The sequence below is a fragment of the Rattus norvegicus genome, chromosome 16 (genome assembly GCF_036323735.1).
Source record: "Rattus norvegicus strain BN/NHsdMcwi chromosome 16, GRCr8, whole genome shotgun sequence".
NCBI lineage: Eukaryota > Metazoa > Chordata > Mammalia > Rodentia > Muridae > Rattus > Rattus norvegicus.
Window position 1 is genome coordinate 65,177,829 of NC_086034.1, and position 122,770 is coordinate 65,300,598.

Below are 122,770 nucleotides of genomic sequence, written 5' to 3' on the forward strand. Positions count from 1 at the left end.
TCCACTGCAACGTGGGTCGTGGGGAACTGAACTCTGGTCCTCAACTTACATGGCAAGTGCTTTATCCACTTAGTCACCTCATCAGCCCAAAACACACTTACATTTTTAAAACGATGTATTTATTTATTTAATTATTTTTAATGTATGAGTGTTTTACCAGCATGTATGTGTGCCTGGTGCTTTTGGAAGCCAGATGAGATACTAAGTCCCCTGCTACTGGTGTTGTAGAAGGTTGTGAGCTGCCATATGGTCCTCCGGAAGAGCAGCCAGTGCTTTTAACCTCTTAGCCACCTCTCCACCCCACCCCACGAATACATACTTCTGAATGAATGAATGAATGAATGAATGAATGAATGAATGGTTTTAAGTTGCTGTCACTTCTTGCTTTTCATAGAATGTCTTCCCAATCACTATTCTCTTTCTTTTTATCCCTACCAATCTAAAACTGGCGTCACATGTCACCAATAAACCAAGAAGAAAAGAGTCCCATGAAATTTGGAAATGACCTGACATAAATAAATAAATCCTTCTGTTTTCCTACTGTATACACACAAACACACGCACACACACACTCACACACACACATACACACTCTCTCACGCACACACACACACACACACACACTCTCTCTCTCTCTCTCTCTCTCTCACACACACACACACACACACACACACACACACACATAAACTCAGAAAACACGCAGGATCTCAGGACAACAGGCCAAGTGGCAACAACAATCATTTGCTAAAGGCATGCGGGTGTGGTTTCTGTATTGGGAAGTAGTTAATCAGGGTAGCCAATCCTGTGGGATGGCTGGTTGGACAACGCGTTCCTATGAGTGGAATAGACATTCATCCTATAAATCTCACATTCTGTGTGTAAGTGGAAAACGTAGAGTCTGTCAGTTCTCAGGTTGACCCAGTTTACAAACCCAAATCTTTGAATAACAGCCGGACTACTTCCTCTTTTGGAAAGATCTGGTCCCACTGCCCTAATTTTACATTTACAGAGAATTCTATTGTTGTAGGTTGATGTCATTATGCAGCAAGGCGGGCCCAGGATAAGGTGAAGCCTATCACTGGACAAGAAGGAAGGGTGGGCGGGGAAAAGTCTAGGAAGAAGGGAGGAGGAGGGGCAAAGGAGGAAGATGGAGATGACAGAGGAAGACGATTCCGATCCAGGTGGTTTAGGTCAATTTTATCTTGTCTAGGTGAGCGGTTTCTATTTTTACTAATTGGCAGTGCATTTATTCTGTGGATGTATTGTAAATTGAGAATTTAACTATAAATCTGATTGTCGGGTTACAGTTTATTGAGTCTTGATTTTACCAGGTGGCTGGGAGTTTATACTTTAACCAGGAGGCGGTTGCTGGAAGTGTGGGCAGAGCTGCTGCTGGACTTCTAGAACCATGATTTCGCCGGGTAGCTGGAACCAGAGTGCGCAGTTAGTAGAGAGCCGCCAGGAGAGATATTAATCTGAGATAAATTAGTGCTAGTTCAAATGGCCCACGGGAGCCAGAACTATAAAGAGAGCGTGATCCCCAGACTGGAACTGTTCCCGCCCCTTTTTTACATCTTGTACTAGAGTCCCTTAGGGGAAAGACTTCAGAAACACTGGTTCTAAACAGACACTATTCCGAACACAAAATCTCACTGTGGAGAGCCAGAGTGGGCGTCTTCTGGAGCATGTCATGGTCCTCATGGGTCTCTGAATCCATCCCATAGATCAGAGAATAGACCTATTTAGCAGCTGGCAGAATTTCCGCACATGACTAAAGGTTATGATGGGAGAGTCTATCTGTGTCTACTTGGTCACATTATAAACCAAAAACAGTACCACATGGGTAAGCCCCATTCCACCCCCATGCAGAAGTCAGATGGATCCTGGGAGAATGACAATGGTCTGTCATAGTCCTAACCACATGGTAACTCGAGTTGCAACTCTTGTACCAGATATGGGGCAGGCTAGCCTAAAATCTGGGTCTCTTCTTGGTTTGGGCTCCACACATCCCTCTTCCAAGAATGCACTTGGGAGCCTGAGTCCCTTACCTGCATGTGCTACCTTCCACACTCTTTACTCTGAACAACGCATCCACCTACCTGACAGCAAGCCAGCCCCCACATTTATGAGGCCACACACCCTGCCCCCCATGCTCTGAATAGTGAAAGAAGTTATCTGCTCCCTTAATAACCATTAAACGTGGACAGATTCTACCAGATAATACTTCACCACTTGCGTCCCCTAAGAGGGCAGGCAGGCTAATCTGCCGAACTGGTTTTGGATTCACGTATAAGGGAAATTCTGTTTTCAAAGTGAACCTTCAAGGAAAATCCCATTTACCAAATATACCTGTGCACAGTCAGGTGTGCATTCTATTGTAATCAGATATAACATGGCAAGGGACATTTACAGAAACTGTTATGTAAATCTGTCAAAACCACCCAAGCTAGGTACGCCCCTAAAAGCAAAACTCTGCTTGAATCCCGTAAAAGAAAGCCCCTAGGAATGGTGGGGTCATTTAAATACCTTCATTCGTGTGGTCTGCTGTTAATCTTGATTGTATTCCTAACCTATACTGCCATTTCACTTAAAAATATTTATGGAGCTGGAGAGATGACTCAGTGGTTAATAGCACTTACTGCTCTTCCAGAGGACCCAAGTTCCTTTCTAAACACCAATCACACACAGGCAGCTCACAACTGTAACTCCACCTCCAAGGGATCCAACACCTTTGGCCTCTGATGGTTTGAGTAGGGGTGGCCCCACTGGCTCATGTATCTGAATGCTTGGTCATTAGGGAATGGGTAGTACTTCAGAGGAATTAGGAGGTGTGGCCTCGTTGGAGTAGTCATGGAGGAAATGTGTCTCTGGGGATGGGTTTTGGGGTTTCAAACACTCAAGCCAGGCCAGTATCTCTCTCTTCTTCCTGCTGCCTGCGGATCCAGATGTAGAACTCTCAGCTACTTCTGCATCAGGTCTGCCTGCATGATGCCATGTTTCCCGTGATGGTGAAAATAAACTAGACCTTTGAAACTTTAAGCCAGCTCCAATTAAAAGCTTCCCTTAGTAAGAATTTCAGTGGTCTTGGTGTCTCTTCACAGCAAGAGAACATTAAGACACCTAGTACGTACCTGTTGATCTAGCAAGGCTTTTTGTCCACATTACAAAAAAGGGCCACTAAGCAGACTGCTTACAGCTGGCCAGAACTTGTCTCAGGGATGTATCCTCCAGTCTGTCACAGTCTGATTCGCAACAAATTGGACTGTTTTCCCTCCCACACTGGTCCATTCCATTGAAGACAAAACACTGTCTGGACCAAGTAAACACAAGTCCTATTGAGTGAACTTTTCCTGTGAAGATGTAAAAAAATATCTTCTTACCCAGATAGGGAATCGCAACAGGTCAAAACAACGCTCTCTACCAAAGGTCAACTTGGCCAACCCATGAGTTAAGAGTTCCTTACAGGGTCATAGGTAAACCCACAAAGAGCCAACCCACTGTGAATCTCACACAGGTGAAGACTTCCCCAGTGCTGTGTAGATGGAGTCCCTCTCTTAACCTTCCACACTCGAGGGCCTCCTGAGACCACGTGATTATCTTCAGCTGGGTGAGAATTTGACTCAGCTGTCACACATGCAGGCGAAGGTGGCTGAGGTCTCAGGTGAAGGCTGATAACCCTCCACTCCTGCCTTTTACAAGGAAGGACAAATGGGCTCTCCATCTTGAGTGCCTTGCCCTAGGTCACAGCTGCTTTGATGAAGGTGGTAATGAAGATGTTAGGCTCAAATGGCACTGCTCTTCAAGTACCAACAACTGTACCGGTGAGACATTTACCAGCCAGGAGCGGAAGTAAATCCAATGAAAACGCAGTAGCCTACTAACCCAGGCAAAATGTTAGCGGTCTACCAATGTACAGTATGTAGTGACAATTTCTTCTATTTTTTTTTCCAGACAGGGTTTCTCTGTGCAGTCCTGGCCATCCTGGAAGTCACTCAGTAGACCTGGTCAGCTTCAAACTCATAAAGATACACCATGGCCCAGTGGAGATACCCTTTTTAGGTACGTAATTAGATGGTCTAATTTGGCCCTTCTCTCCTGAGGAAGAGGCACAGCATCCAGCAGGCTTCTGGTGAGGTGTGTAGAATGAGAGGGCTCTGCACAGATGCGGGGGACCAAACAGGGCGCCAGGCCATATGGGCCAAAAGATCAGATGGTTCATTAAGGGGCAGGCACAGAAGCTGTTTGAAGCCCCTCAAGCTAAACTGTACTGCAAGCTTCTGGTTTTTTGTCTGTTTTGTTTGGATTTTGGTCTTTTTTTTTTTTTAATTTACATTTCAAAGGTTATCCCCTTTCCTCCACCCAACCACCCACCCCTTCCTGCTTCCCGACCCTGACATTCCCCTAAACTGGGAGGTCCAGCCTTGGCAGGACCAAGGGCTTCTCCCTCTGGTGCCCAACAAGGCCATCCTCTGCTACATATGCAACTGGAGCCATGGGTCAGTCTATGTATACTCTTTGGGTAGTGGTTTAGTCCCTGGGAGCTCTGGCTGGTTGGCATTGTAGTTCTTATGGGGTTGCAAGACCCTTCAGCTCCTTCAAACCTTTCTCTAACTCCTCCAACAGGGACCCCGTTCTCAGTTCAATGGTTTGCTGTTAGCATTCACCTCTGTATTTGTCATGCTCTGGTAGAGCCTCTCAGGAGACAGCTATATCAGGCTCCTGTCAGCATGCACTTCTTGGCATCAGCAATATTATCTGGGTTTGGTGGCTGTATGTATACGGGCTGGATCCCCAGGTGGAGCAGGCTCTGAATGACCGTTCAGTCTTTACTCCAAACTTTGTCTCCATATCTCCTCCTGTGAATATTTTGTTCTACCTTTTAAGGACTGAAGCATCCGCACTTTGGTCGTCCCTCTTCTTGAGCTTCATGTGGTTTATGGATTGTATATTGGGTGATCTGAGCTGTTGGGCTAAAATCCACTTATCAGTGAGTGCATACCATGGGTGTATTTTTTTGTTTGTTTGTTTGTTTTGTTTTTCTGTGATTGGGTTACCTCACTCAGGATATTTTCTAGTTCCATCCATTTGCCTAAGAATTTCATGAAGTCATTGTTTTTAATAGCAGAGTAGTACTCCATTGTGTAAATGTACTATATTTTCTGTATCCATTCCTCTGTTGAAGGGCATCTGGGTTCTTTCCAGCTTCTGGCTATTATAAATAAGGCTGCTATGAACACAGGGGAGCATGTGTCTTTGTTATATGTTGGGGCATCTTTTGGGTATATGCCCAAGAGAGGTATAGCTGGGTCCTTAGGTAGTTTAATGTCCAATTTTCTGAGGAACCTTCAGACTGATTTCCAGAATGGTTGTACCAGTTTGCAATCCCACCAACAATGGAGGAGTGTTCCTCTTTTTCCACATCCTTGCCAGCATCTGTTGTCACCTGAGTTTTTTATCTTAGCCATTCTCACTGGTCTGAGGTGGAGCAAGCTTCTGTTTTAAGATACTACATCTTGGGGTAGTTTGTTACCCAGCAACACAACACTCTGGCCATTTCTCCAGCTCTTACCTTCTTTTCCAAAGTCACTAGAACTTCTAACAATGCGTAATTACAGTGACAATATCCCATTTCCGGAAGAGAGCTCCAACCTAAGGCTTTTATCTCAATTATTAGTAGGACCTCTTTGATTCTTCAAGGTGCCCCCTTCTGTCAATAAACCTCACAGCTGTCCTGTGCGTCACTGTCCTGTTATTTGTTCAGAAACATTTTTACTCATGCAGGGTATGGAGATGTATGCACAGTGTCACATTTGGTAGGCTGTGGCAGGAGGATCGCAAGTGTGGGCTATCTTGGGCTACATGGCAGATCCTTGTTCATATTTGCATTTGGGGTTATGAAGGGCTGTCAAGTCACGGCACCTCAAGGGCTAGGCTAGTCTGAGGACGGATGAGGACATAGTCTGTTGGTTTACTGTGGACCCATGCGGGACCACAAGGACACCAGTGGGAATAAGGGATAGGGCTCAGGATGTGGCTCTGTAGCAGAGCCTGTATCCTGTGTATTCAAGGCCCTGGGCTCCATCCCCAGCACTAAAGACCAGGATAAACACACATATACTGTGTTGGAATGGCGCTGGCTCTTGGAGCCTTCTCTCCCAGCAGAGGTATTCCTCAACTTTGGTACATGTGCAGAATAAGATTGGCAGCCCCAGTGGAGCCCAGAAACTTGGCACACTATTTTTCAGGTTACTGAGAGCAGGGAACACTTGTACCCATCGAAAATCCATATCTGGAGATCCTATTTTATTCCCACCACAAACACATAATATAGTTACCAATGCACTTGTATTTCATCGGCGCTGGGTCCACCCCAGAAGTCAGCGCGGATGCTGACTGTGGGCACTCAGAAAGTCACCCAGGATAAGCTTAACAAAAAACCCAGTCGCACTGTATTGTTCATGAAACCTACTAAGGAGGAGGAATTTGTTTTCTCAGCTGATAAAGACAACAGAATTAGGGATATAACATGTGCGCCCACAACACACACACACACACACACACACACACACACCCTTTTTGTTAAAAGAAAGGGTCTCATGTGACCCAGGTTGTCTGTTACTCCTGGCCACTCCCTCTCCAGAGCTGGTGTGTACCACCATACCTGGTGTGCTGGCTGGTTTTGTGTGTCAACTTGACACAAGCTGGAGTTATCACAGAGAAAGGGGCCTCAGTTGAGGAAATGCCTCTATGAGACCCAGCTGTAAGGCATTTTCACAATTAGTGATCGAGGGGAGGAATGGCCTAGCCCATTGTGGGTGGTGCCATCCCTGGGCTGGTGGTCCTGGGTTCTATAAGAAACCAAGTTGAGCAAGCCAGGGGAAGCAAGCTAGTAAACAGTACCCTCCATGGCCTCTGTATCAGCTCCTGCCTCCAGGTTCCTACCCTGTTTGAGTTCCTGTTCTGACTTCCTTTGGTGATGAACAGCAATGTGGAAGTGTAAGCTGAATGGTTTCCTCCCCAACTTGCTTCTTGGTCATGATGTTTGTGTAGGAATAGGAACCCTGACTAAGACACCTGGCCTATGTTATTTTCCCAGGCTGCTCTTCCACTATCCGCTGAGACTGTCTGTTATATCCCAGGGACTTCACGATTTTGCTTTGTTTTCTTTTCTTTTCTTTTAAAGATTTCACTTGTTTCATGTGTTAAAAGCGTTTTACCTGGGTATGTAGTTATACACCATGTGTAATACCTTCAAAGGCCAGAAGAGGGAGTCAGACCTCCTGGCCCTGAAGTTACAGATGGCTGAGAGCCAGCACCGAGGAGCTGGAAGCCCAACTGAGTCCTCTGCAAAAGCCAGAAGCACTGAAAGTTTTAAAGAGACTTCTTCCCCACAGATGTTGGTATCTGTTCTCCCACTGTGAAAAGTCTTAGAAAATAAACTGATAGCAGTACAGTTCATAACAAATTTTATAGGACAATGCAGTGAATTTCAAATTTTTGGAATAGTTTTCATTAAAAAAAAAAAAAACAACACAGAAATACTGAAACGCCTGACGGAACCGGGATTACTCAGAAGGAAGGGCCCTTGGGTGGCCTTCCCTCCTGCACACAGTCATCTCCAGGAAACTTCTCCTTTACCAGCCTCAGTCTCCTAACCTTAACGCACTTCATTTCATGAAAATAATGCAAACCATTTAAACATCACTAAAGACAGAAGAACAGAGGTAGCATCCTCTCGGGGCAGCTTTCCCATACAGAAACACCAGGTCGAAAAGCACACATGTATTCTGTACACTTGCATATTTATAGATGGAGACTTACCATCATATAAAACTAGCAAGCTAGGCCGGGAGAGGCCACGCATGCCCAGAACTGCAGCGCTCATGAGGCTGTAGCTGGAGGATTTTGAGTTGTTTGAGCTTACCCTGGGCTGCACAGAAAAAAAAAAAAAAAAATTAGCTGCTATAGTCATCCGTCAGGTGTGCTAACTTCCGTGTACTTCATATATTTAAACTTGGAATGAGGCCAAAGCAAGAAAAACACAAAGAACACAGGCTGTTAATTAAAAAAAAAAATCAAAATGCTAACTAGTGTAAATATTATCACATGAAAACCAACCCCGGATTAACAAAACAACCTTATGATTAGACACTTAAGACCTCGATTTTTTGCTTAACTAGAAATTTACACCACCAGAAGTTCCTGATTAAAATACAGAAATCTATAAAGCTGGCGCAGGACGTAAACTTGATTGGTTCCTCCCAGAGGCCCACTGGTCGGACCGCTAGCCACGAGTCCCGGGGCTCTCAGCGCAGTGTGACCAGCTCTTCTGAAGAGGTAGGATGAATGGCGACCGTATTGTCGAAGTCGGCCTTGGTGGCCCCCATTTTCACTGCTACAGCGAAGCCCTGAAGCATCTCATCGCAGCCAATCCCCTGCATATGGATGCCAACCACCTGGGAGAAAACAGAAATTATGGACGGACGTCAGATCCGGGATAAATACGATAGCTCAGGGGGCAGAACGCGTGGATGGAATGTCCGAAACCACACTAAAATTCTAATCGTCTTTCTAATCCAAGTCAGTGCAGGTAAGCCCAGGAGGCCCTCTGCAGCCTGCTCCAGGGTTTCCTTCCGGCACATGCCTTGCTTTCTTCCTGTCCCATGCACTTCTCTTTGAACACGATTGTCTCTGGCTCTTGCTGTATAAGCCTGGCCTAACCTCAAACTCCTGATCCTCCAGCCTCAGCCTCCTCAGTGCTGAGATCATGAGCTACACCACCATGCCAAGACCCTGGCAGAATGTGAAGAGAGAGGGCAGGGCCCTGCTGACTCTGAGGTGGCAACTGCAGGCCCTGAGGATGGATCTGGGCAGAGGCTGTGTTTTATTGCCACGAGCCCCTCTCCTCTGCTGTTCCGAGTCTCTGTTTCTGCCAGTCTAAGATGCTGAACTAAAAACCACAGACTATGTCTTGGAGCTTGAAGTCCCTCAAATCAGATATATAACTTGTAATAAATATACACTGAAAACTATTACTATAGCCAAAATTTTAAAATACACTTTTTTAAAAGACTTATTTGTTTTATTTATATGAGTACCCTGCTGCTGTCTTCAGACACACCAGAAGAGGGCGTCACATCCCATTACAGGTGGTTGAGAGCTACCATGTGGTTGCTGGGAATTGAACTCAGGACCTCTGGAAGAGCAGTCAGTGCTCCTAACCGCTGAGCCATCTCCTCAGCCCCTTAACAGACATTTGCATTGATGTTTCTTTCACTGTGTGTGGGGGGAGGCTGTAGAGACAGTGCACGTACAGGGGAGGAGTCAGCAGACACGTGGGCTATTTTCAGTATCAGGGGGAGGTCAGGGGAATCTCCTGGGAGTTGGCTCTCTGTGACAACCTATGGAATCAGGGGACCGGTGCTATCATCAGGCCTTTCAGCAAGCACCTCTACCTGTTGGGTCATCTCATAACATAATGTCACAGCCAGGTACTGGCGGCGTGTGGTACGGATCTTACAACTGGGGAGGATGAGGCACAAAGATCAGGATATCTGGACCAGGCTATGTGGTAAGAGCTAGTTTCAAAAATCCAAGCAAACAGGAATACTCCATGTAAGCCTAATCCTCTACACATGGGCACGTCCTCCTTAGGATTTAATCCGACCGGAAGGAAAGGCTCAGTAAGCGTGAGAATCAGAACTAAACCTATCTTTAAAACTAGAATAAAAACCCATTCAAATCCTGCTCGAAACTCTACTGAGAGATCACACAACACCCACCGAAGTAGCTACGTGAAGAAGACACTGGTGGGGCTGGAGAGATGACTCAGTGGTTAAGAGCACAAGCTATTTTCCTAGAGGACCCAGGTTCAATTCCCAGCAACCACATAGCAGCTCACAACTGTCTGCAACTCCAGGGGTTGGGACACCCTCACACAGGTGACAAGCAGTCAAGTCACCAATGTACATTAAATAAAAATAAATATTATTTAAGAAAAAATAAAAAAGATGTAGGGGAAATGGAAAATCAGGGAGGCAGAAAATCCTTCGAAACACCAGAACCCATTTGGTGGACCCTCAGAAAGTTAAACCAAGAGACAGTTAACTTTCAAAAACTGATCGACTAAATTTCCACTCACTGTTTTAGTACTTTAAATTTTGTCTTATTTTTGAAACACACTTACCACTACATTTTTAAAGGATTTATTTCACATTTATGTATTTGTCTGCGGCTCTGTGACTCTGTACACATGGCCCCCAATAGGCCAGAAGAAGGTTCCAGATCCCCTTCGAGCTAAAGTGACAGGTGGCTGAGAACCACCTGACTAATGTGGGTGCCTGCCACAAGGCCGTCTTTCCAGGACCCCTTTACCACTATTTCTGAGCTTCCTGTCTCTTTGGAGCGGCGGTCAATCATCTTTATCTTTACGACAGTCATTACGTCTTGCAATGCTGAGAATAGAACCTCACTTTAAAAGAGGAACAGAATCTCTCTTCAAAGGTGAGGAACTCAGAACCCCCCTAAGAAACCCCATTTCCCCAGTACCTTCTCCTCTTTGTTGGCACAAACCATCTTCATCACGCATTTCGTCTTCCTCGTGGTCACAGCGTGATACATCGGGGTGAAGGCGGTCGAGTAGATTTTCACATTGTCTTTGCCATACTTATGGACGGCTTCATCTACAACGCACGCACGAGAAGGAAAATCTGCATCAAAAACTATTTCAGAGAGCTACGAGAGAGTGGTAGCCAGAGACAGACCTGAGTCAAACGAACAAGAAGCAACCAACCATACCGAAGTAAAGGGCATTCTACAAAATAAACATCTGTGTCACATCAGACACGGAGGAGCTGTGCCTCTGACTGAATGAGACCAAGCTGCCTGCAGTAGGCTGTGCTAGACCGAATTCTGGACTGTGAGTGGGCGGTGCTGTGATTCAAATGATATTTGAGATGGCTGGCAAAAACTGCCCAAAGTCTTAAGTTTAAATAATACTATGTGAATTGATGTTTTCCCATCTTAAAACTTCATGTAAGTGAAGACCTGTGTTCTTAAATAAGGTGTGGGAGAGATGGCTCGGTGGTTAAGAGCACCGACTGCTCTTCCAGAGGTCCTGAGTTCAATTCCCAGCAACTACATGGTGGCTCACAACCATCTGTAATGAGGATCCAATGCCCTCTTCTGGTGTGTCTGAAGACAGCTACAGTGTACTCATGTACATAAAATAAATAAATACATTTTTTTAAAAGATGTACAGTGTGTATATAGGCTGTAAAATGATAAGGAAAAATAATAAGGACACAGGGGAGTCCTTTGTAATCTTTTGTCAACTTTTAGGTTATTTAGGTATAAAGAGGGGGAGGGGGAATTACCCTCTCCAAGCACTCCTGGCTTGAGAACTGCGACTGCAGACTAAACAAAAGTGTCCCTGTGACCTGGGAGACGGCTATTTGGGCCGATGACAGTTTAGAGAAGAAACCACGAATTACCTACCCTCATTTTAAAATGCCTACCTTCAGTGAGCCCCACTGTCCCGATAGGCGGGTGGCTGAAGACCACGGTAGGGATGTTGTCATAGTCCAACCTGGAATCTTCTTTGCCCTCAAAAAGTCTATGGGCGAGTTTCCGGCCAGCAGCGATCGCAACTACAATGACAGGAAAGACAGTCTCGGTTTTACTGTGTGTTTTAACATGGCGGCTCTATCCTAACAGCCACTTACTGGTCTGGCGCACCTCTGACCGAACTCTCCATCAATGCCACTCACGTGTCTACTTTAGCATAATGGATACCGAGAGTTACCGTCAGGAACCACTCAAAACTATGGGCTTAACAAGCCCTGCATTCCTCGTCCCCGAGAAGTGGACCTACTTAATGAGGACATTCGCTTTCGGCAGGATATTTATAATGTATAGAACAAACCAGTTTGACCCGTTTTTATTTCTACTTCGGTAAGGTGATTTTTTTTTTTTGTAACTAAAAAGCTTGCTTATGTTTAACCTGTTTTCATGCCTATGTCTTCTCCTTAAAAGGCCCGAGTCCAAAAAGTATATCAGTTATTAATTTACTGATATGAAATTAGTGGGTTTTTTTTTCCCTAAGACAAGCTAGTAGTAGACATCTTTAGATGATGCGAGGGTGTTTTTCAAAGTCTTGTCAAAGGACGTAAGATTTCGGTTAGGATAACTATTTCAAGAGATCTGACGCACAGCATGGTAACTACTGTTATTAATATAATTATGCAATTAAGTACACGATATATTGCATATTAAAAACTGTCCAGAGTAGTCAGTGACGCACGCCTCGAATCACAGCACTTGGGTGGCAGAAACAAGGGGATCCCTGAGTTTGAGGCCAGCCTAGTTGAGGGAGTTCCAGGACAGCCAGAACTACAACAGAGAAACCCTGCCTTGAAAGATCATAAAAACCAACCAACCAAAAAGCAACCCAAATGAAAAGCCACTGAGCGTGGATTTTAATTATTTTTTGAAATAAAAAAAGCAAGCTCTCCACAAGGATGGGAAATACTTTAAAACATCATATTGTGTGCCACCAATATCTCACTTTTACTTAAAACAATGGAGAAAGAGAGTGGACTTTCACGCTGAGGTAAGACATTAGGACATTTGAAGAGTCAGGTGAGGTCTCACAGACGGACAGACCAAGAGCAGAAAATGACACAGCAGCCGGCTGTGGCAGACGTCTTGGATGTTTCTGAAGTGGGTTGAGGCACAGGAGTGAAGGCAAGGGCATCAGCACTAGAGAAACCGACCCCTCTCACACAAGCACGCCAACTGTCTGAGTCTTCAGAAGGTAACCTGTACGAAAGGTCTTCTCTGTTAAGGCTTAGCTAAAATGTCAAGGCCTGGGTAACTGGTACCTATTACCCACCGTTCTGTGTGGTTACTACTACTATAAGGAAACTCTCTCATGCTTTGGTTAACTGCAGATTCTGTTATATTCCGTGCTTTGGTGTTCTTGGAAACCAATCACAATAAAGGTCACTATTGTGTATAGTTAGACACAATAAGCCTGGACCCAAACCAACCACTAGGCAACACCTTCCTGCATCTGTGTATGAGCGTTTATGTTTTTTGCTCTTATAAAGCCGCCTCTAGGATAGACCCCAACATGAGAGACACCTGCACCAGTGTAAGAAGCTATTGGGAGTAAGACTTCCATCTTGAGTAGGGGTCAAGTAAAGTTTAAGTTTTAAGACCAAGACCTCCCTGAGAACTGACGCCCTACTTGGCATAGAGAGACATGTACGTGGGTAACTGATATCCTGGTTGGCAAGTTAAGACAAGAATGTTAGACGACACAACAAGTCGTCACAGTTGAATACCCCCACCAAGGAGGACTAGATAATGTACCACAAAGACATGTTCCTAAGGAAGTCCTCATCCCTAAATCCTGCCTGGTGATTTAACTTGGCACAGATGTTTGTGGATTTCAAGGCTTCAAAGCTCTGTAGGAACCTGGCTCATGGTCACAGCCAGCTCCTGAGTCTGGTCTGTGGCCAAATGCTCAAAACCTGCCCCTGTCTGACTGAGATCAGTGTGTGCGTGGTTTGTGAGGTGACTCCTGGACCCCAACATTCTTTATGAGGATCTCAGAATTTGCTAATCATGTAACTAATCATCCTTGTCCACTTGAATGGATTTAGAATGAACCGGGAGACAGAGCCCTTGACTATGAGGAGTTTTCCAGAGAGGTTTAACTGAGGAGAGTGGACCCACCCTGAATATGGGCAGCAACATCCCTTGGGCTGGCATCCTGGAGCAGACAGAGGGAAAGAGGAAAAGGAAAGCTGAACATTAACATTTGTCTCTCTGCTTCGTGGGCACAGACGCAATGTGACCAGCAGCCACATGCTCCTGCTGCCTTGCCCTGCCCACTGTGATGGACTGAGGATCTGACACCCTAGAGCCAAGACAAGCCCTTCCTTCCATTGACTTTTTCAGTATTTTGTGACAGCAATGGGAAAGATCAACACAGCTAAGGAGTAATGGATTTTATTGAGAAAATGTGCGGTATCTGGCCTCCATCTACTTCAATGACAAGGAAGTGAGCTCTTTTAATGCTGCTGTCAGGACTGTGACTGTGAAAAGCTGGGCAGGTTTAGAGAGCACACAGGCCTCTCCTCCTGAGAAGGAAGAAGCATTACCTGGGGTGAGAAGTGCTTTCCCACAGACATCGCCCACGGCATAGACGCCTTTGACATTGGTATTCTGGAACTCGTCCACTAGGATATGGCCTTTGTCATCAGTCTGAATCCCCTAAAATCACAAAGGGACACCTGGTTAATACTGAGGCCATCTATAATGGTACATCAGCTCCAGAAACTCACAGGACTTAACAGTAACATGTAGCTCACTTGGGGTCGACCTGTCCACAGCTTCCTTAATGTAAAAGATGGACGGTCTTGTTGATTACTGAGGTGCTTTAAGGGATGAGACTGATCCAGTGGGCATGAAGAGGAATCACAAACAGTAACAGAGAAAAGAAAACGAACAGGGAGTGGCAGTTCATCCATTTAACCCAAGTATTTGGGAAGCAAAGGCAGGCAGATCGGAGTTCGAGACCAGCCTGGTCTACAGAGTGAGTTTCAGGGCAACCAGGGCTACACAGAGAAACCCTGTCTTGAAATACCAAAAGAAGAGGAAGAGGAGGAGGAAGAAGAAGAAAAAGAAATATACTATCATACTTGACACCCTGGAGTTCCTCTGATACAATGCTAATATATAAATGCTTGCCAGGAAGCTTTGGAAAGAGAAACTTCAACTAAGAAAATGTTCCCGGGGTTGGGGATTTAGCTCAGTGGTAGAGCGCTTGCCTAGGAAGCGCAAGGCCCTGGGTTCGGTCCCCAGCTCCGAAAAAAAGAACCAAAAAAAAAAAAAAAGAAAAAAGAAAAAAGAAAATGTTCCCATCAGATTGGCTTGTGGGCAAGCCTCTAGGACTTGCTGATGGATGTGGGTGGGGCCAGTTCACTGGGGGCGGGGCCGCCCAGGCAGGTGATGACACATGGTGTAAGAGCAAGCGATGAGAAGAAGCAAGCCAGTACACAGCACTCCTCCAAGGCCTCTGTACCGAGAACTGATGCCACCAGGCTCCTGCCTGGAGCTCCAGCCCTGACTTCTCTGGATGACGTTCTATGAACGATAAGCTGAAATAAACCCACCCTCCCCGGGTTGCTCTTGATCATGGTGTTTTGTCACAGCCATAGGAAACTCTCTCCGCTGTCTAGAGGGTCACAACCTGAACAGTCACCAGAGGCATTCCCTTTTCAAGGTACCGTCTTACTTTTAACAATCTAAGCAAAGTCTGCATTCTACTCCAAACCACGCTGTTCTGCACAACCGAACAGACTTCCTTTTCTGTCGGGTCATCTCTCCTCTAAGAAGTATTTGCTTACTTTGTAGCTTTGCAGAGCTGAGAGAGATAGTGTTCTAGCATGAGAAGGAGAGGAGAAGCATTGTGGCTTCTGCAGAGACACACAGTGCCTAAGAACAGTCATTGAGCTGGAGGCCATTCTGGTCTACTTAGCCAATTCCAAGGCCGGCCATCACTACAGTAAGACCCAGTCTCAAAATCAAATGAATATCTATATTTATTTATACAAATCTACATACAGATATTCATTTTATATTGATATATATTAATTATATAACCTATATTACATGTATAATATATATTCATATGTGTGTATGTATGTATGTATGTATACACACACACATACAAATATAATCTTTGGAGCTGGGATATGGCTACATGGTACAGTACAAGCTAGGCCTGTACCAGACCCCAGCTCTGACTCCCAGCACCACTGAAGGAGAAACAGTCACATCCTTTGGACCCAGACAGACCGGGCTGAACCCCAAACTTGTCACTCACCAGTTGTGAGATTTTACATATGTAACTATTTCACAATATATATTTGAGCTCCTATTGCAAATGAGTTCAACTTGGCCACTAAAACACAGTAGTGAGCTGGACAGACTCCTATGCCAGCCCGGTGAGTTATCTGACCCTGTTTCCTGGTTTCCTCACCCTTCAGTTACTGGCAAGGTTTCCTAGGTGAGCAATGTGCTGTCAAGACTGGCACGCAGTGGCCATTCAATGTGCATTCAACAGACCTATCCAAACTTGTAATCAGAAGACGATGAAAAGAAAAAAAAACCCAAACAAACAAAAAAATGGGGTTGGGGATTTAGCTCAGTGGTAGAGCACTTGCCTAGCAAGCTCAAGGCCCTGGGTTCAGTCCCCAGCTCCAGAAAAAAAATTAAAAAAACAAAACAAAACAAAAACAAACAAACAAACAAAAAACACCAAACAAACAGAAGACGATGAACCTTCTTATGAGCTGGGTAAACACATAGGCTGATAGAGCACTTGTCCGGCATGTTGAAGCCTTGGGTTGGATCCCCCACATCAGTGCATGCCTGAAATTCCAGAACTTGGGAAGTAGAGGCAGGAGGATAAGAAATTCAAAGGTGAAGTCAGGAAGATAGTTCTGTAGGTAAAAAGCTCGCCAGGCAAGCAAGAAGATCCGAGTTCAATCCCCGTGACGTAGGGACAAGCCAGGTGTAGCAGTGATCACAGAGCTTAGGAGGCAGGGACAAGACGATCCCTGGGGCCTGCTGACCGTGGGCAAGCTATACCCTCAGAAAGAGACAGACAGCGAGGTAGAGAGCAGTTGAGGAAGACACCAGTCAGTCTCTGGCCACTACAAGCAACACACGTATATACATGAACACATACACACAGATTCAACACATAAGGACAAGAACTGGAAGGGAAAGGAGCGGGGAGGTGGGTCTCACAAGGAAACCATTGTTAGTTTTCCAAAAGTTGTTTTTCAAATTCAGCAAATAAAAGAGCAGGAGTGAGAGAGACATACTCTTCATGTAAGGCCGGCTGGGTGGCTCAGTGGTAAAGGTGCTTGCTGACAATCCTGATTGGACCTGAGTTCAATACCCAGGACCTACATGGTGGAAGGAAAGACCAGAGTTCTGGAAGTTATCTGGCCTGCACACAGGCACACAGCATAAACATACACACACTTTCACAAATGAATAAACATAATAAAAAAAATCCCAGTCAATCTGCTTGCACAGTGGACCTACAAACATTCCATCTTCACACCCAAGTTTTAATTAAATCTCATTAAAGACTGAAAACAAGCCAAGCCCCAGATATTTTATTCATTAAAATGTTGAAGGCTCCAGGCCTGCTGGCCAGTGACTGGAATCCCAGCACTTGGGAAGTGGAAGCAGGAGGTCCAGAAGTTCAAGGTCATCGTCAGTCATCCTTTATCGAGAATGAGGCTAGCCTGGGCTATATAGACTGAGTCTAAGGCTAGCCCAGGAAACTTAGAGACCATGTCTTAATAAAAAAAACAAAAGAGGAAATGGAGGGCTAAGACCTCCCTCTGTGGCAGAGTATCTGGACAGCGTGTGGGAGGCTTCTGATTCAATCCTTATCACTGCCAACAAGAACGGAGAGGGAAGAGGGGAACAGGAAGTGGCAGGAAGTTGTGACAGTACGTATCCATTGGTCCCAACATTTAGAAGTCTTCTAGAAGGAAGCCAACCAGGAAATGGTGGCATGGTCTGGATCAGATCCCTCTAACTGACAAGATACCTGGCCTGGGGTGAGGGCCTAGAAAGGAGAAGTGTCTAAGTATTCATGACAGAGCTCATGGACGGGTATGCGAAAGACCACAGCCCTCTGAGGAGATCGAAGGCCACCAGGACGGACAGACCAAGTCTCATTAATTAATTAAATGATAAGCTTACCAGTTTATTTAGATTCAGGCCCTTAGAATTTGGGTCCCGTCCAATGGCCCAGAGCAGGCAATCGACATCTGGAATCGTGGTCACGGTGGGTTTCCTACCGGGAAGTGCAGTAACCACATGGAGTTCCAAGCCCGATGGGGTCTTCTTTACTTCCTTAACCTATTTTAAAAAAATGTGTTACGTATGGGTGGGAGGAGAGGGGAGAAGGTAATAGTATCAAAGCAAAGCAGAGGAAATTGGGTTTTCCCCTCAGTACTAGAGACTAAACCCAGGACTCCATTCATGCTAGGCAAACATTCAACCACTGGGCTAGACCCCCACCCTCCTTTTACTTTTTTTGGGACAGGATCTCACTAATGGCATAGGCTGGCCTTAAACTTAACTCTGTAGTTCAGACATGCCTTGAACTCATGATTCTCCTGTCTCAGCTTACAGAGTAGCTGGGAGTGTAGACCTAAGTCACCAAGTATATATAAAGCCAGATATCTGTGTTTTCTGTTTTGTTTTTGAGACAGAATCTCAAATCTATATCCCAGACTGACCTAAAGTCTTCTATCAAATTTTCTGCCCCAGACTCCTAGGTGCTGGGACTACAAGCTTGATCCATTATAACCCAGTTAGAAGTTTTCACACTTACAGCTGAAACAGGTATTTAATTTTGGCCAAAGGCTGCAGACACTAAACTCCCCAGAGCCAGTCCTGGTTCCTTGATTGTCTGATTCTTCCAATGGCCAGGAGTCACATGGGACGGTTTAATAAGAATGGTCCCCATAGGGGCCTTAGCTTGGTCCCAACCTGAACCCCCAAGGCAAAGGAGGGGATGAAAATCACAGAACGCTTGGATAAGGAAGTCTGTATGAGCTAGTGGTTCATTCCCGCTTATTAAGAATTATAACAGGCTGGAGAGATTGCTCAGCGGTTAAGAGCACCGACTACTCTTTCAGAGGTCCTGAGTTCAATTCCCAGCAACCGCATGGTGGCTCACAACCATCTGTAAAGGGATCTGATGCCCTCTTCTGGTCTGTCTGAAGACAGCTACAGGGTACCAACATAAAATAAATAAATAAATCTTAAAAGAAAAAAAAAAAGAATTAAAACATCATGTATTCTATTTGCAGAGGGAACATGGGACAGTATCAGCCAAAAACCATCACACAAGGGGACAAGGTCAGTGGGAAGCTAATAAAGTCACAGACTGAGCACACAGTGGCCTTTGGGACTGACTGATACCGGTACTCTGTAAGGGTGAAGAGTTGGGTTCCTAGGATCTGAAGCCGCAGCTCCCCAAGGCCCTGGCTTCAGGCCATTACCGGCCTGGCCAAGCATATTCTGGGTGTTAGACAAGAATTATGCACCTTTTCCCATACATTAGGGCCTCAGGAAAAGCCTTGGGTTGGCCTGGCTCCCAACATGTTCCCTAGTTGGGTGGAACCGTTTCAGAAAGGATCAGGAGTGTGGCCTTACTGGAGGGGATGTGTCCCTGGGAATAGAGTGTGGGTTTTCAGAAGTCCAAGCCAGGCCCACCAGTAGGTCTGTCTGTCTTTTTGTCTGTCTGTCTCTCTGCCTGCTGCTTGTGGATAAAATGTAATCTCATTAACTACTGCTCCAGCACATGCCTGCCTACCTGCTGCCATGATCCCGTAAACTCACTCTCTGAAGCTGAGCAAACCCCCAGTCAATTAAATGCTTTCTTTTTTAAGTTGGTCATGATGTGTCTTCACAGCAACAGAACAGTAACTAAGCCAGCACAGAAATGCTATAGCATTAAATCTATATGAATTTTTATTAATTAGTTAACTAATTAATTAATTTCTGGGGCCAGTGAGGTGGTCACAGGACCTGAGTCTGGGTCCAAGCATATGGGGAAGCTCATAGTTAACTGCCTGTAAGCTCACCTCTGCAGAAATCTAACACTCTGGCCTCCCCTCCAAGGATACCTATACTCGTGTGTGTGTGTGTGTGTGTGTGTGTGTGTGTGTGTGTGTGCGCGCGCGCGCGCGCGCGCGCGCGCGCGAGTGGGTGTGCGTGTGTGTTTTGATTTCATGTATGTCCTGTGCATCACCTGTGTGCCATGCCTACAGAGGCCAGAAGAGGGCATCCTATCCCTTGGAACTGAAGTTACTGTCACCCATGAGCTGCCATCCCCATATAGCCCAAGTGTATCTTGAATACCTCAAGTCACCTTCAGGTTCTTATCATGCCAAGCACATGTAAATGTCATGTAATGACTGTTTGCTAGACTGTATTGTTTACAGAAGAATGAACAACAACAACACCCTGTCCCTGTCAGCAGAGGCACCCTTTCACTTCCAATCTTTACAGTCCAGGTGCGGATGGACACGCAGAGACCGTCCTTGCCGGTCCCCAGCTACCGTAAGGAAGGTCTCCAGGGTGGAGCGGATGGAAACCCTTCATCTCTGCATCCTCAGGGCACGCTGTCATTTACTACTCTCCTCAACACAGGCTATGCTGAAAGGGTAGCACAGACCTGAAGAGGCTAGTGCCCTAGAAAAATTCTACTGAAAGTAAGCAATTTCCCGAGAAAGAAAATACTTGGTAATGCTTTGATTAAATCAAATAAAATAGATAAAATACTTTGTAAAAACCATATGCTTGGAAACTGGATTTTTTGCTATGTCCTGAAAAATCTGAAAAATACGGTGTGCAAAAAGGAACACGAGCCATCATGTGGATGCCAGGATTTGAACTCAGGACCTCAGAGCAATCAGTGTTCTTAGCCACTGAGCCATCTCTCCAGCACCGAAGTACAGCTTTTTAAGATAGAAAAATTTGGCAGAAGCTGGGTGTGGCAGTGCACATCCATAACACCAGCACCTGGGAGGCTGAAGCAGGAGGCTCCTGAGTTCAAGTCTAGCCTGGACTACAAAGCAAGACCCTATCCAGTGACCGTATCGGGTGGGTGTAGGTAGGAGTGTGGGTGTGGGGGTATAGAGTGGGTATAGGTGTGGGGTGTGGGTATAGGTGTGGGGTGTAGGTGTGGGGTGTAGGTGTGGGTGTAGGGTATAGGTGTGGGGTGTGGGGTGTAGGTGTAGGGTATAGGTGTTGGGTATAGGTGTGGGTGTAGGGTATAGGTGTGGGGTGTAGGGTGTAGGTAGGGGGTGCACTGCTAGAGACAGCTCAGAGGTTAAGAACACTGGCTGCTCAGAGTCAATTCTCAGCACCCACATGGCCACTCACTCACAACTGTCTGTAACTCTAATACCACGGGATCTGATACACCCTTCTGCTCTTCCAAGTCACCAGGCAAACACACAGCACACAGACATCCACAAAGGCAAAACACCTACACACATTAAGAAGAGAGAGAGGAAGGAAGTCGCTGGCACAGGAATCAGAAGCAGGCTAAGCTGCAGTAGAGGAAGCACACGCCTCGGGCTGCCCGGAGGGTATCTCAGTGGTCAAACCCTCTCCCAGGATCTCCTGCTCTACCCTTAGCCCTGAAAGTGACTGACGGGCCGCACCCATGTACCTGTGAGAACTTCAACACCTCCACGCCAGCGTTCTCCAGCTCCTCGGTGCAGTTGGAACTGATGAGTGAATCAAAGCTTCTAAGCACCTGCATTTACCATGGGCAGCACAGGGATGGACGGTGGGAAAGACGAAAACCTGATTAGAGCCAAGCAGCACAGGCCTGGGTGTGCCGTTCCAGTGCCCTGTTATCCTGCCTGCTCCGCACATGCTCACACTGGCACACTTAGCAGACATCCACTAGCCTATGTCACCAGTCTGTACTGTACTCGGTTTCATCAACACCTGTTAGAGTTCTGGAACATGAATGGTCAAACGTCAGACCTCGACTAACTTCACGTTCCTCTCCTTCTGTTCTCCTTTCTTTTTCTTTCTTCCCCTCTGAGGAAAACTCTTTCACTTATCCTGTGAGAAACAGTAGCTACAGCCAGCATTTTAAACTTTTAAACTGGTGGAAGTGAATGTGTGTGTGTGTGCGCGCACGGGGGTATGGTGGGGGGTGGGGTGGACACAAAAATCTGGCAACAGAAAGAAAATTTTTCTGAATATAGTATGACCCAAACTTAATTACGAACCAAATGGACAAAGACTTCATCATACCATGGATCTAAACACATCACACGTGCCACTTAGTGCCAATGACCACTGAAAACTTCGGGTCAGGTTTAGGACTACTCTATGTGAGGCCTGCAGTTACAAAGCTCTTAAGAGTTCTTAAGAGCCGTAGGCTCTTACAGAGACATACATATTCCTACCATCACTTCTTAGCATGTTAGGGTAAACCAGTGTAGTTTGGACGGTGCTGTATTAGAATGTTCATTCTAGAGTTTACAAACCTGACCACACTGCCTGTAGCGATTTGAGCGGGCATCCCACACAGGCTCAGATATCTGAGTACTGGGTCTCCTGTCAGTGCTGATGTTTGGTGGTGGTGGGGTTAGTTCAAGAGGCACAGCCTTGCTGGAGGAGCAGCTCTGAGGAGGTAAGGCCTCAGGACACTGCCAGCTCACTCTTTCTGCTTCCTGTTGGTGGCTGACCTCTCAGCTTTGGCCATCACGCCTGCCATTTGTGGCCACAATGTCCTGCCACAATGGGTTCTTTTCCCTCTGGAACAGTAAGCCAAACTCAACTCCTCCTCACAGAGCCTTTGGTCCTGGTGGTGCCACCAACCGAGAGCCGCTAACGCACTCTCTATCCCTACCGAAGAGTCAAACGTCAAAGTGAGCCTGATTCTTTTCTAAAGAGAGAGATACTGGGTATCCAGATAATAACGGGAAGTGGTTTCAGGGTGTGTTCTGAGTCTGACTCTGGGCACTGTGAAACGCGAAATCGACAGGTAAATACACTTGAGCAAGTTGACCTAGAACCCACAGTGGAAAGAGGAACTACTCCCAACAGCTGTCCCCTGACCTCCACCCAGGCAGCATGGTATACACCCATCACACACACATATCATAAACACACAACGATAAATTAAATTAAAAATTAAAAACCAGGTGATCTCTAGTTTTTTTGAAAAGAAAAAAGTTTTCCTCTAATAAGGAAAAAAACAAAATCAAGGAAAGGAGACAGGAGCTAGGACTTACCTTATCATGCCTGATCATAAGAGACGTCTTGGAGCCCAGGGCGGAGAGGATGCCCGCAATCTCCACGGCAATGTAACCGGCACCCACAATAACGCTGCGGCTGAAAGGCAAGCAAAGGGCGACCGTTTCTTAAACTGATTTGGAATGGCTTTAGTTAGTACAGTTAGCTTACAGTTAGTATAGTTAGCTTAGTTAGTACAGACTAACACGCTTCCCTCAGGCTCTTTGCCCACTTTAAAAAGCATTTTAAAATGTTTTTTTTTTTTTTTTAACATTTTATGAGCAACATGGTGACGTGCACCGAGATTCCAGCATTTGGGAGCAGAGGCAGCCTGGGGGGAGTTCGAGGCCATCCAGAGCTACATAGCAGGACCCCATTCACAGGCAGAACAAAACAAGTTTCTCTCATGGAAGAAAGAAAGATATTTTTATTTGACATTGAAGTTCCTCGTATCCTATTTTCATTTATTCATTATTTATTTAGAGCCGGTCGCTGTATCCCAGTCAGCTAATACGTAGCTGAGACAGGTCCTGAACTCCTCCATACATAAATCTAAGGGAGTCTTTATTTTCAGGGCTGGGGACATCTCCTTGGTCATTATTCAGTTCTATTAATCCTTGAAGCACGATCAAAGGCCAATTTAAGAGAGCCATTTTAAGTCAGGCATGGTGGCTCATGCCGGGGGATTACTGGCATTTGGGTGGCCCAGGCATCAGTTGAATTCGACTTCCTGAATATATTCTGATTTAACAAAAGAGCTTAAGCCTCCGTTAAATGCTTGGATGAATGTCTGCATCGATGGTGGAGAAATGCTGTTGCTTGAGGATTACTTTGGGCTACAGGTTTTCCAAGGCTCCGAACATGCCCCTCCCTCTGTTGCGACACATGGGAAGTATTTAGAGGAAAAGTAGATGAACCCTCCTCCAGTACTATCCGTAGAAGTGCCAGCCTACAGAGGCTTCCTGGCCCGGCTGAGGGATAAAGAACCCAGATGGACACAAATGACCAGCGAGGACCCCCTCACCCTCAAGTCTGAGCACAACTCAGTTTCCACCCTAAACCCTGCGAACCAGCTCCCTTGCATCCCTGTCCCTCATTCCTGTCTCTTCCTTTCCATGTCCCCCCCACCTGCTTTTGATGCTGATAGGGTATAACCCAGGGCCCTTTCCAAACTAGGCACACTTTGCCTCTGAGCTGTATCTCCAGCCTTAAAAACAACAACAAAATGTTTAAAGACTGGCCTTGCCAAACGGCCAAGGCTGCCTCTGAGTCTGTTCAACAGGGAGCTTGAATCTGCAATCCTATGGCTTCAGCCTCCAGAGTAGCTGGGCTTATAAATCCGCACACCGTAAGGGCTGGCCCATGAAGAATTTCTAAAGAAAGAAACACACCCTCAAGTTTGTCAAAGAGGAATACTTGAGAGTAGAGAGCTTAGAAACCATGGTGGATGCCTGAAAGATGGGTATTTTTGCAAGGGTTGGGGACAAGTGCAAGGGACAGGTTACCATCACACAGCTTCCTCTGAGAGCTGCGAGCAGCCCAGGGCTTCCCCAGAGCTCCCACTGGTGCCTTAACCTCACCCTGTCACTACAGTGTACAGCTACCACATGTGGCCTTCCAGAGGGTTCGAGCTGCCCACCCCATCCAGTCATAAGCCCTCAGGTAAATATGAAATCCTTCAGGGATTAGCATTAGTTCCTCACATACAGGATTTGTTCAAGACTATAGGTTATAATAAAAGAGAAAACCTTACAAGAGAATGAAAAAAAATAATGTCTAAGAAATAGCTTTGGATCTTTCTAGGTAGCCCAGGTTGGCCTTGAACTCATCCTACGGCAAGCTATCCCCCTGCCTCAGCCTTCCAAGTAATCAGGAGCACAGGGTTGCAACTGGATATTCTTTGTTTTTTTTTTTTTTTTTTTTTTTTGTTTTTTTTTTTTTTTTTGACACAAGGGTTGCCACAGGTTACCCAGCCTAGCCTGGAATGTCTAGGTTCCAGCCATTCTCCACTCTGGCCTCCTAAGCAAATGGGAGCACAGGCAAAAGGCACGATGCCCACCTCAGCTGTGAACTTCCTTCTGTTCCCAGAGCCTTCTTTTTTTTTTTTTTCTTTTTTTTTTGGAGCTGGGGACCGAACCCAGGGCCTTGCGCTTCCTAGGTAAGCGCTCTACCACTGAGCTAAATCCCCAGCCCCTCCAGAGCCTTTTTTAATGGCCTGAATGAATTCATTCATTAAGCCTGTATTCATATCAATAAAAGTGTACTGTTGGGGTTGGGGATTTAGCTCAGTGGTAGAGCGCTTGCCTAGCAAGCGCAAGGCCCTGGGTTAGGTCCCCAGCTCTGGAAAAAAAAAAAAAAAAAAAAAAAGAAAGAAAGAAAGAAAGAAAGAAAAAGTGTACTGCATAGTTCTAAACTACGTAATGGGTAGTCTGTAATAGTTCTCACCCCCGGGCCTGCTCCGGGTGGGTCTGAACGGACACACTCGTCATCCCAACACATCTGAGTCATGGCTACCTTGGCTCACTTGCATCATCTCTGTGAAGCCTGAACACTTCTGGTAGATCGTGCTGAGGCAGGTGAGTGAACTGAGATTCGGAGTTCAAGACAGCTCGGGCAACTCAGAAAGGAAGGCGGGGTGGAAAAGCACGAGCCGGGTTCCCAGGAGAACGGCATCCCGGAGTCAGATCTGCTCACCTGGGCAAGTCTTCCAGCTGAAAGAACCCATCACTGGTTATCCCCAGGCTGGCACCTATGGAGAGAAACACCAGAGTGATGATAAACACACGGCTTAACCTTACTTCTCAGGGATGAGGTAAGGGTTTCCTACTGTGATCTACACTGACCTGGGACTACTGTGTAGCCCAGGCTAGCCTCCATCTCATGGCAGTCCTGCCTTGGCCTCCTGAGCACTGGAGATTTGCGGTATGAGCTCCTGCCGTGCCTGGCCAGAGCACAATTTACTCAAGACCCAAACAGTTCTCAGAAAACTCGGTTTTGAGAGCTTTGCTAGACCTCTGCTGAGAACATGTCTTTTTGAAGTCTTTCACATTTATTTCAAGAAACGGCAACAGTGAGGGGTAAGCACATTTAGATTCCCGGAGGGACCAAGGTCCTGTCAGTGTCATGAACAGACTCCAGCTCAGCTCTGCCTCCAATCCCAAGCAAAGGCAGGAAGCCAGCAGCTAGGTCTTGGCTCCCTTCACCGCCTGCACCTTCCTTCTTCTTGAGATAAGGCTCTCTACACAGCCCCGGCTGCCCTGGAGCTCACTTTGTAAACCAGACTGACCTCAAACTCACAAGAGAGCTGCCTGCCTGCCTCTCCCTCCCAAGCGCTGGGCTTCAAGGCCCCACCACTCCTGGCTTCCACCTTTTTTCCTTCGAGACTACCCATAGAGTTGTGGTGTTGATTTCCTCCTCGAATACTCCAACTCCATGTTTACATCTGTCCTGCTCCGTAACATTTCTTCCCGTATCTGTCCCTTTTCTGCAACACTCGAGGCCAGAATTTCAAATTTCAGAATTGGGAACATGTCTATGGGGGCATTCCTTCTTTAATTAATGTGAACAAGTAATCCCAGGCTGTGTAAGAAAGCAGGCTGAACAAGGCGAGGTTAGCAAGTCAGTCAGCAGTGTTCCTCCGAGGCTCTGCTTCTGCTCCTGCTGCCTCTAGGTTCCCACTTTTGAGTCCCTTCCCCAACTTCCCTTCGTGATGAACTACAAGTCTGTGAGCTGAAATAAATCTTTTCTTTTCCCGCCCAAGTTGCCTTTGGTCCTGTGTTTTATCGCTAACTCAGACAGATGTCTGAGGAACGCAGCCCTAGATTGAACTGTACATAATAAACTGGTCATGGTGGCACAGGCTGTAATCCCAGCACTGGGGCCAGAGGCAGGAGGATGAGGAATTCAAAGTAGAGTGTGGACTCGAGACCAGTCAGGGCTTCAAGACCTATCTGTATTGGGGGGAGGGGGGTAGGTAACATAAAGGTACTTATAAAACATGTTAAATTAATTTTGTACGTGAAATAAAAGTCTCCTGGGCAAAAATTTCTGACTGTTATATGCAAATACTCAAAACAAACAAAAAAGAAAACAAAACAATGTTAGATTTTGGAGCATTTCACACTTTCAACTTTCAGAACACGGACATTAACCTGTTCATTTAAAATTAAATCTCTAGCCTCTCACCGTGGCCTGGAAGCCAGTGTTCCGCTAGCAGCCTTCAGATGGAGATGTAGAGCTCTCAGCTCCTCCTGCACCATGCCTGCCTGGATGCTGCCATGTTCCCGCCTTGATGATACTGAACTGAACCTCCAAACCTGTAAGCCAGCCCCAACTAAATGTTGTCCTTATAAGAGCTGCCTTGGTCATGGTGTCTGTTCACAGCAGTAAAACCCCAACTAAGACAGGGATAAACTGCATTTTACCCAATCTAAATGCCATGAGCACATGTGCACCCTGGCTGGTCTCAGGGAAGTTATGTTTAAAAACGTGTCTTTAAATCAGTAATACACAGCACCTGACCTTTGGTAGGCTGTCTTCAGCCCATCCCCCCTAATCCAAGCACAAGTCTGAGCAACTGCCTTCAGAATGGGGCTGAGAGCTCCTGCAGACTATGTCATCAGCCTCCCAACCATGTCCAGCCTTGAAATTCTCTCTGAATACAATCACTGTCAGTTTAGTTTCTGGACATCACACAGATCCTGTCACCGTTTGTAAGCCAATAATGAGTTTGCCGCAGTTACTGAAGCCACCTTCCTTTGGCTTGATGAGTCTCCATAATTTCACTGTAACTTAATTCTAGTCACAGCTCAAAACACTTGCTTTAAGAGGTTCAGTGCTTGTCAAACTGACTGAATTGGCTGAAAGATCCTTCAAAGATGTCTTCATTACCGGTTCTTCTGGCTGCTCTCTCTCGGCACATAGTTCTGAGAGTCCCTTTCTTAGGAGTCTTCCTGGTTCATGTCTGTCTCTACGGATCCTCCCCAGTCAGAACACAGCCCGAGCATGGCGTCGCTCTCCTCAGCCCTCAGCATGAATTGTCTGATGCTCTGAAGAAAGCTGGCTACTGCAGGAGACTTTAGTCCGCCTCATTTTTTTTATATTTTTATTGGATATTTTCTCTATTTACATTTCAAATGTTATCCCCTTTCCTGGTCACCCCCTGAAACCCCAATTCCATCCCCCAACCCCTGCCTCATGAGGGTGCTTATCCACCCACCCACTCCCTCCCGCCTCCCCACCCTGGCATTCCCCTACACTGGGGCATCGAGTCTTCACAGGACCAAGGGCCTCTCCTCCCACTGATGACTGACAATGCCATCCTCTGCTACATATGCAGCTGGAGCCGAGGGTCGCTCCATGTGTACTCATTGGTTGGTGGTTTAGTCTCTGGGAGCTCTGGGGTGTCTGGTTGGTTGATGTTGTTGTTCTTCCTATGGGGTTGCAACCCCCTTCAGCTCCTTCATTCCTTTCTCTAACTCCTCCATTGGGGACCCCATTCTCAGTCCAATGGTTGGCTGCAATCATCCGCCTCTGTATTTGTCAGGCTCTGGCAAAGCTTCTCAGAAGACAGCTATATCAGCTTCCTATCAGCATGTACCCCTTGGCATCGCCAATAGTGACTGGGATTGGTGACTGCATGTGGGATGGAGCCCCATGTGTGGCAGCCTCTGGATGGTCCACCTCATTTTTAGACCCTGGTATCCCATGCTCAAACCACCAATTAAAGCACTAAACACCTACCTCAAGACACTCTAGGCCTTCACCATCTGGTGCCTTAGAAAGCTTACTTTAGAGATTGCATTTTTTTTTATTATCTCAGTTAATGAAGGGATATTTTAAAGCATTTAAAAAGTGAGGCTGATTGAGCTTGCTATAGCAAAAATGTCTAGCCTATCGCATGTTCTCTTCCTCATGAGACAAGTCGTTACATAGGCTCAAAAAAAGTGAGGCTAAGCCTCAGGAACTAATGTGTATGGACAGCATGTGTGAGAGTCTGATGGATAGATGGATGGATGGATGGATGGATGGATAGACGGACGGACAGACGGACGGAAGGACAGACACACTCGAGGGGGAGTGAGATCAGGACACTTCCCCATCCTAGGCTTCTCCTCTCTCTATAGACAGAATCAATCATTTGGTTTCTATTATTGTTTTGCTTTTTGTTAATTTTTATTATTTTATGGGTATAAGTGTTTTAACTGCATGTATGTCTCTATACACTGCGTACACAGTGCCTGCAGAGGCTAGAAGAGGGTGTCAGATTTCCCAGAACTGAAGTTAAAGTTGGTTATGAGCATCCATGTTTGAGGCTAGCCTGGACCACAGAGTGAGAGCCTGTCTTAAAACTAAACAGTGCCCCAAAGAATACAGGCAAGGAGGCGGTGGTTCCAATGCCGGGAACTGAACCCCAGTCCTCTGCAAGAGCAGCAAATGCTCTTAAGCACTGAGCCATCTTTTTACCCCTACTGTTAGATTCTTTTTTTTTTTTTTTTTTGTTCTTTTTTTCGGAGCTGGGGACCGAACCCAGGGCCTTGCGCTTCCTAGGCAAGCACTCTACCACTGAGCTAAATCCCCCAACCCCTGTTAGATTCTTTTAAGGACCACATACATATACTTATTTTATATATAGTATTATCTATATTTATAGATGGGTGTTTTGCCTGCATGCATATATGTGCACCATGTGCATGCAGTGCCTGCAGAGGCCAGAAGGGGACACTGGAGTCCCTGGAACTGGAGTTACAGAAGGTTGTAAGCTACTAAATGGGTGCTAGAAACCGAAGTCAGTTCCTCTGGGACAGCACCATCTCTCCAGGCCCCAAGCCCCATCAGGTGCATAATGATTTATTTTTTGCACTGCTGGAAACTGAACTAAGGCCTCACGCCTGCTCGGCAAGCCCTCTGGCACAGGGCACTAACCCAGACCCCCGCAGGAACCTTCATTATCCCTTTTTCCTTTTGTTCTCCTTTTGGTGACATCCTATGGCATTTTAGTTTAATTACTTTACTTTTCAGACAGGAAAGCATGCTTCTTTAGACGGCCACAGAGGGCAGCGAGCACAGCAGTGGCATTGGAACCGCCGGCTCCCTGCCTGTATTCTTTGGTGTACTGTTTAGTTTTAAGACAGGCTCTCACTCTGTGGTCCAGGCTAGCCTCAAACTCAAGGCGATGCTCCTGACTTCGTCTTCTGTAATGGTTAATCTTGATCATCAACTTTGCAGGATCTGGATCAACTAAGCGAAGTACCTCTGGGCAGGTACTTTCCAGAAGGAGTAACGGGGAGTGCGGTATGTGTTGCGTAGGTAAATTGTCATTTGCTGTTTGTGCTGTAGATTAGTGGACTCTGGGAGTGAGAAGACTTCCCTTGTCCCAGGCTCAAGCCCTTATGTCAACCAAGACGCCCCAGCCTGGGTGAGGCTGAATCACTGCTTCTCTGACAAGAAACAAGAACAGCTAAGGGTATTTAACTCTGTGCACTGAAAACAGATAGGTGACAAGCCATTTCCAAGAGGCTACTGCTTACTGTCTATCCCAGCATAGAAATCCCTACGGCAAGAAGAAGCCGAAAGCTGTGCCTGGGATCTCCCAGCTGGGAGTCCCAGGGCAGCCATTTCTGAAGGACGCTGTAGGTGCCTAATGCTACAATGTTACTTTTGCTCGCTCTCCCAGTTACACTATTCTTAAAGGTTTCTGCTAGGTGTTACATCTGATCTGAAGATGTTTTGCTCCCTGCTGCTCCCTTCTGTTTATCAGTTCCCTGCCATCTGTTTTTCTGTCTCCTCTGTTGTTCTGTTGCCACCCCCTCCCCCTTTAACTGACATGGGAACACAGTTGCTTCAGTCCCTCAGTGCGTCAGAAACTCTCTAGGAATCCCCTGGGGCCTGCGGTACCGGAGACATCCAGCCTTGTAGAGTGAGCAGGGGTGCTCAGCCTCTCTGGCACACAGACAACCTTGTGAGCGCCTGATGACTGTAAGGCCAGAAGGTGTTGGAGCCACAGGAACTGAGGCTGCAGGTGGTTCTGAACCACCCTGGTGGCGGTGGAAACTGAACTTGGGTCCTTTGCAAGAGCAGCAATGTTCTTTTTTCTTTTTTTTCGGAGCTGGGGACCGAACCCAGGGCCTTGCGCTTGCTAGGCAAGTGCTCTACCGCTGAGCTAAATCCCCAGCCCCGCAGCAAGTGTTCTTAACCACTGAGCTATTTCTTCAGACTTATCCATTTCCTTTTCCCCACTAAACAATGAATACTGGAGTCTGGTTCCATCAGGGTCATGCCCTCCCAGTATTTCCAAGTAAATATTACATTACTTGAAAATGATACCTTTGTATTTTTTTCTCTAGCTTTGGGGGTTATAAATCCTGCTTAAAATTCCAAAGGGAGGGGCTCAGCCGAATCTGGCACCCTCTTCTGGTGTCTGAAGACAGTGACAGTGTACTCATACATAAAAAATAAATAAATAAATCTTAAAAAAAAAATTCCAAAGGGAGAGAAAACAGCAATAAACGAAGTATATGCATGCATGCATGTATGTATATATGTAGTATGTATGTATGTATGCATGTATGTATGTATGTATGTGGTGGCACATGCCTATAATTCCAGTAGACAGAAGAATCAGAATTTAAGGCCATCGCTGATTACATAGTAAATTCAAAGTCAGCCTGAGTTATATGAGACTATCTCAAAAACAAAACAAACAAGAGGGAAAGATCTGTTTAAGGCATAAAAGCACACACTCAAAGTGCTCCATTAGCAAGATTATCACAAGCTTTGAAGCCGGTCCATGAGAGTCAAAAAGATGTATAAAGTGTGCCCCACTGCTTTGATTTTTGTTAGCTGTCAATATGGAAGAATGTAGAATAACCTGGGAGATGGGCCTCTGGGCATGTCTACGACAGATTAGCTGAATGGGAAGATCCACCCACTGTGGGTGGTGTCATTCCCTAGCCAGGGATGTATGGAGAAAGAACTGGGCAACAGCAAGCATGCGCTCACTGCTGTTTCATCACTGTGCTGTGCTGTGCCCAGCTCCCTCAAGTTCCCACTGCTGTGACGTCCCTACATGGTGGACTGCAATCTCAACTGTGGCGAGGAACAAACCCTCTGTTGCTTAAGTTGCTTTTGTTGACAGTATTTTAGCACAGCAATAACAAATTAAGAAACTCACTATCCAAGATGTATAATAATATGTGGGAGAAAGAATGACTAATGCCTCTTAAGAGAGAGTACGGGAAGTTTGTTCATGAGTCACTGATGACTCTTTGCCCAACGTATAGACACATGGCCCATAGGACCACCCCTGAGATTCCTGGCTGGTTTAATCTTTTACATCTTGCTATGTAAGAAACAAAAACATGGATCGGGAGAGCTATTTCTTTCTCTTGAATAGTCGCTGTCTATCGGGTCTTAGAAATAATGACTTGCCTGACAATCCCAGGTTGGCGGCCTTCTGTGCCACACCAGGAGTGAAAGGTGAACGTTCTCCATGACTTCCCTTGCTGAGTCCTGAGCTTTTATGGCTCACTGTTAATTACCTCTTAGCTAAATGTGGTCCCCAGGGACCGTCTTTTCTGACCTTTCTCAAGACAGAACCAGCGGAGGCAGATCCCATGATGTGGCTTGTAAATTCCCTGCCCTCACGGGCTTTGGGAAGCCTCACCTGGGATCTGGTTCTCATGAGGAACCGTGGGCACACCACCCGTGGCGATCAGGATGTGTGGAGCAGTGAACTTTTTCCCGTTGACTTCCACTGTGGGCTGGGGACCATCTGCAAATGTTGCGTAGCCGTGGATGACTTCGATGTGGGACTGTGGAAGGGACACTGACGTCAGCATATTCCTAAGACTTACAAAGCCAACAATGAAAAAAAACAAGTTGGGAGTAGCGGCACCTTCCTAAATCCAGCACCTGAGGAGAGGAGGCAGGATCAGGTACTTAGGGTTACCCTTGGCTATACAGCAAGTTCACTGGCAGTCTGAACTAGCTCAAAAGGTATCTATTCTGCTCTATACATTAGCTCCTCATTTCTTCATCAAAAAAACAAACAAACAAACAAACAAACAAAAAAACAGCCAAGGCTACCCTCCAACCCAGTTATGTAGCCATGGATATCCCAAAATCCTGATCCTTGTCTCCAAGTGTTAGGATTATGCAGCCCAAGTTTTACTTAAGGTGGCAATCCTCCTGCCTTAGTCTTTCATGGCTGGGGAAATTGGTGAGTGCCACTTCAGAGCTCTTCACTGAAGATTTTGATTTTGGGCCTGTAAATAGATGGATTCCGCTGCCCATTCTTAGACCTCACTGCCAGTCAGTGAGAGTGAATGACAGGGAGGGATGACAGTGCTATCTTGGGTTAAAACCAAGTAAACAAAACCATGCTGTCACTCCAGTCAAGTTATTTTTGACTCCAAGGGTTGAAGGTGAAAGCCTTACTCACAATGAAAAGACTAAAACATGATATGCCTGAGGAGAGGGGATGACTGAGAAGGACAAGGGAGAAATAAAGAAAGGTAAAAGGAACAGACACCAGAGAAATATTCTGGCCAATGAAGAGACACAACTTTTTGCTTTCTTCGGTGGGAAAGAGGAGGGAGAGATCACTCAGTGGTTAAGAGCCCCGTCTGCTCTTCCAGAGGTCATGAGTTCAATTCCCACAACCACATCGTGGCTCACAACCACCTGTAATGGGATCCTTGTCTTCTTCTGTGTCAGAAGACAATGATAGAATATTCAAACACGTAAAAATAAGTAACTTTTTGGTGGGAAGAAAGTTACAAAACAAAACAAAAAACTACAGTGATTCTCTACAGTGGAAATAAACAGGAATGCCGACCTGCTCTCAGTGGAACCCTGTACAAGGGGTCAACCTGAGGGCAGCCAGCAAGCTTCAGCCGGCTGTGACCTGTCCTGGCACACAAAGGTGGACTAGGAAAAGCTAATGGAGTCACGTAAGTTCACACAAAGGAATGAGTCAACATTTTGCAGCATGTCAGGGCTGAGTTCTTCCCTCCCTCCCAATCTCCGCTCCAGGTCTGTTCCTGCAGGAACCTGGCTTAATTAACTGAACTTCGGTTAATGCCAAACCCACAAGCACCCTGTTCTAACAAACTTTCTAGGGGACAGTGAGTTTGCCCTGGGAGAAAAGCAGCTGAGTGTGCCGAGAGCACAGGTAAGGGTTTGGTGTAAGGTCTGCACCGCCTGGGACTCGGCACTGAAGTTTCTTTCGCTGTGGAACCTCTCCAGTGACTATTGCCACAAGAAGGTCAGCGTAAGCTCTACACACACCAAGACTAAGTTTTGTAAAATGCTCACTTCTCTATTTTTGGTTGTGAGCCTAGCCTTTAACGGCTGAACCATCTCTCCAGCCCAAAATGCTCATTTCTTGATAACCTCCTAACCTCCAACAACATTCCTGTTTATTTTTTTTTTAAGATTTACTTATTTTTATTGTATATGTATGCGTATGTTGCTGCGTGCCTGCATGCATGTGCACCACGCACGTGCCGTGCCTGTGGAGGTCAGACGAGTGCAAAGGACAAGAACTACCATTGTCAGTCGCCATGCAGGTGCTGGGACTTGAACCTGTGTCCTCCAGAAAAGCAGCCAGGGCTCTTAACTGTGAGCCATCTTTTATGTCCATCTTTTTCTTAAAATTTAGTTAGCCCTACTAAAAATATTCCAATAGGAGTTGGACATGGTGGCACATGCCTTTAATCTCAGCACTCAAGAGACAGAAAGAAGTAGGCAGACTGTTGTGAGTTCAAGGACAGCCAGGGCTGTATTCCAAGAGCCTATAAAGGGAGGGTGTTGGAGAGATGGCGTAGTGGTTTTGGACTTTAGCACCTATGTCAGATGGCTCACAATCGCCTGTAACCGCAGCTCCAGGGCATCTGACATCTTGGCCTTTATGGTCATCTGCACACACAGGCACACATATACACATTACGAGTTCTCACGCATACACTCTCTGTTTATAGAAAAGAAACTGGCCTACTGGATCAAAGGCCTACTAGATCAGTAAAGTCAGCTTCACAATTATTTATAGAAATGGGAAGACACTGCCCAAATCTACATTTTTGTGAGTCACCATGTGGTTGCTGGGAATTGAACTCAGGACCTCTGGAAGAGCAGTCAGTGCTCTTAACCGCTGAGCCATCTGTCCAGCCCCAAGGCTACATTTCTGATTGGTCAGATCTGGTGGCTCCTCCAGTGTCAAATGACGCTTTCACCAGGTTCAGCGTCCAGCACACACACCTTGGTTAAATTGTTTTGGTAGATGTTGTTCAGGCGGCTCACGTAAGCATCCCGCTTCTCCTTGATGACACTGTAAAGAGAATGAAGTCAGTACTCAGAAACAGTATTTCCTTTCCTCTCCTAGTAGCCGGGCCACCAGCCACCAGCACCACTGTCAACCAAGAATGACGATTGCAACTGCCTGAAGACAGTGTCCTCCACTGTCCCATGTCGCCTGCTTCCCAGGTGTTGATGTCCTAGTCCATTCTGGAGCATGCTCAGACAGCATCTGCAATGCGTATGCCTCTTTCTGTGCAGAAAACGAGGAGATGGGCCAGCAATAATGACACATGCTGCCACCGGGTATGGGAGTGCACACCTTTAACCCCAGCACTCGGGAGGCAGAGGCAGGTGGATCTGAGTTTAAGGCCAGCCTGGTGTACAAAGTTAGTTCCAGGACAGCCAGGGCTACAGGGAGAAACCCTGTCTGGGAAAAAACAAAACTGAACGGCACACACCTGACTTCCTCAGCTCAATCCCCAGAACCCTTAAGGTGGAAGGACAGAACCAATCCCCACAGGTTGTTTTCTGACTTCCATATATGTGGTGTGGCATTCATGTGTGTGTCAAGCAGACATAGAATAAACGTAAAAAACAAAAACCCAGGAGAACTGCTATGTCATGGAACATGATGGACTTTAAACGAACAGATCTGTTAAAACTCTTTGGCAAACTGATGGCTCCACTAGTTGGTGCCAATCAGAGAGGTACACACAGGACTGTCATGTTACCCAGGACAGACTTGGAAGAACAGAGACCTGTACACCAGTATTCATGGTGGCTTAAAGCTAAACTGTGTATTTGCAATGATTAAAATGGTCACTTTTACATTGTGCATAAATTCAGACACACATATCAAACCATACATATGGTACTGGGACTGAACCCAGGCCCTTAAACAATCTAGGCAAGAACTCGTAAGACCAACCTACAGCCTCAGCCCATTCGGACAAGCATGGCTCGCAAAGCCACCTCACAAAGCACAGCTAGGTTTCAAAAGCACCCGTGCTGTAAATGGAACCCTGAAGCTCTAATACTTACTGCCAATTGAATTTACTCTTGCAGTTTTGAAAGCCGTAATCCACGTGATCATGTATGAATTCCGAGTGCACGGCTGTGTTCCACATTACCTATAAAAAGGAATCAAGTGCAATCATGCTTGAGTGCTGAGGAAAGGCAGAAATCTTTCAAATATAACAGATAAAAGAAAAAAAAAAACCAAAAATCTAAACACACTGAGAGAGAAGACTCGGCGAGATCTGACTAGATGGAATTTATAGTGGATTCTGAAATATCAGGGAAATGGACACCCATCATTAAATAATCCTGCCTATAAACATGATAAAAAGTGGAATATTAACTGGCCTCATAGTGGTTGTTTCAAGGTTTTTTTTATTATTGCTTATACTTTTTGTTTACTATTGCTTATGTTCCTGACTTTTTTTTTCCAAAGACTTATTTATTTATTTTATGATACGAGCACCATGTCACTGTCTTCAGACACACGAGATCCCATTACAGATGGTTATGAGCCACCATGTGGTTGCTGGGAATTGAACTCAGGACCTCTGGAAGAGCAGTCGGTGCTTTTAACCGCTGAGCCATCTCTCCAGCCCTTATGTTCCTGTTTTAAATTTTTTATTTTTGTAAGCTTTGCCCATTTTCATTCAGCTCCGGGAACTGTGAGCTGTGATCGAAAATAAACCCTTTCAAGTCAGGGACACAGAAAGCAAGCAGGGACAACCCCAACTGGTATGTTATTCTGATCCTAATTTAGTGAACATGTAAACACGGAGTGTGGAGGGAAGAAGAAATTAAAACCTACCTTTTTGGGTACACATCCAACGTTCACCTAGGGGGGGAAAAAGACAAAGGTTAAGAATACTCTGTCCAAGTCATCCAAATACCTGCATGAATGTACGAGCGCTGGTCACCAGTCAGGCCTGAGACCAGACACTAGTGACAGTCCCAGTGAGCTGGATCCCACGGCTACCTCCTTTTCTTACCACAGTTAGAAAATCACACTGTTCCGCATGTGACAGAGAGAACATTTGTGTCCACTTTTCTCACAAGAGGGGACGGGCAATGGGGCCATTTAAGCAGCTGGCTTAGAGAATCTTTGTCAACTCACTGAAGCACACAAGTACCTAACAGCCCTGAACAAAGTGCTAGTGGGAACCTAGGGCTTTCTCCCAGACCAAAGCAGTGAGAATCACCTTATTTACCACACAGAACTCAGCTAGGTCACGTCCTAGCACAAATAAAAACAGTTTTAAGCTTGCATTTAAAGAAAGAGAGAGAGAGAGAGAGAGAGAGAGAGAGAGAGAGAGAGCAAGCAAGCAAGCATTTGTAAAGCCTTGAGAGTATCTGACCCTCACCAGGCCTGGTCGGGCACCCCTGGAATCCCAGCTCTCAGCAGGTAGAGGCAAGAGGACCTGGAATTCAAGGATCCTTAGACACAGAGAGGTTTGTGTCTAGCCTGGCCTACATGAGACCTTGACTCAAAAAATAAAAACAAAATCAAAACCTGGCCCTCGCTGAATGAGTAACTGCTCTGTGTAAACCAGCCGGAGAGCTCCTTGCAGAGGGAAACTAAGCTCAGCCCGCTCCCTGGCTGTCTAGACTTACCACTCGACACATTGTCTAACCAAACCACCCAGTAGGAAGTAGCGATGTTATCTTGGCTGCTGTAAGAAGATCTAAGAATTAAAAGAAGGCATCAACAGTGCATCCCTAAAATCAATCGCTGTAGGACCAGTGAAGACGCTTGCAGCCGAATTTGATTACCCGAGTTCAATACTCAGGACCTACCGACAGGATAGAACTAACCAGCACAAGTTGTCCTCTAACCTCCACACACGCACCACGGCGCCTGCATCTGTGCACAGCTGTGCCCACACAAACAGACGAGTGCAGTATTGTGAACCATTGTGTTCACAATACCAACTGTGAACTTCTGATGCCCCACATTTACAAACTGGTGAACAGTCACAAAAAAAAAGCTCAGAATTACAAGGTATGTGGTATGAAACTTGGGATGTTGAGCGACCGATGCTAAGTGAAGGGGAGAAAACCTGAGCAGATCCTATAAACTGAATTGGAGGGTTAGGCACAGTGGTACAAAGCTGTAATCTCAGCTTTGGGAGCTAAGGCAGGAGGATTGGGAGTTCAAGGACTGCAGGGTCACATACAGAGCTCAAAGCTAGCCTGGGCAACACATGAGACCTTGTCGTCGTTCCCCCCTCCTCCCCAAAAAACCAACAGGACTTGGGGCTTCTTTTGTTGCTGATGATGTCTCACTACGTAGCTGAGGCTAGCCTGGGGTTTAATGTATAGACCTGACTGGCCTCGAACTCAGAGATCTGCCTGCTTCTCCTCCTGTTAAGGTTACTTTTAAATATTTAGCCCAAAGACACAATTTAGGCCCAGCATGGTGCCACACACCTGTAGCCAGCCTCAGAGAGTGGAAGCAGGATCATGCGTTCAAAGCTATCCTTGGCTACACAAACTTTGAAGTCAGCCTTGGCTACATGAGTGAGACTCAGCCCTATATCACATCAAAACTAAGTGGCCTAAAGCCCAGAAAGTCTAAGTGCCAAGAAATCACTGTGCTTCCTAAAAGCACAGTTACAAACATTTCCATCACGATGTCGGTACACAGGAAAATACACGATGACAGCAACTCAACGTGTTTTAAAAGTAGAGATAAAAGAGAGGCAGCTCAGTCAACCGAGCACTTGTCCTGGAGAGCATGGGGATGTGAGTTCAATCCCCAGAACCCACATCAAAAAGCCAGGAGGGGTGGTGCAGACTTGAAATACCAGGGCCGGGGAGGTGGGGACACTCAGGTCCCTAGATTTGCTGGCTGCCCTGCCCATCCTAATTGGGAAGCCTCAGGTGCCACTCAAAGGCCTGTTTAAAAAGCGAAGTGGATAGCACCTGAGGAACGCCTGAGGCGGACCTCCTCCAGCATTAGCATCCCATTTGGTCTATCAATGTTACACAGACAAGGATACAGTACACAGACACACACGCATGTACACACTGCAGACATGCATAAAGAAAGGGTCCCTGAAGTCTAGTCCACGTACAACAGGAAATGGATTTATGATCCGTCAGTGGCCATTACTGCATACTGAGTCTGTCGGACACTTTTCAGCTATTTAAAACAACAAAGCAAATTCCCACGTGCTGTCGCAGAGTGAATTCTAGCGTCTGGTAGCTCATCCTTTCTGAGGGAGGGTATGTTCCAAGATGCCCAGATTATTCTAACTGTGCACAGGGCACACCCTCTACAATGCTTTTCCCTATACATTCTCACCTGTGACAGAGTTCAATTTATAAAGAAGAATCAGGTGGTAGCAGCAATAACCGATCATGAAATAGAACAATAAAATGATAATACTTTGATAAAAGTTATGTGAACCGGTCTTTCAGAGTTCTGCAGAAAGCAGAGCAGTGGATGAGGGGGATGCTGGGTAATAAATAACACCTCAAGACAACAGAGAGCTGTGTAACAGGTTACCCCACAGCCTGATTTGAAAGGGCACAGCTGTGTGCACATAAGTGGCCATCTAGGCACCAAGGATTCTGTTCAACAGTGAACTACACATGCAGTGGTGCCCCCCCTAAGACATTTCCTGGTGATGCTGGAGCCCCACATTCCTCTCAACACATCCCATCCCTGAGCAGCTCTGTGTCTGCGTGGGCATACTCCAAGCTCACAACGCTGTTCTCTGGAAAGGGACAAAGTGGCCTTGTTTTGCTCTTTATGCTTTTGGTAATGGCCCAGTTTTCTCTTGTATGAATATTTTGTTTAGTTTCATATTTTATTATTGCTTGAGACAGACCTATGTATATCCTACACTGGTCTTGAACTGCCCATCCTCCTGCCTCAGCTTTCCAAATGCTGAAATTACAGGTGGACACCAACATGCCCTATTAGAATACAGTTTTTCAACATGGCTGGTTTATCTGCATGCGTGAGTGCACACACATCTGTAGTGTGTACACAGAGTTCTGAAGGTGTCTGGGGTTCTCCATTACCGCCCCCTCTATTCCTCTGAGATAGTTTTCTCACTGAACCCAAGGTTCGCATTTTCTTAGGTCAGAAGCTAACATGCCCCCTTTACCCTCCTGTCTGGGCACAGGTTATTCAGCTTACTACCTGAGAGCTGGGGACCTGAACTCTGGTCCTCAGTCACCCCCTCAAGGTATTAACACTATCTGTCCAGGGCCCAGTGTGTGTGTGTGTGTGTGTGTGTGTGTGTGTGTGTGTGTGTGTGTGTGTGTGTGTGTGTGTGACGCATCTAGCGTATGTGTTTTAATGCACACAAAACTTTTTAATCATAGTTGTATCTCCTGGTCACAGCTATAATCTATCTAGTTGGTTTCCCACACATTACAAGAATACCGGGCGGGTTGGGGATTTAGCTCAGTGGTAGAGCGCTTGCCTAGCAAACGCAAGGCCCTGGGGTTCGGTCCCCAGCTCCAAAAAATAGAAAAAAGAGAGAGAGAAAAAAAAGAATACCGGGCTAGTTCTTAGAATTCTTTCTACGAATCTTTGTGTATGGAGCATGGACCACGCCTGTCTGGTTACCGCCCTTGCTGTGACACACTGGATTCAAAGCCTGCCCAAGTCTCCTTATCCTCTCCACTGTTTGAAAAAGGCCACCTTTTTGAGAAGTAATTTTCTATTCCTCTCGTTTTCCAGAGTCTACCTGCTAAAGTATACCTAGTAACAGTTCATTAGAATGGTACTGCTATCCTGTACCCAGAGAGAGTTAAGGAACAAATGATGCTTCCGTATACTCCCAAGTTACCAGCATTTTGTTCATTTATTTTCCCCTACAACGAGATTGTTCTAGCAGTGTTCTGTCTAGCACTGTTCTCTGACTGTTTTCTAATCTGGCGCGTAAACTGATGGAGCGCACTGTGGAATTCTCATACATGCACATACTTTGCTTTTGTGCATCCCCCTCCGTCCCCCGCCCCCCGAACTGTTCTCTCCCCTCCCCACACCCTCCTCCTGCTGACCATGTTTGGATTAAAAAAAATGAGATTATGTTTGAAAATGAGTCTAGATAGGTGGTGTGGCTCGTGCCTTTCACCCCAACACTTGGGAGACAGGAGCAGGCGGATCTGAGTTTGAGGCCCGACTCTACACAGCGAGTTCCAGGACAGAAACTCTGACTTGAAAAACCATACATACATACATACATACATACATACATACATACATACATACGACAGAAGCAAGAACCCATGGAAATGAGAGAAGCGTGCAGAATTCAAGCCCAGTAAAACCCAGAATCCTGCGAGGCACAAATGGCAGTTTGGGCACCGTCTTCAGGGCCAACCCTGCAGGAAGTGCTTACCCCGTTACAACTGGAACCAAGTATGGCTGCCTACATGGGCCTCCCCCCTCTGAACACCTCCTCCATCTGACCAAGCTGAGGCTCCGCTGGGGCCCAACCGAGATATTTGACAGTCACAGGGACAGCCACTCCTAAGGAAGGAGGGCGACTGAGGCTTTTCAGACGCCAAGAGTGGGGAAGCAGTTAACATCCTCTGGGAAGGAGAAGACCAAGCCCAGCGCCTTGGTAGGGTGTTTCACCTCAAACTTGCCTTCATGGGTCCACTGGGAGGGCAAAGTGACTCTCAGTGCCTTTAAGTCACACTTTACTCTCTGCGATTTGCAGCGTTGAGTTAGTAATGGTTTCATCCAGAACACACTCTCAGTGGATCTCCTGAAGGGTAGAGATGATTTCAGGATGATAAGGAAGCATTCTCCAGCCCTCCTCTTCCTCTCTCTCCCTTTCCCCTCCCCCTCCGGCTCCCTAGTAATCCCTGAAATTGACTTAAGCACTAGAAAGCTCTGAACCACTGGGACATATTATGACTGCACACTGAGTAAGTCTGAAGCAACTTGGAGCATATTTTAGGTGGTTGTAAAGAAGTCTGTGGGCAGGGTGCTGATGCAGGCCTGTAATTCCAGCATCTACCAGAGAGAGGCAGGAGGAGCGGGATTTCCAGGCCATCCTAGGCTACACGAGATCCTAAATCTTACAAGGGTGAAGATGGCCAGACCTGCACTAATGGTTTACTTTTAAGTTTCGATGTTAAACAAGCAAACAAACTCTTATACCTATTCATTCGTTTCCAGGAACCTACTATAGATCTAATCCCAGACCTTGTGGAATCTCCCGAGCTGTAAGCTTATCTAAGGTGTCCGCACAACACGAGATTTGATGGAGAGAGTGACTCTATCTGCAACCTTCGTGGGCCAGAGACTCCGCACTGCAGTGTCCCTGTGTACTCCTTAGAGCCTAGGGACATAACGGAGAGCCGCGGTCTTGAAATAGCGCCTGTCCTGTTTCCGAAGCTGCAGAGAAAGGACTTCCAGACGTAGCTGCCAGTTTTGGAAATCAAGCCCCACGCCTCTCAGCATGGCATCAGATACCTCACTGACTCGGAAAGAGTAAAGTACAGCCAACAACCATCAAAGCTGGAGACGACACCGGGGCTAAGGAGCTGTACACCCGGCCGCGCTCAATCCTTTCTCTCTTTTCTTGCTGGCCTGTACCTGAGGTCTGGCAGACAGGCCTTTGTCACCCGGTCCACCTGTAATCCTAGCAAATGGGAGGTGGACATAGAAAGATCATGAGATGAAGGCCAGCATCAACTACGTAGTGAGTTCGAGGCTAGCCTGGGCAACTGTCTATCTCAAAAAAGAAAAATTTTAAAGTAAAACTATGCTGAAGAGATGGCTCATGGCCACCAGTAACTATGGTTCCTGGGATACCTGTGATCTCTGTAGTCACCTGAGCTCATTCACACATACACTTAAAAATAATAAAAAGAAGGGTTGGGGATTTAGCTCAGAGGTAGAGCGCTTGCCTAGGAAGCGCAAGGCCCTGGGTTCGGTCCCCAGCTCCGAAAAAAAAAAAAAAAAAAAGAACCAAAAAAAAATAAATAAAAAGAAATATTTAAAATGTAAAGGCAACTCATTTTCGAGCCCCCTCTCAGCTATAGGGAAAAAAATTTTAATGATTTTTATCAAGTCTTTATTATATACACTGTAGTTGTCTTCAGACACACCAGGAGAGGGCATCGGATCTCATTAGAGATGGTTGTGAGCCACCATGTGGGTGCTGGGATTTGAACTCAGGACCCCTGGAAGAGCAGCCAGTGCTCTTAACCACTGAGCCACCTCTCCAGCCCAGGAAGCTGTTTCTTTAGTTCTGAACAAACTGCTTGTTTGCCCTTCAACAACATTATTGTTTTGTTTTCAATTTTTAAGACGAGGTTTCTCTGTGTAGCCCTGGCTGTCCTGGAACTCGCTCTGTAGACCAGCATGGCCTCCAACTCAGAGACCCACCTGCCTCTGCCTCCCGAGTGCTGGAATTAAACTCGTGTGCCACCATTAGCCAGCTAAAAACATCCTTATAAAAAATAAAGACATAGTGGGACCACTGTAAAAAAAAAAAAAGAACAAAAAAAAAAATCAACAAGGCAAATGGCCAAAGTTAAGTAATATTTGTTACCAACTCTCTCTTTACAACCAGTTATGCGGTGAACACTTAAGAGAATAGGCTGCTCTCATCTTATGAAGTCCTAAATTCACAAAGCAAATAAATGAGGGCCACGGTCTGGTTTTTTTTGTTTTTTTGTTTTTGTTTTTGTTTTTTTTTTTTTAAGGGGAACCTATCAGAACTAAAGGAAGTGAACTTCCTTTAAACGGGGCTGTTTAGAAAGCTACATTGGGAAATTAAAGCCCAGGCTGTGGGCAGTCAGTTCGTTAGGATTTGCAAGTTGCTAAGTCATTGTTTGCTCACTGGATGAGCCATTCGTACCTTTCCCAGGCCTGCCCTGTGGACTTCTCCAGCAGCAGTGCACAGCGCAGTTCACAGAAGTTAGAAATAAAGAAGGCTTTGCCAGTCACTCAGTCAACCCCTGTCACACAAGGCCTCCTGGCAGGATGTACAGAACCCCACAAGAACTGGGCTCCCCAGAACCAGTACACTCAGCTGGAGCTGGGGGTTCTACAGGGCAAAGGAGCAGAAGTCAGAGACGGGACACCCCTTCACCTCCTCCAAGGTCTGTATGGAGGGAGAATTAAAGTTCCCAGAGGCTCTAATTCAGCCTGCGCCTGCCTTTGGATGAGTCTCACTCTGGTTCGTACTCTGAGAGTCTCTGAAAAGTTACTTCAAAGATCATACCCAATAAGTTCCTTCTGCCCTTAGGAATAACTGCAGTGCCCTGGGCAATAAGGGGTTTATCTTTAATTCTAGGGAGAAAGGGAGCTGATTTTGCCCCTTCTCAGAGCTACTTCTTATCTAATACAATACTCCTCCAACTACATGTTTTTATTTGGTTTTTGCCTAGTTCAGAACACCCAGGAGGAACTTGCATGGATTCAAACCACTGGGTCTGCAAACGGGAATAACAATCGAAATGTAAATAAGAGGGGTTGGGGATTTAGTTCAGTGGTAGAGCGCTTGCCTAGCAAGCACAAGGCCCTGAGTTCAGTCCCCAGCTCTGAAAAAAAGAAAGAAAGAAAGAAAAAAAAAAAAAGAAATGTAAATAAGAAATACTCAAGTTAATAAAGAAAAAAGAAAAAATACATAAATAAATAATTTAAAAAAAAAAAAAAGAGTGCTGCTGCCCTTCTACCTTCTGTTGGAGGACAATGCATAAAACCCTCGATGGCGGCACAGATCACCCGATGCAATGTCCTACTGAAGCCACGGTCCCCATGGCCAGCCCACAGGGCTGTTCTCAAGTGTGTCAGCTCACACTTTGCTCCTCAGAGCTAAAGGATTAAACAAAATGATGTTCCCTGATTTTCTATTAGGATCTATGTGAAACAAAACTATGGAGGCCCAAGCAGTGTTTTAGGAAGCCAGGGGTCTTCAAAGGACGACCTGTTTGCCATTTTTCATCAAAATACATCCTGTTCTTAAGGCTCGAGGGATAGCTAAGGAGCAGAGCAGATACGTAGCATGTACAAAGGTTCAATTTCCTGTAATAGGAAGCAGAATAAGGGCTGGAGAGATGGCTCAGTGGTTAAGAGCACCAATTGCTCTTCCAGAGGTCCTGAGTTCAATTCCCAGCAACCACAGGGTGGCTCACAACCATCTGTAATGAAATCTGATGCCCTCTTCTGGTGTGTCTGAAGAGAGTAACAGTGTACTTATATATAATATATAAATAAATCTTTAAAAAAAAAAAGTCAGAATAAAACACCAGTTTGGGGCTGCCCATATGGTTCAATGAATAAAGGCACTTGCCACCAAGACTGACAACTTGAACTCAATCCTCAGGACGCACAGAGTGGAACAGACTCCTATAAGGTGTCCTCTGACTGCCTCCACACACATACCCTGACCTGCCAGGCCCCTACTCCAAAATGAATAAATGTAATAAAATCAAAGTCTCCATGAAACTGCTAGTGACAGTGTTAGTAACTTCTCAGCGGTCTTTACAGAAATAAAACCGAATCAGGCTTCAGTTGGTAGGTAGCATGTTTGCCTAGGATGTGCAAAACCCTGGGCTCATATCCACTATCACATAAGTAGGAAGTGGTGATGCCTGTCTATACTCTGAAACCTGGGGGGTAGACACAGGAAGATCAGAAGTTCAGGTCACCCTCAGCTACATAGTGCTTTTAAGGCTGGCCTAGATACTGTCAATCCCAGCACTTGGGAGGCAGGCAGGACCAGGCACATCTGAATTTAGGGCCAGCCTAGTCTACACAGTGAGTTCTAGATAAGCCAGAACTGCAGATAACTGCCCGTGTTTTATCATGACTCCTGCTTTTGAAAAAGTGTAGTCATACAGGATTGACAAATCTCCAAAATCAATTCCAGCTTTATTAGCAACATATTTTTTTGTATCTACTTTCTTTTTTTTTTTTTTTCTTTTCATTTTTTCGGAGCTGGGGACCGAACCCAGGGCCTTGCGCTTGCTAGGCAAGCACTCTACCACTGAGCTAAATCCCCAACCCCTATTAGCAACAATTTAAAACACACACACACACACACACACACACACACACACACACACACACCAAAAAAAAAAAAAACCCCACAAAAATAACAACAAAAAGGTCCACCACCACTAGCTCCCACAACATATTTTTCTATATTCATCACAAAAATAGAAATGGAAATTTTAGAAACTACAGACAACAATTAAAATGCCCGCTCCTAAAGAGGGACTTTGGGGGTTGGGGATTTAACTCAGTGGTAGAGCACTTGCCTAGGAAGCAAGCGCAAGGCCCTGGGTTCAGTCCCCAGCTCCAAAAAAAAAAGAGGGACTTTGATGTGCTCTGCTGCCTGCCTCTGATATCCAGAAACACACAGAGAAGAGAGGTTGCTGGAGAGATGGCTCAACGGTTTCCAATGAGTCACCGCTCTTGCTAAAGACAGAGCACAGATGCCAGAGGCCATGTTGGACAGCTCACAACTTCCTGCAATCCTATAGCTCCAGGGGCATCCGACTCTAGCCTCTGTGGGCGCCTACACTCACGTGCGCACACCAGCCGTCAAAACACACACACACACACACACACACACACACACACACACACACATCTATGCAATAAAAATAAAAACTTGAAAAAGATTTATCTTTAATATATGTGTGCATATATGAATATATGTGTGCATGTATGTGTATATGTATGTATGTGTGTGTATGTAAGTATATATGTGTGCCATTGAGTGTGCCCAGTGCCTGAGGAGGTTAAAAGAAGCCACTGGAATTAAAGATATTATGAGCCACCATGTGGTTGCTGGGAACTGAACCCCAGTCACCTGCAAGAGCACCCAAGTGCCATCTCTTCAGGCTCCAAATCTTTAGAAAAAGCACTTGATAGGGCTGGCAAGATGGCTCAGTGGGTAAGAGCACCTACTGCTCTTCCAGAGGTCCTGAGTTCAATTCCCAGCAACCACATGGTGGCTCACAACCATCTGTAACGGGATCTGATGCCCTCTTCTGGTGCATCTGAAGACAGTGACAGTTTATTCACATACATAAAGTAAATAAATAAACATTAAGAAAAGAAACCATGTATTATTTTTTTAAGAAAAGCACCTGATACATAGATTTCCAATAATATTCAGTGAACAACTGAATAAAAATGAACATAGTCCTACTATGTGGAAATAATACTGGCAGAGGAAGTCCTTTTATGTACAGGGACACAGCTCGTATTATAGCTCAGGCTGGTCTTTTTTTTTTTTTTTTTTTTTTTCTTTTTCTTTCTATTTTTCAGAGCTGGGGACCAAACCCAGGGCCTTGAGCTTTCTAGGCAAGTGCTCTACCACTGAGCTAAATCCCCAACCCCATTGCTGGTCTTGAACTCAGCAATCAGCCCCCACTAACGGAAGGGAGAATCAACACTAATCTCAACCACTTTACATTCGCTACCTGCAAGAATGAAGACAGTCCGGCTGGAGAGATTGTCTCAGCGGTTAAGTGGACTGACTGCTCTTCCAGAGGACCTGAGTTCAAATCTCAGCAAACACATGGTGGCTCACAACCATCTGTAATAAGATCTGATCCCCTCTTCTGGTGTGTCTGAAGACAGCTACAGTGTACTTATATATATATAATAAATAAATAAACCTTTAAAAAAAAGAAAATATTTTAAAAAAAAAAGAATGAAGACAGTCCTGGGGGGTTGGGGATTTAGCTCAGTGGTAGAGCACTTGCCTAGCAAGCGCAAGGCCCTGGGTTCGGTCCCCAGCTCCCAAAAAAGAAAAAAAAAAAAAAAAAGAAGAAGAAGACAGTCCTGGGCTGCAGAGAAGTGCTGCTCAGTGGTTAGAGCACCAGCCAGTGTTCCTGAGGACCTGGGCTGGATTCCTGGCACCCACGCTGCAGCTAACAACTGTCTGTAACTCCAGCTCCAGAGGGTCCTGTGACACCCTGTAGGCACCAGGCATGCACGTGGTGCAAACATTCATGCAGGCACTCACACAAATAAACACTTGAAGAAAAAAAAAAAAAAAAGACCAACGGACAGACCAACCCCACTTTCTGGTTGGCTGTACTTGGTCTCCCCACTAGACTGCACGTTCCTTGAAGGAACTTCTGCAGAAAAATATTTCTGCCTACCCTTTCCCCTTCTGTCAGATTCCTCTAAGGACCTGAAACATGAACAAACGAAAGGCTCTGCTTCAGAAATCCTCAGGTTTCCCTGCGCGTGCTTAGAAATTACTTCCTGCAGTAAGTTCACTAGTCCAACTCCGGACAGACCTCATCACTGCGATCCTTGGGCAAATCTAACCCCGCTTCTACCTTTCCGCTACATTTTCCCTGATACTGGCTGCAACCCTCTTCCCTGCTTTGTAATTCAAAGCCAAAAGCTACTGTGAGGAGGTCCCCAAAGTTATGCCACTAAAACAGCAAAGGACATCTCAAAGACATCCATGCTCGGATGGAAATGGCCGCCGGCTGCAGAATGATGAACTGGGCAGGCCCGGTGGACCACTGGTCCCAAATGACGTCACTCTGGGCATCCTTTGCTTGCTCTCGGAAAAAGTTTGTCTTCACCTTTTTTCTAACGCCCCCAAGACAGGATTTCCCTGGCTGTCCTAGAGCTTGCTCTGTAGACAAGGCTGGCCTCCAACTCCGATATCAAACCCCAGCCAGCCCCTTCTTGATTAACGCCAGCAGAACCAGCAATGACAGATGTCACAAATCCGCGGTGATGTGATAAGGAGGGAGAAAAACAAAAGCCGAGGAGTGCAGAGTTGAGAACTGACAAACGCCCACCATCTGTGGAGGGGGAAGGGAGCAGGCGCCGCGCAACACACCCTTCCCTCTGCCTTCTGCAGAGATTTCCAGTTTTTCCAGACAAGTGTCAAAGTGCAAACCAATCATTAACAACGGCGCTTCCTTTCTCGTCACACACACGCACCGCGCTCATTTTCAGCCGTGGCATGCTCACAGCTCCTCATCTCTGGCTTTATTCATTTCATAACTAGCTGTTGAGCAAGGTATTTTAAGGCGACAAGCAGTACACAAATATCAGAACCCGCCCCTGCCCCTAAGGAGTTCCCAATTTAGTAGAATGTAAACGCCCTCAAAGGCATTTAGGGAAACTATCCCCAGTCCCGGGTGACTCTTGGATTTCAGCGTTTTCAATCATCAACAAGAACCCTGCCTAGATCTTGTGATAGGAAAAGGCCACACTAGTGTGGGTATGCGAGTGTTTTAAAAGTATGAAGTATGAAGTCTTGCAATCTAAAGATTTACTACCCTTCTCTTTTTCTCTTTCTTTCTTTCTTTCTTTCTTTCTTTCTTTCTTTCTTTCTTTCTTTCGTGTGTGTGTGTGTGTGTGTGTGTGTTTAATTTGAAAACCTGTCCCCCAATTTACAATAAACGGTATCATAAGGTCCTGAGAAACCCCTTAAGGATTCTCTTTGGAGGTAGCCTTGGCTGCATTTGGGATCAACTGAGTGTTTCTGAGTTTGCTAACCTCCGCGTCGCACCGCGCAGGAACAGCAGAACTTCAATTCTTCACCGGGTTCCTTTCAATGCGCAGCCAAAGTTGAGAACTACTGTTACCTATTTCTTTGCCCTTGAACTAGAAGATCAGACCCGATCCCACACCCCCATACACACTCCTCCATGCCAGAGCCCTCCATTGCTCCCCTCGCCCACGCCACCAATAGTTTCCCAGAGGCAGTCCTGTTTCCCTAGCTCCAGCGCCGGATGCGATACTCCCCCGCAGGCAGAGTTGCACGCCCGGCAGCTAAGCTTGGCTGAAGTCTTGGCGTTAGCACTGCACCTGTGCACACTGGCGGACTCGGTCGCGTTACCCTCTTTCCCGCCACCTCCTGGGACCGGGACCCGGGAGTGGGGAAGCACCCTGGGCGCCGCACGCAGAGGCCGGGAGAAGGTGTGCAGCCTTCGCGGCCCGAGGGCCCCGGTACTCACGCAAGTGCCGCCCAGCTTGTGACTCTCCACCACCGCGGCCCTGGCGCCGAGCTCGGCCGCCCGCCGCGCGCTGGCCAGGCCGCCCGAGCCGCCGCCGATCACCAGGTAGTCGAAGGAAGCAGCGGCGGCGGCGGCGGCCGGGGGCTGCGGCTCGCCGGGACTCGCCATGGCGCAGGTGAGCGCGCGCGCCGCCCGCCGCAGGCTCCAGGCCGCGCCCACGCCCAACGCCCGCGGCAGTAGCGCCATGCGCGGAAGTGCGAGCGGGGAGCGGGGTGCAGCGTCGCCGTGACTAAGCACCGGCGGCGGGCCGCGCCCGAGGGCCCCTGTCCCCGCCTCCCACCGGCACCCGCCCCGCAGCGCGTGGACCGAGACCGGAGACGTGCACGTTTTGTTTCCCGGTCCCCAGCCTCTCCGATTCCTGCAGGCCTTAACCCACGTTCCTCTGTCAGGGCACTTGCACTCGGAAGAACGACTGGAATAATGAGAAATGGTTTTTGTGATCCGTAGATGACGTTTAAAGACAAAGACTTCACATAAGCACAAGGCTGGGAGCCCCACAGCAAAGAACTGAGGAACACAACACAAGGCCGCTAGGCCCCACACTCCAAGCAGGATGTGAACCAGAATGCTATACAATTTATAAAGGCTTTTGGGTTTTTTTTGTTTTCCTTGTTTTCTGCCTAAAAAGTAACATGACTTGGGAGCTGGAGGTAGAAGGAACGTTGATTCAAGATCATCAAGGAAAAAGGAAGATTTTTTTTTTTCCTTTCTGGCAAAGTACCCTGTAATAAATGTAGACAGAATAACAGTTTGAAAACATTAGCAAGGTCACAGTGAAAGCGACTTTGTTAGGAACTACCAATGGTTGCTAAGATCACCGGGTTAAAGTTTGATGGGGATAAAGTTACACAGATAGGTGGAGTTATGTAAACACACACACACACACACACACACACACACACACACACACACACACACACACATCCCTTCTTGATCACAAAAGGGAAAAAAAGCAACTTTTCTGCTGGCACCGCCTCGTCCTAAAGATCAGGATAACATACTGCTAAGTAATGAGAAACGTGCTCTTGTGAGGCAATTTCACTTACGCAACCTTCCTGCTTTTTATAAAATAAAGGGGGTGCCGAGTGGCTCGGCAATTAAGAGCACTGGCTTCTCTTCCAGACAGCAGAGTTCCGCCCCCAGCTCCCATGCGGTCTCACAGCTCTGTAGCTCCAGCTGTCTGGCAGGCCAGTGATATGCGAACTTACTACATGATTTCAGTAGTCCAGTGTCGAGGCTCAGGGTGAAAACTGAAGAGACTAGAGAACGACTAAAGCTTAAACCAGAAGTTAGCAAGAAGCACACGGTACTGTGAGAAACTCTCCAAGGCAGTTTGTAAGGCCGCTTTGTTAGGAAACTGAATTTAAAATTGGCAGCGGTGGCTCATGACCTACATTCCTCCGCTAGGGAGGCAGAGTCGAACGGATCTCTGTGAGTCCCGGGTTAGCCTGGTCTACATGGGGAGTTCCAGGACAGCCAGAGCTACATAAGAAGGTCCTATAGCTATAGATGGATGGGTGGGTGGACGGATGGACGGACGGATGGACGGATGGATGGATGGATGGGTGGGTGGATGAGTAGATGGATGGATGGATGGATGGATGGATGGATAGATAGATAGATAGATAGATAGATAGATAGATGATGAAGAGAGGAGATAGATAGATAGATAGATAGATAGATAGATAGATAGATAGATAGATAGATGAAGAGAGAGGACTTAGACCCTAGAAGATGAATCCAGAGGAAATTACCGCTATACTTAATTCCTTTCATCTATTTGATGTCTAATTCAATGCATTTGAAAGGACGCTTTAGAAATGACTACCATCCTTATTCTAAATCTAAATATATGGTGTTTTTTAAGTGTGTGTACTATGAATGCACACGCACGTACGTGTGAGTGACTGGGTGTATGCATGCGGGGAACCAAGGACTGACTCTTCCTCAATCACTTGCCACCTTAATTTTCTAGACAGGCTCTCTCTCTCTCTCAGAACCTGGATCTCATCAATTTGGCCAGACTGGCTGAACAGAGGCTGCCAGGAACCTGCCCATCTCCTTTAGTCCCCAGCAGGGAGTTCCCAGTGCTGCTCCAGACAGACACTGGGGAGCTGAACTCAGGTCTCCATGCTTGTGTAGCAGATGCCTTCTCCTTGGTCTTTTTTCAAAAGTACCTTGCAACATTTAAGATAAAAAGAAAGCCAACCTGTGCTAGAGATAGGATTAGGAGTCTTCCTTGCTACAAAGTGAGTTTAAGACCAGACCTGGTCTCCAAAATAAATTAAGAAGGAAAACAAGAATAAAGAGACAGCCGGGGTGGCAGACTCTGTAATACCAGCTCTTTGGAGGCAGAGGTGAAAAGATCACAAGTTTGAGGATAGGCAGCAAGACTGTGTTTTAAAGTATGATGGAATGAAATGCTTTTTAATTCAAAGGGTCATAAGAACATGCCTCTTGGGGCTGGAGAGATGGCTCAGTGGTTAAGAACACCGACTGTTCTTCCAGAGGTCCTGAGTTCTATTCCCAGCAACCACACGGTGGCTCACAAACCATCTGTAATGAGATCTGATGTCCTCTTCTGGCCTGCAGACAGAACATTGTATACATAATAAATACATTCTTAAAGAAACAGTATCTTTAAAAAAAAAAAAAAGGAAAAAGAACATCCTTCTTAGCAAGCCTTAGGAGGCAGAGGCAAGAGGACCTCTGTGAGTTTGAGGGCAGCCAGGTCCACAGAATGAGACCCTGTCGCTACGAAAGGAAAAAAAAAAAAAAAAAGGACTGGAGGAGGCTTAGAAGTTAATAACATTGGCTGCTCTTGCAGAGGGCTGGTTCCAAAGCGGCTTACAGCTAGCTGTGTCGAACTCCAGAGCTGAAGCCCTCTCTTGCCTCTGTGAGCAGTGGTTCCCACACAGGCACATATGTGTACCCGCACATGCAGGCAAAATTCCCATACTCATTAAAAAAAAAAAAAGGAAGAAAGTGATCCCAACGTTCTAATAAAACCTTTATCCTCCTTTTTTTGGTTTGTTTTTAATTTTATTTCTATGGTTGCTTTGCCTGTATGTATGTCTGTGCCTGATACCCACAGAGATAAGAAGCCTTCAGATCTCCTGGAACCAGAGTTATAGAAGGTTGTGATATGAGTCATATGGGTGCTGGGAGTTGAACTCAAGTCCTCTGGAAAGAGCAAGCAACCAGTGATCTTCACCAGGGGACATCTCTTTGGCCTCTTTTTTTTTTTTCCTTAAAAAGTTTTTGAGACAGGATCTTCCTATGTACCTCTGGCTAACCTGGAACCTGGTGTGGGGACTGTGTCACCTGCCTCCACTGGGATTGAAGGTGTGTGCTACTGCACTCTGGCCTGTTCATAGATTTGAAAACTAGCATACAACATCACATAGCACTTTCATAGATATCTGTTCTGATGGATTGATCTGTTTTTCCTTAGTGGCATATCCAAAGTTGCACCTGTTACTTCCATTATCCGTCATTTGTAAATTAAAAAAAGAACTTCACATTTATCTAGTGGTGTGTGTGTGTGTGTGTGTGTGTGTGTATGTGTGTGTATGTGTGTGTATGTGTGTGTATGTTTGTGTATGTGTGTATGTGTGTGTATGTGTGTGAATGTGTGTATGTATGTGTGTGTATGTTTATATGTGTGTATGTGTGTATGTGTGTATGTGTGTGTATGTGCGTATGTATGTGTGTGTATGTGTGTGTATGTGTGTGTATGTGTGTATGTTTATATGTGTGTATGTGTGTGTATGTGTGTATGTATGTGTGTGTATGTGTGTATGTATGTGTGTGTATGTGTGTGTATGTTTATATGTGTGTATGTGTGTATGTGTGTATGTGTGTGTATGTGCGTATGTATGTGTGTGTATGTGTGTGTATGTGTGTGTATGTGTGTATGTTTATATGTGTGTATGTGTGTGTATGTGTGTATGTATGTGTGTGTATGTGTGTATGTATGTGTGTGTATGTGTGTGTATGTGTGTGTATGTGTGTATGTGTGTGTATGTGTGTATGTGTGTGTATGTGTGTATGTATGTATGTGTATGTGTGTATGTATGTGTGTGTATGTGTGTATGTTTATATGTGTGTATGTGTGTGTATGTGTGTGTGCGTGTGTGTGTACGTGTGCCCATGCGCTTGCGTGCACTCTCATGTGCAAGTATATGTGTGGAGGTTAGAGGACAACTTTTAGAGTTTGGTTTCTCCCTCTATCATGCAGGCATGCTCATTATTTAAGATCTGAATAGAAATACTGAGCAGAGCTATGAGTTTTGTTTTCTTTGGAAACTGCTGGTTAGACACTTGAGAGCTGTCTCAGTGGCTGACAACATTGACTGCTCTTCCAGAGGACCTGACTTCAGTGTTCAGCAGCCACGTGGAAGGTCACGACTGTCTGTAACTCAAGTCTCAGGGGATCCCACATCCTCTTCTGCCTTCCAAATGCACACAGACATGTTTGCCAGGCAAAATACCCATATACATAAAAATACATACATACATACATATCCAGGTGTAGTGCCCCTTATCTTTAACCCCAGCACTTGGAGGCAAAGGCAGACAGATCTCTTTGAGTTTGAGGCCATGTGTTTTGAGGCCATGTGTTCCAGATCAGCTGGTGCTACATAGTGAGACCTTCTCTCAAAAGAAAACCATAGAAGGCAGGAAAACGACTTGGTGGTTAAGAGGATCCTACTTCAATTCCCAGCACTCATATCAGATAGCTCACACCTGCCTGCAGCTCCAGCTCTAGGAGATCTGATCCCCCTCACCTCCCGGAAAACCCACACTTATGTGCACACCTCAATCCACAGATATACACATATGAGCGCACACCTGCGATTTAAAATAAAGGTAAGACATGACTGAGATACAGAACAAGTTCAAGGCAGGCCTAAGCAAATTTACTGTATCCGGCATGGCTCCAGGGATGGGCCATATTGGGGAGGTGCGGGAATGAGGAAAAGACAAACACACTCACAGAAAAGCTGGGAAAAGCTGGGAACTGGACTACTCTGTGATGGAGAAGCCACAGCACCCTGGAAGGACAGTGTGTTTACTACGCAGAGCTGAACAGAGAGCCAGCATTCTCGCATAGAACATGGAACCCTGTTATTATATGAATATAAACAAGGCGGCAGGGCTTATGGTAATCAGTTGGTCCAAGGGGACAGGTCAAAGCTAGTTCAGTAGAACCAGTCAGGAGAAGGCAGGCCATGCATACATGGGTGAGGAAGCTGTGGGGAGCATTTTCTGCACACACTACCAATGTCCATGCATGGACCTGACAGGAAGGCTTTGTTATTTCCCTCTGAGTCCCAAAGGTTTTGCCATTTTCCATGGGTCTGAGGCCGGGGTAGTCGACGTGGCTGTGCCATGTCAAGAGCACACGTTCATCATTCAGCCCCTTATTCAGTCAGGGCTTTCTCCACTCCACACACAACTTTTTGAATTTTAAAAAGGGTGGACTGACTCTCTCTCTCTCTCTCTCTCTCTCTCTCTCTCTCTCTCTCTCTCTCACACACACACACACACACACACACACTCACACACACAAGAGAATGTAGTAAAGACACCTATGATGGCATTTTGGTGCTGCATTCTGACATGGTGAAGTTGAAGTGCAGAGTGTATGGATGGGGACCGGGATTATTGTTCATCTTGGTTGTCAACTTGATTGGATTTAGTATCAGTGAAGAGACCGATCTGTGAGGTTGTCGTCTCCAGGAAGGATTAACTGCACAAAGGCTCTCCTTCTGTGTGGGCAGCACCTTCTGGGGGGTTCAGATTTGAAGGGTTCTGGGGGGAAAGCACTGCTGCTTGCCTGTGTGCCGTTGCTCGTAGCTGGCGGGTGTGGCTACTTGTTATTGTTGGACGGTGCGGCCTGCACTGTGTAAATAGACTTAAATCCCCTTAGTAATATCTACCCCTTCCATCAGTTCTGCTCCTCCTCCAGGGCACTCTGACTAACAGGTGCTCCTCTCTTTGGTAACAGTGCTAATCCCTTTTTATGTGAGCAGAACACCTCTCAGTTTAACCATCGATAAAAGCCTACCTCTAACGACTGTCAGATTGGATTAAGTTTCCGAGGGGGATCTCTGAAGGGACACGAACCTTCAACCCATCACGATGACTGAATGTGGATTACTAAAAACGTATAAAAATCATAGAGAAAGAGGAAACCAACTTTGAAGAAAAGAATGACCATGCGGCTTTTTAAAGATTTTGTTTTTTAACCTTTGTTCTTAATCTTACATATTTAGGTATTTTCCTGTATGAATGTCTGTGCACCACATGTGTGCAGTGCCTTCAGAGGTTGGAATAGGTTAGAAGAGGGCATCAGGACGCTGGGACTAACTCCCCTGGGAGTTGGAGATTGTGAGCTGTCATGTGGGTGCTGGGGATCGAACCGGCATCCTCTGGAGGAACAGCCAGGGCTCTTAAACACAGCCATCCTTCCAATCCCACAACATCTTTTTAAAGTACTAAAGTTTTAAGAATTAAAACAAACAAGCAAAAATAACAAGAGAAATAACAACAACAATAACAACAACAACAAAAAGAAAACCCCAAAACACTATCAGTTTCGCTTAGAGACTGTGGTAAGGACTACTAAGCATAATTAAATGTGATATCCCCAATGTTAAAATGTAGGCCATAGACAGACATGGAGTCATCTTGAATTGCATAGCTTCATCCACTCCAAGAACAGATAATTAAATATAAATAACAGTAGGCTTTATTTCATATGACTATATTGGGAGGTTTGAATGTGTCCCATCCAAACCATGTGATATGGTGGCTTGCATATGCCCCTCCCCCAAATCCATCTGCAAGTCAACGGTGTTAAGAAGCACCATCAGGCTTGGCTCTCATGAGTGGCATTAATGTTGGTTCTAAAGAAAAGACTGAGCCTTCAAATTTGATTTCTGGCTCTCTCCCATTCTTTGTCCTCCTGGGGATGATGCACCTTCATAATATACGTGTATACAACAAATATCCATCACCTACCCATTTAGAACTAGTGATTCAGGCAGTTCGGGTACATGCCTTTAACCCAGCACTTAGGAGGCAGAGGCAAGTGGATCTCTGAGATCGAGGCCAACCTAGTCAGTGCATAGAGTTCTGATACAGCCAGGGCTACACAGGGAAACCCTGTCTTGAAGGGGGGAAAAATGGAAGTAGATTCTTCGATGCCTTGAAAATACAGTGGTAACTAAACAGAGATAGCTCTGCCTGTGTAAGAGTAGGGCAATGTTTAATTAGTACACGATTGCTGCTCATCGTTGTGGGGAGAACTGTGAAGGAGAAGTACTAGAAACTATGAGACAGCAAAAACAAGTATTCTCATCAAGTTCTTAACTGCGCCTACAGCCTTCTGTTCTAAGCTTACTTTTATTTTCAATGTGCGCATGCGCACCCATGTGTGAGCATGTGGGAGTTGAACACTTTTGGGAGTTGGTTTCTCCTTCCTCCTTGCGGTCTGGGGGTCAAACTCGGGCCATCAGGCTTGGCAAGCAAGTCTTACTGGCTGAGCTATACAGGCTGGGCCAACCCATCCACCCTGGTCTTCAGTTGTGAGAGCTCTTGTTTCTGCCTTTCCAGACAAGAAATCTCAGCTTTTTCCTGTGGGCCAAGAGGAACAGACTTTCAGAGTGGGAGGTTTGTGGGTTTTCCTGCATCTAAAATGAACTTTCAACTGGTTCTTCCCTTTGGTTCCCCTTTAACCTATCCTTATTTTGCATGGTATTTTGAAGATTTTTGCATGGTCATTTTCAGAGTGAGTGGAATTTACCCACTCCTTGTCATTCCCCTTTTTCCACTTTCAATTTGTTGACTGAGTTTTTGTGTGTGTGTGTGTGTGTGTGTGTGTGTGTGTGTTTTTTTTTTTTTTCTGAGAAAAGGCCTCACTATGTGGCAGCCTGGGAATTCACTGCGTGGTCCAGGCTGGCCTCAGATTCACAGAGATCTGTTTGCTTCTGCCTTCCCAGTGCAGGGTTAAAGTCATGTGCTACTGTGTCTGGCTATACACGTATTTTGATAGACTTACTATTTACTCAGGCTGCCTTGAAACACTGTATCCCAGGTGGCTTTGAACCTGTGGCAATCCTCTTTAGTCTTGTAAAAGTTGGAATTATAAACATAAATTACTATGTTCAACATTTTTAGTGTTTTTTTTTTCAGTACTATGGATTGAACCTAGGGCTTAGTACACGCTGAGTAAATACTCTACCACTGACTTGTGTCTTAAATTATTAAAAATAGAAAAGTGGGGCGGAGTGAATAGAGGGGGCTGCTGTAAACTCTCAACAATCCGAGTTTAATTCCTGGGCCCCACATGGTAGAAAAAGAAGACCAACTCCTATAAATTATCTTCTGACTTCCATAAAAAAGGACTGTGTTTGCATGTGCGTGTGTGTGGTCTAGAATTTATCATGTGTGTGAGGTTGATTCCTTCTCCTGGTCCTCCTCCTCTAACTCCCAAGTGTGATTATAGGATTAATATATATATATATATATATTAAAGATTTATTTATTTTATGTATACAAGTACACTGTAGCTTTTTTTAGACCAGAAGAGGGCATCGGATCCCTTTACAGATGGTTGTGAGCCACCATGTGGTTGCTGGGAATTGAACTCAGGACCTCTGGAAGAGCAGTCAGTGCTCTTAACCGCTGAGCCATCTCTCCAGCCCCCCCCCCCCTTTTTTTGAGACAGGGTCTAGTCTTGAATTTTCTCTGTAGCCCATGCAGGTCTCAAACTTGGAATCCTCCTGCCTCAACCTCCAGAGTTGCTGGAATTGTAACTCTGCACAACCAGGATTGACTTAATATCTAATTTGTGTAAATTTAAAATGTTTTGCCTGGTAGTGGGGGGCACACACCTTTCAGCTCAGAACTCCAGAGACAGGAGAATCCATGAGTGCCAAGTCAGTCTGGTCTACAGAGTGAGTTCCAGGATGGCCAGGGTTACAGAGAAACCCTGTCTTAAAAAAAAAAAACAAACATGTCTGTAATCCATCATGTCAAGTTGAAGTGCCTGAGTAGCACAGGAAGTCCCGGGTTTATTTCCCAGCCAGCACTAGAGAAAAAAACAAAAAACCAAACCTCTCCACATATACTAAATTAGGGTGTTTCGTAAGGTTTTATTATGTCTGTAGCCCATAACTTATCACTGTTAAGACTAAAGATCTCTACATTAATCAATGGAGCGTTTGTGTTTGTTCCGGGAAATTTTTACCTACAAGTCAGACTGTAAATCAGTACAGATCTTCACTGTGAACTTAGGGACTTCCTGAAAATCCACTTCTCTCAAGGTTGGGTGCTCACCAAAAAAGCACTTCCTTCTCCAACAGTGAGGTCTGGCCTCAACTGGCCAAATCCCTAACTCTCTGTTCTTATCCACAGAGCTGGGCCTGGGTTCAATCCCAGCAACCCAAAAGGGAGTGGGAGAACTGATTTTCATTTCTTCACCTTGTTTGTCTCAAACTATTATACCATGAACAACCATAGCTCAATCTTGAAAAGGTCACCTCAAATCACTCCACCTTAGAGTACAGAACTCTCTAAAAACAAAATCACCTTTTACTTTTTCTCGGGAGGTACTGATGAGGTCCTGTCAGAGCGCTTTTACATTTGCCTACATTAAGAGATGTGACTTAGTGAACACATCGCTGTGGGCTCTTTATTATGTGGTAGTAAGGATGTGGCATTCACGGTGATGGGAGTTTACAGCCAGCACAGTTATTAAGTCCTGGCTGGCTATGCTGAGAACTTAAAACTCTTGTGTGTGCGAGCAGGGTAGGTCAGAGAACAACTTTTGGGAGCTGGTTCTCTCCTTCCACTGTGGGTTCTCGATTGAACTCAGGTGCTACCCATTGAGCTACCTTGCCAGGCGTAGTCTAAAATCAGACACACTGGTGTCAAAGGAACACAGGAGACAGGAAACAAACCAAAGGAATGCATAGCAAGATGAGGCTGGTGAGAACTGAAGGAATTCCTTTTCTGTCTTCATGTAGAATCAACACAGTGGGATTATCTGTATGAGTCAACCCACCTGTGTAATCCGCTTATCCTGTTATAATTCAAATGGTCTCCTTTTCATTATTGACTTGTGACTGTGCCCTCATAGTTTGAACTTCTAGAGGCTAAAGTTTTTTGTTGCTATTTATTTTTGAACAGGACCTCACTGGGGCCTGAACCAGTCACAATCCTCCTGTCTCTGTCTTCTAAGCGCTGGGATTACAGTCACAGACTACCATGCTTAGCAGTAAGACTCGTAGCCTGTTTACAAAGCAATGGCCCTAGGTCCAATTTGCCTTCGAAATTTTCCTTTTATTGAAAGTACATTTTTTTGCTGGGAGAGATGGTTCAGTGGTTAAGGGCACTGGCTGCTCTTCCAGAGGTCATAGGTTTGATTCCCAGCACCCACTTTGGTGGCTCACAGCCATCTGTAACTCAGTTCCAGGGGATCTGGCCCCCACAGACATAACACCATATACATAAAAAATTTTTCCCGGGGTTGGGGATTTAGCTCAGTGGTAGAGCACTTGCCTAGCAAGTGCAAGGCCCTGGGTTCGGTCCCCAGCTCCGAAAAAAAGAAAAAAAAATTTTTTTTCCCCTCACATACTATATCCTGATTTCTGTTTCTCCTCTCTCTAGTCCTCCCTACCTCTCATCCCATCTGGATCCACTCCTTTCCTCTCAATATGAAACAGGCTTCTAAGGGAGAATTAAAATAAACTTAACACATTGGCTAGGACAAAACAAACAGAAGGGAAAGAGCCCAAAAGGAAGTCTAAGAATCGTGGCTGGAGAGATGACTCAGTGGTTAAGAGCACCGACTGCTCTTCCAGAGGTGCCGAGTTCAAATCCCAGCAACCACATGGTGGCTCACAGCCATCTGTAACGAGATCTGATGCTCTCTTCTGGTGTGTCTGAAGACAGCTACAGTGTACTTATATATAATAAATAAATAAATCTAAAAATAAGTGTAAGAATCAAAGACCCATGTTGGCACACTTGAGAATTCCATAAAAACACTAAACTGGAAGTCGTAAAACAAAGGAACTTTAGGGTAAAAAGAGGTAAGGGGAAAAAAAAGACCCTGACATGGCGTTTCAAGACCAGAACCTCCTCAGGAGCAGTGGAGTTCGTTTACTGTTGCTGGGCTCTCTTCTCCTTACAGGTAGTGACTTCCTTGGAGAGTGAATTTTTATTTGCGAGTGGTTATCAATTGGAGATCATCTGGGTTAGGGATGGAGAGAGGAGTCCACTTCTTTGGGCCCTAGGACCTTATCTGGTGACGATCCATGCAGGCCCTGTTCAGGCTGCCTCAGTTCTCCCAGTTCATGTTCATCGACCTTTTTTGATTTAGAGGGCCTTGTCTTCTTGGTGTTCTTCATCCCTCTGGTTCTTAATCTTTCTGCCTCGGCTCTGAGGGGAGGAATTTGATAGACATCCATTTAGGGCTCACTGTTCCAAGGTCTCTCTCTCATGCTCTTCTGTATACCTTTTCTCTCTCGTTGTTTTTTTTTTTTTTTTTTTTTTTTTTGTTTGTTTTGTTTTTGTTTTTTTTTTTTCAACACAGGGTTTCTCTATGGAGATCCACCTGCCACTGCCTCCCTCGTGTAAGATTAAAGGCATACTCTAACCTTCACACTTCAGTCCGGAAATACTTCTCCACACTGCACAATGTGGTTCTGTAGCACTATATACACACATTCTTTATATCATGGCACCAGACATCATATAGTCTCTGTACAGGACATCTATCCCAGAGCTGAGTCTGTTCGGGGCAAAAACCAATGACTTACACATACTTGAAGCCAGGTACGCTGTGGGACATAATAAGTGGAACTTGAGTTAAACTTGAAACGTGATTGTGGTTATTGAGGGTTGAGGATTTGCAAAGTCAGTGGGGAGGCCCTCCACACCTGAGCTCTAAGTTACCAGAGCTGAGTCATGGAGTGAGAGTGAAGTCACTGTGAGGCCGAGGTTAAGTCATAACAGTAACACATGTAGGCAAACTGACAGGGAGGACAGTAAGGGGGAGCAGGTCTAGGGGGATCTCCACGCGGGGGTGGGGCAGGAAAGGCATTCAGCAGCAGGCCCCACTTTTAAGCTTCTCGAAGGACCTGTTAGGGAGAGAAGATGCTTAATAACTTGTAAGCTAGGAACCAAAAGCCCAGTTACCCCCAAGTGCCGCAAGGCCACGGGGCCTCGCAGAGTCAACTGCCCCTTTTAAGTCATTTCAGTCTTCTGAGTACCATCTTTTAGACCTGCACAGTGGGACAATCCAGTCATCGCGGCCATCATCAGATCCACAGGACAAGGACCTCCCTGGACCTTCCCAGCCGAAAGAGATGACCCGCGCCGTCTGAGCACGGGCTATGGGTTTATCTCATTCAGGCCCACGCCCCAGCCTCAGGGCCTAAAATCCTCTCTCGGTCCCTCACAGCGGGAGCCCTCCGCTCCAAGCTCGCGGAAGGCACGGCCGGAAGGGGCGGCCCTACGCCCGGTGAATCCTTCTCGCCATGGCTTCTCGTGGCGTCGTTGGCATTTTCTTGCTCTCTGCTCTCCCTCTCTTGTGTCTGGAGCTCCGGCGCGGGATCCCGAGTCTCGGTAAGTGTTGCCTTTCCCCCTCTCCGTGCTCACAACTGGGATGCTTTCACCGGAGTGGTGCGTACCTCCGTGCGCTTTTGACTACAATCCCCAGAATGCATCGCGCCCGCCCCTCTTCCGGAGCCGCCTCCATTTCGCGGGAAAAGTTCTATAGACCTCTAGCCTTGGTCGGCTTGGAAAGGGACCGGAGTGAGAATTGCGGGGAGGCTTATGAACTGCTCCGCCTCAAAGAGTGATGAGAGGTGGAAATAAATAAGCTGAAAACACGAAGGTCTTCAGGGCATTGAGACTGAACCTTAAAATCAAGGAGCCATCGCCTGGAAAAAGGGAATGTTTCCGGCGAAGGCCTTGTGTCAAGATCAAGGAATGGATGAAAGGAGTCCCCAAATAACATTTATTAACTCCTTAGTGTAAGTCAGACTCTGTTTGCAATCTCAATCTCCACGACTGCCATTAGGACTTATAGGTACTGTTAGCTAAAACAGCTCTCCACCCCAAAGCGGGGACGAGTTTATTTTGGAATCGACCCAAAATGCCCATGGTCTGGGAATACAGGTTTAGATAGCTTCAAATCCTGTTCCATGGTACCATAAAGTCTTTATAGTAACAGCCAGAAATATCATAAAGCACTTCAGATAGCTGTCGGGGAGATGACTTAACAGCAACGTGTAGGGAAACCTCTCTCAGAGACCTCAGATGTTCACAAGGTTCCGAAGTTTTGGGTTGGTGGAAGTTTGTGGGCTAAGTTAATATATTGTGTAGGTTTCGTGTGATAGTTGTAGTCATTGACTACTAAGAGGGCTAAAGCCCCTTTATATTATATATATATATATATATATATATATATATATATAATAGCCCATAATAATTTCTGATTAGGCTCTGGACCTGCAACATTTGAACCACTCCACAGTCTAAAAAGTTCTTATCATTTAATCACCTTCTGCAGAATATACAATTTAAGGGGAGGTTTCTTTGGGGATACCTGAGTTTACAGTCCTGTTAAAATCTTTACATTTGAGAGCACTGTGGTCTGTTGAGGACGGCTAGTGACTAATTGGAGGTGGTTTTGATTTTTTTCTTTAAAGATTAATTTACTATAAATACATACATACAAATATACACACACACATATAATATATAATTATATATATTATATACATACACTATAGCTGTCTTCAGACACACCAGAAGAGGGCATCATTACAGATGGTTGTGAGCCACCATGTGGTTGCTGGGATTTGAACTCAGGACCTCTAGGAAGAGCAGTCAGTGCTCTTAACCAGTGAGCCATCTCTCCAGCCCTGATTCTTTTTTCTTTTTTCTTTTTTTTAGCCAGGGTTTTTCTGTGTAGCCCTGGCTGCCCTGGCTGCCCTGGAACTCACTTTATGGACCAGGCTGGCTTTGAGCTCATAGAGATCCATCTGCCTCTGCCTCTCGGGTGCTGGGATTAAAGACATGGGTCACCACCGCCCTGCATAGTTTTTCTTTGTGTCTTTTGAGTCTTCAACTAGCTTAGGTTAGCCTGCATCTTGAAGCAACCTACTGCCTCAGGCTTCCAGGTCGTGGGAGGATAGCTGACAGCTAGGTAACTCAGAGTTTTTTTAAAGGGCCATCCTGTGTGTAGAATGTTTTGGAAGGAAGCTATTAGAGAGCGTGGTGAGGCAAGCTACGGTTTGCTGAATGAGAATGAATTGTGGACAGAGTCGGGGTAAGGTGAGGTAGAAACAAAAGACCTCACAGATGAGTAGTTTCTGTGTCTGCCTCCCTCCTTAAGCATGTGTGTGTATGTGTGTGTGTGTGTTGGTGTTGGTGTTGTTTTTCGAGACAGGGTTTCTCTGTGTAACCCTGGCTGACCTGGAAGTCACTTTAGACCAGGCTGGCCTGGAACTCAGAGATCTGTCTGCTTCTGTCTCTCAAGTGCTGGGATCAAAGGAGTGTACCACACTGCCCAGACTTTAAAGTTAATGTCCAAGGTAAAGTTCTTTTTCCTCCAGCCTAACTCCTCTTCAACCAAGAGTCAGGTGCCCTGAAATATGCATGAGACAAGAAGTGAAAATAAAATGGTGTTTGAAAAGCTAGACTGGGGGCTGGAGAGATGGCTCCCTGATTAAGAGCACTGGCTGTTCTTCCAGAGGACTGTTATTCAATTCCCAGAACCCACATAGCATCTCAAACCTGTCTGTAACTCCAGTTCTGGAGGAAACCAACACCCTCACATAGACATGCATACAGGCAAAACCAATACACCTAAAATAGAAAGAATAACTAATTTTAAAAAGCTAGAAGTTTTAAAAATGAAAAACTAGAAACCATTGTGGAATCAAATGTCAGGGCTTGGGTTGTTTGAATACACTTGGCCCATGGAAAGTGGCACTATTAGGAGGTATGATCTTATTGGAGGAAGTGTGTCACTGTGGAGTGGGCTTTGAGGTCCTATGCTCAACCTCTGCCCAGTGCAGAAGAGAGCCTCCTCCTTCCTGCTTTCAGATCAAGATGTAGAACTCTTGGTCCCTACAGGACCACGTCTCCCAGCGTGATAACATACTTCCCACCATGATGATAATGGACTGAACCTCTAAAACTGTAAGCCAGCTCGAAGTAAATGTGTGCCTTTCTAAGAGTTGCCTTGGTCATGGATCTCTTCACAACAATAAAACCCAAACTCAGACAAGGCTAAACCAAACAAAAGAACAACAACAAACCCCCCAAAACTCGCAGAGGATACATTTTTAATCCTACTGTGCATGTCTTGCCTCCAAACTGAGCAAATTGTTTTGTACAGACTGATACTCCTGCTTTATTCTATGGTATTTTTAGACAGGGGTTCTCTGTGTAGCCGTGGCTGTCTTGGAATTCTCTTTGTAGACCAGGATGGCCTCGAACTCACAGAGATCAGCCTGCCTCTTCTCTTCCTCCCAAGTCCTGGGATCAAAGGTGGCTAGTGATTCTGTTTAATTAATTAATTAATTAATTATTTTTATTCTAATTCACTTGAGCTCTCAGAACAGTATAAGAAGCACTGATAAACACATGAGTAGTAATTTTATGTGTAAATGACTTGAGTAAGTGCTGGAAACTAGAGAAACGCACAATGGTGGAATTCAATTGAAGAATTTGGCGATTTGGGGGCTAGGCGGAAGTCTATAGCTCAGTAGAGAAACGTATTCTTAGAAGGCTGGTGGCTGAGCCCCAGGGCCTGGTAAGTAAATAAGCAAATGACATTTGGGTTGGCAGGGTGGCTTCACTAGTAATGGCAGTCACTGCCAAGCATAATGACTGGAGTTGGATTCCTGGAACCCACGATAAGGGGAGAGAGAAGAGAAGAGAGTGAAAAGAGAGAGGGGCGGAAGAGGAAGGGAGGGAGATAAACAGAGAGAGACAGAAAGAAAGAGAAGTTGATTCTTGGTAATTGTCCTCTGACCGCTTGTGCAGTGAGGGATATAACAAATACTTTAAATTATTTTTCTGTTATTTTGATGAGAATGACTAAAAATAGAAGTGGGTTTCACAAGATATTACTCTTAATCTTATTTAGAAGCAAACCAAGTTTTATGTTTTATTAATGCTCATAATATTTATTTATATGCAGCAGGACATTGTGGGTTCCTAAAACAGGGTGTTTCTTCTAGAACGATTTCCTGACGGTTTGCAGTGACCACCACCATGTTGAGTTTTAGGGCCCTAGAAGACTTGGGAGACCAAACAGGAGGCTGTGCCACTTAGCATTTAACTCCGCTTTCTATGCAGACAATCCGCCATTTATTATTAGCATCGGGGGAGAGAAAGTTTTTTTAGGAAAACTGTTTAATTACATTTTTTTCTTTATAAGGAATTAAAGATCTCATTTTGCTCAGTGGCCGGGTATTCCTACTGCTGGCCCTGCTTACGATCGTCATTTCCGTGACCACCTCCTGGTTTAGCTCACTTAAACCTCCCCAAGTTCATCCGAAAGGTAAGTTTAATGCTTGTACTACCTTAAAAAAAATTTTTTTTAACTCAAAAAATAAAAAGTAACCTTTTCTACTCAAGTTTTTCTTGCTTATTCTACAGCAAGAACTGTTTTATCACTAATTTATCATATGTAATTTCAAGTGGGAGCCTGTTCTCTCCTTCCACCATATGGGTTCCAGGGATGGGAACTAAGGTCATAGGTTTCTCAGTAAGTGTCTCTACCCACTGAGCTATCTACCAGCCTTGGAAGCTTTAAAAGCCCTGTAGGGAGAGGTGGTGGTGGGAAAGAGAACTGGCTGCTCTTCCAGACGCCCTGAGCTCTAGTCCCAGCACCCACATGGGTGCTGACAACTGTCTGTAACACTAGATTCTGGGGATCCGACACCCTCTTCTGGCCTCCATGGGCATGCATGCATGTGGTACATAGACATACATGCAGACAGAACAGTCACACACATAAAATTTAAAACAAAGCAAAAAACAAAACAAAACAAAACAAAAAAACCCCCAGTATTGTACTTGGCTTTCTAACAGATTACTTTTAAAACTCCCAGCTATCCTTAAATGTTATTAACAAAAAGCTTCCCAGTAATGAATTTGTGGTTTTTTTAAATAATTTATTCATTTTTATTATTTTATATTTTTATGTGCATTGGTGTTTTGTCTGCCTATGTCTGTGCGAGGGTGTCAGATCCCATGGAACTGGACTCACAGGACAGTTGTGAACTGTCATGTGGGTGCTGGGAATTGAACCCATGTCCTCTGGGAGAGCAGCTGGTTCTATTTTTTTTTTTTTTTTTTTTGGTTCTTTTTTTTCGGAGCTGGGGACCGAACCCAGGGCCTTGCGCTTCCTAGGCAAGTGCTCTACCACTGAGCTAAATCCCCAACCCCTCAGCTGGTTCTCTTAACCCCTAAACCATCTCTCCAGCCCTGGGTTTTGTTTTTGAAGGTAGGCTCTGCAATAACTCAGGGTGGCTTATTACTCACTCTATAGCTGAGGATGACTTCGAACTTCTGATCCTCCTGCCTCCACCTCCCGCCTGCCGAGATTGCAAATCTGCACCAGCATAGCTAGTAGTTTGTGGTGGTGGGGATCCAGCCCAAGGCTTGGTGTGTTAGGCCAGCATTCGCTGACCAAACTGCAACCTTAGCCTCTGTAATTTATTGCTTTTAAAATGTAAGTCAATACAAGGAATAGTGTAAACGTATAGCCCTTTCACCTTAGCCATGCAAAACATAATTGCAAAGGATCACTCAACCCAATACTGTATGGCTCTGTGTGTGCTTTGGGGATTCCCAGTCATATAGATTTCTGGCTTTCTCTGCTTTGATCGTTCATACTTCAAATGACTCAATTTGCATATTCAACAAAAAACACTGTCTTTTCCATTAGGAATTTCTAATCTAATAAAACCTAACAATATGTTGCTATCAAGAAGATGGTTTGCTGCTTGGGAGCTCCTGTGGTTTGCTGTTTTTAATGTGGAAATGTGCCCTCCACAGTCCTGCCTTTGTAAATTGTTCCTTTGCATTATTTGGGTGTGAGTCAGTCACATGACTGATTTATGGCTTGACAGGTTCTTTGCTGAGCTGTGCTTGTCCTGCCTCCACTGGGGTGCCGCAAGCCATTCAGGGGAGGCAAACACAGTCTATAATGGGGGTCCTCAGTTAATATTTTTCCAGGGTGGGAAACAACGGAGCCCTGATTCCCAGTCTCCTGTGTACCCAGACGCAGCTGGGGTGCCTCTGGGAGTTGGGAATAGGGGTCCCAATTGGCACTTCCCCTCAGAATACCATGTGCCAGGGAGGAAGGGGACGGCAGAGCCCTGGAAGGGGGGCTGAACCGGTTTGGTTCCAAGAGAGGGGCTGGGAGAGATTTAGGCTCAGCTCTTATGACAGCGAATCCCTCCCACCCCCATCCTTGGTGAAGAGATGGTCCGTGCTTTTTCAAACTGCTTTATTTGATGATGCATGAGAACACATCTACTTTACACAGAGTGAACCAGGGATTAAATACCTTTTACAGGAAGGAATTGGAAGGGAAGCTTAGTGACTCTCAGGCCTATCTTGACACCTCATTAGCATGGATTTTATTAGCAGGGTTTTATGCTCCCTGACTGACTGTCCTCTCAGTGGGATGTCACATGGTTTGTTGCAGAACAGGTAAAGGGAGGTAGAGGCAGGTAGGGTGTGGCCCCATTCTTACTGTTCTTAATTCTGAGATTTATGGGGTTTGGGTACACTCAAAGCCTTACCGGTTCTCTGCCTGGTGTCTGGGTCCACCTGCCCTGCAGTTCTTGGCATAATCTTCACTGAAGGCGACATAGCATAACATTAAAGCTGTGTCTAGGTTAGGAATGTGGCACATGCTATAATCGTAGCGTTTGGGAAACCAAGACAGGAGGATCCCCAGTTTGAGGCCAGCCAGGACTACATAGGGAGACCCTGTCTCCAAAAAAAAGAAGTTTGTTATACACAATAATATCACAATAACATACAATGTTAGTGAATTGTTCCAGTACAGCTTTTATTATAGGTTCCATGTGCACACGTTTATTGTTATTGTTAATGTTACCTCTGTTATTGTTTAGTGTGTAGTGTTCAGATCTAAAGACTTGTTCTCAGAGAAAATATAGTTGGTTCGTTAGAATTAAAAGGTACTTCTCTGTTTTTGGATTCAGAAGGAGAAGAAGAGAATGCGAAAAGACAAAAACTCGCGAGGGAGAGGCAACAAGAAGCCCAGGGTGAGAAGGTGAGGCTCAGCCCTTGAGGGCACTGTGGGCGCTGTGGGCACTGGTCCCTCACTCTCTGCGGTGAGCAGTCACTGGTGTCTCATCCACACTACATGTGAGGAGCTGGAGGGATGGCTCAGCGATCAAGAGCACTGGCTGCTCTCCCAAAGGTTCTGAGTTCAATTCCCAGCAGCACATATGGTGGCTTATACTGCATATGACAGTTCCTTCCCTCCTTTTTTGAGACAGAGTCTCTTGTGTTGTGAGATGACCTTGACTTTACAATGTCATTGAGGACAACCTTGAGTGCCGTTCCCGCCTCCACTTCCTAAGGGCTGGGATTACCATACTCAGTGTTGACCCTTTAATTTACAATAAAAAACCTTATTTATTACATTTTATTCACTCTTCATTCATGGGTCTGTGGGACGTGTGTGGAAAGAGTTGGTTCTTTCCCTGTCCCAGGGTCAGGTGATCAGACACGGGGACAGGTGCCTTTACCCACATGGACAGTTGTACTTGCCCTGGCCACTGTTGTAGCAGCCTGAGTGCCGCTACGGAAGGTGTGTGCCACCATTCCCAGAACATCCTTGTCTTCTGCGTGCAATGTTTTTTTATTATTTCGGAGTCTTGGTCACTGTTCTGTTGCTGCAAAGAGACACCATGATTCTAGAAGAAAGCATTTAATTAGGGGCTTGCCTAGTCCCTGATCGTCATAGCAGGGAGCAAGTATGGCACAGTTGAGGTAGCTAAGAGTTTTATTTCCTGGTCCCCAGGTAGCAGGCAGAGTCAAAGTCGCTGGGCCTGGCTTGGACTTTTGAAACCACAAAGCCTACCTCCAGTGACATGCTACCTCTGGCAAGGTCACACCAGCTAAGGTGACTAAATGCTCAAATATATGAGCCTGTCTTAGGGTCACTATGGCTGTGATGAAACACCATGACCATGGCAACACTTATAAAGGAAAAGAGTTCACTGGGGCTGGCCTACAGTTCAGAGGGTCAGCCACTGTCATCATGGTGAGAGCACAGCATCGTGCAGGCACAGGGAGAACTGAGGGTTCTACATCCTGATCGGCAGGCAGCAGGGAGAAAGAGACACTGGGCCTGGCTTGACTTCTGAGAAATTCAAAGCTCCCCGTCCCTCCCCACACACATCAAGGCTTCCTTGTTGAAGGATTACACGTCCTAATTCTGCCAGTCCCTAGTGACTAAGCACGCAAATATATGCGCCTATGGTGTGTGTGTGGGGGGCATTCCTGTCCAAACCAGCTTGAGTTTCAAACCTTGTTCTTGATTTGTAACTTTGTAGACAGCGGGAGCTACACAGAAACGCTAATGTATAGTAATCACACATTTTCACTCCACCAGGCCAGCAGATATATACAGAATGTTTTAAAGCCTCAGCAGGAAATGAAGTTGAAAAAACTGGAAGAGCGGTTTTACCAGATGACGGGGGAGACCTGGAAGCTGAGCACCGGCCACAGACTGGAGGTTAGGGCGCTCTGCTTGTGTACTTGGAATCCTGTTGTTGGTTTCCTGCTGGGCGTGTGTGTTATGCCCAGTGTGTGTGTGCGTGCTTGTCCATGTAGACACTCTAGAGTTAGTGTCCAGCGTCTTCCTGTATTCTCCTTTGTAGATTGTGTCTCCCACTGAACCCAGAGCTCACAGTTTCAGCGATGCTGGCTGGACAGGTCAGGGCCCTGATCCCCGTGTCACCTCTGGCACTGGAGTTACAGTTACCACCACATAAGCTGCAAATGCTTTCCCACCCAGCCCTCTCCCCAGCTCCCGTGTGTCCTTCAGATGTGTTGCCAAGGCCCACATTTGTGCTCATGTTTCCTTGTATGTGTAGTTATTTGTGTGTGTGTGTTTGTAGTTGTGTGTTTGTAGTTATGTATTTGTATGTTGTTATGTGTGTGTGTTTGTAGTTATTTGTATGTGTGTAGTTATTTGTGAGTGTGGTTATGTGTGTGTGTATGTGTAGTTGTGTGTGTATGCATGTGTATAGTTGTGTGTGTGTGTGTGTGTGTGTGTGTGTGTGTGTGTGTGTGTGTGTGTGTGTTTGGTAGGGTTTTGAGTCCGAGTCTCGCTGTGGGACTCAGGCCAGCCTTGAACTCACTTTGTGGCCTCCTGCTTGCAGCGACTCTCCTGCCTCTGCCCCTTAGTACTGGGGTTGCAGGCACCAAGCATCAGTTTTATTCTGTGCGTTTGTGTGAGGTGGTTAAGAGACCATTTATTCCTGTGGTAGAGAATGTGTTCTTTGAGAAAACTACTGAGTAACACTGTCCTGAGCAACTTCTCATCTTCGCTTAAGTAAAATATTCAGATATGCAGAAAAATAGACGTATTTATTTTTATTTCGTGCGTGAGTATTTTGCTTGCATGTATTTATGTACTCAGAAGAGGGTGTCAGTCTCTTAACTGGAGTCATGTGGTTGTTAGCCTTCATGTGTGGATCGGGAACAAACCTGTGTTGTCCATGGAGCAGTGAGTGCTCTTCAGTGCTGAGCCTTCTCTCCACTTCTCTCCAGCCCTAAGCTCACATCACGTGGATCACGCCCGGCTCTGTTTCTAAAATCACGGGCCTGAATCCAGTGTTTTCATTTGGAAGTGAAGGGTTACAATCTAAGTATTTATACTGAGAAACGGGATATCCAGGCTTTCCAGGTTAGAGTAACTGGTGACAGGTTTATATTGAGGCCATTTTTTTTTGTGTCTATTGTGTTTCCAGCTTATAGAGCATCTTATGTTGCCTTGTAAAGGAAGGAAAGGATCCCGTAAAGGTGTCAGGGTGTGTATCCAGTCTACAAGGCCAGTTCTTACCTGTCTTAGACACCACCCAGCAGTCAAGCTGGGCAGCACACAGTGCCACTGCCCTGCGTTGTCATGTCCTGGGTATGTGTGACATGTGTGACATGTGGACCCAGGACGAGGCCCCAGGGCATCAAATGTGCCCTCTGTCGCTCTCCACCTCATTTATGTAATTTTCATCTTATTACCCTGTTTGTGTGGTGTTTTGCCTGCCTGTGTGTCTGTATGTACTACAGTCATGGCTGGTGCCCATAGAGGTCAGAAGAGGACATTGGCTCATGTGGAACTGGAATCAGTTGTGAGCCGCCATGGGTGTTGTGAGTCAAAACCAGGACTTCTGCAGAAGCAGCCAGTGCTCTTGACCACTGAGCCACCCGTACCTCATTTTTGAGACACTGCCTCTGATTGAACCTGAAGCTCTGTGCTGTCACTCGTTAGCTGGCCGGTGAGTCCCTGGGGTCTGCCTGTGACTCCGGAGTTACAGGGACGCCCTTCCATGCCCAGCTGTTATGTGAGTGCTGGGGATTTGAACTTAGGCCTCTCTGGTGTTGGAGTGAACATTCTTATTATGAATGACACTTTATTTGGAGCGAACATTCTTAACGCCCCGAGCTAGCATGTCTTCAGTTTCTGGGCCAGTAGACACGAGTAGGCTGATTTTACTTTCGTTTATTTTTGCTTTTGAGATGAGGTCTTGCCACACTCCCTGGGTTGGTTTCCACCTCCTTGGCCCAGGCGTCCTGGAGTAGCTGGGACCACAGGCGTGTAGTTCCGTGTACTGCTGAGTTCCAGTGTGCAGCACTGTATCCCACTCAACAGGCAGGCTTTAGCCTGACTGGTGGATTCGGCAATGGCCCCAGAGTGACTTAGTTATTAGTACTGCTGTCAGAGGTGGTTCGTGGTGTCACAGCAGCCCAGGAACAGGGCAGACTGTTGGCGTGATTGTTCTGAGGCTTCCGTGAGAATCGTGGTGTGAGAGCTGAATTGGATCTGTCAACTCCAACCTGTCTACAGTGGGCTAGCCTGGGCTTCACTAGTGAACTGCTTGGTGTTATTCCTGTTCCCCGTGTTCCTCTCACACATTTTTCTTGATAAAGGAAGGGCCACTAAACCCCAGTAAAGTGGTGACCATTCCAGTTCTGTGAAGAAGGTTCTGAAAACGTTAGAGCGAGGAAGGAGTTCCTGAGCGATTAAGTCTGTTCTAGAAAACTCTGCATTAGTGTTGGCTTGATATCCTTGGGAGGCCTGCTCTGTTCTGGGGAGAGATGTGAGGTGGACCTGGGGGAGCGGGAAGCTGAGTGGGGTGGGAGCAGTGGAAAGAGGGGAAACTGTTGGTCGTGATGTATTTATTGTATAAGAAAAGAATAAAAATTAAAAAGACATTCAGCATTAAATTTTTTTGCTGAGCAGGACGTTTAGTGAGATATGTGAGGTGCTGTCATGTCTTTGTGATCAAGTGCTTTAGAGGACAATAAAGAACTTCAGTCTCACAGAGGTTAGTCCCTGGTGGCTAGAGGGCATAGTGCACTGCTGTGCACTGGAGAAGGCAGATTCAGGTTGTGCTCTAGGACATGGCGTCCACGGACCTGTGGGCAACCCCACCTCATCTTTCCCCACTTCCCATAGGTCATCATATTCTGGACCTGTTAGGGCCCATTCCCTGGATCAGAAGGGTTTTATGAGTTGCTCTCAGACGCGCTCTGAGGCGGGCTTTACTATTCTTGTGGATGTTTTACCTAGGTGGAACCATGGGAATAGATAAGAGTGTAAGGAGCAACCTTTGCACTTCCTGGAGTGGCTGCTGTTTAGAGGCTGATTACCTTGTAGGCTGGGTCTGCACTGGGGAGCCTAGATGTTTACCAGAACCGTATACTATGGTTATGCTTAGCTATGGATATTTTGGAATCACATCCTGAGACATTCCTTTGTAGGCATGTTGTTGTGTGACTTCCTGGGGAGATAGGGCACCATTCACAGACCAAGGAAGTGATTCCTCCCATGTCTAGCTTGGTGAGTCAGGGAATTTACAGGTGTGCAGGTGAGGGGGTACTCACTCGCTGTGCCACTCAGAAGCCGGAAGGTGACAGTGATGCAAAAGCGCTGTAACCCTGGGTCTTCCTGCACCCCGTGCAGACCGCAGTCAGCAATAGTTTTCCTAACACTGAGGAGGGGTCTTTATGCATCCGAGACTCTAATGCTCTCCGGGTCCTTTGGCCTTGGGCCTCCTGGGAATAAGGATGAATCAGAGGAAAGAGCTGCACATCCCATCTCCTGTTTGCACAGCCATTGACAAGCGCATCATCTCCCTGCATGGCTGCCTTTGAGGCGAGGAGGTTGAATACCATTAGCCTTTTCCTTGTTTCTGTCTTTGGAGAGACTCAGTGGTTAGTCAGACAGACACTCGTGAGGCAGAGGAGGAGATGCTGAGTGTCCAGGACCAGTGTGGACTCTGTATGAGCTGCAGGCCTGCAGGGCCGCCTGGTGAGATCCTGTGCCGAAGCACAAACCAGCTCAACAACAAGAGCGGCCGAGCAGGGCCTTGCTAGCTTTTCCTGGGCGGGAAGACCTCCAAGCCCGGCTAGATAAAGATAGACTCTGGGACTCACTCATGTGCTCTTGCCCAGAGAGACTACACTTGGGTTGTTTTTTTTGACAGGAGGATGAAGATTCGGAGTTTGAAAATTCAAGTCAAGCGTCTTTTGAAACAGTTAACGGAGAGGCAGCAAGAAGACAGAACTTGCCTAAGTTTTTGACTGAAATTTCACCACCCGCTCAGCCGCCCTCAAGGAAGGAGGTTTGTCCACACCCACTCGCCAAGTTTGATGGAGGATGACAGGAGCGTGTTCTTTAGGGCCTACTCTGGGAAGAGGACGATGCTCTTAACCCCGGGTGGTGTCTTCCCACAGCCTTGTAAAGGGGTCAGCTCTGTGGATCACTGGTCCTACTTAAAAGTTAACCCCCTGAGCCAAGTTAGAGGAAAGCTATGGGGTGAATTTGATAGTGTAGAAATGAAAGAGACAGTGCTCGCAAAGGGAAGCATTCCCATTGGCTGCCTTAAGACATTGTTGTCTTAAGAGCGCCTTTTACAGGTTGAATGCCCTCATTTGATGGTCTTGGGATCAGAAGTATTTCAGATTTTAGAATTATTTTCATGTATACATTGAGATATTGGGGTAGTGCTCAAGTGTAAACACACTCATTTTTTGGTATCCCTTATTTACATAAACTGAAGACAGTTTATTCAGTATCTAAATAATTCTGTGTGTAATGGCATGGATTCTGTCTCCTCGCAGGGACTGGGACTACAGCCTGCAGTACAAGCCAAGACAGAGGGCCGGGTACAGGCTATGCACACAAGCGCTCTGGGCTGCCTCCCAGGCTGCACTCACTCTTCTTTTCCTTCTTTAATTAAGAGACATTTAAAAATTACATGTACCTACTTAGTGGATTATATGTGTGTATGTATGAGAGTGTGAAGATCTGAGAACTACCTGGATTCTCTGGGGGATTGAGCCCAGGTTGTCACTCTGTGCCCTAGTCAATGTTCTATTGATTATGAAGGGACACCATGACTTGTGGCAGCTTTTATAAAGGGAAACATTTAATTGGAGCTGGCTTACATTTCAGAGGTTTAGTCCATTACTGTCAAGGCAGGAGTGTGGCGGGCACAGAGTGGGCATATAGGCAGACATGGTGCTGGAGAGGTAGGTAGCTGAGAGTTCTATATCTGGATCTGAAAGCAGCAGGAAGAGAAATTGGGACTGGCTTGAGCACTTGAAACCTCAAAGCCCACCCCCAGTGATGTACTTCCTCCAACAAGGCCACACCCCCAATAGTGCCACTTCCTGAGTCTGTGAGAGCCATTTTCATTCAAACCACCACATCTGGTAAGCCACCGTGTTCACCACATAGACTGATATAAACTTTATATGGTATTTTTGATATACTGTCTACTGTGTAGCCCTGGCTATCTTAGAACTTGCTATGCAGACCAGGCTAGCCTTGGACTCAGAGATATGCCAGTCTCTTTTATAGATCTTAAGCACTGGGGTTAAGAGAAAAAGACAGGAAGCAAGTTAGACACAGCTAGAAAAAGCTGCCTCACATTTTCATTGTAACTGTAAACTAACTTTCCTTTCTTCCTGCCTTCGTTTGCTGAGACAGGGTTTCTCTGTGCTGCCCTGGCTGTCCTGGAACTCACTCTGTAGACCAGGCTGGCATCAAACTCAGATCCACCTGCTTCTGCCTCCTGAGTACCAGGACTCAAGGCTTCATTGTGCACTTAAAAAACCATTAGTTATTTATTGTATGTGAGTGTGTGTGTGCATGTGTGGGGCAGAGGATAACTATGCAGGAGTTGGTTCTTTCTCCTCCATGTGGGTCCCAGGATCAAACTCTGGGTCAGGCTGGACAGCAAGCACTGTTAACTGAGCCTCCAGGCCCAGCCTTGCTGTAAAGGTCTGAGAGATGTACATAAGAAGCCTTTTAAACTCAGGTGCATGTGGCCTATTGTACGTGGTTCTTCCTCAGAGTTTTCATATTTCCATTTCTTATTTCTTTAGGTTCCTGACTTACCTGAAGAACCATCAGAAACAGCTGAAGGGGTACGTTTCTCTTAAACTCCCTTTCCTTTGACATCAGGTCCCGTGGGCTTAGGGGGAAGAGTGGGGTCCTTGCAGCCGCCTTGGGGTCAAGTCTCTTCTGAGGATGGCATCAGATGCTCCGCTGAGTGTGCTTGAGATCAGGCTGCGGAGTGGGAGGGTCCAGCCTGGCTTACTAACAGCAGCGATGAAATGGGCTTCGCTGTATTCTCCACTTACGATGAAGCCGATGAAGCCGGCAGCTGCTTGTGTGATTAAAGAATGGTTTGCTGTTGCTGGGCTGGGCTGGATTCTGCACCTGCTGTCACCGACTGTCCTGCTTTCTGCTACTGGCTGTCTTAGTTACAGGTGACTGATGTGGGGACTACATGTCTTTTGAACCATGGAGTTGTAAGTCAGCATGCCTAGAAAGAGAACTGTCTGTATCCCATTCAGGAGTTCAGCATCCATTAAACTCCTCAGAAAAGTTTTTTGAAACAGCCATGCACAATTAAGAAACTTAATCTTGTCAACACATTTCTAACGTTTAAGATTGCTATCTGAGGGGTTGGGGATTTAGCTCAGTAGTAGAGCGCTTGCCTAGCAAGCGCAAGGCCCTGGGTTCGTTTGATCCCCAGCTCCGAAAAAATGAAATGAAAAAAAAAGATTGCTATCTGAATATCTTAGGAAAATCTGAAAACTTATTCATAGATAAATTAAAAGCAGTCCAGACACTGTGTATGTATATGTGCCTGCAAGAGTTTGTGTCCCACATGAGTGCAGGAGCCCTTGAAGGCCAGGGGAGGCCATTAATCCCCTAGGATGGGGTTGCATGAGATTGTGCTTCAACTGAGGTGGGTGTTGGGACCTTAACCCAGGACCTCTGCAAAAGCAGTACATGCACTCGGCCCCTTTAAAATAATTTGTTTTTTCTTTTAGATTTCATTGTGGAGCTTTCAGGGGTCCCACTGTGGGACACAGCAGTAGAGGGCCATGCCATGGAGACATCTGTATAGCATAAGGCTGTTGTTTGTTTGCTGGGGGCAGTCCTTCAGCTAGCTCATCTGACTCAACCCGACTTCCCCACCATTGGGTCTCTCCACTCGGCTCTCACTGCTCTGCCTCCCTGCCCTCTGCTGACCTCGAGCTTGCTTCTGTCTCTGCCGTTCTCTCTGTGCAGCGGTTCTACTGCGGCTCCAGCAGCCAGCTCCTGATTATGCAAAATGCCACACTTATTCGTTTGGTCTGAACCAAGCAGCACCAGGACAGTGCCTGGTCCATCTCTCTGTGCTGCCTTTTGGCATTAAGGGCTGTGTGACCTCCCCCAATGCACTTGCCTTTTTGGGCAGGTGTGCAAGTGACAAACGTTTATATATCCCGCTCTCCTGGCGAAGCAATTGAGAACAATTGAGAATGCAGGGACATGCTTTCTTAGTTGATAAAATATCCCCAAATCATTTAATATGCATGAATGTTTTGCCTGCATGTATGTCTGTGCACCACATGCATGCCCATTATCTTAGGGTTTTATTGCTGGAAAGAGACATCCTGACCATGCAACTCTTATAAAGGAAAACATTTAATTGGGGCTAGCTTAGTTTCAGAGGTTCGGTCCATTATCATGGTGGGAAGCATGGCATCGTGCAGGCAGACACGGTGCTGAAGAAGAAGCTGAGAGCTCTACATCTTGATCCGTAAGAAAGCAGGAGACTGGGGTTGGGGATTTAGCTCAGTGGTAGAGCGCTTGCCTAGGAAGCGCAAGGCCCTGGGTTCGGTCCCCAGCTCCGAAAAAAAAGAACCAAAAAAAAAAAAAAAAAAAAAAAAAAAAGAAAGAAAGGAGACTATGTCACTGAGTGTATTTGAGCATTTAAGACCTCAAAGCCCAGGGGCAGGGGAGATGGTTAAGCTCTCCCAGAAGACCCAGTTTCCAGCACCTACATAGCAGCTGACTAACGTTCCCAGGGTTATGATACATTCTTTGGACATCCACGGTTGTGGTGGCTTGAATAGTTAGGCCCCCCGTAGACTCAGGTGTTTGAATGCTTGGCCATAGGGAGTGGCACTAACACTAGTAGGAGGTGTGGCCTTGTTAGAGGAAGTGTCATGGCGGAGGTAGCTTTGAGGTTTTTTTTTAAGATTTTTTTTTTTTAATATGAGTGCACTGTGGCTGTTTTCAAACACATCAGAAGTGGGCATCAGATCCCATTACAGATGGCTGTTTTGTTTTGTTTTTCTTTTTCCTTTTTTTCGGAGCTGGGGACTGAACCCAGGGCCTTGAGCTTGCTAGGCGAGCGCTCTACCGCTGAGCTAAATCCCCAGCCCTGCAGGGTCATCGTGAGCGTTTGACCCTCTCGGCTCCATCTTGGTAGCTAGGAACTGCTTGTATCACCATGTGTGGCGTAAAATTGGTCCGGGTTCTTCCTCCTAGCCACATGCTCTCAGAAACAAGATGCAGACTCAAAATATTATTTATAAATACCTTGCTCTCATAGCTAGGCCTTACTCTGTCATAGCTGAAATAACCCAATCATTTTAGCCTACATTCTGTCACGTGGCTGGTTACCCGCATTCAGATGCCGTGCGTCCGTCTCCTTACATCTTCCCAGGTGGGTTGCCAGCCTGGCTCTATCCCAGAATACTGTCTCCTGGATGTCTCTCACCTTCCGTTTCCTGCCCACGCTATAGGCCAAAGGCTTTTAAATTGACAGGTGGTGCATCCATACAATACAGGAAATATTCTCCACAGTGTGGTGCATGGGTGGTGGGTTCTGAACCCAGGGCCTTGTGCTGCTAGGCACTCTTGTACCAGCTGAGCCTCATGCCCAGGCTACAGTAGAGTTCCGCCTGGAACTAGTTCTAGTTCTGTCTTTGTTTGAGGTCTTGTTTTGTAACTTAGGCTGGCCTCAGATGTGCCATCCTCCTGCCTGGGCATTGTGTGTGGATTGGAGTGGGTGACCACTGTAGCTGACATTTCTAATTCACAGGTGGTTACTGTTGCCCTCCGATGCCCAAGTGGACATCTTTTGAGGAGAAGATTTTTCAAGTCGTGGAATTCACAGGTAAGGAAATCAGTGTTTTCAGAAATAGCGTCTTACGAAATTTGGTCAACAGTGTGTTCAAATGCAGTGGGAGTCAAGAGCACACAATTTGAGGGTTCTGCACTGCAGTTTGAGAGAATTGTGATCTCTACATAACATTGTTTTCCCCTTTCATTTTCTTTTTTTCATATTAGGAAAGAATAATCTCTGAGCTACATTTCCCTAGCTGTTTGGCTACATTTAAGCTGATGGGTATCTAGTGCTTACTCTGTAGTCAAGTCTGGCCTGGAACTCACTGTGTGGTAGCCTCCCAAATGACTGGGTTCTAGGCATGAGCTACCACACCTAGCAGCTTATTTTAAAAAGTTTTAATTGGGGCTGCAGTGTAATGTGAGTGTAATGCTTCTGCTGCAGGGGCTGTGGACCTGACAACTGGCAAGATTGTGAGTTCAGAGCCAGCTAGGGAGGCTCTGTCTCAAAACCACTGTCAACTTACTATGAACTAAGTAGCAGAGTGTGTGCTCAGTGCATGTATAAAACCGGGTTCAATTCCCAATACTTCCAAAACCATCTTAAAGTTATGACATAGATTTATTCTATAGATCAGCAGTGGCTCCTGGGCTGCTGGCTGGCAAATTAAGGCTTGGGTTGCATGATTTGATACTTAGACTCCCTGAGAAATTATGTCTGTCATTTGTCTGACTTTCGTTGTTGAGACACAAGATCTTGCTGTTGCAGGGGTTGGTCTCAGACCCAGTAACTTTTGGTTCCAGTAAGTCTCCGATCCTAGCTCTGGACTACAGCCACAATGCAGTCAGCCACACTCAGCTTTCTGTTTGTGAAGCAGACACGGTCTGTTTAAAGTGTCATGTTTTGAGGCAAATGTTTCCAGCTGGGTGTGGTATGAACATTTTCTCTTTCTTTTTGGTGGTGCTGAACTTCAAACCCAGTGTGTATATGGTAATCTTTATGGACAATACAGGGAAGGCCCACAGTGAATCAGACTTTGTCTCAGGTATGCAAAACATGTCAATTTCGACAAGGCCTCTTAGTGATTTCAATCCAAAAATTTTCCCAAATGTTTTTGTTTTTTTCAAGACAGGGTTTCTCTGTGTAACAGCCTGGCTGTCCTGGAACTCTTTGTAGAGTAGGTTGGCCTCCAATTCAGAGATCCACCTGCCTCTGCCTCCCAAGTGCTGGGATTAAAGGTGTGTGTGTCACCATGCCTGGCTTCTTCTCGAACTTTTAAGTATTTTTCATCTCATTTATGGATTAGGTTTTGTTACTATTATGACAGTAGGTCTACAATTTTCTGGAACAAAGACATCTAAGATTCTCCTATCTCCAAATTCATGACATACTGTTCTCCCTTAAAGTCTAAAAAAATTTCTTTGGAAGATATGGAAATTTCTTTTTATTCATTCCTAGGGACTGGATTTCAGAATGACAGAGCTATACAGTGCCACAGTGACAAAGATTCTGGAGGAACGTGTGTGGTTTCAGTCTGATACTTTTTCTTTTTTTTGCCTCTTAGGTCTTATTTGACTGGATGATGAAAATTGGGTACCACAGATCCCTATACGGCCTCTCCACTTCCTTTCCCAGAAGGCCTTTGGAAGTGGGGGGAGGCTCGTCACTGGAGGACATAGGAATAACTGTGGATACTGTACTTAATGTGGAAGAGAGAGAGCAGAGCAGCCAGTAAGGAGAAGTACCTGAGTCCTTCAACACAGTGCTGTTCACAGTAAAGCCATGCTGTACCTTGAGCTCCTCTTGTCCACAGGCGTGTACTGCGGATGAGGACCGCCATGTGATGGTGTGTGTCTCTGTCATCTTATAATGTGAAGAGGTAAAAAGCACATATCGTAAGACAGGCAGGCATCTGATGTTACTGCCTCAACTCCCAGGATTTCTGAGTTAATTAGACTATCTTCAAACCAAACCAAACCAAACCAAACCACACCACACCACACCACACCACACCCTAGCTTATGTAAGAACTATGATTTCTGCTTGAGTCTACCTTACCATATACTATTTCACAATTCAGTCAAAATCTAAGGAGGAATGTAGATTCTATTGTATTTCTAAAAATTTAAAGAAATTCCACAGCCAACTGATCCTATATAATTTTGACTTAAATCTGGAGATAAAGTTTGTATTACATGAACTTTGGGGAATATATTGAAACTGCAGTAAACAAGGCCATTGTTCTAAGTGCATTTGAAATGTGAGCTGTTGTTTGTGTGTGTACTGATGCCCTTAGCAGAGCATGTCAACCTGTGGGGTCCTGTGGGGCTCCAAACAACCCTCTCACAGGGGTGCACCTAAGACCATCTGCAGTAGCAAAATTATTTTTTTTTCTTTTCTTTTTTTTGAAGCTGGGGACTGAACCCAGGGCCTTGCGCTCGCTAGGCAAGCACTCTACCACTGAGCTAAATCCCCAACCCACAAAATTATTTATAAAGTAGCGACAAAATAATTTCATGGTTGGGTATTACCACAAATGAGGGCCTGTATTAAACAGCCTCAGTATTACAGAGGTTGACAACTGCTGCCTTAGTCTGTCTTAAGGTATATTTCTTAATTTTTTTGGAGAGAGTTTCATGTAGCCTTGAATTTCCTGATCCTCTCCTGCCCCCTTCCAAGATCCTGGGATTACCAGGCTGAGCTACTGCATCCCGTTAATGAACCGGTAGACGGACCCTTGTGCCTCATCATGCACGGCAAGTACGCTATATCAATTGAGCTCCTTCCCAGGCCCCATGATTTCTATCCTTCAATTTCCAAACTACCCAAGGCTCTACTTGTGGTGTGTGTCTTCAAATCACTCTACAGACAGATGTTAAGTAAACCCTGGCGATGGTATGCATGACCTCGGAATCTCATCATTACCACTGCTACTAAACAACAAACAGGTCAATTCCCACCTCTAGGTCAAAGGAGACAATCAGCTTTTAAAGTTTCTTGTGTTATACTTCATCTACAGTTATTAAAGCAGACTCAATGAGATGCTTAGATATATGAAAAATGCCTTTTCAATGGCCTAGAAGTTATCAGCAAATGCTTGACTACTTTGCATTTGAATGTAAACGATAAGTGAGCATTTCTTCTGTAGTTGTACATAACCTGGACTGAATGTAGGGCCTGGGGTGAATGCCCCACCAGAGATAATCCCCAGTCCCTAACTATACCATGTAAGTTATGTTAGCACAGCTGTTTACTGTTATTACACAGCAGATACCTGGCCAGACAGGGTGCCCCATACCCTCGGAAGGAGAGCCAAGAGAATCAAGGAGGTTCAAGGTCTAAAAAGCCTAAAGCGAGGGGGAAAGCCAGCCACAGTTTTAAGTATCTGTATCAAGTTCCAAAATGGCGATACTTCCATTGAATGCACATCACATTAGAATGTCTCTCTAAATTGGGAAGTTTATTTGTTCAGTACAGCAAGGAGGATGCAACACTGTCAGGACAAATATACAGAATGTGCAGGTCAACATCCAACAGTAATTCAGTTCAGGAAACTTGAAAGGAAATCTTAGTGTTATGACAACATACTCCCAAGAATCTCTTCTTCAGTTAGTCATACATTTCAACAAAATAAAGGGTTATGAATTTAAGTGGAAGTCAGCTTGTCAATTCTTAAAAATAAAACTCCAACTCTATAATCCATGCCAGTTAAACTTGTAACTAAATTTCCAAGTAAGCGCAAAGGAGATGAAGCCACCAGTGACCCTTTCCCTTAACCAGTCACGAAGGACGGCTACTACAGCAGGCAGGCGGGCAGGCGGCTGCCTGGTTGACTCGGCTAGGACAGTGGACTCAAGTTCACACCGTGCTGATGGCTCACCATTAGTATGGCACGTTTTGGTCCATGATGTGTTTTAACGTCAAGACATAGCACAATTTGTTACAGAGACACACAGATAACTGTTGTTTTTAAATATATATATGTATATATATTTTTTAAAAAGCCAGGTATACTTCAACATACAAAGACAGGTCCTGGGGAGGAATTTATAGGAAGTAGTCTGGGGTGCGCCGGGTCACATGAGGCTCTCCACGACGAGGTGCTGGGTCAAACTGAAGACTAAAAGTGACAGAGAAAATGGTCAGCAAGTGAGGCATGGGCCGGACAGGGCCTCCTTTCTGTAGCTTTCTGCTATGGTGCACCCCATGTGGCTAGGATGACCCCAAACTCATCATTAGCTGTTACCACTTCATGGCCATGGTGAAAATTTACATGTCTGTTAGTGCCTGGCAGAAAAGAACACTGAATTTTACCAAGTGCCTTTCCTGCCAAAATTGCTGTTTGTCTGTTTAAATATTAATGTTATTACAGTATAACATTAATATTTGACTTTCCCATATTTTAAATCAACACTGTTGCCCTGAGATAAACCCCACTGGATTTTCCTTCTGCAGGCAGCCCTAATAGGATGTAACCACAGGCACACACAAGCATTCACAGCCTCAGGACCAGGACGCAGCCCCAAGCTTGTGTGTTGCGGTGGAGACATGGCTTCATATAGCCTACAGTGGCCAAAACCTGCAGTAAAGGCTCTCTCTGAAATCCTGGTCTCCCTGGCTCTACCTTATAGTACTGGGATTATAGGCATGCAAGTGACATCATATATAGCACATGTTTTATTTTACAAGTGTTTCTGAAATAAGGTTGCATGTGCTGGCCTGGAACTCAAGCTGGCCTGCTTCCTTCTCCCAAGTATCAGGATTATAGGTTGCATCACCATGGCCAGTTTACACAGTGCTAAGCTTGAACCCAGGGCTTCGGATGCTAGGGTAAGCAGAATGCCAATAAGGCCATCTCCCAGTAGGAAATGTTTTACTAAACCTAAAATGAGTCAATTGTAGTTTTGTTTTGTGTGTGTGTTGTGTGTGTGTGTGAATACATATGTGTGTGTGAATACATGCATGAATGTCAGTGGTCAAAGGTCAGTAGGTGTCAGATCCCCTGGAACTGAAATTACAGAGGGCTGTGAGCTGCGGTGTAGGAGCTGGGAATTAACTGCCATTTTGTGGGAGGTCAGCCTGTACTTTTAACCACAACACTTTCCAGCCCCGGATAGTTGTAGTGGACGAGTTCTTCTGTTTGTCTGAGTTCTTGTTTGTTTTCCGAGACAGGGTATATGTGTAGTCCTGGCTGTCCTGGAACTCATGTAGAGCTTACCCCAGACTGCTCTCAAACTCATCCTCTCTGCCTCTGCCTCCCGAGTGCTAGGTAAGAACTTTTACCACCACACCCAGCTTAAGGGTCTCTTCAATGGTTTTCTATTAGCTGTTAGCTCTTGGGGAGATTTCAATAAAGTGTAAATAAATAAAAACTACTTTTTTGAGCTGGGTAGTGTTGGTGCATGCCTTTAACATGGGAGGCAGAGGCAGGAGGATCTCTGAATTTGAAGTCAGCCTGGTCTAACAGTTAAGTTCCAGGACAGCCTGAGTAGCAGTGGCAGAGCAGTGAACTAGAATGCAGGAGGCCGTGGCCTACGTACCTGGCATACTAAAGTTCTCAAGCTCAGTTAGGGAAGACGGTCTGCACTCCTTCTACCCTGTACAAGTAGGGCTTTTTCATGTGTCTTTACAAGACTTTTTTTATTCATGCACGCATGTGTGTATGGGTATGACGAATCTATGTACATGGGTGTGCAGGTGTCTGCGGGAGCCAGAAAAGGGAGCTGGAGTTAGAGGTGTTTGTGGGGGCTGGGCTCCGTTCCTCATGACTGTAGAGTGAGCTGCTAAGCCGCTTCTCCAGCCCCTAAGTCTGTCTTCAGGACCTGCTTTCCCCTCTAAAAGCATTACATGCGGTTACAATGCAAAGGTACTTACAAAGAGTATTTTAAAGTGTCGTCTAATTCCATGATAGCAGCCTGGTTCCCACAGCGGTAGCAGTAATTGGGTGCACTAAAAATGGTGACCACATTCCGATCATGGCACCAATTATATCCCTGCAACATGACAAAGGTCACTGTTTCATTATAAAACCCAATCTTGACACAGATCTCAAATCACAAATACTTCGGTGGCTATGCTACCTTCAATGATCTAAGTTTACACAAGTGCCCAGAATATTATACAATTATTAGGTACAGGATTCTATTATACACCTCAGTAACCATATAGCTTTTTTTTTTTTTTAGATTTATTCATTTATTATATATGAGCACACTGTAGCTGTCTTCACACACACCTGAAGATGGTTGTGAGCCACCATGTGGTTGCTGGGAATTGAACTCAGGACCTCTGGAAGAGCAGTCGGGTCCATATAGCTTTTCTTTTTTTTTTTTTTTTCTTTCCTTTTCTTTTTTTTTCCATGTAGCTTTTCTTAACCCACACTTAGATCTTAACTTAGAGTATACAACTCAATTTCTCAGAAAAAGATAGTAACCTCCCCATTTTCCTTCATAAACTTTGTTAAGTATTTTATTGTTTTTCTTTTTTTGTTGAGGAAGAATCTTGCTATTAGGCTACCCTGTTCTCAAACTTCCAATTGCCCCAGCTTCCCAAGTGCTGAGACTCGATAGAAACGTGCCTGGCTTCTAAAGTTTGCTACACAAGTCTTCAAGCTAGCATTAGGCAAGTAACAACATAGAATATGCTTTCCCGGAGGGCTGAGCCGATGCTCACTGGTGACCTCGACAGTCTCTAATGGTCACCTGTGTCAGAGCTGCCGACTCACACTACACACTATGCGATGTAAGGCAGTATTTACTCGATATATAACACAGCATTTCCATCCTTTAATTTGTTATGTTAAAGGTTTCAGTTTTTCTCAAATAGCTGAAATTTGATTGTTTTCCAATTCTGGAGTCTCAGAATTTCAGAATGTTAAAGCTTAGTCATCCATTTTTTTCCAGTCACATTGACATCTGTGCTTGCTGGTATAATGAAGTTTAATGTCACCACTACGTGTATGTGCTTTTGACTGCGCTCCTACCCCACTCACTCCTGGCCTGTCCTAGGCTGGTGACGTTTGTTTTGCCTTCTTAAAGCACTAATGCTGGTTAGAGGGGCTCTGTTCTCCTTTATTCCTTTAGGAGTGACAAAGCTAACACAACAGGAAAAGTCCAGCAATTGCCACCTCAACTGAGTGGCCAAACAGCTTTCAAACCTCCTTGGTAAATGTACCAAGGACACAGCACAGCACTCTACAATGTGCACCTCAAAAGTGGCATGTAATAATGGTCTCTACTGAGATCAATTAAGTCTCCATTGAGCGTCCTCTGGAAGAGCAGTGTGCTCCTAGTGAGCCTTCGCTCCAGCCCCTATTGAAGGTATTTTAATTCAGAGTATTTCCTTATATGTTCTAGACAGCATGAAACTCATGCTCCCTTCCTGCTTTGGCCTCCCAAATATTGGGATTACAAGCACCCAACATGCCCAGATTTAGAAAACACCAGATTGGGTAACTTGGATTAAGCTATATACATTGCAAAACTTAAAACACTGTTACAATCATCTGACTCAAGGGTTTGAGTAGGAGTATACAGATGAAAATGTTCTGACTGAAGCACTGGCTACAACAGACAATGGCTTTAACAGAACCATGGAGCTCTGGACTTGGCAATGGGCTCTGGCTCCTTCCGTCTGCGTCACGCACGAAGCCTTATCAGAGACGCAGACACCGTGAGAGGCAGGTCAATGTGCAGGAAAAGTACGTACTTCCATTACAAGCTGGTGAGCACGGGACACCAGTGTGAGGCCGTTGGCATGGTTAAATGTTTCAGAAATGTCTTGTCCAAATGTGTAGCCAGCACCACGTGGAGAAATGCCCCAGCCACCACGGTCATCTGGATCTGACCATAAGAGATCACACATTGGGCCCTGGACAAGGATAAAGAACAAATATATACTATGAGTTGTGTTTAATTGAGTTACCCTTCCCACACGTGACTACACTTTTTCCCTTAAAATCAAAACCAACAAGTAACTGCCAAATTTACCTCATGTGGAACTTCCTGTAAGCGATCCAGGGCTCTTATGTGATCCAGTGTATCTATGGATGGAGAGAGGCCACCGTGGAGGCAGAATATCTGTTTTTTAAATTGAGAAAAACATGTTTTTGACTTGTAATTGCTAAATTAACGAACAGTAAGCAATGGTGACAAGCGTCGGCCATGACAGCCTTTCCTTCCCAATGGTATTACTGACGGGAAGATTTGTGAGCTACAGCGCAAAGCAGGATCAGGTCACCAGCAGTAACCACAGCGGCGAGTGCTGAGGGCTCTCCTTTCCCCCGCTGTGGTCCGGGGTCTGAGGCCTCTGCATGCAGTCCAGTGCCTCCAGAGTGGGGCTGCTGCTGCCCCAGCACAGGATGCTCACCACCGTCACTGCGTCCGCTCACACTCCTGTCTCTCAACATCAATCCTCCTGACTCTGGTATTGACTACAATGAGCTTTTTGGTGTTCCTCAGATTTCCTGAGCACATCCCCACATTCACACACTTTCTCTATAGAGCTTATCACCTTTAATTCCTTCCTCATTGTATGATGTGGAAGACATCTCACAGAGGTCGGGGCAACTGTTAGGGTTTTCTCTCCTTACACTTTACTCACTGGGTCACTTCTGCACACCGAACTGTAGTTTGCATGTATATGCAGACCTGTTAGTGGGTGCACACAGATGTGCAGGCCTAAGGTTGGTAGTGGATGTCCCTCTTTGATCCCTCCACCTTCCTCACCAAGGCAGGGTCTCTTGCTTGAAAGCTTGCTGCTGGGGTTGGGGATTTAGCTCAGTGGTAGAGCGCTTGCCTAGCAAGCGCAAGGCCCTGAGTTCGGTTCCCAGCTCCGAAATAAAAAAAAAAAATAAAAAAATAAAAAAAAAAAAGAAAGCTTGCTGCTGTGGCTAGCTCACTCCAGGAATCCCATCTCCAGGAGAGGGGTCACAGGCGGGCACCGTGCCCTCCATGGCTGCTAGGTATCTAGGCACCAATCTTCATGGTTGCAAACAAGTACTTGATGTGTTTACAAATTAGGAAGAAGGTGTTGGTCACCCTCGGCCACCTCCCCAGTTGTCTTCCGTTCCTTTTATTGTAGACAGTGCACCTACAGGACTCTGACATAAAGTGGGATGATATAAGCGTTTTAAATTTTTTCTCAGAACTACCCTCTGTTCAAGGACTAGACTAAGGAAGAGAATAACGAGGATTTTCGTGAGCAGCTCATTGGCAGGGGCAATGTATGTGCTATGGATGTAGCCCAGGCTAACTTAGGCGTCAGCAGTTCTTCCCAGAGCTCCTGAATGGGTCTACGTGAGCACATCAGCCTTTTCTCCTGAGTCTGACGAGGTTTCTCATGCTTCCCTAATAGACAAGACTGTTAATGGATCTTCTAAAACATTTAGCACTATATGATTCTTAACTGAATTTTAAATCACTGATATAGGACACCCTCCCCACCAAAATCGGTTTCACTTTATCTTTCTGTGCCTGCGGTATCTGGTTGGCTACTGAACTTATATAGATAAAACATATGGCCACGGAAGCTCTGAAACCCGAGTGCTGGGATCATAGTCGCACATCATGTCTATCTGTGAGGATTTTCAAGTTTTCCATTTTTTCCCACCAGCTCCATGCTCCTTAAAGCCCCATATACTTGGCCTACAGACATATTTAAGGAGGCTGGCAGATGGCTCAGCACATGACAACTTCATTTTGCCGTAGGCCAACCTCCCTCGCTCCCCTGCAAATAAATGTATCAAAAATAAAATCTCCTAAACCCAAACCTAACAAAGCAGACCTGGTTCTAGATGGCTTGCAGTCAAGGCTTGCCACGCAGGGACTGGAGCCCAGCACCATGTAAGAAGCCGGGCACACAGCACTGCATGGAGGCTCAGTGCTGGGAAGCTGGAGACATAAGGGCGGCTCTGGCCAGGCTATCTACACGAATCAGTGAAAAACCCGTCTCACCAATCAACATGTACATCAACTGAGTTAGGACAGCAACCTCCAGCCGCCATAGGCTCGTCTGCACACACGTGCACATACAATAGGCAGATCTGATTGCTAGGTACCCATATACTGAACACCACGTGTGACCTAAGCTTGTCATTCCCTTCCAGGACTCTGTGCACCACTTGTTCTATCTACTTCATTTCTGAGGTGTTTGTGTCTTCCAGTGATAACACTTCATAAATGATAGCCTGTCACAATGGTGTGTGTATGCTGGCTGTTTTGTTTCTTATAAATACTTCAAAAACAGTAAAGACTAATGAGTTTGGAGAATGCTGGATAGTATAAGAAATACATAAGAGTTCTACCAATGTATGGACCAAGTTTAAAAATCAGATAGATGACTAATACTACTGTTATCTTTCTAAATTAATTTCATTACTTTAAAGCTAAAAGACTTTACTTCAATTACTTGAAAAATTTTAATAACTTTCATTCACATTAGCAAGTATAGGTAAAGTATTGTCATTTTAATTATTACAGTATCCAAAATTATACTCAGACTAGCAAGCCAAAGAGTATCCATTACACCTTCAAGAGTGCTGTGCTTTCATGGTTTCTCTGTGCAGCTGTCAGTCCTGGAACTAACTCTAGCCCAGGGAGGCCTTGAATTCAGAGATCCATTGTCTCTGCTGCCTGAGTGCAGGGATTAAAGACCTGCTAACATTCAAGTTTTATTCTGTGTGTTGTACATGAATTTAAATCAGCTCACTGTGCAGCCTCTAAATGGTGAACTAGGAAACCTGTGTAATGTCTTATATGTATGCCTTAAAACTTACTATGCTGGAAACAGAGATCCCTCTTGATAAAAAAGATATAATATACAATATTATGTTTGTAGTTATCATGAAAATAGGAATAAAAAGCTACTAATGGTAACCAGGGAACGTAGTAATATGGGCACAATTTCCAATTACATCTTGTGTTACTAATAATATATATGCCCCAAGACTTAAGCATTTATTTACACTGTTTTTGTTTTGTTTTGTTTTGTTTTGTTTTTTAGAGCACACATTAGGGCACACATCTTCTTTGGCCAGAAGACCAGAGGCAGGGGAAGCAGGGCTTGGTGACTGAAGCCTAGAACCCCAGCTACTTGGGAACATAAGGCAGGAGAGTTGAGCTGTGCTGAGAGTACGGTCAAGTCTGAGCCTGAGCAATTGAGTGAGACTCCCTCCAAAATAGGCATACACAAAACCCAAAACCCACCACCGCCAAACCAACCAAATCATGAACGGGGCTGTAGCCCAGGGGCAGCGCCCTGGCTTGGCACCAGGTTTAACTCCCCAGTACTGTATTAATCAGAATAGACAGAGACTTACATAACTTGTCAATACAGATCCTGGATGCCTGATAGTAAATGTTCTCCCACATTTAACCTCCTTCTGCAAGACACCGTCACCCACATATACACACACCTGTCCATCTACTAAAGCTGTAAGTGGAAGATAATCAAAGAGATCTGTAAAGTATTTCCACACGTTGGCGTTCCCATACTTTCGTAGGCATTCATCATAAAAGCCATATACTTGTGTGATCTGCCGGCTTTCATGATTTCCTCGCAATATTGTGATACGCTCTGGATAGCGCACCTGGAAGACAAGGAAAAGAAACCCGTCACACAACCACGTCTCTCCAGTGCTGTTACCTTTAACCTCGAATCCATTTCTTTAAGAAATGGATTCTTTTGTCCATTTTTAAATTAAATTTAAGAACGGGTATATACATATGATATATATAGAACAAGTGGATTTTATGCTTAGACTTGGGTCCCCTACTAAGACATCTCATTATGAATATGCAATTTTCTGAAATCTAGAAGTCCTAGGCATTTGTCTGAGCAGGAGTAGTAAGAAGGAAGCAGCCAGAGCAATCTTGTGGGGAAACTAGAGAAAGAAACAGAAAAGCCTAGAGTAGAGCATGAATAAAAATGTTCTTTGAGGGGAGACACTCTTGCTGTGAGTTACAGGCAGGTAATGTAGACAGACTACAGGAGAGCTGCAGCATTTAATGGGTTTGACTCTCGTGACTGTGTGACATCAAAGAGGACTCTGGGAACAGGGAAGTAGCAAGATAGACAGGAGCTGAGATTCATCCGGCAGTCAACACAGGGATGAAAGGAGCAGATCTTGAAGGCAGACGTGTGGAGTGCAGGGCAGTACAAACAGGAAGTCAGAGGAGCAATGGGCTTCCCATGCCGTGAATTAAACACTTGTTTAATGATTCCATATGAAGGTTGGTAATTAAATATAATTCCAGAGCTCAGTTATAGACAACCATGAGTTACACATTCATCAGAAATAGACGGAAGTTTTAAGCATAGACTTTCCTCTCTCTTTAAAAGATGGAAAGCCAACTATTATTTAAGACCAAACGCACCATGAAATTAAAGATGATTCATGCTGCACATTCTTCTGCCTTTGGCCTCCTCTGAAGTTCACCCCCGCCCCACATTCATCAATCATACCTTTAATGCTACAAGAAGAGTCACGGTCTCCACAGAATAATATCCTCTGTCTACATAGTCACCCATGAATAGATAGTTGGTGTCTGGTGATTTTCCACCAATTCTGAAGAGTTCCATAAGGTCATGGAATTGGCCATGCACATCTCCACAGACGGTAACAGGACAGCGAACCTCTTGTACATTTGATTCTTTTGTTAAAATTTCCTTAGCCTGTTAAAAAAGGAAAATAAATATTCGGTTACAAACTTAACATTTCTTACCTACTGAAAAAAAAAATGTGGGGAAACCCACTTGGGAGTATAAAGTAAACCAATACCCTACAAAGGGATGGGCCGAAATACAGCTATCATAGCAAAGGCCAGAAATGACATATCTACAAAGACATGGAGAACCTGGAACCCTTACGTGACGCTGGTAGGAATCAAAGTGAAATTTGTTTCAAGTGTCCATGCAGCACTGTTCTTTTGCTGAAGGATTTTTTTTTTTTTTTTGGTTCTTTTTTTTTCGGAGCTGGGGACCGAACCCAGGGCCTTGCGCTTCCTCAGCAAGCGCTCTACCACTGAGCTAAATCCCCAACCCCGAAGGATTTACTTTTACTTTGTATTTATTTGTCTGTGTATGCCCCATGTGTCCAGGTGCCAGCGGAAGCAGAAGAGGCATCTGATCCCCGAGCTGCAGTTACAGGTGGTCATGAGATACCTGACAGGAGCACTGGGACTGAACTCAGGTCCCCTGGAGGTGCAACAGGTGCTGATAGGAGTACAAATAATCCAAGCGCCCATTAAGCATGAGCTGATATAACACAGCACACCCAACCAGGTAGAGTAAGTGGGAACCAACAATAAAAACAACGCACCGATATGTGCTGTAATCTATGCTTTAACCAAAGAAGCTATGTGACAGACAGATGACTTCACTCACTCCCGAGTCCAGAAGAGACGACAGAGGTAGAAAGTAGACGACGGCTGCTTAGCACTGCACAGAGAGGACCAGAGACCGGGTGTGGGGCCTGAGGGCAGTGAGAGGCTCCAGTGTGATGGAGCTACACAGATGGATGTCATCTAGACTGGCCTCACCTCCGCAGCCAGTTCCAGGCCAGCCACGGGTACACAGGGAGACCTGTTTCAAAAAAGCCCCCAGATAAACCAAACGACTTCTTTCCACGACAAATACGGAACTCACCACTTACTCAGATTTATTTTCCCAAGTTCACGACTGTCTTTACTGATTTGTGTTGCTACTGCTGGAGACGGTCATGCCCTGCCCTGCCCTAATGACATCATGGTGGACCATATACCACGGACAACAGTGGTCCTGAGATGTTCCCACTGTCTCCCCAGTGACAAAGCTGTCCGTTGGTTAACGTGAAGTAATGCCGGTACGAAAATCCAGTCTACTGGGTGACCAGATGTAAAAGGCACATGCAATTCTATATGTACCACAGATGTGAGGTAAACACAGGTGACTGTCGCTAGGGCATTTCTGTGGAACTTTAAAAGCCGCGTGAAACGCTCTGCTGAATTCTGCCCACGGCAACCTCACACATCTTTGTGCTTTCTGCATCTTCCGACTGTGATTTTCTCCTGTGCCACATCTAAGTTGGGCTTAACTACCCTTCATGACATTCTCATGGCAAAACTACCTACTGACGAATTTCAACTTCTGAGAACACGACTCAACGTTCAAGCAGCGTATAGCTACAATCCATGATTAATATTCAATTGACACTATGCCAGGACTTTAAAAAAGTTGAGTCTAATGCTTTGATGTTTTAAGTTCCTTCCCTTTATTTATTTTGGGTGCGGTGCTAAAGACTAAACCCAGAGACTTACGCATGCTAAACATAATCTACTGCTGAGCTGCACACCAGCCAGTATCTCTCCACACCTGATTTAAGCTCCACGACTCACTTCGTGTTAATCGTGTCTACTTCAGTACTAGCAAACTCTCCTGGATTGTGTCTACAGGTGACCCCACTCCTCCCTTTCCATGAATCTACTTAGCACGACCTGAACACGAAGCACAACACTGTGTGCTCCAGAACAGTCTGTGGTTTTAGTCAGGAGACTCTTTTCTTAGTTAGATCCTGCCTCAAAACAACAAACCAAGAAGCCCAGGTTGGCCTACAACTTGACTGAGATAGATGGCTTTGCCTCCCCTTCTCAAGTTCTCAGTCATGAGATTTGAGGAGTTTTAGTAGCCTGTCTTGGTCAAGGTCTTATCTTTTTAAAAGAATTGATTCTGTTCAGTTTTGTCTGTGAGTGTATGTGAATGTGTGTGTGCTGGTGTTCATGCCTGTGTGTGCTTAGAAGCCTGAGACCATGTCAGATTCCCTCAGAGCTTCTTACAGGTCTCAGTGATTCCTGAGCCTGTAACACAGATGACATGGTCTGAACTCTGGTCCTCGAGGCTGTGTAGCAAGCACTCTTAACCACAGAGCCAGCATGGCAGCCAGGGGCTCGTTTTAGCCCCAATGTAGTAGCCAATTCACCTGGCAGAGCCTCCCAATCATCTCCTACTGACTTATTAATGTGATAAGTGACCACAATTTTCTGTTATTTTTGCATTTATAACATGAGTTGTTTGTTCTAAAAAAAAAGACTTGTTTATTTATTATATGTAAGTATATACTGTAGCTGTCTTCAGACACACCAGAAGAGTGCATCAGATCCCATTACAGATGGTTGTGAGCCACTGTGTGGGTGCTGGGAATTGAACTCAGGACCTCTGGAAGGGCAGTCAGTGCTCTCTTAACCACTGAGCCATTTCTCTAGCCCTTGTTCAAAGTTTTAACACAGAGAACTTTTTTTTTTTTTTTTAAAATGAGGTCTCACGCAGCCAAGATAAGTCTCAAAACTGCTATGCATCCTAGGACGGTCCTCCTGCCTTCCGCTCCCAAATACTTGAATACTATGAACTTAAGCTAGGACTGTGCCCTCTAGGCAATCACACAACCAGCTGAACTGCAACCCCAGCTCTCTGTTTCAAGAGTAATGGTGGCTGGATCAATGCCGGGGGTGAGCCCAGGGGTAGAGCAAGCACTTAACCAGAGCATGGTCCGTATCCCCTTCACTCCTGGATCTTTCAGCTGACCAACTCCTTTGCTTAAACCTCGACTATTTTGGGTTTTCTGCTATGTTTGACAAACTAACCACTAGCTAACACTACACTGTTGAAAAAGGCAACTTCTCTTCTAGATTCTTATGAAAATAAACGTAGTCTGTCCAGAGAAGGGAATACTAGATCTTAATGACATTATATGTGAAAAAATGCCAAGTTAAACCCACATGATCTGTTTAATTAAAAAACCAACAAACTTAAAAACAAAACAAAAACATCACTGAGTATGTAGCTGGCCAGTAACTAATTCTATACCATCTTGCTGTTGCACATGTGTCACCAAATTGCTGGGGTCCACACAGAACAAAATATGCAGCCAAGTCGTCAAGTCACACTTGTCTGCCAGCAGAGGCCACCGAGAACAACCGAACAACACAGCTGTCAATCAGAGCGACTGGTAAGGGATTAGTAAACTGGCTACCAGGGTCCTCTCACTAAGTAGTGGAGGATGCCTTGCCTCCACTTCCAAAGGGCTGACTGGAATACAGGTGTAAACAACTGGTGCATCGTTCCATTTTCTAAAGACAGGTATTTCTATTAACTCAAAATTTTCTAGCAACTCAATGTTCTACTGTAGTAGTTCAAGGCACTGATTTAGGATACTGACTAGAAAAACAAAATTGCAGCAGGCTAAAACTTGGGAGCTAGAGAATGGCTCAGGACTGAGGCACTCGCCTCCTGCTGAGCTGAGGTGACACCAGGACTCAATAGAGGGAGAGAATGGGCACCTGAAAGGTGTCCTCCGACCTCCACATTCAAGCTGTGGCATGCACCTTCCTTTTAGCTCGTGCTAAAGACAGAATACTCACAGTGCATCTGACTTGATTCCACACACTTTTCTGGTGAAATCTTTGGCATAAACACTGTATACCCATTGGTGAATTCGTATGTCAAGTTAAAATAATAAATCTTAGTGTGAAATCAGATGGCAGACTTCTCTTCAAAACTAGTAGATAAAGAAAGACTGCCCCATCAAGAATGCGTGTCAGGCTGGGTGTGGTGGTGCACGCCTTTAATCCCAGTTCTCGGGAGGCAGAGGTAAGTGGGTCACTATGAATTCAATGCCAGCCTGGTCTACATAGTGAGTTCTAGGAATGCCAGCATTACATAGACTGTCTCAAAGACAACACACACACACACACACACACACACACACACACACACACACACACACACACACACAAGTTTAGCAATTAAAGCACTGTAAAATAGCTAAGATACTGTGCCCTCAGCCTAACCTAAGCAGCTGGGCATACCAAGCTATTGAATATTCTAGAGAGTGCTCTCCCATTAAGCCACACCCCACCCTCTTTCTTCTGTTTTGAAGCAGTTCTACTCAGGGACAGCTATTCCAACAGCAGTGTTCTAGATTGTTTTAAAGCCAATTTTGACAGGAGCTCTAACCTCTTATTTCTGTAAAATTCACAAGCGTAGATCTCTAACTTTTCACTCAAAAGCTGCTTAGATCAACACAGTGGAGCACAGACTTTCGCTACTGGCTATGATTAGTAGGAATGAAAGGAAGCAAAGATTCTCTTTATGGCACCAGGTAACCATGTCACCTAAGGTCTTTATCCTTATTTAGACTAGGTGTCTAGAACCTGCATCTCTAGAGCATGAAGTCACATCTTTCCCGTGTATAAAGTAAAAATGGCTGGGTTTCCCCCCCCCTCACCTGATTCTCTGAGGATTGATTCTTCGAATGTGTTCATTACCATATTACTGAAATTACTTGTATGTGTGTATGTGCACACACAATGTTAACTGAAGGTTTATTCTAATTAACAAGCCTCTGAGGCAGTTCTAGAGTGATAAAGTTGCTCAATATAGTAAAAACACCTGAAAAATATATTCATAACATATGCACAAAAGGAGTCAGAAGCAGCTCTAAGAATGTAATTATCTAGTGTTTTTACTATGATGCAGCAAAAGAAATTTGATTATTTCCAGGACACAGATAAGACCAGATTTAAAGCTGAAATGTGGACTGTGGCTTAAGACCACAGTTGACAGCTGGGCAGTGGTACATACCCTTTAATCCCAGCACCAGGGAGGCAGAGGCAGGCAGATCTCTGTGAATTTTAAGGCCAGCTTAATCCAGGGTGACACAGAGAAACCCTGTCTCAAAAAACAAAAATAAAACCAAACCCCAAAACCCCCATAGTTGGTAGAGACATAACTTGGTATCCAGAATTCCCGCTGCCGACACTACACTGGCACTGACCAGCCATTCTTTTCTTTTCATCTCTGTAAGACCTGCCTTGGGTCTAAGTGTGTACTTAACTGACTCCCCCAGTGGCTGCTGTAACACACCCCGAGGCCATGATCCTTGCCTTTGACTGCACTCACAGTCTTCCCCTCTACACATGAATGAACAGCTACTGCACTCATTCCTAACACTCTAGGCAAATTCGTAGAAAGCAAAAACAGACCACCTCTGAAACAAATCTTCTTACATGGAGGTTTAAAGTCTACAGCAGGGATAAAGAGATGGCTCAGTGATTACGAGCACTTGCCCTCGCAGAGACACAGGCTCAGTGTCTATCATCTACGTGGTGGCTCACAGCCATCTGCAACTCCAGTTCCAGGGGATCCAATGACCTCTACAGGGATTACGCACATACTTGATACATAGACATATATACAGGCACAGAACTCACATACATAAAACTAAGTCTAAAAAATGAAAAGCCCTAGAGGAACGTCATGCATGGCAGTACAACCCAGCACTCAGCGGGCTGAAGCTGCAGGATCTGGAGCTTTCGGCCAGCCATAACCACACAACAAGCCCAGCTTAACCAAAAACTTCGCAGTTAATAAGCATGGTGCTCCCTTCCTACACCAACATAAAGTGCTGGAAAGAGACTGAGCCCAGGCCATGCTTGCAGGGAAAGCACTGTACCAACTGAGCTGTAGTTCTAGCCAACTCCACTCCCCTAAAACAAGGAAATTAGCCCTCTGGATTTAACAACAGCAAGGGTCTCAATGCCAAGCAACATGGCTGCTTACAAAGCAAGTTACAGATGTGTGCACTGACCAAGAGAAACAGAAAATGTTTAGGATGCTAATCCTAGGATGCTTTAATGTAAACAAAACACTACAAACACCCCATCATTCCACACTGATAGAGACCAAGGTTTAAAGTATCATACACAGCTGGGTTTATAGCAAGGCATGGCTGCACATGCCCCCATTCCCAGCACTCAGGAGACCAACCTGAGCTTGTACGGTGTTTGCTTCTATAGTGCCTGACCAACCTGAGCTTGTACGGTGTTTGCTTCTATAGGCCTGCCTCAGCTACCTTGTGAGATCTTAACTCACAAACAAAGCAAACCGCAAACAAACGAGCTAAGTTAATGGTTGTTAGGCAAAACTGTGTCCAAAATAAAATGTATGTTATCTTTCTCCTGTATTTGTTATTTTTCTCAGACATGTATTTATTTGATGTACATGAGTGCTCTCATGCACATGTATATCTGCATGTGTCCCTGCACGCCAGAAGGCATCAGATCCCAGTATGGGTGGCTTTGAGCCACCAGGTGGTTGCTGGGAATTGAACTCAGGACCTCTGGAAGAACAGATAGTGCTCTCTCTCTTTTTTTTTTTTTTTTTTTTTTTGGGTTCTTTTTTTTTGGAGCTGGGGACCGAACCCAGGGCCTTGTGCTTCCTAGGCAAGCGCTCTACCACTGAGCTAAATCCCCAGCCCCAGATAGTGCTCTTAACCACTGAGCCATCTCTCCAGCCCCGTCTCTGTTGTTTCTAACAAAATTCCAAATCGTTCGATTTTACCAATGAAGACTTGGGAGTCAGATGCTGGGGTGAAAGTCTGCTAGCTCAGATACGCAGAGGAAGCACCCGCCGACCTTCCTCTTCAGGAAAAAGCAGCTCCCTTTCTCCACAAATTCCTCAGACTGAATGTCCCCTCCCTTCCACTTCCTGTGTGTATCCACCTTCCTGACTTCCTTACTCAGCTTTTTTCCTATGTTCATTTCCCATCAACTGGTTGCTTTCTCGGCCTCTGGACCCAGTTGACTTTATTTGGTCCCGTTTATAATAAGCAGAAAGCTCTCGATTAAAGGCACATGCAAAGGATGAGCCACACCCCAGCTAGAAACAGGTTTTTCAGTTAATACAAATCTTGGTGCTCTCAGTGTGATCGAATTATCTTGCAACACATTTCCCAAGCTTGTACATAAATAAGATAAATGGGGGAGGAGGAGCTCCAATGCTACCTGACTATAATGTGCAGCATTGTTTTGCCTGCACATATGTCTGTGTTACTGGTTCCTGAGGAAGACAGAAGAGGGCACTGGGTCCCCTGGAACTAGAGTTATAGATAGTTGGGCTGCTAGGCAGGTGCTGACAGTTGAATCTAGGTCTTCTAGAAGAACAGCCACTGCTCTAACTGCTAAGCTACCTCTCCAGCCCATGGCTGACATTTCTAAAAGCAAGTTCTGGACCAGCGCTTCTATCTGAAAATACTGTCTTCTTTGCTTGTGTTGAGACAGTGTCACTGTGTTCCCAGACTGACTTTAAACTCACAGTCCTCCTGTCTCAGCCTTCTTGGTGCAGAGGTACAGGTGGGTACTACAATGTGTACCTAAAAATGTCACATTTAAAAATCATCAAAACCAGATTTCAAACAGTAGTAACTGTGTAAGCAACCACCCTCTCCTATATCCACACGGATTTTATCCTGCCATAAAAAAGGAACGACACACTGACCATGCCGTAAAGATACACCAACCTCGGAACCACTGAAACAGACTGGACTGCACATTTGGCCATCAGGTGTCCTTACTGGTCTCCATATTAGTTTTCCCCTATGTGGAGAGGTTTAACGAGAGGAGAGGATAGGTCAGCCATGCACATGTGGATGGAAGGGGGTGGGGAGATGGGGAGAGAAGGGACAGGGACCGAGAGGGCAGGAGAGAGCAAGAGCCTCCATATTAGTTTCTGAGACAAAGTCTCTCACTGAACCTCTTAAGTCTGTAATCCAGCCCCAATTAAATGTTGTCCAGACTTGCCTTGGTCATGGTGTCTGTTCACAGCAGTAAAATCCTAACTAAGACACTTACCAAGTCGGTCACAGAATGGCTCAGTGATGGGCTCTCTCTCGTCTATTGATCCCTGGCACTAGAAGCAATACTACCCCAAGTGATCAACAAAAAACTAAAGGAAAATTTACTGGAAGTTGTTCAAATATAAAACTATTCAACGAAAACAAATTTTACAAGTAAACATCTTGATCTATCTATGTGTAAATTTTTCCACATATAGGTATATTTTACATATCACATATAAAGCCAAGAAGTTATTCAGGGGCTGGAGAGACGGCTCAGCAGTTAAGACCACTGACTGCTCTTTAAGAGGTCCTGAGCTTGGGGCTGGGGATTTAGCTCAGTGGTAGAGCGCTTGCCTAGCAAGCACAAGGCCCTGGGTTCGGTCCCCAGCTCCGAAAAAAAGAAAAGAAAAGAAAAGAAAAAAAAAAAAAAAAAAGAGGTCCTGAGCTCAAATCCCAGCAACCACATGGTGGCTCACAACCACCTGTATGCCCACTTCATGTATGTCTAAAGACAGCTGCAATGAACTTATATATGATAAACAAATCTTTCAAAAAATTATCCAATTTAACAATATTTTCTGATTAAAGACTAAAATAGATTTTATCTGTCAACACAGAAAGTAGCCTAACCCCCACACCCCAGGTCCTCACCCCCATCCTCCCAAGCCCCCCCCCCACACTCCATGGGTCATCGCAAACGTCTTCAGTTATAGAATAAAATCTTAACAGGTCAATCTTTTTCCTAAGTTTTCCCAAGACGAGAGATAAATATAGTTCTAGTCACAGAACGTCCTGGGCAGACCTAGGCAGCGTGGCACAGCATCTCTAAAAGCTGTCGTGCGCATACTGCCGACAGTGGAAGGAATCCCAGAAGCAGTGTTTATGCTCAAAGGAGTCAGATCACAATTAGCCTCAAAGCTGGATGCTAAAGAGGTGAGAGTATGGATCCTGTGGTCTCAGAAGGCAGGCCTCCCGGTTCTAGGCCAACAATTCTACAGTGACACAAATTAACTTCAAAGCCTGACATGTCTTTGTGTAGGGGCTTTGGCAGTCATTCACCCTCTGACACTGAGGTTTGCTGCCTCAACCCAGGACAGGGCCTTTCCCACAACCACTCTCACCTTGATTTCAGCTGCCTCAGTTGCCAAGCTAAATCAGAATAGGAATTTAACATCTGGGGGGGAAACCATCCCCTTATAACGTCACTTCCTAGAGTGGTACAGCAAATGAAATCGAAAAAAACAGAATTGGGCTAAGCATGGTGGTACATGTCTTTAATCCCAGTGCCCAGGAGGCAGAGGCAGGCAGAGTTTGAGGTCAAGGTGGAAGATTCCAGGGAGCTGGAGTACACAGTGAGGCCCTCTCTTTTTAAAAAAGGTTAGTAACTAACTCTCTTTTAGCCCAAGAAATGGCACAGATGCTGGGTGCTCAAACCTGAAGACTACAATGTGATCCTCAGAGCCCACATAAGTGGTGTTCTCCTCCAGCAGTTCTTTGACCTCCCCATGTGCACTCACGAACGAACACAGCATACATAATGCATGTATGCACCTGCATATGCATGCGTACACACACATACAAATAAATGGTGTCTATTTTACAGCATTGCTGTAAACTTGGTAACCTGTGTGCTGAAGGTAACGGGAAATGCACAATGTACACAAAATCTCCATTGAACTACAATCACCAGAAATCTCACTAAAGCAAGAGTGACGCCCGCCCGAAATAAGACCAAAGCACATCCTTTCTCATTCAACATTCACCCAGGGCGTCTTCCAGTAAGGACTGTGAGTAGTTCTTGATTCTTCCCACCCAGAAGACTGTTAAGCAGCATCCCTGCCTCACAGATAAGCACCAGATGTGCAGAGACTGGCAGTAGCTCGCCATGGGGCAGCACTGAATTATGATTGGCTGAACTTAAACAGGGGATGGAGGTGGCTCGGGGGTTAAAAACCTGTACTAAGCCAACAAGTGACTCCTAGGACCCCCCCATCGCATCGGTGGCTCCTTACAGAGACAGCTCCAGGAAATATGACACCCCTGGCTGGCTTCCTTCCTCAGGTTTCAGCACTAAGTATGCAGACACCCAATTAAAAATGAATAAATCTGTTGAGGATTTAGCTCAGTGGTAGAGCGCTTGCCTAGGAAGCGCAAGGCCCTGGGTTCGGTCCCCAGCTCCGAAAAAAATAAAAAGAATAAATCTTTAAAGCTATTATAGGGCTGGAGAGATGGCTCAGCAGTTAAGAGCACCCGACTGCTCTTCCAGAGGTCATGAGTTCAATTCCCAGCAACCACATGGTGGCTCACAACCATCTGTAAGGAGATCCGATGCCCTCTTCTGGTGTATCTGAAGACAGCTACAGTGTACTTATATATATAATAAATAAAATAAATCTTTAAAAAAAAAAAAAAAAAGCTATTATAAAATGGGCCTAGACCACCAGGTGGAAGAAAACTGAGGAACACAGGTATACACAGGCACGTGCCCACAAAGGCATACCAGAGTCATGAAGAGGGCATGAAGCCAACCATTTTTTCCCACTAGCACCTCCATCCTATGGGCTCTAGGACAAAGAAGTGGATGACACTCTGAACTGGTGCAGATATGCTACGAAGAGAGACCCACAGCCTAAGACGTCAGCTCAAGAACACTGTATGCCTCAGTGGTAGAGCGCTTGCCTAGCCCTGGATTCGGTCCCCAGCTCCAAAAAAAAAAAAAAAAAAAAAAAAAGAAAAGAGAAAAAAAAACAAAAACAAAAACAACAACAACAAAAAAACAACAACACTGTATGCTGCTACTAACTGGTAATCCAGCTTACTTAGAAACTGAGTTTTATAAAAAACCTTTAAAAGGCTCATAAATCCTCCTAAGAGCTTAAGATTCGAGTGCGATACTTCACAGCCCTGGTAAAACCTTCTGTAGGAGCGTGTCCTAAAATTATTAGGATGTCGAACGGAAACACTAAACTGATTCAGCCACCTCTCGGTTTAGATCATCAGGTTTGGATGTCACAATTACAGAAAGGTTGACTGACTCAAGATCCAAACTGGACAGACAGCTCAGTGGTGCTCCAGCTTGAGAGAGATCACCCAAAGGGTTACCTTTAAGACCTAAGGAAATTACGGGTTATCACACAAGAGGAATAGCTAACTGGGACGATAACACAGTTTCTTTGGGAGAAACACCATTTTCTTCACAGTTCTACTGAAAGAAAGAAACTCCCCTGTGTTAAGTAGTTAACTTGGTCAACTTGAAAAATACACTAAGGGTTATTACGTCTCTCCCCGACTCCCAATCCCAAGAAAGGAATGCCTGCAAATCAGATGGACACAATCCTTTTGGGTGTGTGTGTGTGTGTGTGTGTGTGTGTGTGTGTGTGTACACGGGGGTAAAAATGGAAGTAACTTTCTGTAACGTGGTCTCTCATAAATATAGCACACATCCCAGTTATCTTTGCCAGTAAACGCTGTTTCCAAACTCAACACCTGCTGCCTTCTTCCTGAAAAAGAAATCACTCTCAAGAGCCGGTCGCCCGTCAAGACCGAGCCTTTTTCACCTGCCTCCACCAAACTCAGCCTGGGAGAAAGCTCTGCCTGCCATCACGCCCACTAGTCTGCAAACAAAAGCTTCATGCACTCCGCGGTTTTCGAAGGGCCCGGTTCACCTGCGAACGACCCCACGCTAACCAAGTCTCGGTGTTAACGACTTTCAGGGCAGTTGCCCGTGGACCCAGGGGACTGCAGCAGCCTGACTTTCGGGGGCTGGGATGGGGTCCCGCACCCCGTCCCACACTCCAGGCCGGGCCAGGGCCCGTTTCCCCCGCGCGCGCCTCCGCGGCGGGCCGCCTACCTTCTCGCACAGCGTCCGCACTTGGTTCTCGTTCAGCTGCTTACACTCGTTCAGCTGCTCCACCCACTGGTCCAGCTCCTTGGTGAACGCCTTGTCGTCCATGGCGGCGAGCCGCGCGTCCCCGCCGCCTCCCCCGCCGCCGGCCCCCGGCGGGACCACCGAGCCGCGGAGCGCGCAGCCCGCGCCCCGCCCAAGCCCAGCGGGCAGCCGCCGGCCCCGGCCTCCGGGAGCGCCCGCCCCGCCCGGCCCCCGGCCACGCGCTCGGGGCGCGGCAAAGGGCTCACGGCTCGGAGCGCAGAGCGCGGCGCGGCTCGGGGGAGGCTCCGGCCCGACGGCGCCCGCCCTCCCGCTGCCGTCGCCGCCCGCAGGCCTCTCCGCGCTCTGGCCGCGGTTCTCTCGCTCTTTCTCTTCCCTCCCTCCGGGTTTCCGTCATCGCCCCGGCATTTCCGCCGGGAAAAGGAGAGTGGGCGGTGCCGGCGGGCTCGGCGCACGAGGAGGGGAGCAGCGCCCTCGCGCGGCTCGGCGGAGAAACGGTCCGAGGGGCCTGGGGCCAGCATCCTTCTCTGGTTCTTCCTGCCCTCTGGGAAGTGGGTTCTTGCCTTGGATCTCTCTCGGCACAGGGAATTGGGATGGTTGGGCTTTATCCTCAACCTTTTACTTCCCTAGTACATGCACTAAATGTTTATTGAGTAAATTTCTACAGATTTCTACTCTGAGCAGTAAATAGTTGCGAGGCCCTAAATCTCGGACCCTTTATCTTTCATCAGAAAGATAATTTTTAACAAAGGATGTATTTACATTTATGTCTCGCGTGCGCAAGTGCTTTGGGAGGACAAAAGAGAGTGTTGGATCCCTGGAGCTGGAATTGGTAGTGTCTGGTGCTAGAAATCAAATTTAGGGCATCTGTAAAAGTAGTAAACATTTTTTTTCTTTTGGTTTTTCCACACAGGGTTTTTCGGTGTAGTCTTGGCTGTGTTGTAAGACCCCATAGTGGCCTTACCTTAAGAGCGCCACCCAAAGAGCACAGATTGACAAAGTGACCGCTGCAATAGCATGAGGGTATAAGATTTTTTTTTTCTTTTAAAGATTTATTTATTTATTTTATGTACAGCATTCTGCCTACATATATGACTACAGGCCAGAAGAGGGCAACAGATCTCATTACAGATGGTTGTGAGCCACCGTGTGGTTGCTGGGAATTGAACTCATGACCTCTGGAAGAGCAGTCGGAGCTCTTAACCACTGAGCTATCTCTCCAGCCCCGGTATAAGGCTTTTAATCCGTGTACGTGGGGTTGCTCATCCACGCAGGGAGAGGCAACCCCGAACCCAAAAAGCACACAACTTTTATTCATTACAGAGGGCAGACTTCAGCAACAGGGTTAACTGGCTCATTCTCATTGGTGGTACACAGGACAAAGGATCTTGTCAGGTATTGACTGGCCTGCTCAAGGGGCTGTTCTTGGGTCAATTGGTCTCTTTCCGCATCCAGGCCTACACCTGGCCTTGGAGAATGACTGGGAAAGGGCTAAGTTGGCAAGTCCCTTAGAGGGCAGGGGTGAAGTGGGTGGTCGGGCAGGGTCAGGATGACATCTTTCGGTGGTTCTCGGAGTTTACCACAGGGAGGGGTAGGGGGTCTTTCTAAGAACAGTTGTTTTTTGTTTGCTTGTTTGTTTTTTTGTCTTAATTAGCTTAGTCAGAATCTTGATCACCAAAACTTTATCATACCACTGGGCATCCCGACGTCAGATGAATCTCTCAGAAAGGTCACAAGTTGTCACAGGCATCCTGACCACCACACGTATTTCTCAAAATCTTGTTTTTATAGCTTTGTTTTTCACATCTGTGAAACTTTATTCCTTCAGCTGTTCTGGAACTTGCTGTGTAGACCGGACTGGCCTCTTAACTCAAGAGATCCACCTGCCTCTGCCTCCTTACTGCTGAGATTAAAGGTGTGTGCCATCACCAACACGCTGTGTTTAACCCAACTTCAGCCAATCTCTTTAACCCATGACATGATGTTTAAGATTATCTGTGGTCATTTTAGTTTAACACTTTGTTGGGGCTACTGTGATACCTGGTGTGTAATTAGTGATCGTTATATAACAGGGGCTAGATACTGAGGCCTTGAAAACTGTGCTAATCAATCTCATTCCTCGGTCTGAAACCTGTTCCACGGCTGCTGTAATCAGGCGCTAAACAGCGTCCTGAATCAGAAGGCAAGGGTTCCTGAGTTGGCTTTGTCCATTTCTCATCTTGGAGCAAACCCCAAACTTCCTCTAGCTGCAGATTTGTCAACAGTTGAGATAAATAAGCACAAACTCTGTCAGTTGTGTCAACTACATAGAATCTCTATTTAATATTATTTGTGAAGTGGATCTTCTCCACTTTTAGGTGGGCTTTGGGCATCACACTCAGGTTGCAAGGCTTGTAGGCAAGAACCCCGCTCCCCAACCATCTCCACAGTCCTTGTGTAAGACAAGGTTTCTTTTATTCCAGGCAACTTGCTCTGTATCTGAGGATGACCTTAAACTCCTAATCCTCCAGTCTCCACCTCCCAAATTCTGGGATTACAGGCACCTGCTACATACCATGCCTCTCTGTGATGAAGTGGGAAGGGTGTGTCTCAGTAGTACAGCAACTCTTTCCTTATTCCTTTTAAAGGGTGAAATCAATGTGTCAAAAGGATGCCATCTGAACTGAGCTCAACTTTCTCCCCTTTAAAGTTGCCTGGAAAGGGGGAAAGAAGGAGAGGGGGGAGGGGGGAGGGGTATTGGAGAGACAGAAGGAGATGATAATGACTGCCCTCTCTGAGGAAGTTAGACTGCACAGCTTAAAGAAGGACTGAGTAATCCAAAAGGCTCAGAATGAGATGAGAATTGTTGAGATCAGAAAATATGACTTGAGCAGAACACAGATGGGGGTGAGGGAAGGCGGTCTTTGAATACAAGTCAAGGGTTTCGAGTTGACTTTGTAAGTCACGAGGGAATGCTGGCAATAAGGAGGGACCGAAATGGGTTACTAAGTAGTGCCGTAGAGGAGCTAGGGATGCTGGGCCCCAAACTTGCCACCCTAAGACAGTTCTCACCGTGTGCCACAGGCTGCATTGGAGCCTGCCATGCCCTGCCTCAGCTTTGTGAGTGTTGAGATTACCAGCATGCCCTTCCACACCTAGATGCCTGCCTTGTAAAGTATGGCTATTGCTAGGGCGCTCAGAGTTCCCTTTAGTGGGGCCTTTGTCACATTCGTGAAAGAATTTGTAAACAGACAGAAGCTCAAGGACCTGTCTGTCAGTCTGAGAGGACCACAGGCTGGAGGGGTAGACCTTGGCAATCTTGACGGAGAGGGAGATGGAGAAGAGGAAGAGAGGAAATCAGTGTCTTCTGAGGGAAGGCCTGAGAAGGCAAGTGTGTTCCAAGGTGGAGCTGCAAGGTGTAGGAGAGGAGAGTGGGGAAGAATGTTGAGAAGAATGTGATTAAAGTCTGTTAAAGAGGGAAAACATTGCCAAGAACTGACTGACATCAGTGGGCTCTGGGGAACCGCAAAGGCTCTGGGCCTTAGGGCGCATGGGCCTGCATAAATCGTTAGCACAGTGCCTCTGCTCTCCTGGCAGGCTTTTCACACACAGGCCGTTTGTTAGGGCAAGCCCCTGTGGGGAAGGGTTTGCCATCTTTCTTTGCCAACTGGCTTCTTACTGGGCTAATTTCGATGCGGTTCTGTCCGGTCTCTGCTCTCCAGCCACACGCAGGTGCCTTTCTGTGCTGCCCAGGCCTCTCTTGCCTCACAGTGTGGACTGAGTTCCACACGGAAATCAAGACCCTTTTTCGAGTACTTTGTACATTTCTATGCGTTTTGCATCTTTCTACTCAGTTCAACAGCCCCATAAAGTAAACACGACCTCCATCTGACAGAAGAGGAAAGACGCAGGTGTACAAGTATGTGTATGGCGTTGTAAGTGTCCACGATTTGTTGAAGAATGATACCCCAGACTCGGATAGTATGTAAATGCAACGAGTGTTTTATTTTGTAGAAGTCCAGCACGCTGGGGTCTTCCATTACCCAGATAGCAGGACAACCGAGTGAGTCATTACTGGGGCATAGGGCTGGAAACTTGCTGGGGAAGTAGCTGAGGAGGTCTGGAAACTGCTGCTGACCCACTGTCCTTGCCTCAGGCCAGGTGGAGAGGCATCTTCTGAGGCCTGGACTTGCTTGGACTTGCCCTGTCCTGAACTGTCGCTCTGAACCCTGTCATGGAGACAGCCTAGCCTTCTCAGTGTGGGGCTAACAGCATGAGCATTGTGTTTGATCTCTAAAACCACACACACACACACACACACACACACACACCCCTCACATACATATATCTGACAACAGATTGATAACTAGAGTATATAATGAACTAAACAAAGCCAACTAAACGCTTCCATCAAAAAAGGGCAAATGGTATGAATGTGACACTCGTCAAGCTAATGAATTTATGGTAATAATAATGAGTGCAAGTGGCCAACAAATTATAACAACACAATGTTTTCATTTCCTTAGAGTTTGAGAGTGATGTATGTTTCTGGTATTACATACTGTATTATTTTATCTTTTTTTTTTTCGGAGCTGGGGACCGAACCCAGGGCCTTGCGCTTCCTAGGCAAGCGCTCTACCACTGAGCTAAATCCCCAACCTCTTATTTTATCTTATTAATTAAAATTTTATTGTAAAGAACTTGCAAATACAAAAATTATGCCTTTAATCCCAGCCCTTGAGAGGCAGAGGCAGGTGGTTCTCTGAATTCAAGACCTCAACCTGGTCTACAGAGTGAGTTCCAGGACAGCCAGGGCTACACAGAGAAACCCTGTGTTGGAAAAAAAAAAAAAAAAAAAACCATAAAGGGCAACTGATACAAAAGACATCAATCAAATGAATGAATAGACAGTAATTAAAATGAGTGCAAGTGGCCAACAAATTATAACACCTTACGTTATTTTTCATTTTCTTAGATTTATAGGCTGCTTTGATATTTTTTAGTATTTCATACACTGTATCACCATATTAATTAAATCTTTATTGTAAAGACCTTGCAAATACAAAAAGCATGCTTTAAGGTTCTCCAGATGAAGTTTATACACCTCAGTGAACTTCCACACAGTTAAAACAGCTGCCAGGCATGGTGGTGCAAGCCTTTAGTGCCAGCACTCGGGAGGTAGAGGCAGTAGGATCTCTGAGACTTTGAGGTCAATCTAGCCTACAAACGGGAGTTCAAAGACAGCCAGGGCTGTTACACAGAGAAACCCTGTCTCAAAAGAAACGAAATAAAACAAACAAAACCCAGCCACTCCAAAGCTTTTACACTTTTACTAGCAATTATGTTTTTATGCACTCCTTTTTATCTATGTACCAGATTTTCATTATCCATTCCCTGTTGGACCATTTCCTTACTATAGAGAATAGAACAGCAATAGCCGTGAGTGCAAACAGATCTGTATGGCAGGGTATGGAGTTCTCTATGTCAGGGCCCAGGATTGGTTCACATGTATCATAGGTAGTTGCAATTCTTTTTTTTTTTTTTTTAAGATTTTTTATTTTATTTATATGAGTACACTATAGCTATTTGCAGACACACCAGAAGAGGGCATTAGATCCCATTACAGATGGTCGTGAGCCACCATGTGGTTGCTGGGAATTGAACCCCGATCCTCTGGAAGATCAGTCTTAACCGCTGAGCCATCTCTCCAGCCCCGGTGGTTGTAATTCTTTTGAGGAACCTCTCAACTGGCTTCTATAATTTCTGTATCAATCTGTGCTCCCCCCGCCCCCCAGGCAGTGAGTAAGGGCTCCTCTTTCTCCACATCTCCTACATTTGTCAGATTTCTTTAAGAAAATACTTTAATTATAGGATCTGTGTATCTGTATGTGGGTATGTGTATGTTCATGCAGATGCTCACAGAGGCCAGATTGTGCTGGATCTCCAGGAGCTGGAATGTTCAAGGGTGGGGGCAGGGTCTGCCAAGTCGGGACTGAGGGATGCTGGGAGAATCTGGAGGCTTTGGTATGTGAGATATGCAGCTCAGTCCCTTCTCCCCGGTGCAAAACCAACGAATAGCATTCTTTAGTGTCAGTTAGAGAGACAACTCCTGAAAAAGTGGATGGACTTGATTTCAGCTTATGAGCACCTGGAGGTTACATTCAAAATGGCTACAGTTATGTCAGATCATTATTGAGTTCCCATGCTACTGGTTTCATGTTCAGAGAGTCTTGCCTGTCCTACTGTCTCTCTGTTTCTTCTAAAGTTTGAGTGTTTCACACTTTGAGGTCTTTGATCCGTTTTGAACTGATTTTTGTTCAGAGTTAAAGATATGAATCTAATTTCACTTTTCTGCCGGTAGATATTAGTTGGCCCGCACCATTTATTGAATGGGCAAAAGGAGTTTGAGGTAGGGGCAGTGTGCTAGGCAGTGGAAATGTACAAAGGTGGGAGTCCTGAGTCTCCGAACTTCAGCAGTTAGAGTGGGTCAGGTTACAGAAGACGCAAACCAGGACGAGGCAGAGAGTCTCAGGTGCTGAGAGAGGAGAGTGAGCGCAAGTCTTTTTCAGCAGGAGTGCGCATGAATGGGAGGCGGATCCTGTGGGCGCAGTGGAGCGGGAGCCGACTAACTTCCCCAGCTGGCATGTTCTCATGGCGAGCCTTTAACAAACTTTTCTGTTTTGGAGACAGGGTTTCTCTGTGTAGCTCTGGCTGTCCTGGAACTATGCATATTCGGCTTACCTCGAACTAAGAGATCCGCCTGCCTCTGCCTCCTCACAAGTGCTGGTATTAAAGATCCGCACGCACACACCGGGCCGCCATTAACAAGCTTTTGATACAGACACTTCTCAAACAACTATTTTACAGTTGGAATAATCCACCCCACGCATGTTGTAAAGTAAATCCCTGCGTTCTCAATCGCTACTCGCTGTTCCGAAGGTGCCGGGCTAGCCGGATTTGTAAATGTTTGCCACTCCCTCACCTGCCCAAAGCCCAACAAGAGGAGTCTCTGAGATGATCTCAGTATATAGCCACCTGCTGTGAGGGAGGTCAACACTAAGACATAACTAGGCACAGTCCAGCCGCTGAGTCACTCAGAATGAATAAACTGGGGAACCTCCCCCACTATGCTAATAGCTTTTTTTGTGTGAGAAAGGAACGTGACTTTTGATAAACAAAGGGCAGGCAGCTGGAGCAGGGGCTGAAGAGCCAGCAGAGAGCAAGACCCAGAGGGTCAGAATGGAGCAGGGAGTTAGAGCAGGGAAAGCTGCACGGAGTTTTAAGTCGTGTTAAATTAGAAGCTACCTGAGAGACTACCTCAGCAAGAAGGCCAACAACAGCCTTAAACTGTATAGATATCTCTGTACCCTTATTACTAAACCACAGGGGTTGGAGATTTAGCTCAGTGGTAGAGCGCTTGCCTAGCAAGCACAAGGCTCTGGGTTCAGTCCTCAGCTCCAGAAAAAAATAAATAAATAAAAAGACAAAATAAACCACAAACAGAACCCTGAAAGCCCCAAGATATTCTACAAAATAGAAAGAGAAGGGATACTGCCAACCTGGGTCTGTGAAGCGAGTATTATTCTGTTACCAAAATCAGAAAAAGACACAACAAAAACTGTTGACCAATTTCCCTCATGAACACGGAGGATCTGGGAGGAGATGGGGAAGGGGAAAAGCATGATCAAGAATATATATGAAAAAAATTCTCATCTAAAAAATTCTCAACAAAATACTTGCAAATCACCTTCAAGAATTCATGAAGACCTTATAACCAGGGGGTTTGTAGGTTTGGTTCGTCTCACTCAAATCAACAAGTGTAATGAGCCGTGTAAATGAACTTTGGGATAGAGAGCTGTCATCATTTCTCTCGCTGCAGAAAAGGCAACTGATAAGGTTCGCCACGTCTCTGCTGCCTAGTATTATGTCAACCTGACACAGGCTAGAGTCATGTGAGAAGAGGAAACTTCGGTTGAGAAAATGCCTCCATCAGATTGGCCTGTGGATGATTGGTGTGTGTGTGTGTGTGTGTGTGTGTGTGTGTGTGTGTGTGTGTGTGTGTTTGTGGGCGGGGGCAGGGCTGGCTCACTATGTGGTCTGTGTGACACTTTAGGCTGATGGTCCTGGGAACCATAAGAAAGGAAGTTGCACAAGTCATAGGGAACCAGCCAGCAAGCAGCGTTCCTCCATAGCTTCTGCATCAGTTCCTAAACTCAGGGTCTTGCCCTGATGTCCCTGGATAATGGACTACAGTTTGTAAAATGAAATAAGCCCTTTACTTCCCAAGTTGATTTTGGTCATGGTTTTTAATCATAGCAGTAGAGATCCTAACTAACAAAATCCTTTCACGATAAAAGATCCGGAAAAATTAGGAATAGCTAGACAGTACCTCAGAACAGTAAACACTATACACAACAAACTTATGGTAAACATTATGCTAAATGAGGGGAAACGAGAGTATTTCCTCCTAAATCCAGAACATGACAAGGATAGCCATTCTCTCCTCTCATTAATGTAGTACTCAAAGTCTTTGCTACAGTAGTAAGACAGGAAAACATATAAAATACATAAATAAAGGAAAGAAAGAAGTCCCATTATCTCCATTTACAGATATAGCAAGATTTTATACTTGAAAGAGTCTACAGACTTCACTAGAAAGTTCTTCGATTTAGTAAACATTTTCAATAAAGTTTTAGGATACAAAACAACAAATGACAACAACTAATCAGTCGTCATATAGATCAATAAACTTTTTGAGAAAAAATAGAAACAAAATATTATTCATAATAGCTTGAAAGAATAAAGGAAGAACCCAACCAAGGAAGTGAAACCTTGGGGGTTGGGGATTTAGCTCAGCGGTAGAGCGCTTGCCTAGGAAGTGCAAAGCCCTGGGTTCGGTCCCCAGCTCCGGAAAAAAAAAAAAAAAAAAAGAAGAAACCTCTACAATGTGAACTTTAACGCACCAAACGAAGAGAATTGTATTAGCTTTGGTTTTACTGTTGTGAACAGACACTATGACTAAGACAACTTTTGTAAAAGACAACATTGAATTGGGGCTGGCTTACCGGTTGAGAATTTCAGCCATTATCATCCTGGCAGGAAGCATGGCAGTGCTCAGGCAGGCATGGTGCAGGAGGAGCTGAGAGCTCTTCATCTACCGAAGGACGCTAGGAAGAGACTATCCTTAGGCAGCTAGGAGGAGGTTCTCAAAGCCCATCTAGACAGTGACACACTTTCTCCAACATGGCCACAGTGGTGCTACTCCCTGGACCAAGTGAGTTCAAACCACCACATTCTACTCCCTGGTCCCCATTGGCTTGTTCAAACATGAGTCTCTGGGGGCCATGTGAAACACATTTAGTTCAACTCAAATGTCCAAAAGTCTATAACAGTCTCAACAAGATAAAAGTCCAAAGTTCAAAGTCCCTTCTGAGATTCATGCACTCTCTAAACTGTATCCCTTAAGAAATCGAAATAAAAAAGCAGACCACATACCTCCAACATCACACAGGATATACATTACCACTCCAAAATGTCATGGTAAGCAAATATTGGACCAAAACAAGACCAAAAGCCTCCTAATAATTTAGTCACTACCTGGGCCAAGCCATGTTCAAACCAACACAAGAAGATACCAGGTAATGGGAAGATTTTTCCATGGTCTTGGATTGATGAAATCCACCCTGTGAAATGGCTGTATTACCAAGGGGCTAGAAAAAAACCCAAAAGTTTATAGGGTAACAAAAGAGATCTCAGAAGTAATGCTGCTGGAAATATAGAACTTAACTTCTAATTACTAACTTCTAATTACTAGTCTGTACTAAAAATGACGGCAGAGCACTGGCACAGAGGCAGGCATGAAGAACAATGGACAAGAATAGGGGACACAGAGGACCCAGCTATACCTCTCCTGGGCATATACCCAAAAGATGCTCCAACATACAACAAAGACACGTGCTCCACTATGTTCATAGCAGCCTTATTTATAATAGCCAGAAGCTAGGAAGAACCCAGATGCCCTTCAACAGAGGAATGGATACAGAAAATGTGGTACATCTACACAATGGAGTACTACTCAGCTATCAAAAACAATGACCTTATGAAATTCATAGGCAAATGGATGGAACTGGAAAATATCATCCTGAGTGAGGTAACCCAATCACAGAAAAATACACATGGTATGCACTCATTGATAAGTGACTATTAGCCCAAATGCTTGAATTACCCTAGATGCACAGAACACATGAAACTCAAGAAGGATGACCAAAATGTGAATGCTTCACTCCTTCTTTAAAAGGGGAACAAGAATACCCTTGGGAGGGAATAGGGAGGCAAAGTTTAGAACAGAGGCAGAAGGAACACCCATTCAGAGCCTGCCCCACATGTGGCCCATACATATACAGCCACCAAACTAGATAAGATGGATGAAGCAAAGAAGTGCAGGCCGACAGGAACCAGATGTAGATCTCTCCTGAGAGACACAGCCAGAATACAGCAAATACATAGGCGAATGCCAGCAGCAAACCACTGAACTGAGAATAGGACCCCCAGTTGAAGGAATCAGAGAAAGGACTGGAAGAGCTTGAAGGGGCTTGAGACCCCATATGAACAACAATGCCAAGCAACCAGAGCTTCCAGGGACTAAGCCACTACCCAAAGACTATACATGGACTGACCCTGGACTCTGACCTCATAGGTAGCAATGAATAGCCTAGTAAGAGCACCAGTGGAAGGGGAAGCCCTTGGTCCTGCCAAGGCTGGACCCCCAGTGAGCGGGATTCTTGTGGGGAGGGCGGTAATGGGGGGAGGGTTGGGAGGGGAACACCCATATAGAATGGGAGGGGAAGGGGTTAGGGGGATGTTGGCATGGAAACTGGGAAAGGGAATAACATTTGAAATGTAAATAAGAAATACCCAATTTAATAAAGATGAAAAAAAATAGGGGACACAGAAATGAACCACCCAGGTATGAGGATTATTAATTGACAAAGGAGGGTTCAGCCCACTGTACATGGCAGGGGCCTTGGTTGCTGGAAGGAAGCTAGCGGGGCACAGGTTTGTGAGTGAGTCAGCCAGCAAGCAGTTCTACTTCAAGTGTTTGCTGCAAGTTCTTGCTTGGGTTCCTTTCCTGACTTCCCTCAGTGATGTACCATGAAAGTGTAAGCCAAAGCTTCCCCCAAGTTGCTTTTTCTCAGAGTTTTTATCATTGCAATGGAATGAAGCTACAATAACTGTCCACCCTAACTATAGAAAAGACTACTGGAGAAGATACCACTCACTTTGGACACAGGACATAGAGAAACCAGACCAGAAAACTCTCCTGGAAGGCACAGTGCAAGCCAGTGGGGGAGAAAAGACCTCAGTGGTCTTATCCGTCATTGACTCTGCATTCCAGTTACAGTCTTTTTGGCAAGGTGCACCCAGCGGTGCAGTAGTGGTTTGATGACTGAAGAGGTAAACAACTCCTTTCCGACTTGCTACGAGTCATGTGCTGATAGTGTAAATCGGGAGATCAGCTGGTGGCTGTGGAGGTCATGTGCCTTAGAGGGGGGCCTACTAGTGTTTGCTAAATGGCCATGTCGTTAAACTGCCTTTTAAACGCTTTATACCCAATGTTTCTATCCACACATTTTCATTGCTCTTCACTTTAGTCAGAGAAGGGTCTGTGTTGCAGTGGCTGGTGGTTAATGGTGAGAACCATAACTGTTCGAAATTCTGAGCATGAGTAATTGTGAGCGCTCAGCTGTAGGCGGATCTGTACTAGACTCCACAGAAGAGGGACTGGAGGGAATGCAGGAGCTGGCAGATTGGGAGAAGAGCTGTGACATGTTGACTCTGGACAGAACATGGTAGTCACACCCATCAACTCACAGCAGCTGTGATTACGTTTGCTAGATTGAGCCAGTCAAAATTCCAGCATGGCTTGGGGTGGGCTCCCTAAGGCTCCACACTTAGCAGAAGAATTGATAGCTACAGAGGAAAAGAGAGCTGCTCTCTTTTGGAAACATGGCTTGTGACAAGTGGGCTATAACCAGTGGATGGCTCCGTGCTGAATTTGAATTATAAACCAAGGGGGGGGGGGCATGAAATTGGGTTAAATATGAGTCAGTAAGGGGAACTGGAAGGAGGTAGTGGTAGATACGTAAGAGCTAAATACGTTGTATATGTGACTGGAGAAGTTGTATATGTGACTGGAGAGATGGCTCTGCAGTTAAGAGTGCCTGTTCTTGCAAAGGGCCTGACTTTTATTTAGTTGCCAGAACCACATGGTGGCCCACAACCATCAGTAATTTTAGTTCCAGGGGATCTGATACCCTCTTTTGGCTGCCTCAGAACATCAGTCACACATGTGAACATACATACCTGCAGGCAAAACACTTATATACATAAAATTAAAAGAACAAACCAGGGGTTGGGGATTTAGCTCAGCGGTAGAGCACTTGCCTAGCAAGCACAAGGCCCTGGGTTCGGTCCCCAGCTCTGGAAAAAAAAAAAAAAAAAAAACCAGAAAACCAACCCCCCACCCCCCAAAAAAATCAACAACAAAAAACCCAAACCAAACAAAAACAAAAACCCAACCAATGAAAAACAACAAGAATATAATGTAGGGGAATCTGAAAAGTACCATCCATGGCTGGGTTATCTGAAGAATCAAAGAAATACAAGAGAAGGGAACAGAAACAACAGAGTGGCAGGGAAGGACATATTGAGACGCCAGACAAGAACCAACGACTCAGACTTGTTGAGTTTCAAATCCTGTATGCCCACCAAGCTCACTCCTCTATCCTGTCTTTAACTTGAGTCTTTTTGGCAGGCTAGGTTGGCCTTGCTCTGCTCTTACCCTACATTGTCTGTTCCTGTCCCTTGCTCCTTATCCTTCCCTTTTTCTATTTTTTCAAAAAAAGATTTACTGGTGTTTCCCCTGCATGTATGAGGGTGTCAGATCCCCTGGAACTGGAGTTACACACAGTTGTGAGCTGCTGTGTGGATGCTGGGAATTGAACCTGGGTCCTCTTGGAAGAGCGCAGTCAATGTTCTTAATGGCTGGGCCAAATCTCCAGGTCCTGCTTTTTCTTCCTCTAAAAAAAACATAATCTGGTCTGTTTTACAAATGAGGTATAAAAATGTAGTAAAATAAAGACTACTGTATATCCATAACTATAAAAAGGTATAAAGGAAATATGACATTGAAAATTAATAAAGATTAAAAACAGTAACAGAAGGACAAAGTAAAGTAGGTGTTAGGGTAAAGAAGAAGAATCCAGAGTCAATAAAAGAAAAAAAATGTGAGGAAGAGGAAAAGAACAAGAGATAAAACCTGGTTACAAAACAAAAAAATACTTGATGAGCAATAAAAAATGAATACATTAGGAAATATTAAAAGTTTAATGGAGATGTGAAGGGGAAAGGGAGCATTGTGAGATACGCCTCTACCACACTTTCACTCATGGGCTGTGTGGTTGGGCTGCTGTGTTGACAGGATGCTGTGGTAGATCTGTCTTGTTGACAATGTGTTCAGGAACTGTGGTCTTTTCACGGGGGCTAGGGGAGTCTTTTTTTACCTTCCCATGTTACATACATTAGAATGCTCCTAACTCTGTGGTGGTGGTGATGGTGGCATGTGCCTTAAACCCCAGTACTCGGGAGGCAGAGGTAGGTGGATTTTTGTGAGATTAAGACCAGCCTGGTTTACAGAGTTCAAGGAAAGCCAGGGCTGTTAAGCAGAGAGAGTCTATCTTTGAACCCAGCACCCTCTCAAAATGCCTTTAACTACAAAACGCTGCAAGCGACCCTTCTCTATGTATGGCCTTGTTTGAGGAAGTGTGTGACTGTGTAGGCTGGCTCTGAGGGCTCCTAGTGCTTAAGCTCCACTTGATGTGGAAGAGGCAGTCTTCTCCTGCTACTTGTGGATCAAGATGTAAAACTCCCAGTTCCTCCTGCACCATATCTGCCTGGATGCTGCCATGCCTTCTGCCAGGAGGATAATGGACCGAACCTCTGAAGCTGTAAGCCAGCCCCAGTGAAATGTTGTTCTTGATAAGTCTTTTCTCAGAAATAAAACCCAAACTAAGAAACTACGGAAACACCTTTTCTGTTCATGTAACTGAATACTGTTCAAGACTCAGCTTAGGTTAGCTTCATTCTTAGAAATATTCTCATGTCCACCATGAGGAAGTTTTAGTTCTTCCCCTATGGCCTGTAACACCAAGCAGTAAGAGTCTACACTCATGCCATCTCACTGTAATGGCTGGTTTTGCACACCTACCCCACTTCACAGATGGCAGGTACATTTCAACTCAGAAATGTTTTACTGGTTGTGGCAAATGCCCATCGTATTGCTGAGTAGAAAAAGAAAGTATTAAATGGATACTTCTTCCCAAGCAGAATATAGATTACATGGAATGTTATTTTCATTTTTTAATCACACAAACTGTTAAACCCCATGTTAGAATCTACTCTGGAGTGTATTAAATTTTTACTTTTCTAATCTGTGTAGGCATGTATATGCCAAGGCATGGGTGTGGATGTCAGTCAACTTGACAGGGAACTTGAAAGGTGAGGTTCTCTCCTGCCAAATGTGAACCCCAGGGATCAAACTGTCAGGCAGTTCTCTGTGACATCTGAAGGCAGCATTGAGATGAAAAGTCCCATGGGATTTCAGGGGAGTCCTTTTATAAAGTAACAGATGTAAAATAAAAAGTTAGAATGGTAATACAAGGGGGGAGGGTCCTTGAAGGCATGATACGGGGAAGAATGAAAACATGGAGGGTGGCGAGGTCTCCACAGATAGCAAAAAGGTCACCAGGTAGTTAAGGTGCCTTTACCTATGGGTCCATCTCACTGGATTGTAGGTATGTGCCACCAGACTTGACATTTTACATGGAAGCAAGGATCTAAACACTGGTCTTCATTCTTGCAGTAAGCACTTTTCCACTGAACCATTTCTCCAGCCCTTACATTCACTAAGTGTAGTCAAGGTGATCTTAAGTAATGACTTGAAATCTATGTATGTAGAGTAGACAACTCTAATTTATGTAAGCATGAAGAAATATCACATCATTGAATTTTACCTTTTTAAACCTCTTATATTCAACGTTTATCTTTCATTGTTTTTGTTGGGGACAGAACCCAAGGCCTTGCACACACTATGAAAGCACACTACTACTGAAGTTCAGCCCTAGGTCTGAATTTCAAACTTTGCTGTTATATCCATATACAAAATCATGTTTAGACCTTAATAAGCAGTATTCAATGATTATACAATTTCATAATTGTCTATAGAGTTGATATGAAGATTGGTTAATGTACATACACAAAACAAAACTTTTACCCCAAATCAAGAGATTAAAGAAACAAGTTCAGTTGACTACTAAAGAGTTAAGACAGGTTATTTTTATTTTTAAAAACAAAATACTTAATTCTATAAAGTTACCTAACAAAGGAATAAGGACAAAGTCTCAAGACAGTTTTCTGTGACATCTGAAGGCAGCTTTGAGATGAAAAGTCCCACGGGACTTCAGGGGAGTCCTTTTATAAAGTAACAGATGTAAAATAAAAAGTTAGAATGGTAATACAAGGGGGGAGGGTCCTTGAAGGCATGATACGGGGAAGGGAAGAATGAAAACCTGGAGGGTGGGCAAGGTCTCCACAGATAGCAAATAGGTCATCAGGTAGTCAACAACCTCCACCGTCAGCTTTCTCGATGGAAGACAAGCATTTGACTTCATCTCCTCTATTGAGCAGACATACCTGTGTGATTAACATCCTTGGTTCTCGGTGCTTCTCTGTACAAGGACCTCTGTGCACACAATGGTAATAAAGAGCAGAATTTATACACCAGAATTTGAATAGTTGTAACCTTGGAAACATTTTGTACCCATGTTAGCCAACACTAGCCAGTTTTTATTAGTAAGGAGTTACTAACTAGCATTCTCCCTCTAGTCATTTTTTTTTTTCTTTTTTTTTTTCGGAGCTGGGGACCGAACTCAGGGCTTTGCGCTTGCTAGGCAAGCGCTCTACCACTGAGCTAAATCCCCAACCCCAACTAGTCATTGTTCTTAAAATCCTATAAGGAACGTATCTTTAAATGCTGGTCTTAGACCAGTGGATCATGGTCTCTGTAGTCTAGGTTGGCCTTTATCTTGGCAATCTCCTGCCTTGGTTTCTCCAAGTGCTGGTATTAGTAGTCATGTTGGATTACTGTTCCTAACCTCAGTTCTATATTTCAAAGCCACAACATACTAGGAATTTACATTATTCAGAAGTGCTATCATTGTCTGAATTGAAAACTCTTGATTATAAAAATATTTCAAACATCTTAAATAGCTGAATCGTGGCCAAATTACTTCACTGGAAAGAATATAAACTTTACTTTTGTTTTCAAGTCCTAACTCATATCATATTAAATAATGTCATGGAAAAGACATGATCTCATTTAAATGATCTCATTTTACAATATTGGATGCGTGCAAATTTGAAAAAGAATGTCCCAGTAAAATTTAGAAAAGTAAAATTTAGACCCGTGAAGGGTCTAATGATCCCCAGACATTGGTATCAAAGACACTGGCTAAAACACTAAAGTATTATATTGCACGAGCCAAAATATCTCTATGTAATATTACTCCATTTAGCTATCTCCTATTTATCTGTCACTTTACCATCATTATTTTAGAGGAATCTTCTCATTGGAAAATGGAGCCTTACATTTGACTAAATTTATACAGGGTTAATTATCTCCTCAAAGAGGTCTTCCCTGAGCATCTCAGCTGAATAATTCAGTAATGTTCTATTCCATTACTTGGGCCTATGTTGTTTTTTTTTTTCCCCCAACATTATCACTTCTCCCCTATGTGAAAAACTCCCTCTCTTGAGTGAAATGTGAGGTCTCCACAGATAGCAAAAAGGTTACCAGATAGTTAAGGTTCTTTAACTATGAAACTCCAGGAAACAATGAAGCACTTTAAAAGCTGAGCAGTATTGGGAGAGAAGCATGAGAGCGCAGGCGAAGGCAGTGGGAGAAGTTGCATTTTGGCATTGAGTTAGTAGCCTAAAGGTTCCTTTTTGCTTTTGCCTCCATGTAGTAAGTTATGTGTAAACCAGGGGCCATTCATATTTTTCAAGAAATACTAAGGGATAAAACTTTTTTTTTTTAAAAAAGATTTATTTATAATATATGAGTACACTGTGGCTGTCTGCAGACACACCAGAAGAGGGCATCAGATGTCATTAGAGATGGTTGTGAGCTACCATGTGGTTGTTGGGATTTGAACTCAGGACTCTGGAAGAGCAGGTGGTGCTCTTAACTGCTGAACCATCTCTCCAGCCCAGGGGATAAAACTTAAATCAGAAGAAATCAGTTTATTCAGATAGTTCTTCATGTCCCAAAATGGTATTTATAAAAAAAACCCCATTTTTCGTTTTTGCTTATAATTTTTAAAGCAATTTTAGTTTGTTCTAATTCCCACTTTTAGAATAAAGTGACGTCATGTTTAATTAAAACCACCACCTCCAGATTTTCAAATGTCACTCAATATTCAGGTAGGTTTTTTCTTCCCCAGGCAGGGTTTTATTATCTCACGCTGGCCTTAAATTTGCTACGAAGATGAGGATGGCCTTAAACATCCTCCTGGGCCTCCTTCCTGAGTGCTGCAGCCACAGCCATGCGTCACCAGCTGCTGAGGATGACACCAAGAGCTCAGTGCATGCCCAGAAAAAACACACTACCAGCTGAGTTATAGCCTCAGCCATGTTTCAATTTACTTTTTGAGAAATTAAAACCAACAAAACTTTCACAAAGACAATATTAACAGAATCTGCCAACTGTTTAAAGTAGTAGTTAACTGAAGTACTTGCTTTTGACTTACCTAAAAGTTTCTGAGACAGGATTTAAAGTATCACAGGCTGCAGATTAGCAGTTTGGAAGGTCTGTAAATTTGTGATCCAAATGCCTCCAACTCTCAAGGGCTGGGAATAAGTGTCACCATACACAGATAATAGAGATGTTTCTAATAACCAATGTCACGATCATTTTATCAAAGTCAGATATGCATGGACTGGGCAAAGTCATTTCTTGGTTAAAAGCTAATATATGGCTTTCATATATGGTCAGGAGTTCTGGTTCTGATACTATTTTAAAATAGAACAGCTATGAAGATGTTACTTTATCAAAGGTAGAAAAATACATAATCTTTGGAGGCTTGTGGAATACGAAGTTTTTAACAGAGAAGTCTGAAGAAACACAGGAACTGCTACTTGTATTATTGGCTTAGTACTTTGTACAGCAGGGCAAACTACAAGCTGACATGGGTTCATTCAGTGTCGGAGGCTTTCCTTACTGGGGCAACATAG

At 45.3% G+C, this 122,770-nt stretch overlaps 3 protein-coding genes and 2 long non-coding RNA genes across 7 annotated transcripts; 3 read left to right on the forward strand and 2 right to left on the reverse strand.

Annotated features, from left to right (window-relative positions):
* Positions 1-1,113: 1,113 nt before the first annotated feature.
* LOC120097494 (uncharacterized) lies at positions 1,114-14,044 on the forward strand. The gene is made up of 3 exons (XR_005494931.2): positions 1,114-1,210; positions 3,952-4,059; positions 13,668-14,044. It is a non-coding gene; the product is annotated as an uncharacterized LOC120097494 (long non-coding RNA).
* On the reverse strand, positions 7,746-50,914 carry Gsr (glutathione-disulfide reductase). Of its 2 annotated transcripts, NM_053906.2 has the most exons (13): positions 50,122-50,147; positions 36,998-37,024; positions 36,214-36,302; positions 35,134-35,203; positions 32,540-32,687; positions 25,570-25,624; positions 22,875-22,974; positions 21,290-21,376; positions 17,800-17,958; positions 14,169-14,280; positions 11,517-11,648; positions 10,549-10,682; positions 7,746-8,456 (listed from the first exon to the last, which is right to left on the reverse strand). In NM_053906.2, the coding sequence occupies exons 3-13, from the start codon at positions 36,297-36,299 to the stop codon at positions 8,307-8,309; spliced, it is 1,233 nt and encodes a 410-aa protein (NP_446358.2). In that variant the 5' UTR covers positions 36,300-36,302; positions 36,998-37,024; positions 50,122-50,147; the 3' UTR covers positions 7,746-8,306. The 2 variants fall into 2 exon arrangements, 1 of the variants encoding a protein (NP_446358.2); XR_005494529.2 differs by lacking the exon at positions 14,169-14,280 and having other exon boundaries at positions 8,441-8,456; positions 50,122-50,914.
* LOC134482513 (uncharacterized) lies at positions 25,226-46,123 on the forward strand. Its single transcript, XR_010058734.1, has 3 exons — positions 25,226-25,451; positions 27,053-27,193; positions 42,338-46,123. It is a non-coding gene; the product is annotated as an uncharacterized LOC134482513 (long non-coding RNA).
* A 10,406-nt stretch (positions 50,915-61,320) lies between the features above and the next one.
* Ubxn8 (UBX domain protein 8) lies at positions 61,321-82,915 on the forward strand. The gene is given in 8 exon segments (NM_001106086.1): positions 61,321-62,823; positions 66,656-66,778; positions 69,459-69,529; positions 70,880-71,002; positions 74,979-75,116; positions 76,885-76,926; positions 79,887-79,961; positions 81,475-82,915. Coding segments are annotated over 8 exon segments (831 nt in total). The 5' UTR covers positions 61,321-62,735; the 3' UTR covers positions 81,646-82,915.
* Positions 82,916-83,349: 434 nt separating this feature from the next.
* Positions 83,350-104,830, reverse strand: Ppp2cb (protein phosphatase 2 catalytic subunit beta). Of its 2 annotated transcripts, NM_017040.3 has the most exons (7): positions 104,408-104,555; positions 92,373-92,582; positions 91,324-91,497; positions 87,899-87,988; positions 87,618-87,779; positions 85,785-85,903; positions 83,350-84,030 (listed from the first exon to the last, which is right to left on the reverse strand). In NM_017040.3, exons 1-7 carry the CDS (start codon positions 104,507-104,509, stop codon positions 83,958-83,960), a joined length of 930 nt encoding a protein of 309 aa, NP_058736.1. In that variant the 5' UTR covers positions 104,510-104,555; the 3' UTR covers positions 83,350-83,957. The 2 variants fall into 2 exon arrangements, with proteins under 2 accessions (NP_058736.1, XP_063131125.1); XM_063275055.1 differs by having other exon boundaries at positions 83,350-85,903; positions 104,408-104,830.
* Between the last annotated feature and the right edge of the window lie 17,940 nt (positions 104,831-122,770).

Bases quoted from the DNA above. Each gene is read 5' to 3' on its own strand.
- Ppp2cb (NM_017040.3), bottom strand. From the start codon at position 104,509: ATGGACGACAAGGCGTTCACCAAGGAGCTGGACCAGTGGGTGGAGCAG. The intron at 87,989-91,323 runs GTGTGTGTATAT...TTTAAAAAACAG, and splicing joins CAGCTTTAGTAGATGGACAG to ATATTCTGCCTCCACGGTGG. The intron at 84,031-85,784 runs GTAAGTACCTTT...TGTCACTTTTAG, and splicing joins GACACTTTAAAATACTCTTT to TCTTCAGTTTGACCCAGCAC.
- Gsr (NM_053906.2), bottom strand. From the start codon at position 36,299: ATGTGGAACACAGCCGTGCACTCGGAATTCATACATGATCACGTGGAT. The intron at 22,975-25,569 runs GTGAGCAGATCT...CTTGCCTTTCAG, and splicing joins CAGCTGGAAGACTTGCCCAG to CCGCAGCGTTATTGTGGGTG. The intron at 8,457-10,548 runs GTACTGGGGAAA...GTTTTCTCCCAG, and splicing joins GTGCCAACAAAGAGGAGAAG to GTGGTTGGCATCCATATGCA.